This window comes from Channa argus, chromosome 8 (genome assembly GCF_033026475.1).
Source record: "Channa argus isolate prfri chromosome 8, Channa argus male v1.0, whole genome shotgun sequence".
NCBI lineage: Eukaryota > Metazoa > Chordata > Actinopteri > Anabantiformes > Channidae > Channa > Channa argus.
Window position 1 is genome coordinate 19573386 of NC_090204.1, and position 102285 is coordinate 19675670.

At 42.0% G+C, this 102285-nt stretch overlaps 4 protein-coding genes across 8 annotated transcripts; 3 read left to right on the forward strand and 1 right to left on the reverse strand.

Moving 5' to 3' along the window:
- The first annotated feature begins 8411 nt into the window (after positions 1 to 8411).
- tie1 (tyrosine kinase with immunoglobulin-like and EGF-like domains 1) lies at positions 8412 to 24483 on the forward strand. Of its 2 annotated transcripts, XM_067513086.1 has the most exons (24): positions 8412 to 8790; positions 9931 to 10221; positions 10393 to 10503; positions 10604 to 10759; positions 12436 to 12567; positions 13089 to 13229; positions 13347 to 13475; positions 13887 to 14032; positions 14562 to 14706; positions 14810 to 14968; positions 15079 to 15219; positions 15944 to 16246; positions 16607 to 16897; positions 17647 to 17840; positions 17934 to 18080; positions 18189 to 18252; positions 18410 to 18520; positions 20212 to 20402; positions 20793 to 20906; positions 21313 to 21383; positions 22633 to 22673; positions 22968 to 23064; positions 23184 to 23283; positions 23474 to 24483. In XM_067513086.1, exons 1-24 carry the CDS (start codon positions 8745 to 8747, stop codon positions 23543 to 23545), a joined length of 3393 nt encoding a protein of 1130 aa, XP_067369187.1. In that variant the 5' UTR covers positions 8412 to 8744; the 3' UTR covers positions 23546 to 24483. The 2 variants fall into 2 exon arrangements, with proteins under 2 accessions (XP_067369187.1, XP_067369188.1); XM_067513087.1 differs by lacking the exon at positions 15944 to 16246 and having other exon boundaries at positions 8413 to 8790; positions 23474 to 24482.
- A 269-nt stretch (positions 24484 to 24752) lies between these two features.
- mpl (MPL proto-oncogene, thrombopoietin receptor) lies at positions 24753 to 35587 on the forward strand. 2 transcript variants are annotated; one of them, XM_067513088.1, is made up of 12 exons: positions 24753 to 29502; positions 30038 to 30158; positions 31078 to 31256; positions 31606 to 31760; positions 32116 to 32254; positions 32354 to 32468; positions 32629 to 32798; positions 32936 to 33078; positions 33255 to 33414; positions 33788 to 33869; positions 34079 to 34166; positions 34380 to 35587. In XM_067513088.1, the coding sequence occupies exons 1-12, from the start codon at positions 29394 to 29396 to the stop codon at positions 34866 to 34868; spliced, it is 1950 nt and encodes a 649-aa protein (XP_067369189.1). In that variant the 5' UTR covers positions 24753 to 29393; the 3' UTR covers positions 34869 to 35587. The 2 variants fall into 2 exon arrangements, with proteins under 2 accessions (XP_067369189.1, XP_067369190.1); XM_067513089.1 differs by having other exon boundaries at positions 34398 to 35587.
- A 599-nt stretch (positions 35588 to 36186) lies between these two features.
- Positions 36187 to 93386, reverse strand: ddah1 (dimethylarginine dimethylaminohydrolase 1). 3 transcript variants are annotated; one of them, XM_067513092.1, is made up of 7 exons: positions 92739 to 92872; positions 71436 to 71520; positions 54161 to 54260; positions 52371 to 52444; positions 47309 to 47428; positions 41720 to 41863; positions 36187 to 38481 (listed from the first exon to the last, which is right to left on the reverse strand). In XM_067513092.1, the coding sequence occupies exons 3-7, from the start codon at positions 54249 to 54251 to the stop codon at positions 38365 to 38367; spliced, it is 546 nt and encodes a 181-aa protein (XP_067369193.1). In that variant the 5' UTR covers positions 54252 to 54260; positions 71436 to 71520; positions 92739 to 92872; the 3' UTR covers positions 36187 to 38364. The 3 variants fall into 3 exon arrangements, with proteins under 3 accessions (XP_067369193.1, XP_067369192.1, XP_067369194.1); XM_067513091.1 differs by lacking the exon at positions 71436 to 71520 and having other exon boundaries at positions 92739 to 93386; XM_067513093.1 differs by lacking the exon at positions 71436 to 71520 and having other exon boundaries at positions 92723 to 92852.
- A 5375-nt stretch (positions 93387 to 98761) lies between these two features.
- ccn1 (cellular communication network factor 1) lies at positions 98762 to 101542 on the forward strand. The gene is made up of 5 exons (XM_067513090.1): positions 98762 to 99087; positions 99211 to 99433; positions 99744 to 100088; positions 100221 to 100423; positions 100516 to 101542. The coding sequence occupies exons 1-5, from the start codon at positions 99040 to 99042 to the stop codon at positions 100816 to 100818; spliced, it is 1122 nt and encodes a 373-aa protein (XP_067369191.1). The 5' UTR covers positions 98762 to 99039; the 3' UTR covers positions 100819 to 101542.
- Positions 101543 to 102285: the final 743 nt, after the last annotated feature.

Genomic DNA, 102285 nt, shown 5'->3' on the forward strand with positions numbered 1-102285 from the left:
ATCTTATTTAATCTAATATAGGAGTTTCCTGACTAGATGTTCAGCGGTGTAACATTACATGCCTCGCTGACTGTAGCCTGTAGCAGTATGGGTACAGAGGCTGCATTTGAAAGGCCTGAGCTCCTTCCACCTAGGTGTAATACAATATGCACATAGAAAGACAAGCGTTTCAGCTTCTTGCTGGGATGGTTAATCCTAAAGGTAAATAAATGCTACTCAGTCAGTATGTGCAGTATAAATCATACTTGCTGTTTAGTTTTTAATGGTGTTTCAAATGCATTTGTGTCCGTGTTTAATGGCCTGAACACTTCCTTCCGTCAGGAAAATTGTTTATCCACATGGCAGGTTAATCGGTAGTTTCTATTACCTTTCTGTTAGCTTTAGATGCCATTGTTGTGTGAACGTGCTCCGAAAGGGCTGCGACGATTTCACTGACTGATAAAGTTTCTGTGGAATTGGTCACACAAGGTCGCACCCTCTGTGTGAGGAGAGGCTCACTGTATCTCGACTGATGTAAAAAAAATCATCACATATCTAATAAGATCATGGATTTTCTTAATCCCTCTGCGAAAGCTGTGATAATATTTATGCGAAAAGTGAGAGTGCAGCAGTGATGCGTAATGATTGAGCGAGGAATTTAAATTTAGTTTGAAATGTCTCATATGGTAGTGATAATGACACAGTCCTACTGCAGTACCACTGCATTTTCCAGTTCACTACCCGCTGAAAGTGTCTCGTCTGTGTATACATTAGGGAAATTATTTACAAGAAAAGACATCAAAGCTTGTTTTCAGTGCAGAAAACGGAATTTCATAGACACTGTTTCCAGCTGCTGTGTCACAAATGGTTTTGTTCACGCTTTTAGTCCAAGAAGGCGTTTAGCTTTCAACAGACATTGCTGTAAAGAAGGCTGTGTTTCTACCTAGAAACACATTTAAATTAGCATTTTTTTGTTTGCATTTCTTCTTGGACAAAAGCAGATGTGCAAAACAAGTGGATTTCCTACAAAGGTTTGCATGTGGCAGAGGGCTGTTTCTTATACGAACATGTATTTAACCAATTTCCTCAGTAACTTACATACATACAAGCTTTGGCACCCGCAGCCATTCAGTTCTCACTTGCTGTGTCCCTCCCACTCACTGGCTGATTGGAATGGGAACCTAGCCTAACCTGGCCTGCAGAGCTTTGTGACCATTGCGCAGTGTGTGTGTCTGTGTCTGTGTGTTTTGAGCAAACAGCTATCAGACAGGAGTGCAGACCCCTCCACCTCCACACCCACCATCACCTCCACAGGCCTTTTCCTGCCTGTAGGGTGATTCCTGCCCCTGTGCTCCCTCCACTTCCTTCACACACATATCAGGCTCTTGCAGCAGTACCTCTTCCTGAATTGGGCTCAAGTTCTCTGGACACTCTGGACAAGCAACAACAGCTCATCAGTCTCTCTCTCTAAATCTCTCTCTCTGTCTCTCTCACAATCTCTGTCTCTCTCACAATCTCTGTCTCTCTCACAATCTCTGTCCCTCTCTCTAAATCTTTCTCTCTCTCTAAATCTCTCTCCCTCTCTCTAAATCTCTCTCTCTGTCTCTCTCACAATCTCTCCCTCTCTCTCTCTCTCTCTCTCTCTCTCTCTGTCCCTCTCCCTCTAAATATCTCTCTCTCTCTCTCTCTCTAAATGTCTCTCTCTCTCTCTCTCTCTAAATGTCTCTCTCTAAATCTCTCTCTCTCTCTCTAAATGTCTCTCTCTCTCTCTAAATGTCTCTCTCTCTCTAAATCTCTCTAAATATCTCTCTCTCTCTCTAAATGTCTCTCTCTCTCTAAATCTCTCTCTCTCTCTCTCCAAATCTCTCCCTCTCTCTCTAAATCTCTCTCTCTCTCTCTCTAAATGTCTCTCTCTCTAAATCTCTCTCTCTCTCTCTCTCACTCACTTACTTTTTTTTATTTCTTAGACTCTCAAAGTATTCCCCAGCCCATTATATCATTTTAGCGGATCATCTCATATCATTTCCCCAGGTAACACATTGTTGAATCATAACTACAGGGTCTGCAACTAGAGTCTCATGGCACATTTGCACAAAATCTCTGCCTTTCAGTGTAGTTCTCCTTGGGTTATATTCAACCTTTTTAAAACCAGCTAAAATATTCAACAGTTGGCTGGATTCTGTACCACTCCCTTTCCCCAATTTCCTTGATACCCATGTTCCGATGGGACAGATATTCTATTTCTGTAATTAGGATTTGCAGCACTAACTTGATAACAATAACAGCAATGAATAAAAGCAGCTGCTCCATCTTTAACTTTCAACCACGACTATCTAAATAAAGTCAGGCGCGAAGCTACCGTATGTTTTTGTTATTGTTGTGCCAGTTTCCTTTCATTCATTTGACAATTTGGCTGCTTTTACAGAGTTGGAATTTAGAAAGTTTTTTTTTTTTTTTTTTTTTTTTTTTTAATAGTGTAAGAGCAGTTTCAGCACTACCTAAACTGCAGCCAGAGTTGGACAAAACCAGAGACAGATGGATTGAAATGTTGGACATTAACGCAACCTTATTCTTTTTGAAGCTGTGTTTGATATGCAAAACAAAAATATCAGGTTCCCAATTTTGTATCACATTTGCAATTACAACACAAAAACAATACTTGAAAAACTATTTCTTCTCTTCTCATATTCTCTCTTTGCCACGTCTGCTGTCTGAACTCATGTTATCCTACATGTCCTACAGGGAAACTCAGGAAAACTTTTTTACATTACACTTCATGGTTGATTGCATGCTGTTGTGATTAGTGCTTCCTTAGTCTGATCCAGAGGCTTTTCATAACACCGTTAACGAGGAGCATGTATGTGCATGATGTACATCTACCTGGGTGAGGTCAAACCTTTCTGAAAAGTCAACATCCATCAACATCCGCTGGCTACACGCAGGGCTTGTTTGATGTCAGTCTGGGTCAACATGCTTTGCATCTGGTGATGGACCCAGATCACCCCATCCCCATTCCCAGTGGCCCAACCTCACTCTGCTTCAATTCTTGGCCCATGTTTTCTTTCCAGTATGGGACTGGCGAATAGACAGGAAGAGAGAGTTTAGGAACAAGTTGCTTCATCCCAGATACATCTGTGTCAGTGCTTATGGTACATGTCTGCATCAGCAAAGAGAAAGACGCGGAGCTCTACTAAATGTAAGACATGTCACTAATACAGTCAATCGTTCGGTGTAGTGACAGTGAATTGATAGCTGTCATTATTACAATCTTAGTTAATATGGTGAAACTGCATGTTTTTAGTGTCTGAATTGCTATAAAAGAAATATTCATAACATGAAGACATAATGTGTTTGATTGTTTGAAATGGGGCTCTTGTTCCAAAACTGTCAAAAACATCGTATTTGCATAGTCTTAAGAGTTTCTTCAGCCATATACCACAGCATCTGTTTTCCATCTCCAAGGTCAATATTTTAAGGTTTAAATTTGTCTGCCAATAAACTGTGAAGTAAAAAAATGATCAACTACTCTTTTTGAGGAACCAGCAGGATTTTTGCCAGGAGTCGAGGTAAAGTAACGCCATTTTTCTAACCCTTGACCGCCCATGTCGCTGGCGCGCTTTGGCAGGATGTATCAATACACTCAATGCTCATTGCTCACTGACGTGAAATATATAAACTTTTTTTATGACGTGCAAGTTTGAGGACATTCATATTTAAAAAGTAATACAACCGCGTGTTGTACTTCTGCCAATTCAGTTAAATGACAACTTGTGACGGGAGCCAATAACACTGAGTAATATTTTAGGACGTATTTTTTTTTAATTGGACACATAATAGACTGTGGTGCCAGAATTGCTGGTAAAAGCCAATGCCTAACAATGCTGATATAGTAGGTGTGTTTGTTTTATTGTTCCAAACTTTAAAGAAGTGAAAACTACAAATCACAAAGTTGGATGGCTTTGAAATAGAAAGAGAAAGGAAAAAGGTGCAAGATGATTCCTGCTCAGAAAATCAAAATATACTGTAAAATATAGTTCTGGTTCAACTTACAGGACATTACCGTGGCCAAGGTTAGTTCGGTTGTGAAGCTAGTTACATTGTCTGAGCTTGAAAAAACAAAAAACATATTCAAACTTAATATGTTGAGTTTAGTTAAGCAAGTGTTTAGTCATGCTGACAAGTTATTAGTTTGTTTTATTTGGGTTTTTTTTTTTCACAAATCAAAGTGACAGTTTTTCATATGAGTCAAAAATCAAACGTCGTGTAGTCGCTGTAGTTGATGCTTCTGCGGGAACTTTGAGGCAGTGTGTAGCAGAGTCTGAACCTTCTAGTAACCTTTACATATTGTAAGTGCACTGAGCTGAAACCTTATTAATATGAGAAGGATGAACCCCCAATGATAGTGGCCATAATATATATGTATACTAAGACAATGGCTGCATAGGGCAGGTCTTCACTCACCATGTTGTAATGGGGATGCGATTACTGGTGGAGCAGGAGGAAATGGGAGGGACAGTAGAAAAATTGCTCATGGGGAACTTGACACCTGAATCATGAGCCCCTCAATCCTGTCATAATCTATTACCCCTCCCAAAGCTGGTTTGGAAAGGGTCATAGCTTCCGGTTGCAAGCAAAATAATTACAGACGTTAAAGTATGGCACAAACAGCCTGTTCGTGCTCAGCATGTTTGTCTGTGTGTGTTATCAGCTGTACTCATCCCTCTCATCCCACGGCCATGCTGACTCTTTATGTTCTCATCCTCTGTCAAGTAGTTTTCTCAGCACTCCTCAGCACTGATGGAGGCATTTTCCCCTTAAGGTTACTTAGATGGCAGTTGTTCTTGTGAGGAAGTACACAGAGAAAAGGGGCAGGAAATATGGGAGAGAAAAGGAAGCTCCATGTGACAAAGGTTGGGAACCAGCGTTTAGTTTGTTCTGGACTAAAAACACTACTGTCTTCGTGACCTGTGGCCAAGGAGATGGTTCGCTGTCCTAAAAAAATGTTTTAGTTCTGCATCTCTATCCAATATAGCTATATCCATCTATCTATCTCGATACATCTATCGATATAAATATCCATATCTGTCGATATAGATAGATGGATAGATAGATATCTCTTCATCTATCTACAGTATCTGTCTATCAGAACCACCAATTTTTTCATCCTAAATAGTCTGGTTAAGAATAGTTACTAAATAAACGCGGTTAGGTTTGGTTAATGTGTTTTGTTAAAATGTACTTTTGCTTCAGTTCACTGATTTGTCACATGGCTTGGGTCAACCTCCAAAACGGCAAACGTTTCTGTTTACATACCAGGTGAGTGTGATGTGTTCACAAGTCATATTTTACACGAAGGCAGTCTCTTTAGTTTTTTGGATGCAGTACTGGCTAATGTGCATGTACTGTTTATTGAGGGAGTGGGTGAGGGCACGTGGGAATGTGCGTGTCTGCAGAATGGGAAGCTCTACAAGTTTATTATTTTAAAACCATGGAGGTCAGGCACTTCTCAGCTCAGCTTATGTTCCCAAAACAGAATAAGAAATGTAGCTGAGATAATGGTTTATGGACCTGTCAGTTTGTCACCATGTTGTGTTGAAAGTGTCCTTGCCTTTTAAATTTGATGATTGACAGCCAGAGTGTGCGAGAGCATAAACACAGTCAGTGTTCAAGATAATGTAGAATTAATCCTGGTTATCAGGGTTTTACAGCTCTTTGGGGAAATCCGACCTAGTAAGATGGGTGGTCTTTAAATCTCATCATGTCATTCATTCAGTGACGCTCTCGCATATAAACACTTGCACTTGTGATCCAAGTCTCTTTAGGTCTATAAACTGCCCCAGACAATGCGGGGCAAGTTGGGATGGAGGTCAAGAGTTTGGTTGGGCATTTAGGAAAGGATTTGGGTCAAGGGGGTGATGTTAGTGGTCCTGAGAGGTGTGAGTGACACCTCTGCCTAGGCTCCCAGGGCCCAGCAGGATCAGTGCGTGTGGAGCGGGGCCAGCTTGCCACACAATGAGGGGAAATGGGAATTTAATACAAACTTTCTCACAAAGTCTAACAGACCTCCCGCCTCTGTTGCCGGTCTTATTTCCAGACACCCCCAGCTTTGCCATCAGCACCTCCTCTACTGCAACCGCAACAAGATGTCAAAAGCCACTACAACACACCGGGGAGCGAGCTGCCGTAAATTTACCGCTTGGTACAATTTCGGTGGCATTTGTTCGGAGTCTTTGAGCTGACCACAATGACTTCTCTCAGTGGTCTTTGTGAAAGGACACGTTTAGGCAATTTACAGCAAATGCAGAACAAAGTAGTGGAGACAAGGAAAGTTACATAGATGATCTGACTAAATAGTGATTGTGAGTAGGAAACCTTACACAAGTGGTTATATACCAGAATTCACCATCACGAGGAACACTGCAAATCGCTGTAAGCTATTGTTACAATCTGTGAAGGTAAATGCATGGCATATTATAAAATGGATGTATTGTGCTTCAGAGGTCCTTACCATATTTCAAAGAGAGTCGTAAATGAATATGTTAGACATACACACTTGAAATCACTTCACAGCAAATGCTCTTTTGCCAGAAGCCAACGAAAGCCTTTCTTCTGCAACTCGTTGTCGCAAACTAAAGTGTATAAATACCTTAAATTGTTTGTTAAACTGTTGTTCTACCCAAGGAAGCAATATTGTGCTTTTGGTGCTTGCCCTGGAGACTCACTGAGCCTTATCTTTGTCTGCTAGTGTCAGAAAGCAAGCAGCCATCACATTAACAACAAACACAGCTCATAGTAATTACTGTAAAACAACAAAGACTGTTGGATACAATGGCTAATTTCTGAACAGTGTGTGGAGTGTCCCCCACCCTGCATGTCTACCGCACCACAATAGTTTCCTTCACACGCACAAACACACACAGATGCACATAAACTATTCTAACTACATACATAACTTGCAGTTACAAAGTTATGAACACACGTGTACTTACAAGCACTCACATAAAAGTGTTCAACTAATCTTAACCTCTATTTTCTGGCTTCAACAGCCTTAAAGGAGCCAGAGACTGATGCATCTGTGTTGACCCAGCTTTTTGTCTTTTCCCTTTTGGCTTCCTACACTGTAGAGGCTCCACCAAACTGGGTCTGCAACATGCAACAATACCCTGTGTTTTCACTTCTTCGCTTGCTCTCACCCTTATTTTGTCTGCAAAAACATGCAGCAATTATCAGAGAAGTACCTCAAATGTCGAATGTTCAGAGGAAATAAAGGGGTCTTTTACTTATCTTTTTCTTTTTTCTTTGAAGGAAATTGCTTTGATTTCCGAGCTTCACGGGGATCATACAGATCTGAGCCAACTATGTGCACCGAGACCCTTTCTTTGCAAAGTCAAAATGGAACCACTGAGATTTGTAAACAAATAAATTCATACCTAGGTGTACCCATTTGAATTTAGATTTAATTCTTATTTCAGCTACATGAACCAAGACGTTCTTTCCTTCCTCTGGCTATGATTTATATGCAGTTTATGACAGTATTTACCTATTCAGACTGGACTCCAATGTATTGGAGTATTAACAATTGGTAGCACCTCATATTATTATATTATTATTCTTTGCTTAGAATAGAATATTACTTGCAGGCAAAAAAAAAAAAAAAAAAAAAAGTGAGCTCCTGAAATCGAAAAACAGGAAATCTCAAACAATAAGGAGTTAAGTAAACCTCAAACTGATTGTCTGGAACAGCAAGGAAATGTAAAGAAAACATCCAATAAGCCAGTTTTTATAGAGAAAATGAGAAAAGGCGCGTGCAGTTGTTCCAACTGGATGTTTCGAAGTGAGAGCAGCCGCTTTTTAAAGATTGGAGCACAAATGACAGAGCAGACACAACAATTATATTGTTCATCATTTCCTGAGGTTGACTGAGCAACTATTAGGGGAAAAGGGGAGACGGGCCATAAACGCTGGAGGGATTGCAACCAACTCACTAAAGTGAGAGAACAAAGCTGTTGCATTTGGCAAAACATGTTACCGGCTGCTGCTTTTGGTTTTTCTACTGTATCTACTGTACTGTAAAACAAACCTGGGGCAGATATAAAAATGCAGTGTCAGCCTTGGACAACATATGGACATGCAGAGATTTTGACCACACAAATACATGTCCTTCATTCATTTCCCCTCTAATGTAATGGCCTTTTTTTTTTCTCTAACATTAGCACAAATTCTAATGCTAAATATTTCGTCGGATACAAACTGTGCAACACGTTTCTTGTAACATAAAACTAAAATGTCACTGTGACAATTTCAGTTATTAAAAAATGTTAACGAGACTCCATTAATATAGCAACACTATTTAAACCACGTGTGACGTTATTACAGGCTGCAGTGGATAAAGAGTGCCGTCGTGCTGGAACAAAAAGTTTGAAACCAAAATGCATTAATCGGGGAGGTCTTGAGCGCCAGCAGGCCTCCGCTGTCTGGTGACTCTCTTCCTTCCTTTCCCACCCAGAGAAAGCGGAGTTTACCGCAAGACCAGCACTGTGCTTAGCGTGACGGGCCGTCATACACCCTCTTCAATACATGCAGGATCTCTTGGAATCGGTACAGCCTTCACACCTCAACTGAACCGTCGGATCATTTGTCAAGTTATGCGTAAAAAGGCGCACCGCTCGTCGTGACGCGGCGTCACCGTTTTGGACTCCTCTGTATATCCGAACTGGCAGTTGATTTATCAACACTACTTCTTCCCAGCGGAGACTGTGTATAACATGATGCCACTGTGGGTGCTCGTGTTGTGCTTGGTTGATTTATCAGGTAAGGGGAGACTTGGTTTGAAGGCTGTTTGTGTGAATTCTAAACTGTGTAAACCTTGCCAATCGACATTTATTTTCAAGAAATGTGATGACTACTAAGAAGGCATCGTTTCCCATCCACCCCATATCATTTCGTTATTATATGCTTTTTAAAAATGGGTATTTTGTGAACTGTTTTTGTAAAAGGTGTTGTTGTTATTGTTAAGATATTGGGAGCATGTAGAGCCATCTCTGAGCTCTTAAGGGAAAAAGAAGCTCATCTGTGTTTCCTGCCATTGTTCTGTGTATCTGGGGCTGAAATACCAGGGAGGAGGAATGCTGGACATCATTTAGTTTGGCACTTTCTTCAAATAATTACATGGGCTGTCACCATCTCAGGTGTCAGTGTATGAGTCAAGTCACATTCTGCTGTTGTTTGTTACTGTGTTCATGTGGTGACATGCAGAACAAACTTGTCAAGTATTAGATTTCAGTGAATAAAACTGGCTATTCCTACTGGAACATATGAGTTGCATTACTGTTTCTAAGCTCACTTTAATGTTAGACACGGGATTTGTTTGGATTCACGTGTTTTGCAAAAATAGGAATATGACTACAGAAATCTGTGGGGTTGTTGATTGCTCTGAGAAGCCGGAGTGGCACAAGAGCTTATCAAAGAGAGGCTGAGACAGATGTGAACATGACTGCAAACCAGCTGTCAGTTTATTAGCTACACACTTTTAATAGAACATCGGTGCAATAAATCCTATGTTTTTGTAGACTGTAATGTGCAGTTTTAGTTTGCCCTCGTTTGAGAGAGGTGTTGTTGTAGACTACATTAGTTTAAGCTTGGGGTGGCTAATAAACTGGCAGCTGTTTTTTATTTATTTATTTATTTTTCTGATAACATTGATTATTGCCGATATCCAGCACACCTGCGATGAAAATATTTAATAATCACCCTCTACGTGGCCTTGCAAATATATTTCTGTTCTTGCCTGAATCAGAAGATTTCATGAGATTAGCAAGCAACTGCTGATTCCCAAAATAACACATAAACTACTTTCATGACCCAGTAGAGTTTAGTAATTTTTGGTGACTCTGTGTAATAAACAAATCAAATCCATAATAATCTTTAACTAATAAGCCTCCTGTCCCACAGATGCCGTCACCGACCTGACCATGTTCTCCACAGCAAACGTCCTTAACGCCAACCACTTCACCATCTCCTGCATCATTGGACCCCGCAGCCCTGTCCACATCAGACTGGACATCAAAAGAGACAACAAAATCTTCACATTACCTAAGGACGCAAGTTTTAGTTTGCATGAGCACGGGTACAAGGAGGTAATAGCCAAAGGCTTCCGTGACTTTCAGCATGTTGGCATCTTCTACTGTCAATCCACTGAGCAACCTCAAGAGAAGGTCACAATGATCAACAACTTGAACTCAGGTGTGTTCAGACTTTATCCAACATGTCCAACCATTTTTCTATAACGTTACGTTACTAACTGGCGCCTAAATTATGGTGCAAATATTTAGGTGCTACAGTTTTCTTATACTTCCCGTACAGATAGTGAATAGTTTTTTGTAAAGCACTGGTGTATTTCTGTGTTCCTTACAGCACATTTCCTACCAATTCACCTGACTGTTACCGCTAACAAAGGAGAGACGGTTGACCTTGGTATGCAGCTAGTCAAATCCGAAAGAAGAGATGTGGTCTGGAAGTTCAATGGTAGGCCAGTGTGGGAGATGACAAACTAGCAACAGGTTTTTGATATTGAGCAATAAGAAGATAAAAGCCCATCTGTTAATGTTTTATTTGTTTTGTGTAGGAAACTACATTTATACAACTCACTGGAATGATATGATCGACAACACTACCGTGATAACAGTGAAGGATGCAGCTTTTGCCAATCAAGGCATTTACAGTGCCAGCTACATGGGGTCCTCCGCCCTCCATGGTGCCTGGATGAGGCTCATTGTCAGAGGTTTGTTACATCCTGACCCCCAGTATTTAAAAAACTTAAACACACAAATGGGCATGTCGGGGCCAGGTTTTGACAAGGCTTTAATAATTATTTTTGAAGGACACCTTCACTGGTGTTGACCTTGCTTCTTTGGTTCTAGTTTGAGTAGTGCAGTAGATGTAAATGAGCCCCAATCAAAGTTCCCTCTGACTTCCCTACATTGAAATATCTTTTTACTTTTAGCTGAAAAAGGTCTCCAGATGACATCACTTGGAGGGACCTTTAGTTTAGATTGTCATCTTGTTGCTCATACTATGGAGTTTTTTAATCATGGTCAACCTGCTTTTCAAGACCTCCCCAGAGGTCTCATCTGAGCTCCTAAGGATGAAAAACTCCTCTAGGTGATGTCATCTGGAGGAATTTTTCAGCTATGAACCGAGAAATACAACCCTAATTTCAAAAAAGTTGGAAAGATGTGTAAAATGCAAGGATCTGCAAATCTCATCACCCCATATGTATTCACAATATAACATAAACAACATATCAGATGTTAAAAGTAAGACTTTTACATTTACTCATTTAGCAGACGCTTTTATCTAAAGCAACTTACAAGTAAAATACATTTTACTGTTCCATGGAAAATATTAGCTCATACTGAATTCGATGGAAGCAACACTTCTCAAAAACGTTGGAACAGGGTGATGTTTACCATTGTGTAGCATCCCCTCTTGCGGTTGTGATGGATGCAGTTTGTGGTTTAGCATTGTCTTGCAAAAATATTCAAGGCCTTCCCTGAAAGAGATGTTGTCTGGATGGGAGCACATGTTGCTCTAAAACCTCTATGTACTTTAGTCTGCAGGACACAGCGTCTATGGTTTCCAAAAGAATTTCAAAGTTTGATTCATCTGACCAAAGAACAGTTTTCCATTTTACCTCAGACCATTTTAAATGATCTTTGGCCCAGAGACCACGGCGGTGTTTCCGAATCATGTTCACATATGGCTTGTTCTTTGCATGATACAACTTTAACTTACATTTGTGGGTTTCACAGTGAACTGTGTCCACAGACAGTGATTTCTGGAAGCGTTCCTGAGCCCATGCAGTGATGTCCAGTAGAGAATCAGGCCTGTTTTTAATGCAGTGTCGTTTGAGGGCCCCAAGATTACATGCATCCTGTTTTGACCTTCGGCCTTATCCCTTGCACACAGTGGACTTGACTGTAGCTCCTTGCAAATAAGAACAATATATTTTTTACACAATTTTTTTTAAACACTATGTTGACAACAGCAAAAATTGTGGAGTTCTTATGAAATGAGGTTGAACATCACCACGAGTCATAACTGAAAGCACTAAATATCAGCTCTTTTTTGCTAAGACATTAACAGCAAATGTGTTTGTTAAATTTCCTGTATCTTGGGAGACATCAGCTGTATTAACACCATGTGCACCTTCCATCTGCTGTTCTTTGAGTATCTATTATTTCTCACATGACATCTTTTCCAGATGTAGTGGGGATCTGTGGTTGAAAAACTATCCAAAGTTTAACTCAAATACACAAAAGATGTACAACTGTACATCTAAATATATGCATTTATGTATTTCATGTCATTACTATGTAAGAGTCAAAAGCAAAATTATTTGCGGCCAAACAGTGAACTTTTGCTTTTCTAAGGAAAGAACATTCTGTTTCTCTGTAGACTGTCCCAGTAAGAAGTGGGGTTTTCGCTGTGACATGGATTGTCCGGAGTGTCTTAATGGTGGAGTGTGTCATGAGGTGGGGGGAGACTGTATCTGCCCTCCAGGATTTATGGGGACACACTGTGAAACAGGTTTGTATGGTACTCAACACAAGGCCCTTATAAAAAATAGTTTAAGTGTGTGTGTGTGTGTGTGTGAATAAGACTGAGAAAAATGTGGGTTTGTCTAAAGTCAGATTTTTAAAATGATTGGATCACAGCAGAGATTTAATTTTATTTTCTAGAGATGTTGACTATCTCTTGGATAATGCATTTAAGAGCTTTTTACTCTCTGCCAATAGATTCAACCTCACACGCTCAAGAGTTAAAGTCAACAGAGACACAATGGGTGCAAACTAAAGTCGCCCTGTCCCCAGGTCAATATCGCATCAATGCTTGGCTAATTGGTCCTAATACCATTAAAGTTTGTGTGTCCCAAACTGCAAGCAAACAATGTAATCAAATCTACCAATGTAATTAAAATCTGCACATTAGAGGATGAGAGACTAGTTACGCTGTCCTCTGCGGTGTTTTGCAGGGTGGGTCGAGGCAGCAAACCTCAAGGAATTTAAATAAACATATTTGTAAATTTGTCTTTCTCTGATGACTTGCAGCCTGCAGAGAAGGAATGTTTGGCGCAAACTGCCAGGAGTCATGTAACTCTGAACTGAGCTGCACAGGCCTTCGCTTCTGTCTACCAGACCCTTACGGCTGCTCTTGTGCCAGCGGCTGGTTTGGGAATCGCTGTGAGGAGGGTAAGCGCTACATAACCTCAGTTTCTACCTGTATCTTTTAATCATTTCTACATACATTTTACGCTTTCATATCCTACCATATGCGGCATATAGTAGTATTGTGCTTTCTGTTTGTAGCCTGCCATGCTGGCATGTATGGACCAGACTGCAGGCTGAGCTGTAATTGCCAGAATGGAGGAGTTTGCAACCGTTTCACTGGTTGCCAGTGCTTCAAAGGTTGGAGAGGACAGCACTGTGAGACCTATGGTAGGAATTGTCATAATCACATTAGTAATTCTCCTTTTTTGTGTGTATCCCTTCTCATTGGCACATAGCACATTTCCACTTTCTATCTTAGTCCTCATTAAATGCCTTCATCACAACAGTGGACATTTAATAGTGCAAGGTACACAACCTAAACATGACTGTGGAGTTAAAAAAAAAAAAAACACATTTCACCAGTGAAGCTGGCTTCATTAGGGCATTCGATGAAACCCCAGTGAGGCTATGATGAAGCCAGGTTTAAAAAAATATTTCAAAACGTAACAAATATCAGATGAAATTTGGAAATCCAGGCATTTACTGGTTTCGATTGGTTTCTTTCTACCCAATTGATGTCTCCCCTCTATTAACATTCTCTTTATTGCCCTTTTATTTCCCTCTCACAAAATTCTTCAGATTCAGCTCCCAAGATTTTGGAGATGGACAGTATTTTGGAGTTGAATCTTAACTCCAGCCCCCAGATCTTTTGTTCAGCCACAGGCAACCCCCTTCCGAGCCACAACAGCATCGAGCTGCGAAAGTTGGACAGCACTGTGCTCAAGGTAGATCGATCAACTGTTGCTTGGAGCAGGGGTTTTAAATACACTTCTTTACTCTCATAAATTGCACAGGGATGTCGGTCATCTCCTCTTAGTTACGTTTTTCCAAAATGTCAGACTTGTTTTTTCGGTGTGTAATATTCAAATAACTACCCAGCTATTACATAAAATAAACAAAGCAACTTGTGGCGCTTTGCTGACAACTTTGAGACACCAGCTAAAGTTGCTGGGAATAGTCTAAGCTGCTCCGAGGAAGTCAACAACACAATGGCTGAGCAGATATGGCTGGATCACTCTACAGCACAGCAGTGACCACGTGTTGCCTATAATCAACACGCTGAGTTAATGTATTATTCTTTTTGTGCCGTTTCCGTGATAATGGAAAAACGTCTGCCAGTGATTCATACAGGAACAAAGACTTCTCAGAGGACATTCTTAGCACAAATACAAGCGGCAGCAGAAATAGGCACAGGAAATGGACATTTTCTTCACGCATTCATTTACTGCGGTGTGCTATGTGTTTTACTGTCAGGCCTCTAAAACCACCATCGAGTCCAATAAGTGTACAGCCATGTTCCAGATCCCTCGTCTGAGCGCTCAACATGGAGGACTGTGGGAATGTAGAGTGTCCACAAATGGAGGACAGGACTCACGCAAGTTTAACCTCACCATTAAAGGTAAAACAAAGGGCCTGATAAATATTAATAGGGGCTATTTTGTGACATGCACTGCATATTACAGCAACAAAGGTGAGAGACATCTGTTTCTATGCCTCCTCAGAACCTCCTGTGCCCACAACTATTCCCAAACTGCTGGAAAGGAGGAGTAAGCAGCTGCTGGTGATGCCAGCGGAATCCCACCAAGGAGATGGCCCCATCATCTCCACCAGGCTCCTCTACAAGCCTGAGGAGAACGGGGCCGCCTGGTCGTCCATCATAGGTAAGCAGCACAGCACAGCACAGTTAAAGCCATTTACTGTAGTAGTTTTCACAGAAGACACGTTGTAAATGAAAACCGCCACTTGCTTATCCTGCAAACACATTCTTCAGTCTACAGTGAGAAAGAACCCATCACAATGATGAACCTAGAGCCTTCAACACGCTACCGGGTCCGCGTTCAACTGAGCCGTCCTGGGGACGAGGGCGAGGGGAAACCAGGTCCAGAGACCATCATGGAGACTGATTGTCCTGGTGAGACCTGAACTGTTTAGCTAGCAAAATACAGTCGCTGTATAAGTGAATGCCTATTATATGGACCATGATAAAATCTTGTGACTGGCTATAGCACATTGTGATTTTTGCTGAGCAGTGCTTAACCACACCTAAAGAAGCCAGTTGCTTGCTTTGTTTTTTTCCCGTTTTGATGATTCAAATCTAGGATAAATATTGAAAAATGTCAGGATAAAACTCATATATCGCCCCCTCTTTGCTAAAAGTAACCAAGACTCAATTGGGATTCAAGCCTAGGAATCACAGTCAACCTGTATTCAAAAGCAAGAGACAGAGGTTTTATTCCTCAATAACTGTGGTGCAGAGGGAGAGAGCATATCTGCATGTGTGAGTGTAGAAAACAGAGAAATGTCTGTTTGGGGGTTTAATATTGCATAGCTCTATTTGGAAATATGTGGTTAGGTCCATTTGTAAACTGCTTTATTTGGGAACACTGGTCTCTTGCTTAAGCGCCCTCTTATTGTAATTGTGCAAATGTGGGGTAAGAGAAGAGAGGATGGGATGGATGAAATGTCGCTGGCTGTAATCAAACCGAGGATGTTGCAGTCACGTGGTATGAACCTTGAGAAGGACCACAGGAAGTTAAAGTAGAAGAATATTAAGGATCCCAGTCAGACTCAATGAGGGAAAATAAACAAAGAGCTGTTAGTTTCCTCGGCTCATCCTGTGTTCTCTGTCACCGCAGAGCCCACAGTACAACCTGAGATTGACATCAGCTCGATGGAAGGCCGCAATGCCACTGTACGCTGGCGACTGCCCAGCAACAATGAAATTATTGCTGGTACAGCCAGTGGGTTTTTAGTGCAGCTCTTCGGGCCACCCCCAAACAGTGAGACACTACTGGAGGAGACCACCCTACTCAATGTGCTTTCTACCAAGTTCCACAACCTGGAGTACCAGCAGGAATACACTGTGGTGGTCCGCCTTATCAACTGCGGCAGCCAGGGGCCTCTTTCCAAACCCTACCGCTTCCGCATCAACAGCCAGGGTAACTAATATCTCTGCAGGTCGAAATTGCAGTTTTCACTGCAGCTCATAATGAATTTACAGTGGTTTGTGCCCAAACATGATGCGTCGTGTAGTATACGGTGCGTTATAGGCTCACATAGGTTTTCAGTGGCCTCTCTTTCTGCCCACAGACTATGTATGAATTGAGGATAAATTACCTGAATAAAGCTGATAATCAGTTTTAGTTTCCAGTCAGGGGGGAATAGAAGGTACAAAAATAAATACATGAGTCAGACTGACTGATAATTCCGGCTCTGAAACCACAGTCTTTTCTAAAGGGTTTTCAGATCAACCACGCCCCAAATTATGTTAAAGAATGTTTCTCTATCTGCAACCTCAGGCCCATCGTCCCCACGAAATGTCCAGGCCCTGCCCCTGTCTGTGTCGGCCATCCAGCTGAGTTGGCAGCCTCCCGAGGATCCCAATGGGGGCGTCGTCAAATACACCATAGAGTACCAGGCAGTCGGCCACAGGAGCCCTCACCCTTGGGTGGACACGGATGATGGGAATAAGACCATGAAAGATGTGACGGCGCTCAATGGCAGCACACGCTACCAGTTCAGAGTCAGGGCTTTCTCCAAAGTGCCAGGAGAGTGGAGCACATTTGTTGAAGCGATGACACAGGGCGATGGTGAGTAGGATTTTGTTGTCCGCTTACCCTCCTCCGTCGTACTATGACGGCATGTTAAAAACTGACTCATAGAAGTTTTTAAAGACTGACAGATTGTTGCTGTTTCTAATGTAATTAGCCTGAAAAGTGTCAAATTACAAACCCCGCAAATTTGAGAAGAACTGCTGTACAGCAAAAAAGTAAAAAGTATCACTTAGACTGGGCAGCGATTCCAATGGAAAGATTAAATCGTAAGGTGACATAAATTAAGTATTATTTATAGGTACTTGGTTACTTTTATCTCAGTTTAAAACAGCTCGCAGTGGAAAGTCTCTGCTCTGCTGTACTCGTTATCAATATTAGGCTTTTTCCAGTCGGTGTTGAACCTGACCACCCACTCAAGATACATTCACATAATCAGCCTATATGTCTCTGCTGGCTGAAAATCATCTTTGTCTCCCTGCTTATTTTATTGCTTTTTTTTATTTCCAATGCACTTAAATCTATTACAATAAAAAATAATGAAATTATAAATAAATGTATAAAAAAAAAAAAACGTCCTTTCTTTTCACGTCCGTCTTGCACTTGCATGTCATGAAACGTCAACACTTTTCTGATAGGACTTTGCTTTGATGCTTGACTTAGATGTCTGCTGCCTTGTACCTCACTTGTTAGTCACTTTGGATAAAAGTGCTAAATGTAAATGCACATATTTTTTTTGCTCCGTCCTCCCTTTCCATCTCCTCTGGTTTAAAAAAAATAAAAAATAGGCCTTCAGAATTTGACTCCGACCACTCAGGGTGTTGCTGGGAGGCCTGCTGGTGAAAGTTACCAGCTGCTTGTGGCGGTGGTGGGCTCTGTGACCGTCACCTGTGTGACTATCCTGCTGGCACTGCTGGCTCTTTTCTACATCCGCAAGACATTGCTCAACCGTCGGCGCACATTCACCTACCAGTCTGGATCGGTAAGAATACACCACACGTTACCAGTGTTAACACTAGTCTGAGAAAATGAAACTGTGGAAAACCTGCCTAAATGTCTTGGTATACATCCACAGGGTGAAGAGACTATTCTACAGTTTAACTCAGGAACTCTTACCCTGACACGGAGGCCCAAGCCCACCCCCGAGCCCCTCACTTACCCAATCCTGGAGTGGGAGGACATAAAGTTTGAAGACGTCATAGGCGAGGGCAACTTCGGCCAGGTGTTTACACTCTAAATCTACTTTGGGAATAATTTGAACGGTTCTTCTTTGGTTTCCATCCTTTATTCAAATGATAAACATTTGAGCTAACTGCTGTTTCCAAACCAGGTCATTAAGGCCATGATCAAAAAGGACGGCAACAAAATGAGCGCAGCCATCAAGATGCTGAAAGGTAATTCTTAAACACGCTCATGTGAGCACGGACAAACATTTACATGTGACTGTACTGCACAGACACGCAGCCAGTGCATTGGGTTGTGAGACTTTCATTTCAAAGATGCCTGCTTCCACTCTGTTTAACAATGCTGCGTGTGCTGATCCTCCTGCAGAGTTTGCCTCAGAGAATGACCACCGAGACTTTGCAGGGGAGCTGGAGGTGCTGTGTAAACTAGGCCAGCATCCCAACATAATCAACCTGATAGGAGCGTGTGAGAATAGAGGTGAGTGAGTGACACCTGGTGGCTTCCAGGGTTATTGATATGCTTTCAAGTACTGGCTTTTTTCTAAAAAATCGATGAAGTGATGGACAATGACTTTTAGTATTCGAAACTTTGGGCTAAATATATACTAATCAGGCAACCTACTGTAATAAATAGGTCAACTTCTTACTACTTGACATGCAAACAGACCTTTCCATTTCCTCAGATCCTCTATCATCTGCACCTGGAAAGCACCAGAATGTGTCCAACCTAAATAATCCTCTCCTGGCAGAAGCATTTCGTACTATCACATTTGTTTAATTTGTCCCTGTGCCTCAGGACCAAGCTGTTGTGGCATGTGTTTATGTATTTATATAAGATTTTCTTGGCCTTAATTCTAATCGTGGAATGTCAGTTTCTCCCATCTACATCCGGTGGTTTCAGCATTGAATAAGTGAGTTGCTTATGTTTGATCAAAGATTGGTACCATATGAGAAAGGAAGTCTAGTATGGACTGTGCTTTAGCGGGAACATTACAAAACCAAATTGACCTTGAAAAATAAACGTTCAACTCATTCAGCGTGTCGTCCCATCAGTCTCACTTTCACATAGCTGATTCTGTAAACTTTAACTCTACTGTATTTACTCCGGTTATTGAACTCATTTTTACTTCTTCACTTGTAAGAGCGAAAACACACACATGTATCACCTGAAATACAGGAGCAGTCGAGAAAATTAAATGCATCCAGACGTAGTATTTTTATTAAGCACAATTTACTTGTCCAGCTCTAGCGTAGCCTCTCCCTTCTCTTAGAGAATTTTGTAAGCGAGAAGCTGTTGAAAAGTTTGAAAAATATTGCAACAGTAAATGTAGGAGAGTCACTGTGGTGGTAGTGCAAGTTGTTACACAACTCCTGTTTTTGGCATTTAGGAATTCTCGGCTTAATATTTTCCGGCTTCAGCTTTGATTCATTTATATCCATCACATTTTTTTAATGGGAGATATATGTTGTTGTTCACCTTTCGCACACTTTCACATCTTTTACATGTAGAGATGTAGGACAGGTTTGCTTTTACTCTCATGTCCACAATGTGAAAGAATTGTGTCCACCCTGTAACAGCAGAAACACGGCTTGTCCTGATTAACAGCCCACAAGAAACGTAATTGTATGGGGTTCCAGTTCTTTGACCAATCTGTCCGTTACCCTGTACTCCTTGCGTCCACATAAAGTACTAACTCATTTTTGTTGGCGCGCTCCCTTGCTCTGGTGAAATCAACATGGAAACCTTCCAACAAGCACAAATTCCTCATGACCCGTAGGAACTCTGGCTTTGGAAGGAAGCCATCGTCTCTTAGCCATCTGGTATATTTCTGTGAGCGTTTCATGAAAGGCCTGTTCTACCTCTGTTTGCATAGAGGCAGAACCGCCAAAGGCCAGGCCCCATACCAGCTGTAGCTGGGTCTCTTCCTGGGCTGATGCAGGCCCGCCAGCCAAGGCCAAAGTCACACATTCTCATTCTAATAGTCTGGCTAAAGTGTGAACAGCTTGCACAGGTAGAAGATAAAATGTTTATTAGCAGGAGACGTGTCCTTTTTATGAGACTCTGAGGGGTTTTAATGTAACACGGTTTGAAAGTGATCACAAAAGACACAGAGTCCATGATATAGAGGATGAGGTGAACTGCAACATCTGTGCCTCTGTCATCTCCAGGATACTTGTACATAGCCATCGAATACGCTCCCTATGGGAACCTGCTTGACTTCCTGAGAAAGAGCCGTGTGTTGGAGACCGACCCCGCCTTCGCAAAGGAGCATGGCACCGCCTCCACCCTCACCTCCCAGCAGCTGCTGCAGTTCTCCGTGGATGTGGCAACAGGCATGCATTATCTAAGTGACAAACAGGTAAGAGGGGAAAAGTGTGCACGTCTTTGTGCGCACGGGTTTAGTTTTTCATTGAATAAGCTCATGCCAGTTGTAAAAGATGAAGACCTAATAAAACAAGGACATTTTAATGTAAACTAGTAATGACTATCAGTGTTAATGTAAAATAAGGACATAATTCAGTTGACAACTCTTCTACTGATGTTATAAAACGACAAATGTTCACCAAGTTAGTAAAAATAGGATTTTACATTATTATTTGCTACAGTTCTTTAAAAACATCAGCTCTGATAGAAACACAGTGAATACTTGCCACAAATCTGCATGACTTTAGAATATGCTGTAAGCAGTGTCTCGTTTGACTCACTCTCTGACTCTCTGCTGACTCCCATCATCTCTTTTTGCTCTTAGTTCATCCACAGGGACTTGGCAGCCAGAAATGTTCTGGTAGGGGACAATCTTGTGGCAAAGATAGCAGACTTTGGTCTGTCCCGCGGCGAGGAAGTTTATGTCAAGAAGACAATGGTGAGTAGCGAGGTCATGCAGTGTTTATAGGATATTCAACTGATGAGAAGAGGAAGAGGGCACTAAGTGTGAGGGTGGGTTTTTGTTTTGTGTGTATTCTCATTTTAATGAGAGTAGATCAGCTTTTTGTTGAAATACACATATTACTCCAGCTAATATGTGGTATCTGTCCAAGTCTGTCCATTTGTAGCCTGCCACATAATTGTGACATTAGTTTAAATTATGAAAATATTTCACAAAGAAAAAATGTAATTACATGCCATTACTCAATATTTACATCAGCAGTCGGCAGTTGGTGCTGATGTTGCAGTTTCACGATACAGCTCTGAGTCTGCATATATGTGAGGAGTTGTATGTTATCGCCTACAGCATAAGCAGCAGCATGAATCTGCTTTCTTGCTTTCAGGGGAGGCTGCCTGTGCGCTGGATGGCTATAGAGTCCCTCAACTACAGCGTATATACCAGCAAGAGTGACGTGTGAGTAAAAGTGTCGCCGGTTTAACTTTTAACTTGTGCACTCAGTGCAGCAGGTGCGGGGGGGGGGGGGAGTTTTCAGATCAGTCTAAGCCTTTTTTTTTTTTTTTTTCTCTGTAACATTTGGAGCAATGGGCCTGAGTCTATCTGAAACTGCAGCACGGATATGCGCAAATATTTCTGAGAACTTTATGGGCATTGGCGCAAAACACTGGCTAAGCGGTTGATGAGCACTTCCTGAAGCGTTTTCTGAAAAGCAGCAGTCTCTAATCAGAACTGATAATAATCGTGAGCCACGCTCCTTTGTTCGTCGCAGTTCTTCTTTAGCTTTCCAGCAACCTTTTAAAAATGGTTTCAAATTATTATTTTAAAGGCAGTTTTGATTATTTTCACCGTAAAGCGCCTTGCCACAGAAAACAACAAGTCATCCCCTGTGACAATGGTGGAGTGATAATAGTGTGCTGTGTTCTGATAAGCACAACCAGGAAGCCTTGGGTACAACTTAGCAGACAGACTGAGACGTTGGTCTGTCAAGTGGAGTCTATTTATACACAATGGAGAACAAGCCAGAAGAGCCCAAGACAGCTAACGGAAGATGTGTGAAGGCTGCCTGTAGGGCTAGAGAAAGTTGTAAAGACAAGAAAGAGAGTATGAGCACAGGCCAGATAAGATATGACTAGTGCACACAAGATCAACAAGGACAAAGGGACAGGCCAGCAGCACAAACATCCACCACATGGCATCGAGATGTGAAACTGGTGGTATTTCTGTTGAATTCGGTCGTTAATCAGATTGCAGGGAAAGATGGTATCTCGTTGATGAGGCACTTGGTGGTCCGTCGTCGGTTTCGGTGCCGATAATGAGATTTTTAGATTTTGCAAGTAATCAACCTGAACATCTAAGTGTGTTTAATTGTTTCCTTCTTGTTCTCCGTTCAGTGCCTTGTAAAAATAAATATATTTAAAAAGATATAAAAAGAACATTTAAATCGCGAGGTTTAACAGGCAGAGACATATAATTTGGAGTGGACTAAATACTAGATTATGAACACACTGATCAGCCACATCATTACAGTTGATCCATCTGGTGGTTTTAATAGTGCGGTCAGCATCTCTGAATGGTCTGTGACGAGCACAAGGGGGTGTTCGTGTCATGGCAGTTTGGTGTAAGTCATAAATGACAGTACATGTAGATCCGCAGATGAGAGATGATTGCACTAATATTTGTGTTGTGCTTGTGTCCTTTGTCTCAGGTGGTCTTTCGGTGTACTCCTGTGGGAAATTGTAAGCTTGGGTAAGTGAGCATGCTGCTTGAAGTGAATCCTGTGGGTTTAACCATTTACACTACATGTATAAACACCAATCAACTGCCCGCCACAATGTTAAAATTTGCAGTCTTGAAGTACAGATCTCGTACTGTAGCCTCAACAACCAGCTACCACATTTACAAGGCAGCAAAAGTTCAGTGTTATAAAATAAAAAGTTTCTGTGTGATCGTATCTACATGGGTTTGTAAAGTTCAAATTATCGGGATTATCCTTCTCATATCTTAAACTGTCTTCTTGTGTGTGTTTGTTGTGTGCGTCAGGTGGCACACCATATTGTGGGATGACATGTGCTGAGCTGTATGAAAAACTGCCACAAGGATACAGAATGGAGAAACCCAAAAATTGTGATGATGAGGTGTAAGTATTTAGCATTTTGTTGTTGAGGATTGGCTCATTACTTCTTTCTTCTTCTTCTTCTTCTTATTCTTCCTTTTCTTCATTCTGTTCATCCTTGTGTGTGTTTTGTTCCTGTTCAGCTATGAGCTGATGAAGCAGTGCTGGAGGGATAGGCCCTATGAGAGACCCCCCTTCTCCCAAATCTCAGTCCAGCTCAACAGGATGCAGGAGGCCAGAAAGGTAATGCTATCCCAAGACTGGTACCCCCATTGCCACCTGCAGCCATAATCACATCATGATAGATGTAGACGTGTACAATGTTAATCCAGATACAAACAAACAATAGCCTCTTGTCTCCTGACACTTTGGTTCAAAATGAAAGATCTCAAGTGTAGAAGTGTGATTAACAGCATTTCCATCCATTTTCTAGGCGTATGTGAACATGGCTCTCTTTGAGAACTTCACCTACGCTGGGATAGATGCCACAGCTGAGGAGGCCTGACTACCAGCCCCCCCAGACCCTAACATGCCACATAGCACAAAGAGGAAGTCCAGAGGGAGGTCGCCACGTTACTGCCACCACCCTGCTGCTCAGCGCCGAGAGCGGAGAACCCGGCACTCCACCAGAACCACCCAGCTATAGATGGAGGACTGTGAAAGGACACTGTGTTGGCATCAGAGGCGTTAGGAGGTGGAGTGGAGTAGTGCTGGGCCTTGGGTGGAAAGATGTGATTGCTACTAACCATTTGGGACATAAACGATTTGGTCAGTACACACCAGTCCGAGAAAAACGAACAAACAAAAAAGAAAACCGACAACATTGTACCTCTTGCTGTTACAAAGGTTACAGTGCTGGATCCCGTTCTCTGAGGGTTCAAGGGAGGTGGCAAATGAGCTATGTGACTTGCTGAAACACCACAGGGTCTGTGGGGTGTGGATCAGACTTTAGTTTCTCTCCGTTGCTCTGAACGGAGAAAGAAATCATGTCACGATAAAAGAACAGTGTGGATCATCAGTTCTCATGCTGTTGGAAAAGGATGAAAGACCTTCAATGTAGCACTTAAAATCGCCCTCATAGACGCATCCGCGTTTTGCTTATCACTGCCATGCAAATGTAACTACTGCTGTATGTGTGTATTTGTCTAGATTTTTTTAAGAACATCTAGATCTATCAAAGCCTCCTTTTCAAGTGTAGTCAGAGTTCTGTGGTCAATCAGAGACTCGTTTAAACGCGACCATGCAGATGCTCCATGTGCTGGATGGGAAACTCCATCACAAGAGTAACTGACTATGCTACTAATACAGGGCACATGCAAACCCTGTTGGCTAGTTACCGCTATAGTTAACTCTATGCAACCTAGATGATGTATGCCAATATATCCATTGTATGAGATTGTACAGTGTGTTCTTACTAACGGGCTCCTTAAATAAAGCTTTTGTGTGGTGACTTGCCTCATCACCACAAAATACTTCAATATACACAAGTCCAGGTTCCAGTTTGAAACAGCTGTTTCTGTGATGCTTTTTTTGTTTGTTTGTTTCCCGGGCATGATGTTGACTTTGGGAGAACCCTTGTGTTGTTGTTGTTGTTGTTGTTGTTGTTCCTGGCTTGCTTAATAGCGTGCGTGGTGGGCGACCACAAGCCAGGCTATTGTGATCCGAAGTGTGCTCGGGGGGGTTCAGGAACAGTGATCTCCCCTGCTGCACGGAGCTGATCTGTCACTGGCTTCCTCCAGAAACCGACCACAGGCTCAGGAGTCGGGCTGCCTGTCAAACATGACCTCAGTGGCCCAACTTCCTGAGCCATGTAAGAAATGGAACTTATATAACGTAAAACACATCAAGATGTATTTTTATCGCCTGTTTGAAAGTCTGTAGTATTCCACACCCTACTTTAACCCCTATGTGACCTCACTGCCTCAATCTTTACCGAAAAGCATTTTTGTTATTAACTACAGGTCTTATGATTAAGATTAATATTTAAATGTATGTTTGCAAACGTGTTCGAGGGGGAACACTCGTGTGAAAAAATTACAGGGGCCACATTTTCTGGGAGTGTGACCTATATGCATTAGGATATTGTCTGCTTAAACAAAGGGAACCATCCTTCATGTGAGCTGACAGATTTCAATCCTTCAATTCAAACGTATTGAATGGTAAATCCAGAGCTTCTCCTGCTGTGGCCCTTCTGTCGGTAATTGCTGGATGCTGCTTGAGTGTGTTGTCCTGGATCTTGGATGAAGAGTTTTCCGATCTGTGAACTTCCACACGTCTTTGCCAACAGCTCCACCGGCTCTCTGAATAGCCGATTACTAGTTTATCACATACTATATAGCACTGGGATTTCATAATTGCTCTTTGTACCACTCATTTTCCTAATCATTGACACCCGAACCACTGACCCCGTGGTCAGTGGACGACTGCCTTACCAACTAAGCTACAGCCGCACCACTCTTTGGTATTGAACAATGGCTCGAAATAGCTTCTGGATAAATTCTTACATGTCTGTCACATTCTCTGTTAGAAGCCCTACACATGTGATCTCCCTGTACACTTAGAGTCGGCTTTACCTAATTTCTACCCAACGGAATCCTCCATTACCTATCCAAATCCACCTCTGCACCAATAGTGCTCAATACTAATTACTGGCACAACTCCAAGGTGTTTCTCAACAGCTGTCGACATGATCTTGATCTTGTCAGTCTTCCTGTGCACAACAGTTAGTGAAACCTACCACAAAAAGTACAGAGTTGTTTATTATTGTATCTTCTTTAACTTTGGAGCATGTCTCCACTGTTTTTCTCTACGCTAATTTCCTGTGCACGCACTGCACTTCTGCTGCATGCATGCAGCACTTTAGCTTGCCTCCTGCCTCCCATTTTCCAAACCCGTGCTTCCCTGAACACCTACCACACCTATGTTTGCCCTAACAAACAGCTGTTCCTGACCGGGCTTCGGATACTTGAAACATCTCAGTGGTGGAGGGACGCAAGGCCCAACCTCATAGCTCATGTATCCTATAAATCAGGGCATTGTTTTCCAGCCTACCCACTGCTATTTAACTGGATCCAGTGTGTTCAGTCAATCTGAAGCTGGAAGATACCAATTTGCTTTGTCTTTCTCCAACCTGCCCTCATCTTAAATGCTATCTTCCAGCGTTGGATTGACTGAACACACCTGCACGTGATCAGCAGTGAGGAGGCTGGAAAACAAGCAGTGCAGCATTTTCTGAAGTTTGGATGAAAAGTATCACATTTCACACCGTTCCTGGTCACTTTAAGGTTCTGGCCTTGATCACTTTTTCTCCCACAAAGTTTTCTTTAATTTGATCAGCGGACACAGCTGTCAAAACCCCTGAAATGATTTTTATCACCAAACAGTGAGCACTGCGCTCTTTTCTGGTCCAATCTATTCAGTCTGTTTGCCCTCCCTGGTTGAGCACTATCTGCATAATGATCCATTATGCAATATATTACCTTCCTAATCTCTCAGAGTCATTGTTTATGGAATTTGTTAGGTGGATGTGGTTCCAATCGATGCACCATCTTGGGTAAGTTTAAGGATCAATTTAAACTTGTCTCTCTGGCTTTTCTCTGCTGCTGTCCCTCCATGGATCACCTCCATGGGTCAGTTTCTTTGACATTTTGCTCTTGGCTCCTGGTGTTTTCTGCATGTATGTCCATTAGTACCTGATCTTATGATATTCTGAACATCAAACGAAGTTTCCTCTGCCATCTGCTGTCCATTCACAGTCCAGTTTGCCCTAAACCTGCCAACGTACACAGCCCTGAAGACTTTTCTTGCTAACACAAACCAAGATGTCTAAAAGGACAGTTTCAGGTTGTTGTGTATCTTACAGAAGCGTTGCTCGTGAGTATTTCGTGGAGTGAAGTTATTTAATCAGAATTATGCCCCATGGATCATACGGTGCACTTGTTGACTGGTTGGTCGAGGTTTTTAAGTCTTAACTAAGCAGTAAACTCACATCCTACCTAGATTTCTCACCCTTCACCCTTACACAGCATGAATGATGAGCGCTGGGTACAATAGTTAAACACTGGTGGTAAGAATGGCTCCAACTAGGAATCCTCACCAATTTCTCATGTACATTGGCTTAAGAGTCTCTCGGGGAACCTGGAGAACGGTCCCAAGACAGGTCAGACTCCTCAAGCGCAAATCTCATCCTGAAAATCTCCCACTCTTCTCTAAAAGGATACCAGTTGAAAATCACTATTCCTGAATGGCTGCTTATTCGCTTTGCAGTAACAATTCTCTAAGTCAAATATTTACTGTGGGTAACTTGTGTACAGCCTTCAGCACATCTTTATCAAACAGGGAGTGCTATCTACGCTCTACTATGCCAGTATTGATTGTATCAGTCTGTGGTCAGCAGTAAACTGCAGAAAAGTGTGTTTTTCTCTTATATGGTTACAAGGTATTTCAGTGTTTTGCAAATTCAAAGGTTTAGAACAAAAGTCATTTCAGGTTGCTCCATTGTCCATAAACACATTTACTCTTTGTTAAAAAAAAACAACTGGCATTCTAATGACAAGCACAAAATTATTTTTGTTTTTGTTTTTAATTAATTAAATTCTTTCCAAATGTAAAATAATCAAAAAAGCAAGTATTTCTACAAGTGTCTTTTTACTTTTGATAGTGTTAAAGAGAGTGTTGACTAATTACAATACTTTGGCTTCACTTAAAACGAAGTATTTTTTACAATCCTGTACATATATGATAAAAAAAAAACATTACACATCGAAGTGGAAACTAATGTGACAGTGTTGAAGTTACACAGGTATTATATCGTTATTACTAAAGATATAATACCTGAGCTGACTGAATTAGTCCTATGAAATATGTATTACAGCCCAAGTGGAAGGTCTACTGCAGATTAAATAGTACTGAACCATTACTGAGTGTAAATCAAACTGGTTAATCTATTGTAAGATGATGGGGGGGCGTGAGTCCAAGCAGAATGACTAGGTGTTGAGAAGGTGGGGGCCAGGGTTGTTTTCAGTCAGCAACAGACTGGGCCCTGTTCTTAATGTTGTTCATAAGCCAGTTAGTTGGATGTGTTTGAGCATGATTTGAAGTATCTTCAGATAAAAATAAATCTGATCCAGAGCTGTCGTTAGAGCAATTCCTTTAGATGTCATGAGCACAACTCCAATTGTATCTGGTTACTTTGATCATCTTTAAATGCTTATGTTAGGTTATAGGTTTAGCTCTTCTGCCGCGCAGAGCAGCTGTGGCTTTTCTCTTTGCATTATTTCCCAGTTTCCTCCCAGAATCCAAAGACGTGCAGCGGTGGTAACAGGTGTTTTTCGTTGGCCATTTGGGTGAATGTGAATAATATTTGTCTCTCTGTGTGTGGCCCTGATAGGCGACCTGTCCGGTCTGTACCTCGCCTCTCGCCCAATGACATCTGGGTCTGATGCCAAATGTCTATATTTGATTAGAGCTCAATTAGTACACATTGACTAAGGAACTAGTCATGGAATTTTAGGCTCACTTTAGATGCTTGCATGTGAGAGACGTGATGTAAGGTACAGTGTCTGGCAATCAGTGAAGTCAATCATCAGAAACTAAATAAGAATGCACTGCATAAAAACCTGGTTTGACTGAGCGACGTGTGATGAATACGATATTGCTCCTTTAATTTGCTTTTGTGCAGTGCGCCAGGATGTGGTTAAACCAGCAGAGATAATCAGCATCGGCTGTTGAGGCATGTGAACCCTTCAGTCTCATTAGATGTCATAAGCAGTCTAGTTTGTTCTTCATCAGTGAGACATTTAGAGACTAAAAAGGCTCCGATAAGTGAAAACCCAAGAGGCTGAAGCTGGTTGGTTATGCAGTGTGGGAGTTCTCACGCTTCTAGTTTTCCCCAAGTCCACAATGGTTATAAAATCCTTTGTCATTAGTGTCTCTTCATGCCTTTTGTTTGTTTTTCTTAATATGTAAATGTTTTTTTCAGTTTTTTTCTTTGAGACATTTTATACTAAGGAACCAGACAGATGATGAACAACAAACACATTTGGATATCAGCTGATCTCCTGCTTGTCACTATGTGCAGTTATGAACTGAAAATAGGGAAATATAAAATTATTTTTACTCTTACCCAGTCTTCCTAAACCCTCTTTTTGTTTTTTTTTAGTTCTTACTTCCACTGTGCTAAAAGCACACTTCCTTCCCTTCCACAGAACAACTTGTCACACTAACCCCTCACCACTGCTCAACCCTGCCCACCAATGCCAACTGAGAAGTGTGTGTGATAAACAACAGACACACGTGTGCTGCTAGTTTAGGTGCCATGGTAGTTTAGTACACACACAATACCGCAGTCTACCATGAAGTTGCTGTGCACGTGGAAGATACTTATTATCCTGTGGATACATGTGGAAATTGTGCCTGGGATACATTGCGAGAATGGAGCCATCAGTCATCTGTCAACAGAAGGTAATGCTCACTAGTTATTTTGATCATTTGAAATGCAATTAGAATTTAAGTCAAATTAACACATCTGTATTTCTTATTTACTCTTTATTTGTACTAAAAATGTTGAACGTTAACTGTGTGATTTTCCCCCAAAGTTCCTGAAAATGTTATTGGTCAAGTCTTACGGAAATTAGATGTTAATTTGTGGGAAGAGAATATGCTGTGGCTGCATCTTAGCAACCACAGATTATTCCAAAAAGGACTAATTTATTGTCTAAAGTTACTTCTCTTGTGGTTAAACCCATCTCTGCAAACAAGTTGTGAGAGGAAGGCAAATTATGCCATGTTATCATCGTTAGGACCAAGATCTTATGTGCTAATAGGTACTGGATCAACCTGTCCCTGATGTGAATGGGTCGTGATTCTACAAAGTTAGAGTGTCCAACTTAACATCTTAACTTCACAAGTTAAAGAAAAATAGCCGCTTGCTGGACTTTGGGGAACCTGTTTTTATTCCACTTGAACTTATCCGTTGTGCTTGTCCTTTCCGGAGCAGATGTGTTGCTCTTAAAGGACGAGGAGGCTCCTAAATGTTTCACCCGGACAGAAATGGATTTCACCTGCTTCTTTGAGACGGCAGACAACAGGACGTATGATTTGCTCTACAGCATGGCGCGGTATGTTCTCCACAGTAAATGTACTGTGTTTTGTATGTGCAGAGATCAAAAACACTTTACTTAATGTTTTGTTAAGTTTCTGTTCTTTTGGTTTCAGGTGTTTTTGTTGTAGATTCAACTTCTCAAAAGTTTGTTCCCAGTACATACAGGACTGCAAAGCTTGAGTAAAATAGGGATGTTTGCACAAATGTGGCTAGTTTTCACTTACCAGTAGTGATGTAAACATTTGATGTGACATCCCAGTTTTTAAAATGGCACCACTTCCCTAAGTACAGAGTTGTCGTTTTTTTTCAGAGCCACACTTGGATGGAAGATCTTCAGTTTCAGATTCATTCGCCTTTCATCATTTGACGTAAACCCAGACAGACTTAGTAATGTTTAGATCAGGAGTTTGCGTGGTGGTCACAGCATCTGTGACGTGAATCATTGTTCTGCTTCATCACTCGGGTTGTATTTTTGAGCTCAGTGACATACTACAGAATAAATTCAGGACCAATCAGACCCCTCCACTAGACGGAAGAATGAGGTCACAAAACAGATGACTAATGCAATTTCACAGTTTTGCATTTTTTTTATTATTCTTATTGAAGTTGGGAAGACTTGTCTGAATTTAGTCCATGTTCGATCATTCATTATTAGTCAGTGGTTTATTCAGTAATATTCGGTAAATTAAGATTTCAGACACTTGCTAAGAAAGTGGCTTGAGCTGTGTCACAGTAATTGCCACTTTTTTGTTCTTTCAATCCCCTTGTGGCTTTAAGTGCATGATGGAGTGGACCAATCTGCACACTGAGCAGTTGGGCACTCGGGTGTTTTTCTAAGGCACCATCATAGGTTTTGAGTTACTAAATGCAATTACCTGATTAATAAATCCCACATTGTCTGTTTGTTGTCACTTGTGCTGCTCCCTCCTGTCCAGTGAGACAAGTGAGAAAAGGTGTGCCATGTCTGTTCGGGGGACAGACGAGGGAACTCTCCTCCACATCTGCTCATTTCCTCCCACAGATGTTCTTATTTATGTCGACATACGGCTGAAAGTGGTGGAGCGCAACACCTACATCAGCCTTTACAATCGGACCGTCTGCGTGGAGGATCACAGTAAGACATTTCTTTTTAAAAAGGGACCGGAGACCTTTTATTTGCCAGAATTCCTACTTCACATCTGTGTGAGGTATGGAAGTCAGGAGGAAGGAATTAGGTGACTAATGCATGGTACAAAGCAAACCAAGAGAGAGAATATGGCCCACATAACAATCGGAGCTTATTCTAGTGTGGGTTCTGTATCTGTAGGTGGGTCACCTGTCAATACAGGAAGATCATGCAGCAAGACACTAAAGGGACGTCCTGACCGGTCAATTAATATCAGATTTATTTATTTATTTATTTATTTTACAATAGATTCTGTAATTTTTTTTTCCTTCTCTCCTCATCATCATTTTGCCTCCAGTACTCTTGGACCCTCCCTTCAATGTGTCTTTGCACCAAAATGATGAAGCGGGACAGCTACGGGTGTCATGGCACAGAAAGGGCAAAACATACTGTGAAAACATAATGCATAAGATTCGATACTCATCCAAGAGCCTTGGACAGAGGACAAAGGAGGTGCGTAACACTTCTGTAAATGCAGACTGCTGTACAGTACAGGGATGGTTAATACTTGCACTGACTATAGTATAGAATAGTTTTCCCGCAATTACAGGAACTAATTGGCAATGTCTTGTGCTTAGTGCGTTAAACTGCCAGTGTTCTCAGTTAAATTAGCAAACCACACATTAATTCTTCTGGTATTGCCTGTTATTAAAGGTTCAGGATTCAAACAATCAGTTGGTCGGTTAGGAGACGGATTTATAATTTGGTTAATTAAATACATCGCTGGCATATTTCCTTCTATTTAGTTAAACAATTGTAATGAGTTAATCTGTCTTTTATGTGCTGGTGTTTCGTTCTACTGGACCAGGAGAGTCACGTATTGGACTCACTTAAACCGGGGGAGGAGGTTGAGGTCCAGGTTACTTTAAAATGTGCTGAAACATCAGAGAAAGGACACTGGAGCAGCTGGTCACAACCTGTGCAAGCTCTGGTTCCTCAAAGTGCAGGTAGGTGAATCTACAGCATCTATAGAAAAATGTTTTGTCTTTTTTTATGTGATAGATGCAGTAGGACGGTGCTAATTTTCTTGTCTTCTTCGTGTCCAGAGGACGTCTCTCTAATCTGCTATACGTCTGACCTGCAAAATGTCACCTGCCAGTGGAACGGGAGCATATATGGTGCAGAAAACGAGTACAAGCTTTTCTACAAAAACTGTCTAAGGTACAGCAGTAACGTGTACTATCACCAAATTCTTCATTGAACCACAAACTGCTGTGTGCCACTGACTTTCAGTGGAAAACCAGGTAGTTTTTAGTGGCCCAGTAAATACAGCTTTTAGTTGTTCAGGTTACAACCCTTAAATATGTCTTGACCCCTGCAGCGAAGCTCCGAGCTGCACTGAATGGACCGAATGTCTGGTTAACAAGCACTTTGGGGATATGTGTCGCTTCCACGGAGACAGGACCGGGAAATACTTGGTCAAGCTCAGCAGCACTCCAGCACCGCTCAGCAGAACCTTCTATTCTCAAAGGTTCACTCTCAACAACAGTAGTGAGTGAACTTTAGTTTTTGTTTTAAAGTTTTGATTAAAAAAAAATAGGACTGGATATTTTTTTTTCAATCAGGGGCCAGAGAAAGCAGGGCTCTGTGAGTGTATCTAACAAATTGTATATTCTGTTTGCTTTTAGTCAAAACGTCACCACCAGGTTCCCTGAGAGGTTCACTGGAGAAAGGAAAGCTGTGCTTGAACTGGGAAGCTCCCCTTCTTTTTTTTTTGGCTCACCTGCAGTATGAAGTCAGCTACCAGGCCAGAGGAGGAGGAGCATGGATGGTAAGATATTATTTAAAAAAAAAAAAAATAAAGTGCCACTTGAAATTGAAAACTACTGCATTTAAAGACCTAAAGATTCCTGAGGGGAATGTGGAATTGCTGGTGCATGCAGACATGGCACATCATCGCCAAAAGTACCATTTGATTTGACATTCGAAGTCTCATCCTGTCCCCAGATGGTATCCATAGAGGGTCCGGAGACTGGAGCTTGTCTAGAAATTTCAACAGGTACTCAGTACCGTGTGAAGGTCAGAGCTAGACCCAAAGGGTCTATTTACTCAGGCCACTGGAGTGACTGGTCAGATGTGCTGACTGGCGACGTGCCCACTGATACGGGTGAGCTCCCTCTGAAAGTGGGGGGGGGGGGTATTTAATATTAAATACATTCATTAAATGTTAACCATTGGTTGCATAAAAATCTGAACTAGAAAATTGCACCAAAATGCATTACATCAAGTGAACTGTTATTTGGACGTGATGCTAAAATAATTCTGGTTTTAGTTATGCAGCCATTTCAATGTAAGGAGATGCCAAGTTTGACCTGTGATATTAAAATGACATGTAAATGTAAAATCACAACACTTTTCTTATTGGACTTTGCTTTGATGTTTTCTCCTTGACTTAGATGTTTGCTTGCCTTGTACCTCACGTGTAAGTCGTTTTGGACAAAAGCATTCAGACTTTAATAAAACCTAAATGATCATTACAGGGATGTGGCTCATGCTGTGTATCCCTCTCTTGATGCTGATAACTGCTATCATCCTCATCCCCTTGATTTCCTCATATTGCAGGTACAGTAAGGTGTTTATCCACCTCCATTCCGAATTGAATCCGTCAGCTGCTTTATTAGGATTCCACATGGAAATTAAAACTAAACGAAGATGTAGACTGTACAATCCAACATTTTATTGCTTTGCACTTGGCTGTCAAAAAGTTGAATTCCCTTCCTTTGTTACTCAAGTTGTTTTCACTTTCTCTCCGTGTCCGTTTTCTTCGTCAGTGTGCTCAAGCAGCACTTTTGGCCACCGGTTCCCAACCTTGACAAAGTCTTACAAGGTTTTCTAACTGAGCTCAACAGGCAGAAATGGGTAAGTTAGGAAATCACACCGACTTACCTTCCATCCTGTTATGCAAAAGTTGTGCTGTTGTAAAGTGTCTTCCCAATTTAAAATTAGCCACGTAAAGCCTTGTAATATGGATATAGATAATATAGATTCATATTAAGTATAAGTTTACAAAGACTGATAAAATTAGTGTGATACAACCAGGTGATTTTTAAATTTTTTTTTTTTAATTGAAAGTTTCTGCTCACGCTCCAGGATCCTCCACTCCCAGCAAAGCATTGCCCTGAAACCATGACTTCATCTGTGGTGGAGATAATGTCCGAAGAAGAGGTTTCAAGATTGGGGAAGCCATTCGAGGAATCCACCCAGCTCCTGACACCAGAAGGAGGCTTCTCCAGCAGAGTGCAGGTAGACGAGAGCCCAGGAAACGAAGCCTTCCCAGACTACGTGACTCTGAACAAAGACACTGTCATTATTTGCACAAAACGAAACAACTACGTGTATGAGCAGGTGGGAGAGAAAGTGGACCCGGTGGTGGGAGATGGGCTCCTCCAAAAAGGCCAGTGTTCCTGCACTGAAGGCACAGTCTGTGTCCCACTGTGCTTGGGCAGTGAGTTTCTTAACCATTCCTACTTGCCTATTGCTGAGGCTGCAGAAAAATGTAACCTCAAGGTCACCGTTACAGGGAGACCTGGAAACCTCTATACTAATTTCCCCTGCAGCTAAACGTACAGAATAGTAACTGTACGCCAGTGAAAGTAAAGTGTACTTCTTTAAAGTTGGATATAGTCAGTGTGTAAATGCTGGGTGTACATGAAAAGCCCAGGTTTCAGTCTGTCCTACTGGCTTGGTGTGCAGCCAGTTGCTTTTCTACGCATACGGCTTTTGCGGACCTCCGATTTCAGTCCTCTCACCCACTAAGTGCACCAACAAAAAGATTTCTGTAAGCTGGCCAATCCAAACAAAGTGTCAGTAGAACAAAATAAAAGCCCTAATGTATGCATATGATTTAACTTTGACTTATTGAGTGTTATGTCTTTGTAATATAGGGGGAGTTACGTTTTTGATCATAGCTTGTCACCTGGCTTCCTCTCATTTGTTTTTCACTGATGTTTAAGCAGTATATTCTACGTTATTTTTACTTTCTGTAAGAAGTGTTTCCTCCAGATAAGGGCTGATAATTTATTTACAATGCTGTTTTTAATGATGACTAAAGGGAACAACAGTAGTTCACAAGCTACTTAGTGGGGTTTTACTCATAGTCTCACTCTGTGGCTTTGGTTATTAAGGGGACTTTGCTTTGATGAGAAATAAGGTGAGAAGGAAGTGACATGAAGTGCTGGCTCTTATTACACAAGTTTTCAGGTTGAGTGTACTTTTTTTTTTTTTTTTACTTATTTGTATATTTTTATTATAATAAATTGTAGCTGGTTTGTCAGACCTTTTCAACTGTTTGGGTTTTTATACATTAACTCATTTGTGTTGTGCATAACTTTTGTTGAACTTTAAATGTTTCTAAAGGCAGGTGACATGGACGAGAGGTGTACGTAAACTCAAATAATTCCTTATTCCCTGTAATTTTTCCTTTGTGTGTGTGTGGTCATTACAGACCAAAGAACAGTAAAAGTAAGTCCGAAGATTTTTTCCTTCGTCACCCATCTGTGCATTACATTAACTTTTTGCAATGAACATTAAAACACTTCATGTATTCAGTTCACGCTCTGTGAACATTTGGACTTTATAGTACATGTTAAACTGCAACATAGGTGAGTGTTTAGAAAGCAGTAGAATTGAGCAGCTTGCTATATGGCAGCTCTCACTTTGACACTATACTCTGCAGTAACCAAGTGCAAGTTTTTTTTTGTTTTACAATTTTCTGCCACAAGGTGGCAGCAGAGAACAACAGACGGATCACACCTTTTGGAACAGGTTCACAATTTTTATTTTGTTGTACATAATGAAACCCACTAACCTTGACTTCAAAGATGATGCCTAAAAATGTAATAACTTTTAATTAAAAAAAGAAAAAAAAAGTACCACACAGCTTGGTGCTATTGTTAATTTATTACTCGAAGTAGAGGAAAAGCTCAATTTAAGAAGAACCAACTGATTATGACTCAACTGGAACGAAAACCAAGAGACCCGAGTTCAAACAATGACAACATCGTGACTACTGGAATGAGTAATGGGATAAATAAGAGCAGTCGAAGTCAGCACACTGTTTCAGGAGCAGTTAATCACATTCAGCCTAAATGTCTTAGTTCCATTTTGAGGCAGAGGTAGGAAAAGGTTACAGTGCCTTAGAGCTACATATTCAGCCAAAGGGTGATTGTGGACACTGCACAAATTGGCTAAAACTGCCTTTACACCCTTTTGGCTGACAGTTTGTTCCTGCCAGGTTCAGCCTTGTAAACTGTGAGAATCAGAACTAGATGCTCTGTAACTTTGCTATCACCCTGCATCCATCCAGCTGTCTTCTGTAAAATATGCTGCCAGTGTCACAAGTTAATGGCAGGCCATGACATCTAGAGTTTTTGGCAGACTGTATGATATCATGGCCATAAATTAGCCGGGAGTCGACTATGAGGCAAGAGATGACGGTGGGAGAAAACGACTTGAGAGAGAGCGAGCGAGCGACAGACAGAAAATGTGGTCAGTGTTTGCTGGCGTACGATCCTCTCCTCCCAACAGGAATTCTTTCCATGTTCCATCACTGCCCGCTTGCCCCTATGCAAGCGTCTATGGAGGGAGGTTGACTCACCTCCTGATGTAATTTCCTCAACCTTCTCACAAAATCACACTGAGAAACAACAGTTTTCTGATGCGATGCAGTAGGCGATGTGCGTACAGTGTATAACATCTACAGGCCTCGAACGTGAATTCAGCATCTACAGTGATAAGGCCACTAAAACAGAGCTCAACAACATCCTTCATCCCTGAACGTAGTAGAACATAGGTCAGTTTCACAGCATGCTCTGTTGTGGAGTTACAGAGGAGGCTGACACAGGTTGGACCAATGGCGTGCAAAAACTACAGTGTCTTTAGACTCAATCAGCGCGAGTAAAGTCCAGTTTTTCCATGTAGGCAGACCTTAAAATAGGCAGAGGTGTTGTGTTAGCGTAAATAAAATGTATTAAAACCTACTGTAAATTTACTACACAGACGACCTTCATCTGTCCTGCAGGTTAAGTTTGCGTCCAAGTGCTGGCCACAGATGGCCCCTTTTTTTTTTAAATTAGCAGGCTACTGTTAGCTTCTTCAGCTGGTTGCAATTATTACGGATCACAATTTGTCTCCAGTATGCTACAATCAGTCGCAATGGTTAGTAAGACAAAAAAAAAACTAAAGAGCACCTCAGGTCTCAATGGCAGTACTGAGAAGATTAATCACAAAATCATAACGCATCCCAAAAAAGCACAACACTGATCATAACTAAAGCTTAAGTCCACAAGAACAGAATTTTCAGAACAACAACAACAAAAAAAAAAAAAGTAAAAATCCTTTAAGATTTGTGTGTTTGTGGCTTTGAAATAAAGCACAGGCATGAATTCTGCTCAGTGCCAGTGGTAAAGAAACTGCAGTAATTTCGGTTACAAGTATAAAACGCTGCTGGAATTGTTTTCTCTATCCTCGCTCCAAAATACAATTTGAGAAATGAAAAACATTTGCATTATATAATCCACCAAACGCAATAATAAAATCAGAGTTAGAATGGTGAGCTTAATCAGTTTAAACCAACTGCATAAACTTTTCATTGCAGATTGTTATGCAAGACAAAAACAAAAACTAATTCTCTAACGTCTATAACATTTGTTTAGCCCAGTGCTCTAGTCAGTGTGGTTTCAGTGTGCAGACTAGTTGTCAAGGACATATATCATCAATCATGGCTTAGCATGGTGACGATTTATGAGCCATTATCGAACCTATTTTATAGCAAATGTTAGAATGCGTCCAACTAAGGAACAAAATAAGGCAAACTTTAATAACCTAAAAATGACAGACAACCAACTGTTTTTATATTGATTGAACTATTCAGTTGCTCTTTAAGACCTTTTAATGTAATACAAATGTTTAGGAATATATTATCTTTACATCACAGCTCTGACAAACTTGCCTATATCTCCAAAGTAAAGAGATTTGTTAATCCTCAGGATCCTTGGTGATGGGATACAGCACAGGCTGATTGGTTACTGTGCACCGAGGAACTCCCTGGTGAGTGCGATCAGATGTTGGCCTTCTTGTCGACAAGTACAGAGCAGCACGTGAGGGCTCCATCCACTTTAACCTTCTCCGTGTTGGACACAGGAATCAGCATGTGGTCCTTCAATTTCTCGAACACCTGCACGAGAAATGGTTGGGCTGGTCATTGTCGAACCAATACAATGCTTTAAATCAATCATTTTTCTCTCTAGCTAAATGTCTTTATTCGAAAAATAATCAAGTGCAAAATACATGTTGTCATGGCAACAGCTATTTCAGTTCTGCCTCCCATCTCTGCCCCTGGGAGCCAGATCAATAAGCAGGGTATTGAGCCAGAACAACCACAAGGCCTTTAGAAAACATCATGTGCATTGGTGAAGCTGGAAGGTAGAAGCTATGCAAGGCTCAAGTTCACTCATTGCCAACCTGTACATGTCCGTCATGTTACAACCCTGCAGAGGCACATGACTTGTAAAGTGGAACAACAGGAATTCAATAAAGTTTCCTGCTCTCCTGGCAAAATAAAAAAAAAAAAGATCGGGGTGAGAACAGTTGCAGCATTTTGAAAAAGACCCACATGAACTACTGTCACCCTGTGGATATTTTCCTGAAGAAAACCAGTGTTTTCCTACCAGATTTCCAAACCAGGATATTTTTCTCTTTAAATGCTTACTTCAACCCTGCTGCGATGCTTGCGGCACAGCCAGAGGAACCAACTAAACAAATTCTAATCTCATGACTCAATACGTGATCCAGATGCCACTATTGGTTTTTCTTTCCCTTTCTGTCCTGTTTTTCCATTTTTGCCTTTGTCCTACTGAAGACAAATGCGTGTTACTGTTGCAAACAAGACTAACGCATTAACATGCTTGCAATGACGACTCTTTGTCCCGTTTGCATGGGCAGTCCAATGGCTCTCAAGACGTCCTGTTGGCACGAGATCGTCAAAGCTTTTGAATTTTAACAGAAAATTTACTATAAATAAAAAAATATCATTCTACTTCATTTCAGTGTGGAGCAAAGAGGTGAACGACAGAAATGGACTTTTTTTTTTTTAATCTAAAAACAAAAATAAAAATCTACCTGGGGTCTGGGGAGGTGGGGGAGGGGGAACCACAGGGAAGGTGGTGCTTTTACATAACTGCCCCAAAACAACATCATTAAAAGCCCTGCTGTTCGCAGCATTTCCGCCTCTGAAGAGTATTTTTTATTTATTTTTTTTAAATCACTTGCAGCTGATGTTGGGTTGGCAAAGGAGGGATGTGGTGGCATAGTCCCTCACAATATGAGCTGTTACATTTCACTTGTTCTTCGGGGATGAAAAAAAAAAAAAAAAAAGTGCACACAAACGCCACTGTTAACCATTAAAGATGCCCCGCCTCCACACCCTCTGGCCCTACCAATCTTCTCTCATGACCCCCCCGCACTTCACGACCGGACTCAAAACATTTAGGATGGACAATGTTTAGACTTGGGCAGCAGCAGAAGCCTTGCAGAGTGGAAACGTGCACCGATTGTAGAGCTACTGTTTGAAAAGTCACGATTGCTCAACTGATAAAACTTTCTCTGTTTCTCTATTTTACTACTTGTGCTCGACCACTTTCTTTAACCTGGGAACTTGTCTGCTTTTTGTTTTGGGATCTAAACATAAAACCATAAATCCATGACTCAAAGAACAAAATTCATTTCTTACATATTGTTTCAAACAGTCTGCTTAAAGTTGCTACCAAAGTAGGAAGCATGGAATACACGGATAGGTTCTTTCATGCTCAAGATAAATTCCCTCAGTTAACCTTCCTGGAACCGAACTGAGCCTTTGCTGTGGATTTAGGTCCAAAGACGCATAATTTTGTGAATTCCTTCTTCTAAAAATAACCAGCGAAGGTTGGGGTTTAAACCACAGAGTACATCTTGAGGTCTGAGCACTGTCTCTGCAGATTGCAGGGTGCCGGACTCAATCCTGTGAGAAGACGTCAACTTGCCGGGATGGGAAGTGACCCCATAGCATCTAAATAACACGTCTACTGCCGAGGCCTTCCAAACCCCAACGGACAAAGCGAGACAATAACATGTCATTCACGTCAAGCTACTGTGGAAAGTCGCACACACAAGTGTCACGAGTGAAGGACACTGAAATAAAGTCAACATAACAATCCTTAAGTACAAACAGAGGTTTCTTTATCCAATTGAAAGAAATGTTAAGAGACATTTTTTGGTATTTGACAGTTGACAGACTTTAGACTACGAGGTCATGTGGGCACACTAAGTCCATAGTTTTTATCTTTATCAGGTAAAGTATTTTTCATGTTTTAGTTGATGTCAGGCTGTGTTATCTGTTGGGACATGCGGGTGGCCATCTTGTGAGGATTCCTTTGGCTTTCTGTTGGTGAGTCGGGGGCTGTTTTCTGACTTCTCTCAGTGATTCTATATCGTTTTCAAGGTGCTGCTGCCATAGTAAGTAAGTAGAGAAGCGCTGCTTTGCCAAATAAGACTCTTTTTCTAATAAAGCAGATTTTGCCTGGAGCCACTGGAAAACTGTGTATTTATCATTATTAGTTAATACAAATACTGTTGCTTGCCATTATGATTTAATCTTTCCAGACAGGATGCCTTTTCTTCCTCTCCATCGCTTCCCATCTCCAACAAATTTGAACTATTTAAACAGCTTTTTAAGCCAAACAAAACAGTGGCTTATTGATAAATTCTGCAGAAATGTAGCAGCATTTACATTGATTTAGCGTTTTTTCCCCCCCGGTTTATCAGAGACAATTAATATTTTTAATATTCACACTCTTTGGCCTCCAGAGAAACACAGAAATACAGTATCCGGCTCTTTCTATGTTAACTAGTTCCTAACTTTGTCTGGTGTTTGGGTCTGCACACGTATAGTGGATTTGTTCAATTATTATACCTAATTGTATAGAAACAGTGCTGAGTTATTCTCAAGCTGAAACAATGGATAAAGCTGAAGGGTACTGAAGAGTATTGATTACAACTTATTTATTAGTTATTTTGATGATCAGCTTTGACAATTTGTTTTTATTCAACCCCTACATCAAACTGCAGGTTCCTTTGTTGAAAGCACCAGCAACGGCTGTGGTTAACCCACTGTGGCTTGCGTAAAACAACCATGTCGCTTATGTAGGTTTTCCCTCTCAGGACAGTCGTTTTTCTCAAAGGTCTGGACAGAGGGCGAAAAACAAAGGGCGGTGCTCTTAAATCTAAGCCACTAAACCAGTCTGTGTTTCTTCTGGACGTTTTTATTTATTTATTTATTTTTTGCTCGCAAACCAAAACCTCAAGATTGTAACTGAATGTGCAATTGTGTGAGTGAGACCAAGTTACTGTATGTGAGTGTTAAATGAGCTCGACAGTACCTTGACACTCTCTGGGAATTGCTCTGCTGTGCAGTGCAGAAGCACATGTCCTTTATTCGGCAAGTTCATGTAGACGCAGTTGGCAGCAAGGTCATCGGGCACCGTCAGTTTGTCATAGCGATGGTCACTCATCTGCTGCATGATCTGTGCACACAGATAACGGGCCCACAAGAAATTGACATTTAGATAAACGGACAGTCCACAGGTCTTTTTTTTAAAGAGGCAGACAGACAGAAAACAGTTATTCAGACACTGAGTCAGAAGCAAGACCACAATACCAAAGGCAGTACCGCATCCTTCTGCTGGCCAAACCACTCTGGTTTTGGGGGGGGGGGCTTAATGGAGAACACAGAAGCAGACAGACATTCTTTCTCAACAGATGTCATGTTATTTATGTAATCCAAAAGAGGTGAAGGTGCGACGTGCGATGAAGGGGGAGGGGACGCTGACAAGACATCGGCGCTGCCAAGAAGGAAGGGGGGGGGGGAGAAATGTTATGACCAGAAGAGAGACAGGTGCCCGTTAATGTTTATGAGCAGAACATCTGCGGATGGATACCTCTCTAAGACAAAGAAGGGAGGGGAGGTGGAAAGTGAGCGCATAGAAATCCAAAGCATCAACATTCAGAAAAGTTATTTTGAGGAGTGAGATCTTCACCAGATAAGGCCTTCGTCCATCTCTTTACTGCTCCTCTTTTCCTATCATCTTTCATTTTTCATCATGAGGAAGATGGCTTTCGTATCTACTACAGGTCACTGCTAAGGGTTAAAATATTACTGTTCTTTGGACCAGGTCAGATTTTGCTCATAAAATTGCCACCTTTAGCAATGCGAGAAGTGCGGCGTCTGCTTGACGTACATGCAGGGTCGGAGGCTGGGAGCGAATGCGATGACACATCTAGAAATACAGGAGGTGTTTTTTTTGCGCACAACAGGCTTTGTGGCTTTAGACGTTTTCATTTCACTCCCCACTGAGGTCGGCCGCAGAGTCAAAGAAGAGGGCGTGTAGTAAAATGGGGAAAGTCATTTCCTGTGTGACATCTATACAAATATGGACAACTTTGCAATGTGTTGCTCACATAATAAATTGAATACTCGCACACATTCTTAGTGCATTAAAAAAAACGATTTGTTATCAACTGACCCAACCTAATGTCAAATGTGTTGTCTTTCCAGGGAAAAATCTATTCAGCACACAGGAAGTGACACATTTTATGTTTCTGGCAGCAGCAACAGTGCTTGGTTGGAATACATTAAATTAGGGCCAGAGGGTGGAGTATAAGGTGTGTGTGTGTGTGTGGGGGGTCACTTGTGGGTGTGTTATGTGATAACAGTGGCGGAAAAAGTGGGGGAAAAAAAAAAAATAAACTGTCCGTGTATGTGACCGCTCACACACAGAGGGATTAAGAGAGGAGAGCAAATGTCGACTCGACCAAAGATCACAGTTGTTCCACAGTTCACAGTTGTTGTGAAAAAACAAAAAACAGACAGGAAGAACCACTCTGGGTGTCAGGTAAACGTCCCGCAGCGAGATTTAATTCTGCTTAGCGTAAGGTTCTGAGCCACGAAGCACAAACGAAGCCAGAGAATGTTCACCTGACTCATTAAACAGGGGATTCGCTGTTCGTTTTGAGCGGTTGACACTGAATAAGTTACGACTTATTCAAATAAAAACATTGTCGATGTACGGTTTTAAGCGAATATTTGCCCACACGAATTTGTCTGAAAGGGATACGCCTCTGATCGGCCTTTAGTGTCTCCTGTGCGTTTCAGACTGTCTCCATTAGTCATCTTGGCCATCCTCGACCAAGCATAAAGCCACAGCACATCGGCAACTTACTTCTGGACAGTGGCTGAGGTCCAGGTAATACACAGAGTGCTAACTGGGCAGTAGAATGTGCCCAGTCAGAGCTGCTAAACCTAAATATTTACTGGAAGGTAATACCCCCACCCCCACCCACTCCCCCCCCCTCCCGCCCCCTCCCGCGGCGATGACAGCCTCAACCAGTTCACAAAAACACAGACAATTTACAGGCCCCGATCGCGTCCACCACAGTCATCAGTATAATCTGGTTGTTGGACATTCGTAGGAATATTTATCCTGCTTATTGTAGTAATCCTTCCCAGGAAGCCTATAAAAGTTTTACAATACTTCTTTTCACTGGCAAAACAGCAGCAGCGTGTACACAACAGATCCTTCTCAAGGCTGCTTCCAAATCCAGAGGGGAAATGAGACAGAAATTGCTTCCTGTTGATATACAATAAATGCTTATTATGGTTGATGACGTACAATTTACTGTGGAAATAATATTGGTCTATATGGAGTTTGTATTGCTGCACCCTGAGGTCTCCAATGGAAGATGAAGATGAGGATGGAAGAAAGGAAGGCTAAGAGAGGAGAGAGGATAGAGAGGATACACTCTTAATACTGAGAAAAATCCCATAATCCAGAAACCTGCCCTGAAACACTATTCGAGTTTCATGTTTTTCCTATTATCTCAGGAAAAAACAAGGCTACAGTCAGCTTCACAAAAAAAAAAATCGGGCTGCTTTTGCAAACTGTACTGCGAAGGAGGTTTGATACCTATTGGTTTTTACTTCTAAGTGTTATGAATAAACATTATGCTAATTCACTGAACAACAAAAAGTTATGAAACCATTTTAATTGAGTAGCAGCAGCAGCCTTGAACAAATATCACGCAAAGTGTGTACAGCGGTTATAACACTACATTGGATGTGTTGATGCAATTGAGTGCAGAGTCCCTCGCCTACGGCTTCATGGCCGCAGCCCACTAAAAAACTAATGCCACTCACATTTCCTTGTTATTGCTGCCGTGTACAAGTACGACGAGAGCCCCAAGAAACAGGAGTCCAATTTCGTGCATGTGCAAATATCCTTGGCCACTAAAAACTGATTCTGAATCTCCACAGCTGCACTTTGTGTTAACATTTCCTAATTAGAATATAAACACGTAGCAGGCTCAACTAGAATCCTGTTGTTAGCAATAAAGGCTTAAAATTTAATGGCTGTTGTTGAAACTGATCCAATCAAACAACGGTTTCCTCTCTGCAAGTGTAATTAAACTAAGAGTGAGCGATTTGATGATGGTTAGGATGGAGTAGGATTAATATCAGTAGGTAGTAATGTTGATTTGGGATCGAGTTTTTAGGTCATTGGGGCTGGTTATGATGATTTCCTTGTTTTAAAATGAATGAGTGGGCCAAAACATTGGAACCACCTTTTCTGGCAGTATCAACTTAAAGGGCGACTTCACCAATTTTCAACTTGCTCTGTGGCTTTAGTTGAGGGTGCAAATGTAGATTGATGCTTTTAAACTTCCTTCTGACTTCCCCTCATTAAGATATTTCTCTGCTTCTAGCTGAAAAACTCCTCTAGATGACATCACCCACAGGAATTTTGCATTATTAGGAGTTCAGATGATGTCATCTGGAGAAGCTTTAAAAAGCAGGTTGACCACAATTACAACCGGAATAGTATGAGCAACAAGATGACATAATCTGAACTGAGGGTTCCACCAAGTGATGTCATCTGGAGGCATTTTTGAGCTAGAGGAAGAGAGATATTTTAATATAAGGAAGTCAGGAAGGTTTAGTGCCATTTATTTACACATGTCATCTGATGGCACTGATGTCATCAGGGGTGATGTTCATCACCCTTCAGATGAACATCAGACCCTCACCAGTAGGGAGCGATGACCTCACGATGAATCAGACAGGGCAGAGCAAAGGCGGTGAATAATTAGCTAAAAAGGGAGCAGTGTGTGAACAGGGAGTGGGTGCTGCAGAGGTGATATTCTGGGACGGTGACCTCACGAGTTTGCCTGCGCAGCAGTGAAAGTGGCAGATGCATGACGAAATCCATCCGTTCAACGGGCATTCTAATCCTAGGAAGGGCTAAACATGGACGGGAGGTCTACATAACCACACGTTATGAGCTCTATGCATCACAGTTAAAGAAATCTCCGATGAACAGACGGGGTGAAACGTAAGCAGCCTCATTAAGCAGATGTCAGTGAGATACAGTACAGACCTTCTATACTTTCTCACGCCTTAAACCAAACAGGTCAGAGCCTCCCTCTTGTCAGTAAACATTCTACAGTAGTAAATTTCAGCTCCCTAAAGACAAGTGGAATTAGCTGGGCTCCAACTTTAATTTGTACAAAGTGTGTTTTTCGAAGGCTACGCAGACAACGAGCCTCATTGCCATAAGAGCTGCATTCGCGTCCAAAACAAGCTCTCCGAAATCCTTAAAGCGGCATTCATCGGATCCGACTCCCCCACACAAAGAGAAAATTACTTAATTACAAAGCCAGGGTTGTTATAAGTCCTTTAAAACAGGAGCTAATTGCTGCAAGAGAGGGTGACGTAAGCCGTAATTAGAAAGTGAGCAATCGTTAAAAGTCTCACTAACAGCCACTCATCGCTCCAGTAGCTAATTACCGGGGTTATCAAACAGACAGGAATCTTAATGAGCCAGTGCTGGAACATGAAATGCATCAGCACATTATTTGTGCAGAGCTTCTTCTGCATACAAGGCAGTGCAAATATGTTAACAGGTCAATAACTCAACAGGTCCAACCTAGTACTTCATTACCTCATTAAGACCGGCTATCTGATGGTGTGGTTATAATTGCCCCCCCGAGTAATACTAAGTGACATTGCCATTACTGGAAGTAACCTGTGTGCCTGGACCAGCAGGGGGAGATATCATACTAGGAGGCAAGAGAAAAGCTCTGCCAGAGAGGATCCGTCAAGGCCAAGGGTGTATGTGCTCGTGAGTCGAGGTCTCCATACTTTTGTAATTAGATGTACTGCATGTGTGTCTGTGCTGTGTAAATATGATATTACATATTTCACTGTATTTCTGCCATGTGTGCCGCCAACATAGTTCACACACACAGTCTCATTTGATGATGTTTGGGAGTTTTAAGGATAATTCCAGCAGAGGGAAGGGCTGAGATTTATTACTCTCTGTGAAATTGACAATCGGTCTCTGTCAGGGGTGGAAACTGCGTCTTTGTCATGCCGAGTCCTTCAGCGTCCCCCGGGTATCTAATGCCGTGATGATCCCCCGATCAATTCAGAAGCCTTTTATCCAATAATGAGCTCAAGCTGTTTAATGGAAGGACAATGCCTTTGTAATTGAAGCTGCTGTATGGGCGCCAGGGGCAATCCCCACAGATTAGCTGAGAATATGAATTAATGAGGAAGGATTAAGGTGACAGGTGGTTTCAATGTGCTCGCTAGTGGGAAGCGGCCATCGACATGTACGCAACAGAGTCTGTTCTGAATCAACATGTGTGATGTCCTGTCTTGTAGTGTTATTCTTGCTGAATACTTTGCAGAACAAGAGGGAAAAAGGCTCATACCAACAGGACCGAGCCAAGAGTCAACTGAAGACAAAAAAAAAACGAATCAGCTGCGTCAATTTGCGTCATAGCAAACGGTTGAATCTGTGAAATCACAGATTCAACCGTTTCCATGACTACAGCTGTGGAAATCTTAGCAAGGGGACGATGCTTTTCCAGAACGTACAACACATACACACACACATACGGAGGCTCCATACTTTGAGGGCTTTCTGTGCTGGTTCACTGGAGCCGATGACAATGAGGCCCGGTCCCCCCATGCTGCAGAAGCTCTTCAGGTGCAGCCCTTCCAGCACAGGCACAGTCGACACAGCGTAGTCCTGCAAAACACAATCCCATCAAGTAATAATTAAATAATATTCAGTGGTGCCTCTCTAGGCCCAAACTGTTGTAGAAGTGAGGTAGAACACTTCAGGTTTATGGTGTGAAGAGATAATAGTCTGGCTCTTCAGCTGCTGACACGGTTTCTCCACAGTAATTCCATCAAACTTTAATGCAAAGCAACAATAAATAAGCTGTGGTGATATGTGTATAGCTGTACAAGAAAAATTTTTCCTATCCAAATGTGGGTGAATAAAATATCATAAGATCTTCATAACACGATTATCTTCAGTGTTAGGCATCTACAGCAAAATGTTACAGCTCCATTTGGTGGAAATGAAATAATGTGATATATAGCCTTTAAAAAAAGAAAGTGCATGAAAGTGGTTTGTGTGGCATCATTAAACGGGTTCTCAGAGGGCCTTTAAATAAAGTATTAGACAGCTCAGGGGGGGTAACAGCAGGAGTGTCAGGGAGATGATGTCAGTGAGCTGATGGCTCCCGGGGAGATTACAGAGCAACATGTGAGAGTCCGATTGGAAAGACTTTCTGTGGCTATATATAAAAACATACCTATATCTCATGTTGGTGCTGTGTATAAATTCATGACTACGTAAAAAACAAAGTCAAACACTGGAAAAACACACGATCGGGACTGTTTGGAAATCATTTGATCAGATTCATGGCAACGTAAGCAAACAACACAACAACTGTCATCACATGTTGTTTGAATGGTTGTTCTGAACTATTATGTAACACGTGTAAAATTCAAACCAGTGGGAGAAAGCAAAAATCCAAATTAAAATAAGAAACAACCTTTATCGTCACTGAGCACTTATTACACGTACACGTTACAATACAATTCTTTCTCAGCACTTAACCCAATCCCCCCACCCCCCCCTCAGGGGAGCAAGCTCAGAGGGACACACCTGGTGGGCAGGCTGGGATTTACACCTGTTAACTCTTGCATCCCACCCTGCTACTCTGCCCACTGAACTACCAGGCCACATTAAAAAAACAAAACAAAAAAACCCTATTAGCATTGATACATAGCAGAACAGAACCTCATCAGTAATAAAATACATTTTCAGAGCCTTTAAATCTCTTAACTTTTAGAATAACAGCAGCCATGCACAGTGATTGATTCATGCTCCATTTTAGTACCGGATAGGATCGTATGCACAGCACTGAGTAAGAGCCACACAGTATAGTCCTTAACCGCTGATTTTGGACTGGGGCCTTCATAAAAAATGCCAGTTGAAAGCCCCGTTTGCAAGAATTAAAGCCTGGAGTCACTATTTGAAGAATTACTGCATTTTCTGCCGTAATAACATTATTTGATCGCCGACTTTGTTTTGTTTCTGATTTACTGGACTTGAAGAATTTCCCACTTTTAACATGATTGATGGAAATTTTGATAAAGGGACTCAGTGACAGCAGAGACATATGTTAGCCTCTTGAGAACCGCTAAAGCCACAGTTGGGCCCTACCGAGATTTATAACCCTCGAAGTGATACGGAGCTGTACTTTGAATGAGATATCATATGAGACGAATTTTCCGAGACTTTTCCCTTCCTGAATACGTGAACACATGTGCCATATCAATACCTTTTCCAACTGACACCCATGTGTTTTTCTAATCGCACAATATGTTTTGAATGGTGTTTAACACCGTAGCTCTTAACATCCTAAAATCCTATCAAGTATTTTGTAAATTTTCCATCATTACACTCTTTTCCCATTTAAGTATGTTAACACTTTTCAGGTCAATGTTTACACTGCATCATTAAAGTGCTATAATTCATTCAAATTGTTCTTTTGACTGAACAACAGTATCGGCACTTGGCAGCTCATCGGGCGAAAAACTAAAATTACCCAATCCTCAATGTTTTTCTGAACTCTTTCCTTGGCACTTGTTTAGAAGATCCAGCCGGGCAACTGGGGATTATGTAATCTGACCTTTCTTCATTCCTTATCCATGAATAGGAAGTTTTGATGCAGTGCAAAATTAGAAATATGAGTCATTCTATTTTACTTATCAAGACAAATCCTATGGGAGTTCCTTTTCATCTTTGCTTACATGCTGATGTACTGTAACATGGTGGCCTGATAAGTCATTATTGACTAACCCAGATGTACAGTAGAGCTTCCCTACTGAGGTCTAAGATAGTGTCTCATTAGTACAAACTTGACACCTGTTGGTTATAGCAGAAAAGAAATCGCATCCCCTCTGTATCACTTCCTGAACAAACGGATTTAGTTACTTTGGCCTCTGCAGGCACCATAAAGAGCAAGCTTCAACATCTGTACATAGTTGTTGGATGCCAAACCAACCTGGCAAAAGCATGCTCCTTCATTTCGTAATGAAAGGAAAAAAAAAAACAGTGATAAGAGGAATTCATCTGATAAAGAAACGGAAAAAACAATAATGGACGCACAAGTGATTTTTCCTTCTGTAGTTTGCCAGAGATGCATCATTAAGTCCCGTCTTATCAAAGATAACAGAAAACACAGAGGGATCTGTAATGAGGAATGCAAATCAGACACAGATGGGAAGATGGAAGCACTACAATAAGGGCCAGTCAGCTTACCGTAATGTGCTCAACTCCTCATGCCATGACCCACCTCTGAACTTCAGACTGACTCAGCTAAATTTCTCTTTTGTCATGGTCTCTCAGAGCAAATCCAAAAACAATACACATAAACCTGCAGTAAGAGACTTCACATTACAACAGTAAACAAGATAGATAGGATCAGTCTGCGTCTGTGACCTACGCGCTGACCCTTTGTGGGCTACATGCCTAAATCCTCCCCGAAGCAAGACTGCTGTTTGGGATATTTTTCTGAATGTATCCCGTTGGACAAGTTTCCGTCACAGGAGGGCTTATTAAGGTCGGGCCACGCCTCAGAGATATCGAGAGGAAAACAGGGTAAAAACACATAGTACGTTTACTTTTACTCCACTGCAATTAAAACAAAGTACTGCACGGTTTACGCCCCTAAATTTATTTCACAGCTTTGGATACTGGTCACTTTTTGCAGATGTAGATTAAAATATAATCACCTAGTAAATACAGATCTATTATTATGGATGAACGACCCCTTCAGTCCACAAAGTGGTTAAAATCAGCTTCATCTTTATCACCTGATAAACCCACCTAGGTAATTTTAAATCTGTAGCTTGGTACTAGAAAATTTTGAGAACTTTGAGAATAACTGTTGAACAAATCGGGAATAGACATGTACATTGATGTTATCAAAAGCAATACATTCAAAACTGCTTATGATACATTGTGTTCTCAGTGGAGTTTTTGTACTTTAAATACATTTTAAAGCATGTACCAGTTGTAGAACTTAGATTTTAGTAGGGAAAGTGAAGCAATACTTGCTATAGTGAATTACTTTTTTATTTTTTTTAGGAGAGTAACTGCACTTTACAGTATCCTACTCATTTTTTCATTTAGGTCTTTTGATTAGACTTCTTGACAGAAAACAATTAGTATAAATTTGATAATATGATTAGTGATGAATACAGTATTTTGAGTATTAACTAATGACTCATTCAAATGAAAGTCATTTATTTTCCCCATTACAAAATAAGTTCTCAGCAATAAATGAGAACTGTAAGAAATACTTTCCCCCCCACTAACAGCACTCGTCCAAAAATCTGTCAACACGGCAGTGGACAGGTTGCTTTAATTATGAAATGAGAGCTTACATGCATCCTCAAAATAAATTACGAGGTGTTTCACCTCCCTAATCGCTGTTTTAATCAGTGTCAAGTGCCTGTTTAATAAGTTTGCAGCGAGGTGGCAGAGCTCTGCAGGCCTCAGAGCCACCTGAGGCCACTGGTACTCTTTACAGTGCATCCATTAATAATCTCAGAGCACTGAATAACAGAGTTTAAATTGTTTTTTAATTGTACTTTGAAAAAGAGTGTGTCTTTGGTTGGTCTTTTTAATAGGTCTACAACTGGTTTCTTGAGACTATTTGTGTTGTTGTTTATAAAATATACACATACCAATGTCATTTACTGTATTTTTTTTACTTTCATTTCATCCAGAAATGTGTCTCTATATGCAGAATGTTTGTTTAGAAGAGCTGTATATAGTGCACAAAGACTATGTAATAGCCTTGACACTGTCCAAAAATCAGACGTGCAACGAGCCGAGCAAAGTGAATCCAGTGAAGGAGGAAATGTAGGCAGAGGTGGATGGATGAAGGACGGATATAATAGAGAGAAGGGAGAGGCTGCAGTGAGGCAGAGATAGAGAGCGAGACAAATGGAATTAGAGAGAAAGGGAGGTGGAAGAGAATGAGAAAAGCAAGATGAATGAAGTGATGATGTTATCTTCCCAGCCTGAAGCTTTTATGATTGATCACATATTTTTCTTCTTCTCTCCTGTTTGTGATGTCTGCAGGCTTGTGGCCTTTTAACCATTTCAGAGACAAAAAGGAGGAAGCTGTGGCTGTGTATTCAAAAAAGTATATTTCTGTCTTATTTCTGTCTGTTTTACAGTTTTACAAGTGATGAGATGAATTTCTACATTTTCATACGGATGATTGATTAGACTTTGATAAACCTAACTGGATGTTATCGAGTGAATGTTGCAGACACACAGAAGAAAAAGAAACACAACCTCAGTATTTCTGATTCAAAAGATGTGATACTGCTTTTAATAAAGCAGGTCTAAACCATATTTTTCAATGTAAAATGTGAAACAGATGTCTACAGGGACAAATAAATGATGAACCCAGTCCAGTTGCAAAACCAAAAGGAATGAGAAAATTAACATTTGCAGTTCACATTGCCTCTAACGGGCCAAGAATAAATTAATGCACGGTTGTAAACTTTTAATGTCAGACATAAACTTGTATTTAAATTGTGTATAGAGTAATTTTTCCATCGAAGCAGCTTTACTTTTATGGACTACAACACACCTTAAAGGCATCTGCCAGGATCTCTGCTCCTCTCTGATTGGTCCGTTTGGAAAGGCCAACAAAGAACTCTCGACCTGTACAAAGAATCAGAAGCCAGAGAGTTATGTGAGCAAACATCTTTGAACATACACGTGTTTCAGACACATCTTTCTAGGGGTCTCTGCAAGTCTGAAAGTAAAGTGAGGCTGTGGAGTTACAGTAGCTGAACACTCAGCCAGTGCAGTGCTTTATGCAGGACTGTGAGAAAGGCTGTGGTCAGTGTGGTGGGGCACAAAATGAGTCCTGAATGCCTGGCAAGGCTGCCGCAGCACTGAGCACTGGGATGGGCTCTTAATGTAGCTGCTGAGCTTTTACAAAATGAGCTGTTAGCCAGGGCCCTGCCAACAGGAAATGTTTCTAGCTCTGCCATGTGAAACCCATTTCAGCTGGGAAGCACAGAGCCAGTGTCTAGAAACCCAATTAGGTGTACTGTGCTTTTTTTTCGCGAGGTCTGCACAGCGTAGAAAGCACTGACCCACATTTCTTCACACGACTCTGACAGTACGCACAGAAAATCTGATACACACCACCACGTTCTGGATTCTCAGCCTTTATCAGGTTTATCACCTGATGGCAGAGCAGTAAGTGGCCAGCGGCGAAAGCAGGAGTGCTGCTGATCTGATCTGACCAGGAGTATGGTACACCATGTTTTTGCTACAGATTACTTTTGGGGGGGATTCTGCATAGTACGGTGAGGCACCAGGTCAGTGAGGCCGCACAGAAGAATGTTTGCATGGAGGATCCCAAAACACAGACACGCAACCGTCCGCTTGCTTAGTCAACTGTCTGTGAGCTAAAGCTGCAGAAACTCAGGCTCTGCTACCTCACTGCTCTCTGGTGTTTCCTGTTTATAACTACGTCATTTAATGTCCACAAAGTTTGAGGGAATATTGCCGGGCAGCGGAAAATAATTCTCTTGGTTCTCTAGTTTGAAGTGCAATATGTAAGCAACAATATACGACTGGTTGTCTTGATTTGGCAAACACATAAAGACCGAGGATTTTTAATAAACACCCATCTACATCTTTTCCAGCTTTTAAAAGTTATTGCGTGATAATTAGTGTCATATACAGTGTGAGACATTTTGGCATTAAAAGACCAGCTGGAGCATTTCTGCTGTATTCATGGCCATTCACAAAAATCTAAAGGAGGGAAACACATCATGGCCTTCATGCATTCAAGCTGCCAAGGTTGAAACCATACAAGGATTTTTGTTTAGTTGCTCACACAAACCAGAGACTTTATTCTACAAGCTGACGCTAGTCATTTTATTTGACCATTGGCTGGATGACTTAAAAGCAGTCCACATAGGAAAATCCAACTAAAAGCATCAAAGCATGTAAAAGGAATATTTGTTACCTGTTGACCCAGTTAGAAGCAGAGTTCTGGTTTTTGAAAAAAAGGAAAACTCTGAATAAGCCCATCGCATCATTGTTTTTTGTCTGTATGACTATATACATAGGTCGTTTTCAGTGTCAGAATCAGGTTGTGATTTATTGATCTATAATAAATTATTTAGAAAGTTTTATAAAGTAAATGTCTTGCAATTCAGGTCACTAAAATGCAGGATGCTCGTCTCTTTGTGTGTAAACGATCTTGTTTGCACTGGCTCTACTGTGTGAGTGTGTGTATCGTGTGTTTAGTGTGAATAATAAACATAATGGCCTCAGGCTGCTGAGCTGCACAGTGGCCATGTGAAAGCTAATGGACAATTAATCAAACACAGTGAGCGCGGGGACAGTGTAACCTACCTGTAAAAAGCACATCACCTCCATCCAGCGTGGCGTTCTCGTCGGCCATTTCCACAATGTTCAGATTCAAATCCTTCAAAGCTTCCTTCATTGCCTCCGTCTGGAATAAACACACACAGAAAAAGAAACTCCCTTTAAAACATCTGCTGATATTGAACAAACAACTGAATTATGATTAAGTACAATTAAACCACCAGTATTTCCGACCCTCGGGAATATTGTGATATGATCCAATTCTAATCAGACATCTGTAAACACACTAATGAAAATCAGTTTGAGGATTTTCAGAAGATTTCTTTCTGGCCCAGCGTGTATCATGACCCAGGTACAGTTTCATTGTACCACCACAAGGAAACGAAACCTCTCTCCGACGGGGTTTCGATGACATCATTTAAATGAGCTGTGAAATTATGTCATTTTGGAGGAAGGACATAAAACCATTTACGAGACAGTGACTGTACAAAATAGCTACGCTGAAGGATCAAGAGAAAGAAAAAAAATCCCCCTCTTCTGCTGCCTTTCTAGGTCATTTGTCATTAGCATATATTATGAAATGCATTCGCGGGATGGAAAAATCCACATTTCACCTGCACGTCCTCTCTGCTGAACCTGAAATTTGAGGCAAGAGCAAATCTGTTTTTGGCTGAACTTCGGCTGATCTGCTCTCCTGTCTGACCGCCCAGTGTGATTTTTACCGTCCTGTTTTTGGGGTTCCTGAGGGAACTGTTTCCAAGGCCAGTCATGTTAGCGAGTGTTTCCACAAGCCCTATCTCGCTATGACCTCAGACTGTGCTTTTTGGCAAACACAAAGCGTCTCTTCATTTGCGGAAAGCCGAACCATGAGGTCATCCAGGTAGACAGCCATGCACTTCTCAGATAAAGTAATAGAGGCCTGCATATGAACACACAAATGTCCTTTATCCTACACAAAACTGTACACACACAGCGATGCTACTGTTTTCTTTCGTTTTTAACTTGAATGTCTGTTTTTTTTTTTTTTTAAATGGCCTCTTGACCCAATCGCTCACAACCACAACAGCATTTTTCAGCGTTCTGCTCATCCTCCTGCCTTTGATAACCAGGAGGAACACGTCGTGCTTCCAAGCAGCTAGATTCACAAATTCATTAGTGGTTTCTTAAAAGTCTAAACAGCAACAGTGTGCGGCAAATTAACTAAGGATGGCAGTTAATCTCTTGCCTTTTTTTTGGTTTTGTTTTTGCATTCGCAAGGCAAAGGCATCGCTGAGGCGCCCTCTGCTTTGTATTTAAGTTCGGTTTGTAGAAATGTTGGGCGGCAAATAGAAGGTTGAGTCATGTTCTGAGGAAGAAGACAATCCAGATGCTTGATGAGAACTTGTGCTTTTGATGTTTATTCAAGTCATGTGTTGTCATTGCGTGTCATTGCTAGAGAGTCTTAGCAGGTCCCATCAAAGTTTCTTCCTGCACCACTGCCCATTCATCACATCTGAAGAAACCCCAAATGAGTCAATTCAGAAACATTTTCACCAAATTCCTGTGTGGATGCTTGTGCCCGCCACAGGCCCGATGTGCACAACAAAACTGTAAAGCTGATTCTGTTTGACGGTTGTTAGTGGAGCTCTCAACTGGGCCAAACACATTTAAAATCTTCTGTTTAACACTATGTTGTCATTACATGTGGCTCCTTTTTCCCTTTTTAACTTGCCCACTGCACGGTGGAGCCTCTGGAGTCTTTGTTATCACAGTGGTTGTCTGCCCGGGAATCTGCCAGAGTGCATGAGGCAGCGCTTTTTACCTCAGCTCTCTGGTATTTCCTCTAACATAACAAGTGCTGATCTGACCCTAAGTGTGTTTAGTTTGCCCACGCCATTTGAAATGTAATGACCCGTATCCATAAACAGCATGGCATCTGCCCGGTCTGCTGTGTTTACGTGTGGTGCGGAGCATCATTTCGGCTCCTTCGCCACATGGATGTGAAAACCTCAGCTCATGTGTTTGGACGAGAAAATTATTACACATGGGAAATGAGATGGAGACAACAAAGGAAAGAAGCTAGTGTAGGAAAAACTACATCAACCCTTTGAAAAAAAAATGTAATGAATTGGTACCAAATGACCACTTGTGGTATCACAGAAGAAACGGTGTGATGATGTAATGGTCTTATGTTTACAGTTCGTTAAATCGACATCATCTTATCATCCCATTGCCTTTGGGATTGATGAGCATGGGCTTAAGCCTTTTTTTGGCCAAGTGGCAACAAGAGTAATCAGCATAAATATTTTTTTCTATGGTGAAGCGGCCCATTTCAATTTGTACTCCAAAACATTCACTCAAGGTCCCCAATAAACCCAAAAGGCATTTGGACCAAGTAACATCACACAGATACAAAGTCCTATAAACATCTTTTGCTTGATCTCGTTCCAAACGATTCCTAATTGGACCGCGTTCCTGAGGTCATGGGTTGTCTTTGGAGCAAAGTCTTCATTGGGGAAAACAAGAGGACAACAACAACAACAACAACAACAGGAAACCACATTGTCCACAATCATCGGTTCGGGAAAAGGAGGAGGCAGCTGAAGCTAAGGAGTACATCAGGTTGTGCACTAACCATGGGGTCATTGATATGATCGTTGTCTCAAAGTTTGTCAAATTGTGTCAAAAAGCAACCGAACCTTGTAACTTGGTCTGTTTGCCATATGTGCTGCACTGTCTGCCTGGAGTCACACCCATGTTATCCACCCTTTGAGAAAAACATTCAGTGTAAACAGGCAGTTGTAGCAGACTTTAAAGAGTCCTTCCTTCTTTAGCCATCTTCAGTATTATCATGAATGCTCAGTTATGTGTTTTGCTATAGTTGAAAGCACTCAAAGCATTTAAAGTTGCGATAGGTTCAGCAGCCTCATCGTACAGTTCACACTGCATTTAGAGGAAATAAAGTCCATCCATTTAAAGGACAAGTTATGCGTTTTGGGACATCTGTGTATTCGCTTTCATGAGAAGACTGATACCACTTTCATGAATGTACGGTACAGTGGGTCAGGGTAGCTTCCCTTTCCCCATCTGTCTCTTTTTCTTGTCGTCTCCTCCTTCACTCTCCTTTGTCTCTCCCATTCGCTCCATTCTCTTTTGCCCCCCGTGTAGGGGTCAAGAATGTTCCTACAGTGGCTTCCCATGCAGAGTGCCCCATTATCTCTCACTGTGAGGGACATCCAATACCCCACCCTACCTGGGTGCCAACTCGCTTTGCCAGCATCTCCTTCTCTTCTCCATCCAACCCTCCTGTGCTCCTCTCCATTCCTGTCCTTTCTACTCCTTTTCCCCCTGAGTACTTGGCCAGGCGACATGCTGCTAGCCAGCACCCTGCTTTGAATGAAAAAGCCCTTTTAAAATTCATTAGGGGCTGAAGGCTCTAAGGGCCAGTCGGTCTGCCTGCCGCATTCCTGCCGTTCCAGCACAGGACAGGGGAGACGGAGCAGAGAGAATAGCCTTTTATTTGGGCCTTTTTATGGACCCCTTCTCTCGCCCCGGTACCCGTGGATATCGCATTCTGCTAAAGAGGACCGTTGGTCTGATAGAGCACAGTGCATTTGGAAAGGGAATCGACTACACAACAATAGCATTCCTGAAGGTCATCCTAGCCTCCCCACACCAGGAGACGCAGTCCCACGCTCCAACATAATGGGGATACAGCATTCCTCCGAGCTTCACACGCAAGGAGGGTCAACCTTTTTAAATGACACTTATCAGCTGCAGTTTGAGAATATTTGGCACATGATGCATGAGGCAGTTACAAGCTGCAAACACCACACTTACATAACATTGCAGTACAAAGTCTAAAAAGCAAAAGTATTCGCCAATAGTTGCCTATTTAAACATCTAGCAGACAGGGGGCATAATTAGCATTCATCTCAAGACATATTCCATATCCACCTTTCTTTTAGGACTGAAATATCTAAATATTCAACAGACACATGTTTAACAGCTATTTTTTGTATGTCTACAAACAGGCTAGCTAGATACTGGGTCGACAAAAGTTGATTAAAGTTGAAGACTAACACACAACAGGGAGCTTGAAAACACTTTAAAGATGTGTAGCATGGGCTGAGCCACACAGAGAATTCTCTAGCAGTTTGTCGCAAAGCAATGTGCATTGAGTGGTGCCTCCCCCAAGAGCCTTCTGTGGAAGCCAAAAGGACTCAAAAACATAAAAAGCAATAAGAAAGGGAAAAAAAGTGAATTGCTTGTACTGACATGTGGGCACAAGCTTGAGTAGTAATACAGTGCATCATAGCTGAAGCTCTGGTTGGACGTCCGGTCTACAGCTAATGATTGTAACAGATATCAGAGGCCTAATGCAGCCGTAATCTCAAAAACCCCCTTGAGTAATGAATGGGAACAATGACTGCATTTGAGGGCACTCGACCATCATCCTATGCATCAACACACAAATAATGCACCAAGAAAAAACTATTAATCCAAAATTGTGAAGCACAAACACTGGAGAACCAGTCCCTAAGGATTTTCCCCCAGTCTCTCTGAGGGGAACACAAACCACAAATATCACACAGATCGCTCATACAGGAATCCCAGAGGTGGGTGCATGTGGTGTACGTCGACTAAGGAGGCCTGGTGGTCAAATGGCACATTCCTAAAGGCAACTAACTGCAAGGGTTTTTCACCAAAAGTATAAAAGACATCAACTCATTTATCAGCAGCCAAGAGAAAACAAACCCTCTGTGGTTTGCATTATCAAAACAAATCCTTGGTGTATGTCGGAACATACCTGTGGTTAACCAGCCCATGACACCCCCATCAGCTTTAGGATTACATAAATGTTGAGAAGTAGGTCAATGTGAAGGCATCCACAGTTAACAGTAGCAGACTTGGAGACCCTGTGCCACAAGGATCTGGCGGTTTGCCTGAGTAGAAGAGCTGTTTCAGCAAAACCCCACTGCACTGTCAGACTGCTTTCACTTGTGTGTGTGTGTATGAGTGAGATTGTGTAAGAGATAATGGCATCTCAGAGTTCTGCTGTACTATTCATTTATTTACACATAGAATGTGTGTAGAGACTCATTTAAAAGAAACAAAAACTTGCAATTAATTCTAGTGGTTGTTCATTAGCTTCAGTACAGGGATCTAAATTTGAGTCCTAATGTGTTCTCATGAAAGGCCAGAACATGCTTCCTGTATTCATGTGTTCCTATTGGAGAGACTTCCATTCTCATCAATGCCGTTGGTCCCCGACACTGTAGTGGGAGCTGTGGACCAGCACACAGCACACACACTATTTGTAAGCTACAGTAAGAATGAAAAATATTATTATTATTATTCATTCTTTAAGATTTGTACAAATTTAGCTTAGTAACAGGCTCTCTGACATTATTTTAAATGAATGTGTCTTTTTAACCAGGCTTATTATAGGAGCTCCTCGTGGAACTCCTTGATAACACATTTAACCTCTGAAATTAACCTTTATCCCGGCAGGAGTACATAAAACAAAGTAGTTGTTGAAGGTGTGTGTAATATGTAATTAAAGAAATCAGGAAATATTTAGAAACATTTCCAAAGGATGGGTGACTTGTGTAAAACCTTTGTACTGTAACACCTTGCTGGTTGCAGTGCATGCTCACACAGAAAGACACCCAAGTGCTGCAAAAATAAACAGAAATATGACTCTGTTTGACAAGTCCAAAGTCTGTCCCAGAGCAAATAAAGCGCTCACACCAATCAGCAGGGCTGTAAAGAATGTGTCCGCTGGCTACCGCTCACTGCGATGGCTCCACAAATACAGGAGAGCTGCAGGCTACAAAACTGCTGGAAAGCAAGAGGATTGAGGCTGTTGGTGGAGAATGATCGTGAGCCTCCCTACGTGGGGAAAAACAAAGGGAGCTTCAGTAAATACATCTCCACTTGGCACAGTCTCCTCTGTTTATTGGGTCTGACCTCCACATACTGGACCTCCATGTCCAAACAATGGGAAAGCCCAATAAACTCAAATACCTCGTGGAGAATAACAATTCATCCATGCCCGGCTAAACTGATCTAATGAAAATCAGATCTTATCAAACATCACTGCTTTACCTGAAATGTAGCTAGCACGAAGAGAAGATTTAGACATATTAAAGTGATGGCCTAAAGTGCATGCAGAACAGCTCTTTTTTTTCTTGGAAGAATTATTTGACAACCTCTGAGATCACTGCTGCAATGCAAGCTGGCTCGACATCGGCAGTGGTTGTTTGTACTTGAGACAAACAGCTTCCATGGCCTCCAGGTTGCTCTGCTGTATACCAACAACAAGCAGCACTAATGAACTGCTTTAACCACCAGGATTTTGTGTGCTGCATGACATCGAATGGAAAGGACACGGCGCGCACGGCGCGCAAATACGTAAGCATCTTAAGTCATCATCCAGAACAAAAACTCTAATGGTCAAATCATTGGCAAGCACAGGACAGTCAGCGTTGCACGTTTTTTTATTATTTCTTTTAAACAGGAAAAAAAAAGAAGCTAGAAGCCCTTTCTTCTCTCCCTTTCCTCGAAAGAAACCTGAGTGGGAAACCCTACTCGTCATCACCTTTGGCCTACCTGGGCTGACAGACAGAGGACCACCCACATCTCTACTGAAGGGCAACGAGACTCCAGACTTCAAGGTGGGCAAATGTGTTTGTGTCAATCAGTCCACGTGCTACAGTGTGTGGCTGTGGTGTGTGGTGTACTTACCATAGACAAAACCAGGTTTTGGATCTTTTAGTACATTTTTCTTGCCAGAAAAATGTATCTCCGTGCTCCTGTCAGCTCTACAAAGGGTTTTAGCATCTTTTAGTTTGCAGTTTTGGATTTGAGACCCACAACATTACCGAACTCAAAAAAACACCCCCCAAAAAACCTATAGGCTTTGAGGCACATATTTAGGAAAACATGTCCAAAAAAAAAAGTGAACAAAACATATACAGTAAGTGTTACAGTATGACCCTTGAGCTGGCAAGAAAGCGCAGGTTGTCGGAACTTTCTCGAAACCTTTGTCCAAAAATTGAATGGTTGAACCAACTGTGATGAATGAATGAACTGTAATGAATGTCGGAAACAGGGTGAACTGATGTAAGTTGGTAATGTGCTTCTGCAGATATCTGCCAGGGAAGTTTTGTGGTAGTGCATATGGTCGAGAACTGACAAAAGTAACTAAAAGTTGAATGGAAAATGCAAGGCCAGACAGCTGTCACCAGAAGTCATAACCCGTCAAGCTTTCCGAGTGCTGTGGTTAACCGAAGCTTATTATCCTTACGGAATTGAAAACTTTGCATTCGGCTCACGTTTACCAAAGATGATTCAATTGAGATGATTTGACTAGAAATCCCCATTGTATGTGTTTTAGCTCCTCGAGTTAAGGCCCATGGAAAGCCAAAATAAAAACACCAAGCGCTTCGACATGTTTAAGCTTTTAACTTTTGTGAGGTTTGAACAGGATGGACAACAAAACCCACTCTTTACATGTCCGTATTCATGTGGCCTGGAAATGACACATCCCGGCTTTTTCCCCAGCAGAGTAAGATCTCTTTGGTGCTGTAAGCGTGGTGCAGAAGCGAGAGCGCAAAGCTTGAGAAAAGAGGCGTCGAGTTTGGGTGAGTCATATTTAGATGTTCTTGTCGAAGGTTTCCCCCCCGTCTCTCCTGCCTCCCACGCAGGGAGTCCTCTCAGTGTATGGAGCCCGCTTGCTCAGAGAGAGGAACCTCCATTTAAGAGGTCAGCGAAGGCTCAGAGTAAACAGGGAGGATGAGGGAGTCAGTCAGAGAATTCACCAGATATGAGGAGTTTGACAGCAGCTGCTCCTTCAAATATTCTTCAACAACAAATAAATGAGTTGACCTCGTTTTATATCTGCATTCTTTTTATCATTGAGCCATAGCAGTGTCTGGTACTCTATTCAGTGTCCAAACAGTGCGATCTGCAGAAGGAAAGCCCCATCATACCACACAGTTACGCCCATGCTTTCCAAAGAATGCAATGGATGTGTTCCCAAAGGGGAAAAAGTAAGGTTTGCCAGGCAAAGTACAGACCAACTGCCCATTGTGAGGGATTTCCCAAAACAGCCATGTGAAGTTAGGTGTATGGGAGGGGCTGGGATGGAAAAATGTGGAAACAGAGTATGTGCTTTAATCTTAAAAGGGAAAAAAAATAAAATAGGCCAAAAGGTTTCCCATAAATGTTAATGAAGGGCTTTCCCAGAAAGATTTTTTCCCCCCTTTCAGCTTGAAACAAGAGGTCAGGAGCTAACGTTAACCAGCAGCACGGGATCCACATATCTGCACTTGAAGTATAACGGGAAAAAAAAAAAGGAAGGAATTAACAACTCTTCAGGGATTCACTTTGCATGAGAATGTGTTTAAAGAAATGCAATGAAGTACACAAATCTATGAAAAGCTATGATAGAGTTCTGACTCCAAAAATGAGTACTTTTAGAAATAGATTCAATGTTTGCATACAAGTGTTCCTGTAGCTGCACTGCAGGTATATGGTAAATATTTGCAAGCTTAATTTCCTGCTCTTTGGTTGTGAGTAATGAGAAATGGGTGAAGCATGAAGTCCCTGTTGGTGTTTAGTTTTGCAGTTTATAAAACTGATGGTTGGCTTATGACCAAAATGTCAGCTACGCATGATGGTGTGATCACCATTAACGTGACAATTAGTCTGGTCATTCTAGTTTTCTACTCCCATTCAACCTAGAGCCGTGTCAAAAGCACCTCATGTTCACATACTTAATAGCTTTCTGATTGAAATGTAGTTTGAGTTACCTAAATGATGTATAGAATGTTGCTTCACAGTCAACACACACATTGAAGACAGTGGCTCCCATGCATGAACCATCTTAGGGTTCAGCATCTTGCACGAGGGCACTTTGACAGAGTCGAACCACTGATTCCTATTAATTATCCTGAGACTTAAAAAAAAAAAGACATCTAATTTAAAAAATATTTAATATTTATCGTTGATGTGCCATTAGGAAACTTGGCATTTTGGCAGCTTGACTCTCAGTATCTTGCAGGACTGTCACTGAAGTTTATATGTGGTTGTGTCACTCTACATCTACAGTTACTAATGATGTCCAGGATGACTAAACTGATAAAATCCTCTTTTTGCAACAAATAACCCGAAGCATACTTTATTACAACATGCCGTATAGGCCTCCTGCCATCTACTTGACCAATGAACCTGCTATTCATCTCAGCCATCACATTCATCTAGCTACGTACTGTGAATTCAGAACCTGGCAGCCTACTTCTGCTTTGTTGTCAGTGATAGCAGGCTGCCAGTAGCCAGGCCTGTCCAGTTATCCCTTTGAAGCTCCACATGTATCCCATGTGTATCTAGGAGGGCCACAGCCGCTCTGTCCTCTACCTCGCACCGCCGAGGCCTGGATTCACAAGTCCACAGATCTCGCCTCTCACCATCAGGGCCCCCGTGCAAAAACATCACCACTGCTCAGGTCAAATGAGACAGACTGTAATAGAAACGACACACTTTCCAGACACTTGAGGGAATAGCAAGTATCCCTGCCTGAGCCCCGACAAAAAAAAAATAAAAAAAGTAATAAAAAATAAAGTAGACATCATCACCCTCACTGCTCGTCTGGACAGTGGGACATCTCGACTTTCAGGAAATAACTGAGCAGGTCTCATAATGAACAGAATAGGTTATAGATAATAAATCCCTCAAGTCAAAAGATTTTATAAAAATAACAAAAACGTTCAGTATGTACCTGCTAAGTTTAGGTGATGTAAGATTCTGCTTATTGCACACTTTACTTTGGAAGGACAGACATTCCTTAGCCTCATATTACAGTGTTACAATCTAGACTTGAATAACAGACTGAAATAATGCGCAAAAATATCACTTTGATATAAATCCTTGCTCTGCACGTCTCTTGTGGAATGTGAAGCCTAATCTGTGGACCTGGCAAATTTGGGGATGAACGCATTTGATTTAAGGAACAAAAGTTAATTAAGGCAATTTACAGAAAAAACTATGGCGATTTCACCGTTTATAAATTATCCACACTTTCTTGGTGTCTGACAATTAGTGAGTGCAAGGCCAGAAGTGTTGAGATAATTTAATATTCTTGAGATGAGAAGAAGAAGCTATAAGGTGAAGTAGCCCGTTGCTCCCTCATCCCTTCTTCATTTCACCGTTATAGAAGTGGATCGCATTTCCACCTCGCCCCTCTCAATCAGCCCCCTTCCATCTGATAAAACACGGTACTGTTCAGAAGCTCTTAAACCTCGCCATTCTTGACATTCTCAAGATTCTGGATGGTGTGACCTCATTGGGTGAGCGACGCTGGTAGGAAAATAGCCCCCGGCCGAGCCTTTGCTTCAACACGAAACCTTAAGCTAACAAAGAATTCATGACTGTGTGCAAACTTGACTGTGGCTGCAATTTCGACTGAAAACTAGACGTTTTTTCTTATGCAAGCATGTTTTCACTTCAATGTCCAGATAATTGTACAGGTGCAAATGCCAAACATAGGCATTAACATGTGAATGTTAAATGCTGCTCAGTTGTTCATACTGTACATACAGGCATGCACACATTCTGAGAAGAGGTATAGTTTTTGGTGCTACGTTGAATAAACAGGACCAATTGCATCCATGAGTGATGTTTAAGTGGCAAAAATCAAACTAATCCTTGCTTATTGTATTTAGAATACTGCAGTGCACCTGTTCCTTTAATCTTATCTCTCCTCCTGCTTAACCATCAAACCAGCGTCACCCTGCAGCCTGAAACCTCCTTATTAGAATATCATTATATATATAAAAAATATGGATGGCCCTCTGCCCTCATCTCATCTCCCAGTATGCCCAATGCTACTGTACATCATTTTATTATTGTGGATTTTCTGCACCACTGCCAACCAAACAACTGGAACTACTGCAACATATTCATCTCTTCTGATCCCAGAAAGCCAGTATGACAAATGATTTCCCTTACTGAGCAAAGTATGGGTTATAAATTTCAAGTTTGCATTAAAATCTAATATAAAATGGAGCTCACATCAATGATACATAAACAAATAAGGACAATCAGCACAAGTGATATCAGCATAGCATTTTTGTTTAAGAAAAACATGAATGGAGGAGAGGAAGGAGCATGATAAGGTGGGAGGTGTAGGTTAAATGTGGATGCAGAGAAAGAGGAGATGGAGAATAAAGAGCAGGAAGTGGCAGCAGTTGTGTGGTAATGTTTGTCACAATTTTGCAGGCAGAAAGCAATTATATGGCCCTCTGCTTTATAGAATTTCCGTGGCATACAGAGCAAGGCGATCCATTAGGTTTGCTAATCAAGCTGAGTGTGTATCATTGTGTATGTGTGCATTTTACTAAGTGTGTGTGTGAGGGACTTGCATGCCTCTCACTGAAGCACATAATTACTAGCTGATGATAAAAAAAAAAAAGAGGAGAAGGGAGCATTGTGGGATAGCTGTGGTGTGAGCCGTCATTTCCACCAGGGTTTATTGAATGACCTTAGGTGGACATGATTAACTACATAGCTGGGAGCTCAGGTGTGCACTAACACACACACACATTTTTAGAGTAAGTGCATCAAAGTTTATAAATATTAAATAATTCCAGAAATCTGCTAACGTCTAATAAATGGCACATACGCATAAAATGTCACGTCGCATCAAATGTGCAGCATGACAAACCACAAATTTGGAATGATCAGCACATCAAGGCAAAAAAAAAAAGAAAAAAAAAAGAAATGGAAAGCTGTTTATATTCATAACCAGGCTCTGAAAACATTCATTTAGTCAGGCTCTGCTGAATCATTTACCAAAACTGAGGTGGAAAGAAATATATAAGCATGGAGTCTGGCTTTACGTAATGCCAGCAGTCAGTCAGTCAGAACCACAGGATGCACACAGGGAAGCAGAGAAAACAAACACTGAAGGATGTCCTTTCTGCATACTTGATGTTTTTCCCAGCCGCAAATACCAAAGTTCACCCTGGACGCTGCAAAACAGATTCACTCTAACCCGACCTGCGATACTACCTTATAAGGGGGTTGAATACTTTGGGCCTTAAGTTGTGTGTTTACGTGCCCATCTGTGTGTAGGTGTGGTGGATGACTTGGGTAAAAATTTGGAGCGAGTTTTTTCGCACAGCTGGTGAGCCTTTGTTATCATCTAGCGATGGTGTCCCTGGCAGCATCGGCTGCGGTTTTGAAAAGCTCAACGCAGATGAGGAGAAAATTCCACAGTTACCACTTGATCTAACATCGTTCCATTCCACCAGCCCGTGCCAGCAACACACACGTATGCACACAAACACAGAAAACCTCCTGGTGGTGGGTCTGAACTGGAACATTGTTGAAATTCTAGGAAACACCCTTCCAAAGCCTCCCTTCCTCTGCAGAGCTCGAAGATTCTGCAACATTACCGTTAATATACACTGCAGTCTGCTCCACTGCCACTGGAGCACAGCAGACATCCCATGTATTGTAACTCTATGATCGTTGTTGTCATCCACCCACACTTTGGTCTTTTCACAGGCAGGATTTTTTTTCAAGTGCTTGTCCTGCTGATTAATGGTCAAAACAGCTTCTTGGAAGCATTTACTCAGTTGACATTTTCTGCAAATAGAGCTGCAAGACTGCGGATTCAGAACCAAAAGCCACTCTTGTCTTTCAAAATGATGAAATATTCTTGCTACTGCTGTGTTTGTTAATGTCATTATTCATCAAATCATTTTGCTGTATTTCTAATAGTGTAAAGACAGATACAGTGACACTAGGAAAATCTGTATTTACAAGCTGTCAATAATATGACTGAGATGAACACACATTACTATGGTCTTGAGTAACTTGTGTATGTTGACTTGACAAAACACCTTTCTATTTTTAGAGTATAAATGTTTTGCATTTCATATCTGTGATGCTGGAAAACGAAGGCGATTGCAAGCGTGTAGAGTGTGGTGCAGTCAGACCAAATTCTGTCAGGCGTGGAGAAGGCAAACAAGAAGGGGACGGGAAGTTGTCAATGACCTACAGAAACTAAAGATAGCATGAGTAACTACAGCAGTCCACACTTGTGTCACTTAAGTCACACAGCATGTCCTCTGCTGGTCGTCTTAGTTTGCAAGAAAAACAACAACAATGGAAATCAATACGGTTTCCTCGTTGAGACGTCAATCTCGCCCTCCCGTCTCGAAACCAGTTCACCATGAGAGAACCTCGTGACATCCCAGGTCACAGTTCAATCAAAATTAAGTCTGGAGCAAAGCCAAAGAGGTGGGTCGTTTGGAAACTGGAAATGAATGTGTCGCATTGTGTTTCACACAGGAAAGAACGGGAATTCTGGTTTGACTGTGCTATCAAGGGTTAAAGGCCAAACCGTTCAAACCTGAGATAAAGAGGACACATGCAACACTTCACACAGACAGCACCTTAGCCATGCATGCATACAATCAGACAAGCATGCACATGCAGTGAGACAGCAGTCTTAAACGGTCTAGTCGACAGCTGCTGATGCGCAAATACAAGTGTGCTGAGTTCATCCCCATGTTGGGAATAATGCCTCATTTCAGAGTCAAGGTTCAGGGCTGTCCATGATGATAAGTACCTTCGTGAGTGCTAAACAAAGGCCAATCATTTAGGATCCCAGCTATGTTAAGCCGCCTGCTCAGCACATATAGTCACTGAACTAAAGCATCTCCATGAATGGTGTAAAGCACTTAACACGTTCTGTGCTCTCACATCAGCAATGCTAGCATGAAGCAATGCAAACCTCAGTCATTCATTTCAATATCTCGAGTGACAAACAGAGGTGCGGCAGAAATGAGAGCAACAGCTGAACCGGAAATCCGAGGCAGAAAAGAGCAACAATATGGCGAAGCAAGGTCAGCGGAGTGACAAATGTACTGATCTATAACACGCAGTCTTCTTTGGGATGGATGCCTTCATCATAAAGGACAGCTGGAAGGGGAACATCTGATGACACATTGATGGAAAAAGGAAGACACAATTCCACGTTCACAATTAAAAAAAAAAAAATAAGTTACACAACTTACGATAAGTTATATCCACAAATTCTAATCATTACTACATGATTTCCACGAGGCAAATGTAAACCTGAAAAGATGTCAAAACTCTGGATCGCAATCCCAGGGACACTGCCCCTGGACAGTGAGTGAATGTAATGTCTTTTACAAAAGGACAAATTTATCACTACGCCTTAATTAAAGACTCGGTTCAGGGGGCTGAACCTGGAATAAACAAGGCTCTGCTCGATGAGTTTAGACCCATCGGCGGGTTTAGTTCCATGTATTCCTTCAACATCCCAACACCAAAACCTGCCGCTGGATGGCTGGAGAAGTCTACTGAAAGGTTTCCTGATACAGCAAATTAGAAAATGAAAGAGAGAAACCAAAGGACATGAAGTAAACTGGGTTTACTGGTGACAGCAAATGAAGGAGGTTCAGCTTCAGTGGATCAGGGTCTGGTATCACTGAGCCTCGTTTGAGTTAATGGGTTGAGCATGACCAGTTCTATCCTTTCGCTGGAAACCAGGATCAAATGTTCTAATGCAGCACAGAGGAAAATGTACAGACAGAAACAATCCATTCGTACATCATTCTAAAACCTTCCTAAATCCCTTTAATTTTGTTATGATTTCTGGCCCCTCTCTATTTAAGAGTTTTCCCCAAGAAGCCGAAGGCTCTCATGTTGTTATCACCCGATGATGTCATCGACCCAGTCTGAGAGGATTACGCAGATGGTAGGAGAGAGGAACTGTGAATTAGCCAAAGGAAAATGCGCATTCCTCTGACAAACTATGGCAAGAATGACGAGGAATTTGGCTTCCCATTAATCTCTTCCTTCTTAAGAAGGTTTGGCTCAGCACCTAGTTGTTCTATTGTAAGCCTTCGGGATTGTGGTTGTAGTTGCTCTAACAACGGTAAATTCCTCCTGCCATGAGCAGGAAATAAACAATAAGAATGTCTGAGACAATGGAAGGGGGTGCATGCAAAATGCCATTCTGTCTCCGAACAATCAATTCAAGGTGCTTAGTTTCATGTGTTCCATTAGTCATTGTCCTTGAATGAGAATCACAATTGAGGTGGAAGAACGTAGTGGTTTCATTAGTGCGATTCCACTTCCATATCATATGAACTTCAATAAACAAAGTAAAAGGGCAAAACATTTCCAAAAGGACGAAAGTACAGAGGATGACTAAGTAAGTGATTAAATATGGCATTGTGTTGCAAATACAGAATGACATCTTTTGCTTGAATGGAAAGGACACATATTTCACATTCCTAATGTTTTATTGCAGTACATTGCAGCCATCCTAAATAGCTTATAAAAGAAGTCATTCTTCACACACGTGGACTCTTTGCTCACTATGCTGAACTCCATAAATGGTCAGTTTAAACTTCCCCTCCAGTCAAAGTTCACTCTCCCTGATTGACTTGTGACTAATAACCCTGAGGTGCATTGGTGCACCAAATCAGCTGAAAACAAGCCAAAAAAGGTCAGGAACCACTTGCCCAAGTGATTCAGAAAGCAACAGGTGCCCTTCTCTTCATTCTTAATTCATGAGTCTGTGAGGCGAGGCCATACGTACAACACTGAGTCACGATCCAAACTGGCACCAGGACCTTAGACTATGAATTTGTTCATCCATGTGTCAACCAGTCATCCTGACTAGTGACGGCCGAGAGCGCTGTGATATTCCTGAAGAGATCCTCATGCCATGCTGCCATGTCAAAGACATTCCTGTGAGTCGCACGCATGACCTGCCGTCTGTTTGGCAGCTTTAACTGTAATGCTACTGACATGCTGGCATGATGAAGCTGTAGGTGATCTCGCTTATGTTTCAAGCACAGAACCCGTCTGACGCATCTTCAGAAAGTTACACAATAAAACTTTTACATTTTCTGGTGCCAATCAGAGGCAAAGAACTGCTTGACAACACTGCTACCTAACCTAAGAGTTAGTGCTGCAACCTATGGCACAAATATGGAAAAAAAAAAAAAGCTTACCTGCTTTCAAGGTACATGTTGGGAATTTTGAGAGGCTTAAGACATACAGATGCTGCATACACTTAATTACCAACAAAAAAACCCCAAACACAGAAACACAAATACAACAAGCTCTTTGACTGCACACAATAATTTATTCTGCTTGGCAATTACAATCAGAAGCTGCTCAAAATTCAAGTGGGTGAAATGTGTTTTTCTTTCCTTGCACTTAGCGTTTAACAAACCTTTTCAAAAAATATTAAGGCAATTACGCTCCAAGTGGCACAGTAGGGAGATATGCTCACTGTTTTATTGTGTAATGTAATCTTTTAGTGCAATTAAGACAGTGCTCTAAAAGTCAAAAAGTAACTGAGCTAGAATCTATAATGTGAAATTGTGCATTTAAAATGAAGATTATGTTACTGTTCTTTCTCCAATTTTCCCATCGTTCCGCAAATTATTTCTCTGTATGAGCTAATGAAACACTACAAAAATGTCTTCACAGAACACATGAAAAGAAAATCTTCTATAAAGATGCACTGATTGAGTCAGAGACTGAGCTGCCTGAAGGATTGTGAAAAGGACCATTCACCATCTTTAGGATTCTTTAATCCCTCTAAATGACGAACACATCAAACACAAAGTCTTTCTAACTGAAGGTGTTATTTATTTTTTTGTAAACCATGAATATAATCATATAGGAGCAGACATGCTGTCAGAGGAGTGGAATGTGAAACGGAGCACAGCCGGAATGTCTCACAGGATCCCAGTCTGTGCATGTGTGCTTAACTCCTCAGGTCTGGTGTAGGGCAGGTGTGCATCTTGGGACAGAACAATCCCCGTTTCTGCCCAGCCTTTTATTACTGCCTCCCACCCAGCCAATCACATCCAAATACTGGTAAACAGGTAGGAGAGAACAACCATCAATCACACTGTGCTCTGAGACCTGGCTCACGCCAATCACACACACACACACACACACACACACACACACACACACACACACACACAGCAACACAAGGAGTGTATTTTTGGAGGGCAATTCTATTTTTCCAGGCATGTTTCTGTCATTATCATTCCTGAAGTAGCTCATGTTTGAAGTCAGCAGGCCGTAGAACAGCACAGCACTCACTCTGCAACTGAGTGGGATGGCTACAAAGAGGTGATGGGGAAAGCAGGTGCTGTGATTGAGGCTACATTAGCGCCAGAGAGGAGGAAAGAGGAACAGACAGAAATTAAGAGGAGGGGTAGCAATGGCGAGAGAGAGAGAGCTCTCTGACCTTCTTTCCTTGACTGGACCCCCTTTCTGTCTGATCTGTGGGTTTTAGTCTGTCACGCCTCTGCTCTGCGCGGCTGTGTTTATGTCTATCAGAGAGTGAGAAAGAAAAAAGCAATAATGTTGAGCGGTTTTCCTAAAGAGAGCCACAGTGCTGACACCTCACGGTAGCTGCATGCGCTGTTGTGTTTAAAGTTCATACTAGTTCAACTGAAACCTATGGCCACTGACTAATGCAATTAGTTTTTATTAAGCATTAATAATGATAATTTTGCTGTGTGAGCTCTCAGTGAGTTTGCTCAGACTGCCTATGGGTAAGAAGCAGAAGAGGAGCCTAGGAGGATGGAGGATATCTGGCATGCACTCTTTGCAGAGGACGCGTCTCCCAGCAGATATTAAAGGCTGATGTCATCTTCCTCACTGACAGACAGAAAGCCAGAGAAACATGGTGTGACTTGAGGGGAGGAGGGACTTAGAGGAGAAGAGAGGGTGAAAAGGATGTGGACATCATTGTTATTAAGGAGGTCAGAGGAAAAAGACGAATGTTACCTTATGAGGTGGACTGATAGGAGAAGCCCTATTTAAAGTAAATGCAAAATGTAAAAAAGAAAGAAGCATGTAATAAATGCGCTAGTGTGTGTTTAAAGGATAACTTATGTGTGTGAGAGAGAAAATGGCTGTGTGTGTGTGTGTGTGTGTGTGTGTGTGTGTGTGTGTGTGTGTGTGTGTGTGTGTGTGTGTGTGTGTGTGTGTGTGTGTGTGTGTTTCTCAGGAGGATGAGGTAATGCCTGACTAAAGTTCACAGCTCAGATAATGATTTTAAGGGACCTTTTGTATGAGAGACATCATGAAGTCCCACCTGATATATTTACATACTAATAACTAATATATGACCTAACAACAAACACGCTGGTATTGGCTCACTAATGTCCCACTTCGATCACTCAGCCAAGACCACTGATACATCAACTTATGAAGAGAAACTGCTGCTATGAAAGGATACCATCAAGGGGTCTTTTTTCCCCTCACTTTAAGTCTCAGCAGTCACAGAGGGTCACATCTATTAACATTTCAGTAAATAAGAGGATCATTTATAATCCCCGGGTGCTACAACCTCAATTACAGAAAATGTCAGAGCAAGCTGGCTCTCATTTAGTATTCATGAAAGCAATGCCTTTAGCGGCACAAGTCTATTCAGCTAAAACATCAACGCATCAACATTTTACTCTCCACACTATTCAGACAGGATTTGCAAAGTGAATACAGAATGACGAGGCAAAGTCACATTAGGGGTTTTAATCATGTTGTGATGAAAGAAAACCTGGCACGTGACAAACTCCTCAGAGGCCTGAGGTAAGAAGAACGGAGCTGCGATGGAGGAAAGTCCATCTATGTTGAAAACAAGCAGCCCCGCGAGCATAGATGTCTATGTTCAAGCCGAACAAGCGTTTCACTGTAATGCAAAAGTAAATATAAAATACAATGCTGAAATTTAGCGGATTGGAAATAATAGACTGTTATCAATGCCATAAAAATAAAGTTGGAATAAACTAAGCATGTCCACAGACTCAAGCTTTGATTTGTACTCTGGAAGCCTTGTAAGGAGAAGGTAGGTGTCAGATTGATGCTTAGAATTCGCTGCGATTTACCCTGAGGGTGTCATACACCCAGACATTAATTTGTATCATTACCCAACATCGTTAACAACCATCAGTCTAAATCTCCTTATTTTACCAACTTGAATGCTTCATAAGCTATCAGACCATATTGGACATTTACAGTGCTTCCTCTGCGTAGGGATGAGCACTTTCCACACAGTGCCACCTCTCAAGTTCCGAAAGCCTTCGAGCACTGAAACTGTGCTCCTGTTCTTTGTCTCCTCTACACTTTTAAGGGACCTGTTTTTTCCCCCCCCCCTAACAATCCATCCCCCACTTCAGGACCATGCGCTCTGTTAAACACAGACCATCACGGTGCTTTAATCAAACGCACCGATCACGCTTAAGCAAGCAGGTTGTAAACACAGCGCGGCCTGTGCTTCCTTGGAGAACAGAGTCAATCGCATTCACGGTACAGAAATATCTTCATTAAAAAAGTTAAATAAAACAGTAACCAGCCAAATGGAAGATCAAAGTCAGCTGGTAGTTATGAGCCCTTAAGTAAATCTAAAGTGTTTTTACAGTACTTTATACTTTGAAACCACTGCTACTGTAACTCACATGAAGCATGTCTGAGGTTACTGCGGTCTGATTTTTCATTATATGATGGCTTTATATTTCAGGGTTAATGAAGGGTTGAGGAGACAGAAGAGGCCAAGTTCAGGTTGAACTTACCAATTCCCTTTTTAAAAAGGCACAATCTAACAAATTTAACCTGCTATAGAGTCACAGGCAGAGATTTTTCAAACATGGAGACTAAAAACTAGATACATTTCACAGGTGTGCATACCCAGCAGTGTACCTTGGCCAAAAAAATAACTAAAATTAAATTAAATTGTGCACATATTTGGTGAAGTTCATGAAAAAAAAAGTACTCCGATCCAGTTAAGTGTCAGCTGGGCCATGTCGGGCCAGAGAGGCACATGGAAACTGGCATACAGCATGATACTATCAAACCAAAGGTGTGGGATACTGTGTTAAACTCTGACAGTATGACTACATTGAACAAGTGGGTTGTGTACAACAATATCACTGCTGAAAAAAAAAAAGTCTCAGTAGATTTCTGCCCTTACTCACAACTACAGTACATCAGCATTTCCATTAGATTATACAATGTGTCGCTGTGGTTACACACACAAACACACACACACACACACACACACACACACACACAATAATGAGGCCGGTGAATTAAGATCGAGGACCAGTGACCCTGGCGCCTCTGGGCAGGTCCGTTAAAATACATGATGGGAACATGTAGGAAGCCAGTGATCAGGTAAATTGTTATCCATGTTTACAGTGTAGTGTGATGAAGCGCGCACGCGCGCGCACACACACACACACACACACACAAAAAGCAGCAGTGACAACATCTGACCTGACATGGCTGGTTTAAAAAAAAAAAAAAAAAAGGTCAATCGATAGCATCCCAGGGCAGTCAGTGCAGAGGAGGAACAGCACAGCAGTCTGTTATGGCTGGCCAACAGGAAATCACTGCTGTAAGTTGGGACACGCTGACCCGTGTGCGCCTGAAAAACATGTTTGTGTGCACTGGTTTGTGTGGGACACAGTTTTAAGGGTGTATGCCGTCTTTGGACCTTCGTTATTCAGTCTGTTTTCTTATCTAATTGGGTGTTTGTATCCGTCTGGCTGCGAATGCCTTTGTGTATTTATCCGTCGACTGCCTTGTGTGGCGTGAGGAGCCATGAACTCCTACTTCCAGACTGCTTATGTGTGTGTAGTCTACAGCAGAGATTTGTAAAGTCTGACACCTGGGCAGCCTCCCCCCACCCCACCCAGACCAAATAAGAACAAACTGCATCCACCCCACCACCCTGAATTTAAAACTGTGTGTTTTTTGTTTCGTCTACACAGGAACAATGTGTGTACATGGATAGAGAGGAGATTATTAGGGATTTGGGAAGAACCAAGTTGATGGGTTCAGAACCTTAGTAAAATTAAAAAAGTGATTTTGGGGAATTCTATTATTATTATTGTGCTTACTTCTATTTATGTTTATGTTTGTTTAATTAAGTATGTTTAATTTTTGTACTGCAGTTCCCATAATTTAGGCCTTGGGGCAAGTAAACAGGAAGTGAGACAATTAGTGGCTCGTGATTTACAGTTGAGCTTTTTTTTGGCACCATAAAAAGTAGATATTAGCAGATGTATCTACTGTATGGATGTACAGACAACTATAATCAAATTGACATCATAAATGGTTCCCAGGCTCTTTGTTGATTTATGGACCTTTGATGATGATGGACACCGACGTATACTGAATCTCAAACTTGTTAAGTCTGTTAAAAATCAACTTCATTGTTTCTATGAGATGATGATTATGTTTTATGCAAGCAATCGGGCACGGTGGTATTTTAAGCACCTTTACTGTCTCAATGTTGTGTGTGTCACAGCCACTGCCGAAGCTCCAGCTGCTGACAGCCTTGGAACAGGAGCCAAATCACCAGACTACCAAACTACTATCACAGTCACATGAGTTGCCTTCAGAAAAACAGATCGCGCTCGTCCCTTTCTCCTCACACCTCTCTCTCCATATCACTTTGTAAATTTCTCATCTACACAGGGATTGTACTTATGAATTTGAATGTAATTTTGTAGCAGTTCCCTGAATGCAATGCGGGCTCCTCAGCTAAGAGATGCAGCAAGACTGAGGGTTGGATTACATTTAGTCCCACACTATTGAGTTACTGTTCTATTTTTGCAGCTGCTACTGCTGAGTGAACCTCTTGCTGTGGTCTGTCCACATTATCTCTGGCAAACAAGACCTAAAACATAACCTGCACACTCCTTCCATCACATGTTGTTTTCCCTCGAGACACGTTCCACTAAATAATGTGATGGATAACTTGAGACAAGCAGATTTCTCAATGTTCCATCTTACATAAATTGATTTTGTAGCAGAACCAAACTTTCATACTTAGGGCTGACTGCAACTGATGCCATGAGCCAGAAAATGTGTCTCTCTTTAACAGTGTCTGACATTTCAGTTAATGAGCAATTATTGCTATGCGTCTTTCCAATATTATGCTATTATGTTGGAGCTGTCAAGCAACCTTTGCTTGGGGAGTCAGACTGTTTCCACAAAGTGACAACAGCGTAATTTGAAATTTATTCGACTCAATAGTTCCCATGTGCTTCAACCTTTAGAGCAGAGTGTGCTAAAAGGGATATGGACCCATTAAGACAGAGGAAAGGATGGCAGATTCTTCCTAATAGCTCTGCTGTAATGACCCTGGCATCTGGAAGACACTGTACCATCTCCAAAACATTACTGGAGCTACTTGGCCATCATTCAGCATCACTGGACCTATGCAGAGAATTGGGAACCCTCTGATAAGGGCTCTGATGGCCATCAGGCTAGAAAGACCACAACAAGCCTAATTAACTCCTTTCAGAGTTTGCTCGGCTGCAGGCTATCTGAAGTCTTTTCAAGTCATTAACAAATCCCTGAGTGGGAGTGTAGCAATCAGTCTCGATTGACAAATCGATCTAATAACCAACAATTCAACGTCGCTGATCCAAAAATGCAAACACTGATGTGGACTCTCTTTTTGTGACCATCCAGCAAATTAGCAGCCAGAAAATACACAGAAAACAATTGATATGTTATCTGCTGTTGGTATAGAGTCTGACAGGGGCTCTACAGTGTAAGCATGTCACTTGCATATGCAACAAAAAAACAAAAAGGAAATTAAAAATCAGAACATGCAAATGTAATAAATTAACTGATCGCTTGCTTTTAAGCAAGACAGTTAAAAAAAAAAAAACTTATATAACTTCCACTCTAATTTGCCACACCTCAAAGTGGAGTATATTGTTGTTGCATTTGCGACTCAATAAAAAAGTACATCGTGTGACATGCTGATCATATTGATCACAGATCCTTGAATCCACTCAACATCACAGTGTGCTGGGATTTTATGTATTGCCAAACATTAGGTTACTACCTCAGAGAATTAAAACAAGATCGTATTGTGACGAAAGTTATTATTTTCACCCTCACCCCTGAGTCATGGAAGACTTCTGACAGTGACTGAGTGTGATATGGCTCCATATCCCTTGTAACCACAGTAGTTGGGCTTTGCTCATACATCATTAAGCCAAGGAAAACACATACTAGAATAATTATCAAGCATGATTCCACAGTTAGTTCAGAGACTGTGTGGAAATTGTGATTTATTTTTTTTTTTTTAAGAAAAAATGATTCATTCATTAATTAAGACAGAAATCAACAAAGAAAATAAGCCTTAAATATGAGGCAAACACTCTAAATGGAGGATAATCAGTGCCAGTCTGCCACTGTTGTTTTAACTGTGTGACCTGTAAAGCTGATACTGGCAATCAGGCTTCCTGGAGTGCTAATGTGCTGATCCAGTCTGCTAACCAGCTGATATGAACAGTCCCTTCTGGCCAATGGGATGCCAGTTAATCAGTCTGCCTCCTGACCCTGCAGCCCCTGACCTGTGATCACCTGCCAAGACTGTTTCCAGAGAAGCTGGGGAGCCAGAGAGAGGTTAGCGGTGTGTGATTTAACCCCATGCAGCGCATTTATCATTAACCCAAATTTACGTAAACAAGACTGCACTTACTGATAGACACGTGTTACACTGCTTTGTGCGACCACAAGCAGAGATTCAGCCAACAGGACATATGGCTGAGTGTGTGTACATCGGTGCTCACAAGAGGATCAAGTTTACTTCTGTGAAAGATAAATTCAAAAGCTCACTGTGTGTGTGTGTGTGAAAACGTGTGAGCCTTGTGTAAACTCTCCCAATTTTCCGGAAGTCTGCTGGAGCCTCCCACTGCTCGGGGCCCCAGCGGATGAGCTCTTATTGTGGGTTTGGTGCCCCAGGGCAATTAGATGAGTTTATGGTAAGCACTAAGAAGCAGGGAAGCTTGTCATTCTGTCAGAGCTGATTTCCCCCTTGCTCCACACGCCGACCTCTTTGGGCTGCAGAGGGTGGATGCCGGCCACAGGCATGTTTAAAAGACGATTCTGAACCCTGCAGTAATTTAGTTTTTACATCTTGTAACTATAATTTGTTGCTTAGTGATCTGAGCCCAAACATATTTGCTGGTAGCAATTGTATTTGATGCCTGGCGACAAAGGTACTTTCTGTCTAGTAATGGTGAACTGATGGGAATTTGCAGGTTTGGGATATTTTTGTATAGATGGATGAACCTACATTAGCTTGGTGAAGGTCAACACTCCTCCTGTAATCGATGAATAATACAAGATTGCATTTGTGCAGTGCATTTTGAATACAAATACAAATACAATCTTATACCCCCCCCCCCAAAAAAAAAGATTTGGTTAGATATCCAACCGCAGCAGGACAAACTGTAGGAGTCAAATCGTTACATTATAAACAGTGCAAGCACTAGCACAGAATTCCCTACATGAATGAAAACCTTTTTTTGGTTTGTTTTTTTTTAAATCTCCCCGTACAGTCCAAAAAGTGTTTCCCAACACTCTTGATGTGATTTTTTTTTCCAAGTACTGTGCCAACAAAATACTTCATCTGCTCCACCTCTGAGGCGTGTGTATCCTCCCGAGTCTCTGTACGAGATTCACCTCTTTACTGAAGTATTTGCTGGAAAACTAAATAAACACAGTTACACAATGAAGGGGGGGGGGGGTCTTATGTAACTAAGACCAGTCATGCTGTGGCCTGAATGTTACAATTTTCATGGCCCTGAACTTGAAAACCCCCACCCATCAAGCAATGCACGCATAAGCACACAGAATGGGCATACAACAGCCACCTGTTATGGAATATTATGTGTAGTACTTTTTCCTTTCATCTACAATCATCAGTGTCCCTGGCTAAGCGTTCTTGTTTTCTTGTGGTCAACTCTGAAAACAGAGATTGAGTATTATTACCTGGCAGATAAACAGAACGGACATTTCTGCCAAGTCAACTTCCCTAAAACCCAGCGGCAACAATTTTTTACCGTTTTATTGTATCTATTATCTGTTCATTTATTTGTATATGTATATGTATATGGCCTCGCAGCCATAAGGTCCTTGGTTCTAATCCAACTTGTGGCTGCAGATTTTCCGTGTTCCCCTCGTGCTTGGTCGGGTTTTCTCCAGGTGCGCTCGTTTCCTCCCACGGTCCAGAGACACGCATGTTGGGTTAATTGGTGACTCTGAATTGCCCGTAGGTGTGAATGTGAGTGGGAATGGTTGGCTGTCTGTGTTGGCCCTGAGATAGACTGGCGACCTGTCCAGGGTGGACTCCGCCTCTCACCCAATGATGAGCAGGGTCAATGGTTAAAGATGATAAACCGATGGATGGCCAACTGTAATTAAACTCTCTGAAAATCAGAAAGATTATGAACTCTCCACTACTTTTAATCAACTGTTGGAGCTATTAAATGTCAAAAACACGATGTAAAAGACTGTAATAATTTCCGATAGAAGTCTATCTGATCCAAAGTCTGAAACCCAAGCTTTTTTCATTCTATTGCGTAAAATTCCAACGTGTGTAGGTTCACTGGCGTAAGTGACTAAAAGCCTAAACTCTGACAAATTTCTGCTGGCTCAGCACAACCTCCGTGCGTGACGGAGGTGAAGAAGAACGTGGGGTTTTCAGTATGATCTTTGGCGTGAGAACAGACTGAGAGCGGACATCACACCACACTGTGACGGCTGAAGGCAGACAGGGGAGGCAACACACACCTCCCTGCTCGGCCCCCCGATACACTTGAATCTGCCACGCCGGATGTCTCACATCTTCCACACACACACACACACACAAACGCCTCTCTGTCATACACATGTGAACTGTGCTGTTTCCACTGCTTCATTTAAAAGCTCTGACCAAAGACTGATCATTTGAATCATGTGTACAGTAGATTTGTGCTTCACAATGAGCTGCAGTCAACAACAGTGACCAACATTTTTCTTTTGCATGATGAGCCCGGCTTCTTTGTGAACATGTCCGAAGCTGCTGAATACAAGAATCGTTAAACTGCAGACATATCAAACATCTCTGAAAAAATGCAGATGATGACTGACACTTGATTATTTTGGCTAAGATGGCTTCTTCAAGTCTGAGCACCTCTCTGTGCTTTCCAATTAAGTATCATATCAGAAGGTGTTGGCAGTGTTGGCAGTGACTGTACACAGACAGACACGTTACCATAACTGGGCCAGCATGTATGTTACTGTTGCAGTGGACTAGAGGCTGGGGGGGGGATTGATTTAGTATCTGCCACCAACATGTTAAGCTAAATACTTACTGTAAGCAGCAGCGTAAATAAACGGGTTCTTAAAATGTGCAATCTTCTAAACGCATCTCCTAAACTGAAATTTACGAGCACTGTTGAGCGTTTTGTTTCCAATCTACCATGCATGTATACACAAATGACACCTAGGTGCAAGAGATGCGCCATGCTCGCATGCCCGTGGCCTCCAGCCTCCTCGTGAAACTCTAAGAACATTGTGGCACCCAGGCGACACATACTCCCCCTCCTCTGCCTCCCCCTCATGTGGAAACTAGACGCCTTGGTCTCATCTCTCGTGTGTGAGAATGAACCCAGTGAACGTGGTCTCAACACACAGTAAATCATCAAATTGCGGATGAAGACACGGTTGTTAACACACACACACACATTCTTATGACAAATGAATGCAGTAAAATTATACCATAAAGCTGTCAGTTTCATTATAAAAGACATTAAAGGCCAAGTTCGCCAATTTTACAGACCATTACGTCTTTTGTGGCTCCAAAGAGAATGGCTGCTTAATAGCTTATATATGCTAAGGCCTTTGTTGCTGGTCAAGAGAGCTTCCATTTATAGAACTAGATGTAGCCTGATGAGAGCAGAGACCATGATATCCAAACAATGAAAGTTGAGTTTTCTGCTTGGTTCTTTTAATGACCACTGCTGCATTACACCAATTGTAATACAAGCATAACTAAAGCCTTTGATCAGATATCATTGAAATTTACAAATTAATGTAATGGAGTTTTAAATCTACATTTTTGTACGCAAGCCAATACCCTTATAATCCAATTAGACTAATGGAAAAGCCCCAATCAGAATGGCTGTAGTACAATTTAAAATGGAACTAGTTTTCACTATCACAATATTAACACTGGGTCACATGTTAGTCCCTCTAAATATTCCAAAACAGAAATGAACTCACGTCAGCTGTGTCTGTACAGAGAGCATTCAGCCCATAATGAATACTACTGCATCTTCCTGAATACTCCAAATCACTGGATCATTAGTCTGACCTCTGCTAGCCTCATTTACTCCAAACTGCACAACTATAAAAGGAATCTGCTGGTAATTTATCATAGGATAATAGGAACCACAGTAACAAAGAAATATCCCTGTCCTGAAACATGAAAGACACACAGGTAGAGCAGGACTAGACTAGGGTAGATTTTAACAGCTGAGATTGTGTCACTGTTACTTTTTAACTCGAGTGTACCCTGCACTCTGGAATATTTAAAAAGCGGCTCTGCAAATGTCATTAGTCAGAATAAGTTAGCAAAGAATAATGCTAACTCAGAGAGAGCAGTTCTGGAGCGCACACAGCATCTGTGATTTATCACTGTCATCACAGACCGATGAGCGGGTCTTTCCAGTAAAGCGGTGAACAAAAGAAGTTCCTCCGAAGCCAGTAATGCTTGCTCCCTGCTGTGATGGAGAGGCTAAACTGCACGGAGCTAAGACTGTTCACGATGATGCGCATGAGGGTGATCAGTGTGTGATTACTGAATGTGTGAACAAATGCTTTTCAGTTCCAAGTTAAATATACGCAGCATCAAAACAGATTTGTTGGACAGAGATGAATAAGGGAACCTTCCAGGCGAGAAGACAGGACCGAAGTGCACACTGGTGCGTGCAGCAGAGACAAATCGCTTCGCGTACCTGTCAAAAAGAGAACTTTAAAACAATATTGGCTGGGTTCTTAAAGTTTTTGCCTGGGCAGTGCTCGGGAGGCTTCGCATTTTCAACATACACCGCAGACATGTAGAAATTATGACTGAGCCTTGCTTTGGCTTGTTCTCCCAGGACGTCGTCCAAAAACAAGACATGAAAGTGACATAACCGAGTGTGTGCCTGCCCTTTGTATCAGCGGGAAAAGATCGATGGGGACAGGGAGGCTGGGGTGAAACGCAGGTGCCTCTTTTGTTAGTGCAAAAGACCAGTCCGGTCTATTTCAAGATGCATGCTGAGATGGATTTTAGCATCATAGTGGTGTCGTGAGTCATGGCTGGCTTTATCTGTACAAATACAAAACCATACTCCTCCAAGTAATGTGAGGCCATGGGGTGAAGAGTTTACAGTTTGCTCATTGTCTGGAAGCCAGTTTGCTCAGAACCAAGGGGTCCAAAGTTAAAAAGGTTCCTGGATGACATTCACAAAGAGAAAATGCAATGGAGAACTTTTTTGTGTCTTTTTTTTCTGCCTCATTCCCTTGTTTTGACCATTATAATAACACACATAATATTTGCTCATGTTCAGCTTTTCGTCGCTTACCTCACTCTTGATGGAACTCCAAGTCACCAGGAGCGCTGCTCCGTTTCACGCCGAAACACGCAGCCAAAACCGAAGCCGTTTCAACCCACGTCCTTCCAGCACTGCACCGAGCTCTCTCTGTGTGCACGCTTCCCTGTCTGATTGTGTGCAGAGCTTTTAATTATTTCAGCTAGCATGAGCTCAGTGGAAAGTGGATCATCTAAAGCAAGTAGATGGTGATTTCTCTTTATGTTCTGTCAGTTTAAACCAACAACAAGGGGGAAGAAAAAGAAAAGAAAAAAAAAACCACATCAACCTTTTGGTGAAAACGATAAGCAGGATATTCTGACAGGCTTACACCTGTAGCCAGGTGTAAAAGACATCTCTTTTCTCAACGATAATTATTTTCCATTCTCAAGCAATACTTTTTGAGATGTCCCAAATATTTCCAAATTTACATCCCTCTAAAAACTCTTTACATTTAATTACCTGTACTCAAGAAAACAGAGCAGGCGTATTAAAATCTGTCCTGCTTTTATTCCCCCTCACTCCACCCTCATCAAACATTGTATCGTCCATGCAGTTTCTTTCAGCTGATTGACTAAACACAGTTGATCCAGGTAATTAGGAGCAGGTATAGGGCAGGGCAAGATGGAAATCAATCAGGGCAGTGGAGCTCAAGGTTCAGATTTGAGTTCTCAAATGAGTAATCAATTACAATAATGAGTCAAGTGCAATTTAATACTTGACTAACAATATAATGAAGTGACAATTTAAATGATTGAATCAAGAATGATTAGTCAAATAATCATTCCAGCACAACTGCTGACTAAATATTTATTTGATGCTGAACATCAAACATCTCAGAAATAGTTGAACCACTTGGGGCTTTCGTTGACACACAGTGGGAGTCATGTAATAAACCAACAGTCACTAATTGACAGCTGCCTGCAAGGGGCAGTGCTTGATATGTGCTGCACAATACAGCAGAATACTATCAACAAATACACCAACGACAACTGCAGAGTCCGGAGACAAGAAGGTGTCTAACGTTTACCACCTAAGGTGGGAGTCGATCAGCAGGCCTTAAAATGAAAGCTGATAAGATTTTTTTTTTTTTGGTGATAAAACTGGGTATTAACCCAAAACGGGCAACTGGACTGACATTGAAGACTAGTTGTTATATGGTCTAAGATGGAGGAGATTCTTTTTGGCTGCACCTCCAGCAAGTAATAAAATTGATGTAGACATTTTTTTGTTTTTCTCTGGGAGTGTACAGCTTTTAGAATTGGAACAAAAAAAAAAAAAAAAAAAGGTGAGACAGGGAGAAAAGAAAGAAAGATTATACGAGTTTGGTGACATTTATATCAATTAGTCTTGGGTTTACAAAAATGGGGCAGAAGCAAACTTTGTAAAGACACAAACGCCACACTGCAAACGCTCAGTTATCCGTGTTTGTGGGGTGCGTTGCATCACTTGTGCCTTCAAACAGTATCTGTTAGTTCTGTTTAACCAAAATAAATATGTTCAACGTGCCCAAAGCATGACAGCTAATATACCTGCTGCTATAAGTTACTTGTATTAAAGCTGCTGCTCCTTCTCCTCTGCCATCTGCTAATTTATGTCTGTTTTCAGATGTGTATCATTTACTGTGGTCTTTTTGGGGTTTTTGTTTTTAAATTAAAATACTGCACACGACCTGTTCTACCATGCAAGGGCATGTTTTTAGACAAAAATACAAATACCGTTGGAAAGTTCTCGCATACAAAACCTTGGAATGTACCTTGAAGTTTCCATTATGGAAAAAAAGCATTTATTAAAAAGTAACTCCACTCCTCTCAAGTTACTGTACCCTGGGTTCATCTTTATTCACAGTCTGAATGGCACAGCAGACAAAAGCTGGACAAATAGGAGAAAAATGAAGAAAAGCACGACATGTTTATAGAATAAATGGGATCTTTAAGCCTGAAACGTTAAAATGAAAAATAGGTTTTGTCTCCAACCTTTTCCGTTGCCTCTCTAACTTTAGAAAGACTTTTTCCTGCCTGCTCTGCTTCCGGCGTCTCCCACTGCTCCGTCTCACATACCAAACCAGACATTCACACACCCACGGTGATGGCTGAGAGTGACCCAGTCAACCCACAAGGCTGAGACGAGTTTCTGTTCAAACGGCCACTGCAGATGTCTTGCAGATTGCTACGCTGTGTTGGATTGGAGGGGCTGAGGTAGGTTAACCCAAGGCCAACAGGGGAGGCAGTAGGGTCCAAAGTGAGGGCAGAATGGGCAGAATGGGGGGGAGGGCTGTCTGGTCTATTCAGCCAGTACTTTGTTTACAATGCACACAATCAGAGGAGAGTTCCCGGCAGCACAAACTCCAATCATGATGCTAAACAGAAAGGGTTTCACCAGACACGTTACATTCACCTACGTGTAGCTAACATTATTTAGTCTAGAGCATTAGAATAGAGGTTTGTAATTTAAAACATACTACTTTTGGAAAAGGTTATTTTAAACCTTCCCATTTTAAATTATTTTTAAACAGCATTTTGCAAAAACTCAGCTAAGATGCATCAACCATATTCTATATGAAATTTAATCTTTACGGAAGAACTACAATGTGGGGTGCACTTGGAAAACAATCCCACTAAGGCTGCCCACTGCCAGTCAAGGAGTCGAGTCATCTCTTAGAGACGGTCTAAATCAATAATAATGTAATAATGTGGGATTTGAACCCGCTGCCTTCTGCATCCCAACCCAATTCTATACCAGTGATCCACCTGGCCCCCTTGCCTATTATATTATATTAATAATATAATATATTCATCATCATCATCATTCATGCAACAACAACTTAACGGGAAGTGGTTGGTAAATTACATTGGCCAACTGTAACGATTTCCCAAGAGGGGCAGGCAGAGATATGATATGATTTCAGGTAAAAAATAAAATAAAAATGTAAGAGTTTGATGGAAACAGATATACACATCCCATGACTTAGACAAATCCATATAATCCAACATGTTCCCATCCCTCTGTTGCATCTGATCATGGCAGTGTATTCAAAAGCATCACAAAAACCCATGTTATTGATTTTCTGCTAAATATTCACTATGAAATAAACGAAATATATAGTCGACATTTATGATTCCTTTCCATCAGCCAAATTTGATTCCACTGAAAAATGAGTCATAAACTGCCCTGAATCCCATATTAAGAGTGTAAACTTGTTTTCTAAAAAACTGGTGCAAAACCCTTTTTTACTTACTTTACTGAATGTAGAGGAACTTTTTTTTTTAACATTCAATTTTTAACTTTGTTATTTCAATCTGGTTTGGTTATTTGAAGGTAAAATAGCAAAGGCAAGTTCCTACTGGCTAACTGTAAATATTCCCCCTGCTAGTGCTCAATGTGTTTTCAATATGAGAAAAGTTTCGTGTCGATAAAAGACATAACAGCAGCGCCGTAATTTACTCTCACTATTATCGTATTACTGGACACATAATCTATTCTTCATGGCAGGTTGACCTACACTGCTCAATCAAGGAGGGATTATTACTTTTTTTACTGGCAGACCATCGAAACTCTTGGGTAGTTGATTCATGATTAGGTGTAACCAGCCTAATCTGAGGCAGACCTTATGCCCCGACACTACGGATGAGGGAGGAGGATGGGGGAGGCAGCAGGATGAACTTCATACGTGGAGTCAGACAGACAAACACTGAGAGGAAGGGCAGGTTAAATGTGGCAGGAATGTGACAGCCAGTTGGGGAAGGCACAGACACCCTGTCCCACATACTGCTGTCGGGTTCCAGGTGTCTCACCCACCTCCCCCGTTCACACGCGGATGTCAAGGAAACCAGAGCGGTTCCGTTCGGAAAGTCTTATGAGAGCAGGCAGGACGGCTAGGAATCTGCATCTGCAGGCCAGCTAGTCAAAACTCGGCTTCTGCGCCGTTGGTGTTAGGCAGCTACGTGATGCATGACCGGAAAGGGGCCCGCATGGACACATAAACTGCAGCGAGTGAACCTAAATATTACGTCTATAAAAACATGACCCAAATATTGTGTCTCTGGTGCAGTTTTTCCATCCTGTCTCCACCTGACACCTTTTTTACAATTGTTATGACAGATTTTAGCACTTTTTAATGACCATTATTTTCCCAGGTACAGTGAGCCTCACTCATAGTGACTGTTCACAGCAGGACAACTTTATAATCCACGCTAAGTACTGACTGGCACTTTCAGAGTAGTTTAAGTTATTACAGCGTCTAAGCAGTAAAGGTAAAACACAGCATGTTCAGTAATCACCTCGTACATAATAACAACACAAGTTTGTTGAGAAAAGCACCTCAGTCCCACTTTGCTGCCCAGATCATTTGTTGAAAAGTCTGATCTTTTTGCTTTAGTAGAAGCAGCAGCAGAAAGGTAAAAAGTGAAAAAGGTTTTAACCAATTAAGTTTGACTTCACTGCAAGTTCAGGATATGACTACAGGGAAAACGTTGACCAACTGCAGCTAGTGGGAAAAAGCTTGTATTAAGGAGTTTAGCAGCAAATGTTGAGTAAAATTCACAGCTGGTCATACTGCTGGGTCCATTTTTCACCTATATCAAAAAATAATCGTAAAAATGTATTCCACTGATAATCCTTTCATCAGGCTAATTAAGCTACATAAATCTCATCAGATCGATTCAACTGAGCTCACAGTTAGGCAAGTAAAAAAAAACAAAAAAAAAACACTTTGGATAAAACGCAAAAACGCACATTTGCAAAAGCAAAAATTATTCCAACTTTAACATTGTCTTGCTAAAACTCTCCAAACGTTGTCGGTCTCGGAGCTTTAACGTGCAGGTTTGGCTGCGGTTGCAAAGTTATTCCGCTCATTTAGCATGCTTTCACACATCCGCTACAACCCTGAACTTTCTGTAGACATTCCCCGGAGGAGCCGCATGCGTTGCAAATGTGGCAAGAGTCGGCCTGCATGTGAATTAACCCGATTTTATCCTGCAAAACCCCAGTAGAAAGTCCAGGTAACATCCAAGCGAACCCATGTCTGCAGCAAATTACCTGGAGGGTAAAGCAAGACAGCGGACATGATGAGCGGACTTTGTGCTACATGTGAGAAATGAAAATTCTGGACCATGTCAAAAGAATCCATTTGAGACATCGCCTTTGGTAAAACTGCTCGTACTGAAATGGCTGAGTTGGAAATGCTATAGTTGTCTTTATGCAGAATAGATGATGTAATACAGTTCAAAATCAAGCTTAACCTTTTGTCTGATCTCACCACCAATTCTGCTAAAAAGGAAAACACAAGAAGCAAATTTTGTGGCTTCATGTCTGTTAATGTCCTCAGTCACCCAGGGCACAGTTTTCCCAATGCTGCAACTCAGTGGCAACTGGGAATTTGCGGCTTCAGTATGTGAAGGCAGATAGACTTCAACAACCTACATTTTTTATACGCCTGCTTGGCCTTTTCATGGTTACATATGTATAACTACATACAGCAGTTCGAGTTAGGTGAACTGACCATTAACTGCTCAGCCTGATTGTGTAACAACGGCAGACTGACTGATTGCTTATCCCTTCACTCTGAACCTGGTAATTCTGCAGAGCCTTCTTACTTTGACCACTTGTCTCCAACAAAACAACACTTTAGTAACAAAACAACATAGTTGTTCACTGCAATCAGATTGCAGCCACACTGTGATTTTACACTGAGGATGCTGTTTTACAGCTCAGCTCACACACAGAAAATGGCAAAGCAGCCTTGTACCCTACCACTTCAAAAAGGCAAATGTTTGGGAGAGACCAGACAGGGACAAGCATTTGGACATGATCCCTCACCGGCTTCCCATCCACAAAACACCAATTTACAAATTACTGGCCTGACTAACGAGTTAGCAGAACTACTGAGCCGTGCCACATTATGAAATCACAGCATCTTATGCCCCTGGACATCCTTTGTGTTGTTTACACTCATCACTGAATTTCCCCAGAAAAATATCCTCGCTGTCGAACTCTACCAGAAACTAAAAAAATGTTGCTGGAGTGAACAGACCAGTGAACAGAACATTTGCTCAACACAATAAAACTTGTTGGTTTTAATCTTAAATGCCCATAAATAACAACAAGTCATTTCTTTGTGTGATAGCTAACAATGAGACACCTTAGATTTTAGTTAGTTACTGTAGCTACTTGAAGTCAATCTAAAACCAGCCCCTAATCACGTGTGCTGCCTTACTTCGCTCCAGCAACTGTCCGGGCTGAACTGCAACACATCTGTACTTTAAACAACCTTTTGCCCTCGTGCATTTAAAGACCCAGAGACTTGAACTCCTTAACCTGAGTTGGTGATAAAAATGATCAATGAAGTATGTAAGCAAGCTGAAACACGTGAGCTTACATTGGCCCAAGGAGTGCCAGCAGTTCAAAACCTGCATCATAGTATCTATAGGGAGCAGTGACGCCGCCGCAAAAAAAAAAGTCTTCAGCAAGTGCAACAGTAAATTCAACTACAAACTCATCCACACAAGAGCCACAGTACACTGACTTCTTTCCCTTATACTAAACATAAAAACCTGAGGGAGATTTTTAATGAAAACGGGAAGGAAAGTTTGGCAACACCTGGTGCTCTGCAACCAATGTTTAAGTTCAGCTCTACTGACAGAAAAACGGTGTGTTGTCAGGAGGCAAGGGAGGTGTTCTGGAGTTAGCCATTCAGTGCACTCGGAGGAAATCCCAGCGGGACTCTTATGTAGCTGAGCGAGTCAGTCAGGCTAGCGGGACCTGCAAACACAAGAAGTCAACACCCAAATACAAAGCATTCAACACATCCACCCTGAACAAGTCGAGTTGATGTACGGCATCACTGGCAGCAGCTGTGGGGAGCTTTAACACTCATCACTCTCCAAGCCAAGAAGCCCATGCAAAGCTCAGAACAGTTTGTTTTTTTTAACCATGCACATGAAGGGTTGTCTTTCTCAGACCTGAAAGAGTCTGGTAACCTGGGAAAGGCGCGAGCACCCTGAGACCGTTAACAGGTGAAGCAGGTAAGATAATGGATAAATAGTTCCCTAACAACTATTTTGATTATTTGTCATTTTATTTGTTCAACTAAAAATAACAATCTTCTCAGATGTGACAACTGGCGCCGTTAAGGTTTTAGCAGTCACACAAAATATGCACCTCCAAAACATTCCTGTGGCCCAACAGAGTAACTGTGGGTGTCATGATGATTTTCACTTTTATTTATTACATTTATTACAGTAAGGAATAATCTCTTGACTAATTAGACAATAGGCAAATTAACAGATTGAACAAACAAACACATGCATACATAAATAAATAGCTAGAGCCAGTTTCTATTATGACTTCTAAATGGGTTCCTCCAGCATGGTGAACAGCCAATCAAACTAATGTTCAGCATTTTGGAATAAATAACTTTGGCTCATTGCTCGAGTGTTTTAGACCATACTCCACTCTGCACTACACAATAATGTCGTCCATTTAGACGTGCATTGCCCCTAATATTAAAGCTTTTAGGCCAAAGCCTAATGGGTCTAATCCGTGTAACTTTCAAGAAACTTTTTTCATTCCATATTGTCTTACGGGCTAGAACAATATTAGCCTCTATAATGCATGCACTCACACAAAAATGTTGGTCTCATCCTTAAAAGAGATAAAGTAGAAATATCAAATTGTGTGAAAAAGCCCAATTCACCTGCTGCATTGCACAACATGCTCTTTTCAGTATCTGATAAAGCAGATAAAGCACAAGTACACAGGTTCTTAAAATCCGAAGTCCACTTCTTACTTGTAGCATCTACCGTTTAACCGCCCTGGTTAATGATAAAAGAAGAAGTTTGCGTTTTTTCTTTAGAAAACAGTCACTCACTCACTTCCATGCCAGGTTCATCATTCGATCTGCAACCGAACTGACTGAAGCCTGCCTCATGTATCTTGGGAGTAAATTGTCAGCAACAAATGAAAGACAAGTCTGAAAATATGTGAACCAGTGCAGAGAGAATAGACAGGACCATGGCCAGTGATGCAGCAGACAGAAGGGTCATTTCTTGATAGTCACTTATTAAGCTTTTAGTTTCAAAAAACAAAAACAAAAATCCGACTCATGTATTTATACTCTCTCTCTCTCACACACACACACATTATGTTTATTTACTCTTCAAAATCAAGTTGGATTATCGGGGGGCATTTGAAGACCCACCTAGTATCACTACATTAGGATGCAGTGTTGTGTTGCAGCCTAATCTACATGCAAGGCTGCTGGAACATTGGAGGTAAATCAGTCCTCACCATTCAATCAGCAGCAAATGGGAGATATTTCACAGCACAGACATGTCTGAAAAAATAAAAATAAAAAACTTGCACTGGCTAAAATCACTTGTCTCTTAACTTACCCAAGGTCCAAAGCTGCAATTCCTTCTGAAGGGGCTTCAACAAAGTACTGAATTAAGATCTCTGATAATGTTTATGAGAACAGTAAGTCACACACAGTCTTTTTGACACACTGACTAATATGTTAGACAGCAGGGATGTTCCGGAGAGCGATTTGGCTGTTTAAAGACCAGCTTTGCTAACAGCAGCACCGAGCAGCACAGAGTTCATTTAGTCATTAGTTTAGAAACATGGACCGTGGTGCTGATGAGCATTGTTACCAGCAAAACTACAATCTCTTGTCTCCCTCCTTAAAACCAGTGCATCCACACAAGCCCCACTCTCACTTCAAACCAACATGGCATTTTTTTCATTTTTCCCACATGTCTCCAACAAACCACATTTTCATAGTAAACGGCATCTCGTTATGAAAAAGAGTATCAAATTCTCCATAATCACTTTGAGTGCTGTCCCAGACGATGAGGAGTCATGCATTAATTGGAATCCGTCTGTGATTTGGCCTATTTTTGTAAAGAGATTATTAATGCGCTTGGGCCTCAGTTTGCAAAATTTTCATTCATCACAACCTCATGAACAGATTACTGTATAGGCCTGAAACCAAGCAGCTCCCTCTGTACCAAACATGCCAAAAATTCACAATTTAAGTTTCAGAAAAGTGCTGATAGCGTGCACGTATGTGCATGCAAATGAAACCTGCGCCACATTCTGCACAAATGAAATGTTAAGTTAGCTGAAGGTAGGCCGTGCTGAAAATTTCAATCAATATCTATGCTGCCAGTGAGGTCGGGGACCTTTAGCACCAGCGTGAGAAGTGACTCTGATGTGAAACGACAGGGGCTTTCAGAGAAGCCATCCTACCATTTCCTCTTTGTCATTCACACAAAAGCAAACACACACACACACACACACACACACACACACACACACACACACACACAGCTACCCCAACTGCACTCATACTGTTGCTTTGTTTTCAGAAATGCCTTGATTGATTCCTTTCAGCAGATAAGAGCATTGAAATTGCAAACCGACATGTTTCTATGTAATGTCTTCTTGCTTAGGACTTGACTTGAATCCAATCAGCTGATTACTGTCTGAGTTATAGAGAAAGACCCCCTGGGAAAGCTACGGGAGCCTCCAGTGAGGCACAACATAACGGTGCCAACATGTGACCAAGAAGAGTGCACCGTGATTCTAAATAATGAACAAAAATCAATGATTTCCAAACTTCTTCCGCACTAAGAACATATTGGTTGCAGCAGATGCTCGTGTATTTTAACAAAAAGAAAGGGGGGGAAAGCATTGTCGTCTTTAAAAGGGGCGTTTCCTCCTGCCTAATCAACATATCCCTTTGTGTGAGCCGGTGCACAATCTGCTTCTAATGTGATGCCGATGTGTGACACAGCTGCTGTTTGCATGGTTTTCACGGAGGGATTGTGCAGCAGAACCTCCTCCAAACAAATCAGCTTTCATCCATTTCTTTGCTCAACAATTAATCTGGCGTTGCGCGGCTGCAACGCGCGTTAATAGGTTTCATGATGAATTAAGCTTAGTCCGGGAAAACGGGGTTTCACTAAAACGTTTTTTTTTTTTGGTTTGAAACGCCTGAAACCCTAAAACCTGTCACATATATGATCCACCTTCATATTCATTAGTTCTCATCCCCACACCTCCACTTTCACATCAAACTTTTCAGTCATGCTGTGGAACATACCCTGACACTCCCATACCTCTCTCCTCCTGCTCTCTGCCCCGGGTCTGGTGATGAGCGCCGTGTCACCGAACACCACGGCCGCGTCCTCCACGAACACGCAGTCCGGGAGCGACTCGTCCGCGGGGAGCTCGACCACCTCCAGCCCGAGCCTCGTCCTCAGGACGTCGACGTACGCCTCGTGCTCCTTCCGCGCCTTGGCCAGGTCCACCTCCGCCTGGCTGCTCCGGAGCGCCTCTTTGGCCAGAGACGCGGGGACTCCTCGGACGACGGCGTGGGTGTAACGACCAAAACCTGCCATTAAACCAGCCATGTTTGCTCCCCGCAACTTGACAGACGCGCAAATCGGGAGGAGGAGGGGGGGGAAAGGTCTCAAAACAAGCTAAAAGGCAACTCGGCGAATGAATGGGACAAACGCCTGACAGCTAACCCGACGCTGCGTGGCTTGCGGGTTTCCTCCCGTGCAGTTGGCTGAGCTTTTACTCTTTATTTACAGTAGCCTGCTATATGCAGTGTCAATCAGCCCCTGCTCCGGTCTCCAGGCGAGCGACAGCGCGTCTGTGACGCGCAGCGACCATCACGTGTTGGCTGCGAGTCTGTGAGCCCTCAGTGAGGCGCTCAGCCCAGCAAGTGACAGTCCAAAGTGGAACTACGGTCAATCAATATCCCACTAGGTCTGCAGAGCAGCGCCTGCAGGTCTTTCTCTTTCATGCACTTAAAAAAAAAAAAAGCAGATGATTTCATATGTATTCACAGTTTTACTGTTGGGATGCGAGAGATTTTTTGTCATCAAGTAGGGCTGAGATGATCAGACAATTGGAAAACGAACGTCTATTTTGATACCGCACCCAACTTTTAATGCGTTTTTCAAGCACCAGTTGCAAATTACTACCCAAGTCTAGGTTCTGTGGGTTGCTGATTTCCTTGTGCTTATGTAACAGCAGACCCAATGCATTACCACAAAACATGAATTTCAGCAGCTGCAGAGGCCTTCGGTTCCACAGCGACATGCCTCTATAGTTTTTCTTCAGCCTTTTCTTGTCCATAAATGTGTGTTGGAAGCTGTGTAGTTCTATAGGCGCCAAGCTTTGGTCTTCATTGCGTAACAAGATTGACATATTGGAAAAATCTGACATACTATGGATATGAGATATTGTAACTTGGTTGATTCCACAAGAAGGAGTACGAAGAAGTGATATCTATTTCTTTAAAACTTAAGTTATTAAATGAGGTTTAAAACAGACCTTCCTTAAAAATTGATGGATTTATTATTCATTTATTTGTGCTGCAAACACAGATATTGTTTGTGAGTAATGGGGCTGAGACAAAAATGGGATGAAGGCATCACCTTAGCTCCAAACTACATGGACGCCATCATAGCCTCATTTGCATCAAAACAGCACCGTTAAAGTTCCACATATAAAGGGGGAAAAGACTATAAGAGGACATATTTAGTTAAACTTGAGGACATCTTAACGGCTTCACTCTCAGTGTGAAGGGTTTCTTCGTCCTGTTTAGTGTGAGGTGGAAGGTATGGGCAGTGCGGTGTGTGTGTGTGTGTGTGTTGCAGGGTTTTAACATTCCCTATGGTGCCATCTAAGGAAGGTTCTGGGCCCAGTGAAACTGTCTGAGTGGATGGAATGTTTCTTCAGACGTCCCACAAGCACATTCTTCCACTGCGGGACCTCGGTTTGTTTTGTCTTGTTCCAGATTCACTCAATTATCCCCGACTGCTCTAAACATTCCACGAGCCCCGCATTCCTTTTTTTTTTTTTTTCTCCACTGCAGCCAGGATCACCCCTCCACCACCAACCCCACCCTCCTCCCAACACTAACACCTGCCCCCACCCAACTTTTTTTTTTTTTTTTCCCCCCACATCCTCCTCATCCTGGATGGACCTGGCTCAAGAAAAGACCCTCTGCCATTCTCTCTGTGGTGAGGAATTTGGGTTAGATGAAGGAATTCCCTCATACTCCAGGCTCACCTGGCTGGTACGTTGTGCAGCTATGAAAGAAAATGAGCGAGAGCAGATGGGATCCTCCAGCTGTGGCACAGAAAGCAGAACCTCTTTTACTTGTCTTGCATGATGAGACTCGTGATGAGATCCTAGATGTCTAAAATGACACAGACAAGCATGATTACACAGGTGCACAGAGCGTAGCCAACTCTTCAGTCAGGCCAATTTAGAAGCCATAAATACTGAAATAAAGAGATGACGTGACAACATCCTTGCATCCCAAAATGCAAGGATGTTTGGGAAAATAACAAACTAAAGAGATAATGGATAGTTCCAACAAATGCACAATTTACTCCTTTTTGAGTAATTCTACATTCTGTAGTTTTAGGATATTGCCAACCCTTTCACAACATGTAATCTATATTTGGGAGAGGTGTGTTTTGGGTTCAAAGATTCGTGGTTTAACTAGGAACAGATGGACTGGAGTCTGACATCCACAGAAAGGCTAAAGCGATCAGAAAATACAAACACTGCAGACAATAAGAGATGGCGTCGTCCTCTTCAAAAGATTCATTAATAAAGGTGAAAAATATAAATATCACTGGCCCTATAAATACTGTATTCGTGAAAGAAATTTCTAAAACTAGACAAGTTGGTGGAGGAAGACTGGAGACAAGAAAAGAAAAAAAAAGCCCATTTCATCACACAATCACGCCTGGAATGCACTGAACTTCAGAGAGCAACGTAGTGTCAGAACATCAAAGGGAGAATTTCCCGAAAATTGAAATTTATTTAGACACAAATGGAAGACATGTTTCCATGCAATCGTAGCAGCCGATTACATTTTTTGAGGGAGACGCCTTGTCTTCTGTCTTTAATTTTTTGACTTAGGCAGTAGAATCCTCATTTTTACGGTAAGGGATCAGTGGGGGAATGTTGACTGGGCTCATTTCACCACGTCCTCAGCTGTTTCACGTCATGTTTCAAAATCTTTGGACATGTATGGTCTGATATTAAACTTCTTTATCTGAATATGTCCTTAGCTGGTGAACAGAGTAACTGGGACAACCTGTACCAGTAGATTTAGCACATGTAACAATGGGATCTAGCACGAGTAACAGCCCATCCGCCGCCGTGACCTTTTTAGTGTAAAGTACAGTACTTTACAAAGTGTAGTTGTGTTTTCTGTCAGTTCTGCTTCCTGCTTTTTCACACCAAATATCTCATTTGGTTTTCGCCAACACATCAGGTAATTTTCTTACAACGTGTTGTTGCACCTCACTGATATTCGATCTTGCAGCAGATGTGACTATGGCCCCTTTAAATTCTGGACCACACACGTCTCGGGACAAGTGCTTCACTGTGTTGTGTTGTAGCCACAACACACTGTACCGCAGCTCAGCACTGGGATTCAAAAAGATCCCGAACTCCACTATAGTGACAGACCAGTGATGTGCAATTAGGCGTGAATTGTGGGTAAAGTAGAAGCTTAATAATATTTCCGAATAATTCGTAACTTTAAGCATAAACCCAAAATAACCATCATCATTTAGGACCTTTTATTGTAATAACATCGAGCTACAGATAACACATGGGCTTAAAACACAGATGGACTCTTTTAAAGAGACATGACATTTGTGTGTATCAGTGATGTAGAGAGTTCTCGGGCGTCTTAACAATTTTCCACATCTACACTTCTTTAGAAGCAAACTTGCAGATTGTTTGCCTCAACTCCCCTTATGTTCACACGAGAATGACCCATAACTCAGCAGACTTCCTGCCGCTCCATGAGCTGAGAGCCAGAGGAAGTGTTGCCAGAACACACGACATACCGGTTATGACATTGGTCTCAAACATACGACAATGGAATCTGTTGTTTAAACATGCTGGGCTGCGCTGTTCTGTTCCATCTGTCACTTAGACATAAATGGGGAGGCTGAGCGTTTGCTCGCCACAGACTTCCTGAGAACCTTTTCTGAGGGCCGCTGTCTGTTCGACTGTGAGTGCTCCTGGTGGGATCTGACAACAAGTTTCCATTTCATGGAGCCACAACACAACACAGCGACTCTCAAATGTGCGTTTAACAGAGGAACCGCTTAGGTACCACAGCTAAAGGCTGCGGAACTGCTCAGCGGCCATGTAACAAATCTTTAGGAAAAAGCCACAGTACGGGTGCACTTAGAGGAAACTGTTATGCCATGGCAACACACAGACATGTCCGGATTCTGGCCTGTTTCCTGAACTTAATGAATAATTTTGGAATGGGGATCACTGCATGTTCTTCCCCAGTGATGTACAATGCAACACTGTGTCCTATACTGCCCTCACACACACACACACACACACACACACACACTGACACATTAAAGAGGTATTCCATACGCACACAAAGTGAATAGAACTATTGCATCACAGGGCCAAGATGTAGTGACATTTGGTTCTCTGTATCAGCCAAAGTCCAAAAGTAGCTTCTGGTCGCACATATTAACCATAGGTGGCCTTCAAGTGTCTTCTAGCGTTCAAACGTTCAGGATATTGGTTTTAAACTCCGTCCAGGGCCTTGGATGACACTTCACAACAGCTTTATGGACCTTAACATTTGAAAAAATATTGAACTTGACGGTTATCTGCACAACACAGCTTGGAAACAGTGAACATGTGCTCACACACCACACACACACACCGTCCAAATAGGCGGCGCACACAGCTCCTGCTCACACCGACACAGGCAGCAGGCTGTTATGTGGATCACCAACGTATTCGTGTGACTTTGACACATATTCCATCAGACGATGAAGTGATTACTGTATTTTGGATTTTGCATCATCCACACACTCGTGCTTTTCACATCACCACCTAGTGTCTCGATCTGGAATTTGACCACACAATCACAAGCTTTAGTGTTTCCATCGGTACAGAAAAGCAGAAATGTCCCTGTAAACACAGATAAAGAGTGGCCCTCATGCAACACGTCCTCTGTGGCAACGCTTTCATTTTTTACGCATTTCGGTTTCCCCCCGTTGAACGCTTTCGTCGACTGGAGACATCGGTGGCAAAGGGGAACTGTATTGAAACGCCACCAACGCCACAGCATCTCTGCTGACAAAACTGGAAGACGTTTACCAACAACGGGACTCACTTTTCTCCCAGAAAGGTGCCGGACACACGTGCGTGAAAAGTCCGACTTGGTGAAACAGTGAACGCAAAGGACTTTCCCTGCAACATATTTAACAAGCCTTTGTGCTATCGACAGGGCTTTGTGGTCTGCTGACCGAAGGCAGAGAAATATGTTAGTAATGTGGGCTACTGCCATACCAAATATGGCAATATTGTTACGTCTGAGCTCTGGTGCGCATCTGGAAACGCTTAGCTCCTCTGAATAAAAGGCACTAGCGAGCCAGAAATAGACGCTGTTAAAAGTATTTCTGCCCACACCATTGAGATTCACCGAGAAAAAGCAGGACTCGAGCTATTTTAAACGTGGCCACTGCAGCGTGTGTTTAACAAATTGCTTTAATCAGCAAAAGCCCCACTGACTCGGAAATCACAAATCAGCGCTCGTCTGATGTTCACATGGAGTAAAATGCATAGCAAAAGTGTCATTTTGTGTTGTGTTGTGATCATATTTTCAATTGCATAATATTGTTTAAAGCACATGCACTGAAACCAATCGGGGTTTTGTTTTTTGTTTTTTAATTTCTCGGGGGTATATGAGGAGGAAAAGAAAAGAGCCATCACTGACAATAAAGTCATCAAAAACAACCCAAAAAAAAAGCAAATAAACGCCGCTAGTTCTACAGAAAAAAAAAAAAAAAAAAGGCCGCTGAAGTTAAGTTGACAGATGTGAGAAGCGAGCAGAGGAAGAAAATGAAAGGAGGGATAAACAAGAAGGGGAAAATGTGAGACGGAAAAGTGTGTTCAGATGGGATCGGGGGGGTGGGTGGGGGGGAGAAAATCCATTTGAGTAAAGAAGAGAAGAAAAAAAAAAGCAAAGAGAAAGAGAGAGAAAGGTTTAGACAGGGTGGAGCTTAGGTCTTGGATGGAAAATGCGCCGAGAAACATTCCTGGCATAGTTTGGGAACAGTTCAGCAGGCAGCCCAGGAACGACGTCAGCTTCCCACTATGGTATAAATGTCCGGAGGTGGCCGGACCTCCGCAGACTGCAACGGCTTTACCGAGAGCGTCACCTACTCTAAAGGAGCCTCCAACAGTAGAGACGACCAGAAAACAAGTCAAGGGAGACAGACGACTAAGTGAGGACATACACGAGGTCTAAGGACTCCTCTGAAGACAGACTGCATTCACTTTTCATACAACCGGGAGCAGGATTCCGCTTGAACGCGCACACGAATATTATCCAAAATGCTGCTGTTTACTGCTGTCTTTAGCCTCCTTGGAAGCCTCCACTTGGTGAGTTCTTTCTAAAATTCTATCTGAAATCGAAGCATTATGGCCGAGGAACTGTCACTCTCTTTGGGTCTTGACTTCAGTAGTTCCAGTGTTTAATAGTAGCCTGTGTTGGTGGCTGTACAGGTCCTCTCCTCCTCCTCTTGCCCCTCCGTGTGTGAGTGCCCACTGGAGATGCCCAAATGTGCGCTCGGCGTGAGCGTCGTCGTGGACAGTTGCGGTTGCTGCAAAGTTTGCGCCAGGCAGCTGAATGAGGACTGCAGCCTGACTGAGCCCTGTGACCACACTAAAGGACTGGAGTGTAACTTTGGGGCCAGCTTCGCTGCCACTACTCGTGGTATCTGCCGAGGTATGTATGAAGCCCACCGAGCTCCAGTGCATGAATTAGTCCGAAGTTGTTCTCAGTAATAAGCAAGGGCGAGTAATTCAGGAGTATGGGAATCTGTATGATTTCAGCATTGTGGAATGTAGCTAGAAACAAACTTAGGCTGAACCTTCAAAGCACACAGACAGCCCACCGTGGAGGGACAGAGACTCCTCAGGCAGCCTGAAGAATTTCACAGTTTCACTGATTTTTATCGTGATGTCTTCAGCAGACATCTCTAAGCAAGACAGGAAAGAATAACATTCCTTTCCTCCCGTTTGTTCTCCCGCTGCAGCAAAGTCGGAGGGCAGACCCTGCGAGTACAACAGCAGGATCTACCAGAACGGTGAGGGCTTCCAGCCCAACTGTAAACACCAGTGCACATGCATCGATGGGGCAGTGGGATGTGTCCCGCTGTGCCCACAGGAGCTGTCCTTGCCCAACCTAGGCTGTGCCAACCCAAGACTGGTCAAGGTGGCGGGCAAGTGCTGCGAGGAGTGGGTGTGTGACGAAAGCAAGGAGACAGACATCCTGGCGAAGATCTTTGGAAAAGACTTCATGACTGAAGAACTGGAAAGAGACCTCACCAACAGGAACGAGCTCATTGCGATTGTCAAGGGTGGACTCAAGTCTCTACCTGGTAAGAAGCAGTCTTTCATCCTGGAAATGATTATTATAATATTTTATTTCTGCACACATGCACAGAAGACCTTAAAATACATATGCTACCAAGTTGCTAAGGGTTTTCTTTTTTTTAAATTTGTAATGGCAGCATACAGACCCCAACCAGAAGTCCAACTGTTTGACAACCAGAAGTGCATCATTCAAACCACACCCTGGTCCCAGTGCTCCAAGACCTGCGGAACGGGCATCTCCACCAGAGTCACCAACAACAACACCGAGTGCAAACTGGTCAAGGAGACGAGAATGTGTGAAGTGCGGCCGTGCACCCAGTCACCTTACTCCAATCTGAAGGTAAGCTTGAGCCACCGTGACCGAGCACGCGTGATACTGAGAACACACCAACATGTGCCAAACTGATCTCCATCTCCTTGTTTGTTTTGCAGAAAGGTAAAAAATGCAGCAGGACCAAGAAGTCCAGTCAGCCGGTTAAGTTCACCTACGCCGGCTGCTCCAGCCTGAAGAAGTACAGGCCTAAATACTGTGGAGCCTGCGTGGACGGGCGCTGTTGCAGCCCTCACGACACCAGAACCATCCGCGTCAAGTTCCGCTGCGAAGATGGCGAGACCTTCAACAAAAACATCATGATGATCGAGTCCTGCAAGTGCACCTACAACTGTCCGCATGCCAACGAAGCCTCCTACCCCTTCTACCGCCTCTTCAACGATATCCACAAGTTCAGAGACTGAATGGCGAAGAATGTCCAAACTCTTAAAACAGGAGAAAGCGATCATCAGCATCACTTGGCAGCCAGTGGCAGTCCAGATGAATGCAGGGGCTTAAATAGACCACCCATCAACTACCAGCTTCTTGTTGTAACTAGATTCCCAAGGAATTGTTGGCTTACATCATGAGGACTTAATGAAGTGCACTGTACGCTTGGCAAGAGCGGCTCCATATTGGAGTTTCCGAAGTGGGTTCTATGGACCCATATGTTAATAGTTATACATTTATGTTAGTTGCTGATATCATTTTGCTGTGTATATTTTGATCCTTTACATCAGACATGACCCAGACTCGAGACTTGCGTGTGTATATGTAGATATGCACATGCGCAACTGCAATTAGTGTAACATTGTGTGTCCTAAGAATGAGACACGGAAATCGAAATGTAACCTATCGACTTGTTTAACAAGCGTGCAGTTTCATTCCTTTCTGACGTGGGCATTACTGTTCATGTTTTCTGGCAGCTATCCATCTCCCTTCATGAAAAAGACAAGGCGAAACATGTCAAAAGATGAATGAATGTTTTTTATTATTATTGTTGTTGTTGTTGTTGTTATTATTGTTATTAATTATTATTTATCAAAAACTGTAGCTACTTTATTTGGATAGTATGTGTCATACTGGAATAAATTGTAAAAATGATTTAATTTTATATGCTACAAATAAAACAAATTTATTTATAAAGGATGGCACCGCGTGAGTTCCCTTTGTCCAAGCCACAAACCAACAGCCTCAGGCTTAAGAGGCGGGGGAGGATCTACAAAGTCACTTTATTCTGGAGGAAAATCCTCCCGTTATATCACTGTGCAGACCCAACAAATTCGCAGACAGACTGTGAGCAGGGTCACTCCATACTAATATAACCCAACCTTGGAGAGTCTCTCAGCGTTGACTTTCCGTGCTGTGGAATGCCATTCTGCAGCGAGCTAGCTTGCTTTCATTTGATCTGACTAAGCCACACACTCGACTGATTCTGAGGGGGGGGGGGGGTAAAAAAAAAAAAGATTAAGTCCATGAGTAGCAATGAGTATGGGAGTATGCCAAGAATCTTAAGTGCTGCTCTGAATGGACTGGGATTAGACACCATGAAACAAGGACAATGACTATTATTACGTACAATGGAGTGTATACAAAGCATGCATTCCTGGGTATCTTTTTTTTTTTCACACACTGGAACAGCTTTACAATACTGACCTAATTCATTAGCAGTTGCCTCTAAAAGTGAATAATATGCACTGGGCACTGCTGGCTCTTAGCTGCAGGGGTCTGCTAAATAGTTGTAAACAGCCCTGCAGGGGGTGGGATGCAAATCTCCCTTCCAGGTTTCACCATAACAGACTTTAAGAAATATTATTATGAGGGAGACAAAGAGGAGGGGCAGGAATCAGAGGTAACGTAGGAACTGAATTAGTGTCATTTAACCCAAGCTC

Excerpts from the sequence above, each read along its gene's own strand:
- tie1 (XM_067513086.1), top strand. The coding sequence starts at position 8,745 with ATGATGCCACTGTGGGTGCTCGTGTTGTGCTTGGTTGATTTATCAG. Across the intron at positions 10,760-12,435 it reads GATGAGGCTCATTGTCAGAG|ACTGTCCCAGTAAGAAGTGG; the intron begins GTTTGTTACATC and ends GTTTCTCTGTAG. Across the intron at positions 20,403-20,792 it reads ATTATCTAAGTGACAAACAG|TTCATCCACAGGGACTTGGC; the intron begins GTAAGAGGGGAA and ends TTTTGCTCTTAG.
- mpl (XM_067513088.1), top strand. The coding sequence starts at position 29,394 with ATGAAGTTGCTGTGCACGTGGAAGATACTTATTATCCTGTGGATACAT. Across the intron at positions 29,503-30,037 it reads CAGTCATCTGTCAACAGAAG|ATGTGTTGCTCTTAAAGGAC; the intron begins GTAATGCTCACT and ends TTTCCGGAGCAG. Across the intron at positions 33,870-34,078 it reads TTGATTTCCTCATATTGCAG|TGTGCTCAAGCAGCACTTTT; the intron begins GTACAGTAAGGT and ends TTTCTTCGTCAG.
- ddah1 (XM_067513091.1), bottom strand. The coding sequence starts at position 93,032 with ATGGCTGGTTTAATGGCAGGTTTTGGTCGTTACACCCACGCCGTCGTC. Across the intron at positions 52,445-54,160 it reads AGGTGATGTGCTTTTTACAG|GTCGAGAGTTCTTTGTTGGC; the intron begins GTAGGTTACACT and ends TTCTTTGTACAG. Across the intron at positions 41,864-47,308 it reads CAGCACAGAAAGCCCTCAAA|ATCATGCAGCAGATGAGTGA; the intron begins GTATGGAGCCTC and ends CTGTGTGCACAG.
- ccn1 (XM_067513090.1), top strand. The coding sequence starts at position 99,040 with ATGCTGCTGTTTACTGCTGTCTTTAGCCTCCTTGGAAGCCTCCACTTG. Across the intron at positions 99,088-99,210 it reads TCCTTGGAAGCCTCCACTTG|GTCCTCTCCTCCTCCTCTTG; the intron begins GTGAGTTCTTTC and ends GTGGCTGTACAG. Across the intron at positions 100,424-100,515 it reads CACCTTACTCCAATCTGAAG|AAAGGTAAAAAATGCAGCAG; the intron begins GTAAGCTTGAGC and ends TTTGTTTTGCAG.